This window comes from Elgaria multicarinata, chromosome 9 (genome assembly GCF_023053635.1).
Source record: "Elgaria multicarinata webbii isolate HBS135686 ecotype San Diego chromosome 9, rElgMul1.1.pri, whole genome shotgun sequence".
NCBI classification, from domain to species: Eukaryota; Metazoa; Chordata; class Lepidosauria; order Squamata; family Anguidae; genus Elgaria; species Elgaria multicarinata.
Window position 1 is genome coordinate 28,533,790 of NC_086179.1, and position 105,512 is coordinate 28,639,301.

Consider the following 105,512-nt stretch of genomic DNA (forward strand, 5'->3'; position numbering starts at 1 on the left):
TTTTTAATCAGTATTTTATGCTTGCTGTTGTTCCCCGCCTGGATTCAATCGGAGAGGCGGGTAAGAAATATTATTATTATTATTATTATTATTATTATTATTATTATTATTTATTATTATTATTATTATTAGTATTAGTATTATTATTAACAATACTAACAATAATAATAATATTTCTGATAATAATAATATTATCAGAACCATCAGCCTTTGCTACGCTCCCTGGTTGCTCCCGTTAATTTCTAGAGGCAGCTTTCACTTAAGTCCGTCGGATTGGGGGTGGGAGTACATCATCATATTTGTATGCTGCTTTTCCGCAAAATTGTCCTCAAAGCGTCTCACAACATAAATGTCTCACAAAGTGTCTCACAGCAATAAATACGATTTACAAGATGTCAAGCAGCACCTTCACCCCTCAATAACAGTGCTATCTATGGAGGGCGGGCGCGGGGTGAGAAGGGTTTTGCGGAAACCGGAAGTTCGGGCTAGAAGCAGTTCTAGCCTTTCCCTATCTCTATCGGCTGGGCAGTCCTCCGCGTGCCGTGAACGAGAGCGAGCGAGGCGACCGAAGGTATAGAGCGGAGTGGGGGAGGGGCCAGGGCCGTGAGGGTGGGGGGCGCAGAGTTGAGGGTTGGGCTTGCCTCGCCTCGCGCTGACTGGCGATAAGTTCGTTAGGCCTTGGGTGGCTGAGAGAGTAGTGGGGGACACACCAGCGCTCGGGAATGGAAGCCGAAGAGCTGGGCACCAGGTACTTGAGAGGAAGGAGGCGGGAGTAGGCCCGGGGAGGGGGCTCAACGGCGGGGGCGGGGAAAGAGAAGCGTTGGGCCCCCTGCGCCTCTCTCCTGTCATGGAGGCTGCGCCCAGTACAAAAGGCTGCAGCTGAAGGCCGGGGCCTGAGCCCGGGTGGATGGGGGTTGCGCTGCCTCTTTCCCTTGTATTTTTTGAAATAATAATAATAATAATAATAATATAATATATTTTATTTACAAAATTTATAAATACCCTGAGCGTGGAACAATAATCAAAGTGTCAGTGTTTATGTTTATAGTATAGTATTGGAGCAAAGTCTGTTAACTTATTTTACAGCTTCTACTGTTTGTGGGTATGTATGTGTGAGTATAGGGCTGTCATCACCCCCTGCAGTCTTACTTACTTAACCTGTGAAACCATTGAACTCAGTGGTACTTCTGAGTAGATATACATAGGATTGCACTGTGAATCTACATAATTTTTTATATGAAGAAAACATAGTTCTAAAGAAAAGCACATTTTCTCTGTTTTCATTGTTTACAGAAGGCATAATCTTAGAACAGGTGTTCCGCCTTCTCTCACACATGAGGGAATACCTCTTTTAAAGTGATATTTGCCACCTTTTTAATACATTTTTATTACATTTTTTAATTTTTAAATCTGCTGCTTGCTTAGTTGGGGGCACCTTGGTTTTTTGTGTATTAATTGAATCAAGTATACACTGAGCCCCTGTTTGTTTATTTAAATGTTACATATTTGAGTGTCTACATGAGCAAAAAAAAAAGACAGTTATTAAAATAGAATTACAGTAGTAATTTTATTTTGGCATGTTGGCAATGCACAGAAAATAACTGCCAAAATTTAAGAATGGCATAAACATTTGACAAATTTTGTTAACTTGTCTTTTTAATTTCAGACCTTTATCTCAGAAACAGCATGATGTGATAAAACATGTTTGTGGACTGTGGACCTCAGGCTGCAGGGGGTGGGGGGGTCACTGTATGGCAGAGATGGGAAATTTATGGTCCTCCAAATATTGTTGGACTACTGTTGGATTACCATCATCACTGACCATGCTGACTGGGGCTGCTGGAATTGGAATCTGTAGTGCCAGTTTCCTCATCCTTGCTCTATGCTCCTCTGTTATATTTGGCGTGCACATAGAAACCTGACATGTCAGAGTGAGACTAGATTTCTCTCTGACATCTGGTTTTCTGCATGTAGGGGATTTTTAATCAAAGAGCATTCAGTAATGTGACACACACACCCTCTGCAATCTGGGGTAGTACAATCCAGAAACAGGATTACCACCTCACATCTATTTGTGTGCAACTAGGCTTCCATTAACAGTGTGTTAGAAACTTAGGAAGCTGCATTATACTCAATCATAGAGTTGTTGGTCTATCTAGCCCAGTACTGTCGACATTAACAGGCAGGATTCCTTCCCAGCTCTACCTGGAGATGCCCTGAAACTTCTGCATGTAAAGCATGTGCTTTACCAACTGTTCCTTTATAAAGTTACATTGGAAAGCAAAGACTGTTTCTAAGCTTACATATTCAAGATCATGGAATGTGAATGAGCTGTTAGTTTAACTACTTCAACTTTTTGGACAGTTTGCTTGGATTCTAAATTACCTCAATGATTGTGAGTCTAGAACTGTGGGTACAGCAATAGCAGCTAAGTTTAGATGTTCTAGAACCTTAGATGTGGGGCAAATCTATGGATACAACCAAGGGTAAAAAGTACCGTCTGACCTAGCTACTCTTCCCAGCTGCAATTTGTAGGACCTGGTCCCTTTTTCTTTTAACTCATGACCCTAACATGAATTGCTGTCAGGAATTGGTGTGTTTCACTGTGAGTTATAGCTTTCTCTGTTCTGCATTCATCAGGACACTCTGCTTGAGGGGTTTTTACTTTTGAAATGCTTGGACCTGGTTGCTGTGAATCAATATATATTTTGTTAGACCTCAATTACTTGTTCATAATTTTTGCTCCAGATTATTTGATACTGTATTTTGTCCTGATAAATCATGCCAATTAGAAGTGCAGCTCTATTGGTCACTAGTTTTTATTTTACTTTTTAAGTGTGCTTTGGGATTCTGATCATATTTAAACAGTCAAAAAGCAAGGTAAATCTGTGGATGGGTAACTTGATATTGACTGTAATCCTGTGAGAGCAGGATTATATATAATATATATAAGATGAGATTTGTGTACCAATGCTGCCAAATACTACCAAGAGAAATTCACCAAATCGGTTGTGGAAATTCATGTCAAATGCTATGGGAATTTTTGTCCTGCATTTACAATTTGAAATTGTGATATTTGTATCTTATTTTTAAAGATACTACACTCCTCTTCAACCAGCATTTTATCCTTTTCCATTCCATGAAATGATGAATGCAGCTCCAAATATGGAGATGATGGATGAACAGGAAACTCTTCAAGGAGTTTTGGAACCAAATATTGTTCAGGAACCTGTTCAAGGTATTTTATGTTTTTGCTTAAAAACAGAAGCTTGTTTCTTTTAGAATTTCTGAAAATAGTGCAAAAGATTCATTATTAGAAGTGGCGGTATTGCTGATCTGAACATTTTTTCAGGACATTTCTTACTATGAAAAAGTACATTTGCTTTACACTTCCCATAAGAGAGGCGTGAATAAACTGAAGCCAAAAGCATCCATACATTTTTTCTGATATTGACAAAACAGCAGTTTATATGAATAATACTTTGAAATAGTACATATCTAGGTCAGTGTTTCTGTGGCATTCACCAAGACAAAATTCTTATGGGACCAATTCCTTTAACATGTCTACATCATGATAACCATGTCTGTATTACTTTGGCCTCAGATTATCAAGGCAGCTCTTTTTAAGGCTGCAATCATATAGCTATGTACCTGGGAGTGAACCCTACTGTACTCAGTTAAACTAAGTTCTGAAGAGGTGTGCATAGGATTGCACTGTAAGTCTGTTATTTTCTTTCATATTTTCTAATTCTTAATTGGCCTTTGTGTTTAGTAGTTCAGGAAAAAAAATCTCATAGTTTTTCCTGTTGGCTAGCATATTCTATCAAAGATTTTAAATGTGACCATGATTGGCCATTTTAATTATATTAACAACAGCTATATTAACAACAGTGGCTTACTGCCACGACTCAGGCTCTGAACAACAGACCTGGCTGCAGCTACTCCCTGCTCAAGCCAAGCACCACCACTTGATACGCCTGAGGCAAGGGATAAAACCCACCTTCCTCCAAACTGTGGAGAAAGGGGTTTAAATGGAGGATTTTAATATATAAAATAAAACACTGTGAGTTATATGTGCTGAGGTGAATGATTGTCAGAGTGGGTGTTAAATGAGTAAACTTTAGATGATAAATGCCAAACAGACACGTGGGATTTTTGTGGTAGTTTAAAAACAAAACAATCAAAATTTATTTTCAAACGTTTATTTTCAAACGTACACAAGCTTTGTTTCAAATAAATCATTTAAAAACCTTTTTGAAACCTTTCATACAATCCTTTCACTCATTCACATACGCGCTTTCCTTTTTCTCACACAATCACTCTTGAACTTTCTTTATTATCAGTATTGATTAATATATATCAACTACATGCACACCACACTCCAAAGACACCACTCTCTACACTGACCCTCAAATTTCCCAGAACTTAAGTACTCTAAACACAGAGAGCACTAAAGACTCTAAGAGTACCTAACAAGTCCCCTACAATCCCCTCAGTCATTCCCTTATATATCATTCCTCCCCCTCCCAAGACATTCTAACTCCGCCCACTCAGGCCAACATTCTAAAAACCACAGACTTACAAACTGCAGACATACATTTGGGAACTGACTTGTGGAGTGTAACGCCACACTTACCAAAAGTTTATAATTTTAAACTTGTTATAAATCTTTGCATAATATTTAATCTCTATTTTTTGCATTAAAAGGAGGCAACTTAGTTGATAATATAGAAAATTCCTTAGTTCACAAGACATGTTGCCTGCCATATAACTACTGAGACATCTTTTGGGAATATGCACAGCATATTATTTTAATTCAGACTGGTCAATATTTTCTTTTGGACTTGTGATTTATAACAAGTTGAATTTATTTTGTAAAAACAGAGTCAAGCTAAACTCCATTAATGTTGTTGTTACATACTTTCTCCAGAACTAGGCATAGGCAGGCACTGGGGAGCAGGTTTGATATTCAGAGGTTTATTTGCAAGGCATAAAAAATTTAACTTGCTTGTGTTAGAGAGCAATCCTATGGCCCCTAAACAGCATTTGGGGGGCCAGAGGATTTTTTGGTTTGCTAGATTCAAGGCTGGAGACAGCACTCCAAACTCAGACCCAGGAGTCTGAGCTCCCTGTCCTGCCTCCTCATAGTCAGCATAAGGAGAACCATATTAGTTGCCTCTACAAGCTTGCAAACGTGAGATCAGTGAGGAGGGAAAGGGAACGTGCTGGTGGGCAGGGAAGGCACAGCTTATCCCTCCCCAGCCTCCTTCCCTCCCTCTACCTAATGCCTCAGATAAATGGGCAAAAATGCCTGTCTAGCTAAATTGCAGACCAGGAGGCATGGCGTGCCTCCCACTCTGCTTTGGATACTCGTAAGCTTCGGAGTTCAGAGGTTTACGAGTATCCATGGAATATCCGATAGGATTGCGCCCTTAGTGTTTAATATATGCATAAAAAAAGCTCAGTAACAGGATGGAGAAAATGGCCAGGTAAGAAGTTGGAAAACTATCTCCCAACCTTTGTTGAGGATTTATTAAATGCTATATTTGGTTGATAGACATTTGATAAGTTTGGGAAATACTTCTAAATTAACCTTTCATATGGGTACTGTTTTTTTTTAATATTCTTCTGCAATCACCATTGGAAAATACAATAAAAAGTCATTTTCTTTTGTCTTTCAGCAGCTGTTAAAGGAAGGAAAAGAAAAAATAAATCTTCTGAACCCAAAAAACCTGCTGCTAAACCTGCCAAATCAAAAGGCAAACAGGAGAAAATCACAGATACTTTTAAAGTCAAAAGGAAAGTAGACCGTTTTAATGGAGTATCTGAAGCTGAACTGTTGACCAAAACCCTTCCTGATATACTGACCTTCAACTTGGACATTGTAATTGTAAGTCAAATGTAAGAAGCTTTTATCTGTCCCAACTTTTTTGTAGCCAGTTCAATTTGCAATTTGGTAATACATTTCAGAGGGGTGTCTGCATTTAGTTCATTGCAGCAAGAACATTCTGTTCTTGTCTTCGATACATTTTGAGCTCTGTGTAGATATGGCAAGGACTTGCTTCCCTTGCATTTCAGGACCTCTTGATTCCTCTGTTTATCATTGCTTTCCCGTCTTATGTGTCCTATGCCAACCAAGGAATATTTGCCATTCATTTGGTGAAGTGGGTGCTAGTCCATGGAAGATTCTGTGTGCTATAATATACCTGTTAAGTCATTAAGGTGTGGTTAAAGTTGGTGCTAATGGCATCTTAATACAAAATCTAGAGTTCTTTCTTCCTCGCTAGTGAGTGCTGTAACAGATGCATAAGGTACAACCTTCATTTCATTGAGGCAAATAGGAAGTCTCTACTTAATTTTTATGAAGATAGGTCTGCAGAACTGATTATTTAGGAGAGAAAAAACTCAGAAGATGGTCTCTTGTTATTTCAATTGGGGATTATAAGTTATCTTTTGATCTTCTCCTTATAATCAGCAAAGAATTAAGCACACTTCCACTTTTTTCTTACTATTTTAAAGTATTTCTTCTGTTTTAGAGTCAAGTACTTACAAGATCTGACAAATCATTAACTTCATAACTCTTGGAAATTGACAGTCATCTCATTTCCTGAGTTTTTTATTTCATATTTTAAACCACTATCCTGCCTTATTTCAGCAACGTATGCTGGTAAATAGATAGTTGTGTAATACAGTGTTTGGTTTTTTTATTAATCTGATGTGTTGTGTGCTTTATTCATTTAAAATAATAATTGAGATTTCATTACATATTGCTCTCTAGATTGGTATAAACCCAGGTTTGATGGCAGCTTACAAAGGTCATCATTATCCAGGACCTGGAAACCACTTCTGTAAGTACCTCCTTTCATGATCTGTTGAAATGTAAGAATTTGGATTTAACTTGGAATTTGCTGATTGTAGAAGTGGCCAGCAGGGGGAAGGTTCTTGAATTGGGATCATGGCCACAGTTTGGCTTCTGAACAGATGCATGTGTGAAATGGTGTCCATGTGAAATGCTGCAGATTTGGTTTTCATTCAACAAAAGTGGAATGCCAAGCAGTGACAGATCACAAGATGAGATATGGTCCTTTTATGAACATCAGCAGTAAATTGTGTGGCAAATTGCCAGTCAGAACGTACAATGAAAGACACCAAATTTTAAAAGTACTGGTTGTGTAGGCAATGATAACTTGACTACTCTGTAACATGAACTACCTTCAGCATTCTAATAATATATATTGATTGACCCCATTTTGCATATTGCTACTCCGCTTATATAGTTACAGTCTTAGAAACAAACATCTTGTTGAAAGTCAATTGGGGTGTTGCTATATGTACATTTCAAAAGAATATAACAAATATATATTTTCTGGTTCCACAGGGAAGTGTCTTTTTCTATCTGGACTAAGTGAGGAACAGTTGAATCATATGGATGACCATACTTTACCGCATAAATATGGAATTGGCTTTACAAACATGGTGGAAAGGACAACACCAGGTAGCAAAGACCTTTCCAGGTATGATAAAGTTCAATTATGATACAGTTGATCATTGGTAAATGTGCTGCTATTTTTATTTGTGTCTTTTCTTGTTTTCTCTCTTAGCAAAGAGTTTCGGGAAGGAGGACGTATTCTGGTGCAGAAATTACAGAAGTATCAACCTAAAATAGCAGTTTTTAATGGGAAATGTGAGGCTTTTTTTTAATCCATGCAGTTTCTATATTTTTATTCCATTCGTCTTACGTTGTAATTAACAATTGGTTTATCTCTGATTTCACTGTAGGTATTTATGACATTTTTAGCAAAGAGGTTTTTGGAGTAAAGGTTAAGAAGTTGGAATTTGGCCTGCAACCGCATAAGGTCCCAGACACAGAAACAGTAGGTTCCTATCATGATTAGAAATGTAAAAACAGAACCTTCCCATTTGTGGAAGGATGAACTTACTAAAATATATGACCAGATCATTTAAAATATGTAGCAGCCAAGAGTTTTGAAACAAATGAAGCTAATGTTTTAAAAATGCTTGCTAGTTTGGTGACTTACTGCCTGCTCTTTTTGATATTTCTTGTACAGGTTTGCTATGTTATGCCATCATCCAGTGCAAGATGTGCTCAGTTTCCTCGTGCACAAGATAAAGTTCATTATTACATAAAGCTCAAAGACCTGAGGGATCAGCTGAAGGGTGTTTCGACAAACACAGATGTCCAGGAAGTGCAATACACATTTGACTTGCAGCTTGCACAAGGTACAGCATATAAAGTCAAAATATCCACATATTGCTCAAAATATCCACAAAAGTAAAGTAAAGTAGGCCTGGGCATTTAGTCAGTGCCGTGAAATGGAAGACTGCATTTGTTACGTATTTTAAATATAATTTTCATAAAATATGCAGACTATGACCTGTTAAAATCCATTGCATAATTTCTTCTGTTAGGCTGTTCCTACAACTCTTATTGAGAGAACAAGTAGCTAGTTATAATGTACTTTGGAAATTATCACTGATTGAAAAATTACAACTCTTTCATAAGTCCAAACTTTCTGGGTCGGTGGGCACATTTGGAATTTTGAGAGAGGTTTATGGGAACTCTCACAAAATAGCTGCCATGGGGGGCTTATACATTTATTTATTTATTGCATTTCTATACCGCCCATTAGCCAAAGCTCTCTGGGCGGTTCACAAAAATTAAAACCATTCAAAGTATAAAACAACAGTATAAAAACATGATATAAAATACAGTGTAAAAGCACAACCAGGATAAAATCAGCAGCAGTGCAGAAATACAAATTCAAAACAGCCAAGTTAAAATTAATTTATAAACTGTTAAAATACTGAGAAAATAAAAAGGTCTTCACCTGGCATCTAAAAGAATATAGTGTAGGTGCCAGGTGAACCTCCTTAGAGAGCTCATTCCACAGCCAGGGTGCCACAGCAGAGAAGGCCCTCCTCCTGGTAGCCACCTGCCTCACTTCCTTTGACAGCGGCTCACGAAGAAGGACCCCTGAGGATGACCTTAGGGTCTGGGCAGGTACATATTGGAGGAGGCGTTTCTTCAGATAGCCTGGCCCCAAGCTGTTTAGGGCTTTAAATTAAAGCCTGTTTAGGGCTTTAATACCAGCACTTTGAATTGGGCCCAGACCTGGACTGGCAGCCAAGGAAGCTGGAAGTGGACTGGCGTGATGTGGTCTCGTTGGCCAGTCCCTGTAAGTCAATGTGCTGCCCTGTTTTGTACCAGTTGAAGTTTCCAGACCATTTTCAAAGGCACCCCCACGTATAACGCATTGCAGTAATCCAAACGAGAGGTTATGAGAGCATGGATAACTGTAGCTAGGCTATCTCCATCCTAAGCTGATAAAAGGTGCTGTTTGCCACTGAGCTCACCTGTGCCTCAAGTGACAGCTTTATAAAATGGCTACCATGGTGTGACTATGACTGGCCATGCCCATTTCCCAGAAGGCAAACTGGTAAGACTAAAAGAAAAGTAACTTACTTAATAACCTAAATATAAGATAGAGATGAGGGTCTGAGCACTAAGAAATAAAGCTACTCTTTTGAACCCAATTAAAGATGGCGCTGCTGGGCAGCACTTTGCTGAGCAGCATGCCAGCCTCCCAGTTAAATAGAAATCAGGGTCAGGGAGCCTGGCAGGTGCCAAGAGAAGTGTCCATGGGCACATTGGTGCCCAGAGGCACCATGCTCGAGACCCCAGAAATAGATGCTGACCTTGTTCTTACTTAACACCAGTTTTTGGGTTATTTAACTCACGAATTGGCGGGAATGAGTGGACATGCTGCCTGAAGTATGCTCCTCAGTTCCATTTTTTGTAAACAACCTACAGTCAACCCATTCGTAGGTTGTGAGCATGTCATCTGAAGAACAAAGTTGTAGGTTAACTCTGGGTTGTTTAACCCCTAAAACAACTCAAGAGTGTCTGGATTTGGATCACGCTCACAACCTGCAAACAGGGTGGTTGTAGGCTGTTTACAGAAAGTGAAAGCGAGAAGTGCACCAGAGACAGCACATTCACTTGCTCCCACCTGTGTCTGACAACCCGTGGGTTACTTATTTATTTATTTATTTATTACATTTTTATACCGCCCAATAGCCGAAGCTCTTTGGGCGGTTCACAAAAATTAAAACCATCATAAAACAACCAACAAGTTAAAAAACACAAATACAAAATACAATATAAAAAGCACAACCAGGATAAAACCACGCAGCAAAATTGATATAAGGTTAAAATACAGAGTTAAAACAGTACAATTTAAGTTAAAATTAAGTGTTAAAATACTGAGTGAATAAAAAGGTCTTCAGCAGGCGACGAAAGGAGTACAGTGTAGGCGCCAGGCGGACCTCTCTGGGGAGCTCATTCCACAACCGGGGTGCCACAGCGGAGAAAGCCCTCCTCCTAGTAGCCACCTGCCTCACTTCCTTTGGCAGGGGCTCACGGAGAAGGGGCTCGGTTAAACAATCCATGGTTTGTGATTACATGCAAACTGGGTCTATCTCTTGTGGTAGAAAAACAATATTATCCTATTGTAAAATTCTTCATAAGCATAAGAGTTTAAAAGAGATCTAAGTTTGTGGGTTTATTTTATCCAGAGGAAGCTAAGAAGATGGCTGTCAAAGAAGAAAAATACGATCCAGGTTATGAAGCTGCTTTTGGAGGTGCTTATGGGGAGAAAACGGCCACGGAGAGTGAACAATGTAACTTCCCTTCAAATGGAACAGGTACAGTATGGGGTGGGATTTTTGGATCCATGTCCCTTAACATAGAAGATGTTAGGATTTCTTTTGTTTTGTTGAAGACAAATGCAGCAGCACATTTAGAAGTAGATGCAAAACTATTAACCATTTAGGTGATGTAAGAACTCCTAGATTCCTTTTCTCCTTTCACATGTAACTTTCCAGCCATTCAAAGATCAAATATAGAGAAACATATAAATACAGTTGAGTCAAATTCAGTCTTTTCTGTTGCCCACTATTTGTTGGCGTGTCTTAACTTGACATTTATAAGATGAAATAATAACTATAAACAGCTTTACCATAGCCAGGGAAGTTAGGGGATCGAGAGGAGCTTATAATATAGTGAGAAATAGCAAATTCTACATCCAATAAAATGTTTAAAGCTGTTCAATTTATTTAATAAATTACATTATTAAAATAAAATTATAAGCTAATACAATTTTAAATTGTCAGGTGCTTTTGAATTATATCTATCCCACACATTAACCTGAAGAGTTCCCAGAGTGGCTCATAAATTTAGCAAAATTAAACAAAACTGCAAACACAATACATAACCAATTATATAAACAGAATAGTAAACTATATATTAAAACCAGAGCCAGATAAGATTTAAACTGCCCATTAAAATGGCATCTAAAAAGGGTAATTTTTTTTTTTTACAAAAAACTTTACCTAGCATTGAAAAGATAATTAAGGGCACAATCCTATGCATGTTCAGACAGAAAAAAATCTTACAACTCCCAGCATTCCCTGGCTGGGAAATCTAGGAATTCTAGGACTTTTTTCTGTCTAAATATGCATAGGATTGCACCGTAAGTCTCATAAGATGAAAATTCCCGGAAAGAGCATTCAAAAGATGAGGTGCCAACAACAAGAAGGTTCTTTCTCAGGTCACCACTCACCTCCTTCCAACAACAAGGGAAGTGACAAAAGGCTCTGAGGAACATGTCATCATCTGCAATTTCCTATTGGTGTTTGATAAACACCTCCCCCACCCCCGGTGCCTTTTATGGTCATTGACAGAATGCTGGAAGCAAATTCTGCTTCTTACACCACCCATGCCCAGATAGATTCCTGTTGAACAGGAGGAGGAGGTAAAGATGAACTAAATGGTATCCCTGACAAGCAAAATGTGTAATCAGCGTGTTTAGGAGAAATGTCTTCGCATCCTTTAGCTGTAATAGACAATTTAGTTTTGTTTTGTTTTTAATGCAGCAACCAATGCAGAGTATAGCAGTGGATCTTCCTTTGGAGATGTACCCAATGGACAGTGGATGACACATTCTTTCACAGACCAGATTCCAGAGTTCAGTAATTCAAGACCACAAGAGGAAGAAGGAAGCAATGCTTAAAGTCTGCCTTTTCAGTCAAGCGGAAGTGGTGCAGAGGGTTTTTTATTATGCAGTTGTCAAGAATGGTACCTCAGTTCCCCAACTGAAGCATTTTAATAGTGTTTTATCTCTTAGTTTTCTTATAACCATTTGTGTTTGTAGACTTAACCCTATGAATTAGGTCACCTTAAGAAAATGTCCCAAGTTTTTAAGAGAAAATTCTTCCCTTTTTTGTATGAGACTTTTGTATTTAAATTGTCCCATAGTTGCAGTTTTAGAAAACCGATTTATCATTTGTGATGACCCATTTCTTGTTTTAAATTAGTATTTTGTAATGTAATCTGTAACCTGTCCCTTCATGCGTTGGGATGTTTCATATGTGTTTTAGTATATCTAAAGAGATGGAGAGTCCTTTGTAGATTTAATGTTACCAGACACTGGCATAATAAGTTATTGCCCAGCAAATCTGTTACACAGTAGTAGACATTCAGGCCCACCTATGGTATGGGAGAAACCTGCTTTATAGCAGAAGTAACTGTTTTTTCTTTCTTTCTAAGAAAGGAGCTCACATCCTTAACTCGGTTCTGGTTCATGCATGCATGTGTGTACATCAGTTGATTACTGGCACTTAAACCACCTTCACTGAAAAGCATAGGGTTGAGCCAAATAATCGTGAGGTTCATTCTTCAGCTGGAACATAATTATTCAGGTTTTTCTTGGCTATTTGCTGCTGCTTCAACTGCCATTCCTCTTCTTTTCTTCACTCCCTCCTCCTCAATTCCTCCTCAAGTGATCCTAACCAATCAGAAATCATGTGCTGGGTGCAGTGACATTACAGTGCTGTGTAACCAATTGGATTTGACTATTTGCTGACTTCATTAAGAGCAAGAGAGGCCCACTTAGAACAAGGCCATATAGGCCATCTTAGGCAGTGAGGGATTGCAAATGGAACACTTTCACAATGATCCTTGAAAAGTCATTGAACCTGGGGTGTCTCTTCCGATCCTGAGAAAATATGCTATAGTTCCCCCTTCTCTGCTTTTTTGGCTCAGCCCTAAAAAGCATTCTTAGTTAGTAAAAATGAAAGTGCTGCCTCTAGTGTTTTATCTGTGATGGCCTATTATTTTGATGCTGCAGTTATAATATGATAAACACACATGTATGAACCACTCCTTAGTGTTTGTGAAATATGGGGTGGGTGGGGGGAGGGTGTAAAGAAAACGGTTTGAGGAGAGAGTGCACATGTTTCTGATAGTCTGATACTGTGGACTCATCTCAGGAAGGCGTGGGAGACCCTGCAACAAACATTTTGTTCATTCCCTTCTGCCTGTCCTCTGAATGTTCAGCTATTAAGGGGAGCGACTTGTAGTGTAGCTCTAAGAATGGATGAATTTTAGTGTTTCAAGAGAATTTTTGGTCAGAATAGAGAGCCATCTTGAAAAGGAAACAAAGGTCTGTATAGGCTTCCTAAATATATACATGCCACAAAAAAACAGGGAGGGAGGAAATGGAATAGAATCAGGGAGGGAAAGCATTGAGTTTCAGCTTTATTCCTTAATTTAGTATTTTTTATTTCTAGGGAATGGAGCATTCCACATCTCACTGGCCAAAATATTTAATAGTGATTGCAGGACATTCAAATGTTAGGCAGCTACAAGCATACCCTGGGGACTGGACATAAGTTAACTATTTGTGAATCATTTCCTTAAGGTTTGGGGTACAATTTTCTAGCCTGCAGAAGATTCCAGTAGGGCTTGCCCTGTCTTCCCTCTCTCCCACCTATTCACGGGCTCTCTACAGGCAACACACTGCAATGTTGAGGAAATGGGAGGTCCATATACGTTATCAATCCTTCTCTGCTTTGTAAGTAAGGCTTGGAGAGGAAAAGTTAGATGTGAGTAAGGACGGTGCACCCCATTTTCCCCAATGCCCTGTTGTTCTGCTTGCATGCATAGGGGAAAAGAAGAGGAAACTGGCTGCATTCTCTGCTTAGAGGTGTTGAACCTACGATGTAAGTAGGTCGTGCCCATTGCCTTTCTATACCTTTAAATTAATATTAGGAATGGTTTTCCTGCCAGTGCCTAATATTTTGCTTCCTTCTGTTTTCCCCCAACTCCCTTTTTGTCTCAAGAAGAGAAGAGATGACTTAAAAGTAAAAGCAATAAGAGGATTAAATAGAAGTTTTGCTTATCTTTTGATTAGGTGCTTTGGATACTTGAATTATGCACAAGAACTGTGTCTCTGTAATGTGTACATAGCTTAGATCACTATTTAACTATACCCTAACAGCTGAATTTATTTAAAATGTCTTGTGTGTATTGGTGTTCAAAATAATGGGTTGAATGGATCAATTTAAGGCAAATCCTTTGCCTGCTAGAAACTTTGGAACTTTTCCAAAGAATTTTGACTTGCTGCTCATTACGAGATAAGCATATATATGGTCTCCCCACAAAATCATGTGCTTTAATCCTCTAACACAATGACTTTTTAAATTAGGATTAAGATGTTTATTCTAGTTCTGATCATGTTAGTTAGTCTCTTGGAAGCTGTTCATTATTTGGTCAACAATCTGAAAAATAATCACGTAGCATAATCCTGTCCATATTTACTCATAAGCAAGCCCCTGTATGTTCAATGGGGTTTACTTCCTAGTAGGTGTGTTTAGGATTACAGCCTTAGTTTATTTTTATGTATCACTGTTTACATGGACACTTTCTTGCAAGTGCTTGAAGTGCCTTGCATCAGGGATCTGGAACAATTTTTATTTTTAACAAAACTATACTACCACGGGTAATGGATAGCTCAATAGTAAGTTTTGTCAATGTGAAAAGGGAACATCTTGCTTTGAACAGGGCATCCATTAGATTACTTAGAAATAAAATGCACAACAGCAGGTTAATGAAATGTGAATGCACGTCTATTCTCGAACATGGTGCTTTAAAATTGTATTTACTACTTCTGATCTGCCAATTTCTTGCAAAAAAATATCAGGAATTGTTGCAGTATCTTCTGGTGCTTAACTGTGGCATTGTTTAAAAGTCTTAATGCTGAATTGCTTTGTGCTGTTGAAAAGGAGCAGTGATAAATTATTTGAAATGAATAAAGGAATTGATGTTTAATCTTTGTTTTAGTTTAATATTGACTACAGAAGTAGGCTTTAAAGCAAACCTTTCTTTAAATTCAAAAGTGTTACAAATGGTCTCTAAGTAAGAAACAGAGTATGGAGATCCTGGTTTTATAAAGAGTACTTTCCCTTAAGCATTGTAGTCTTCATAGCAGAACTTGAAATTGAAGCTTCTCTGAACTGTGCATACTTCATCATGGACCTGCTGCACAGTTCACTAAGTTTCATTTTGAGACATCTCTTCAACACTTATGATGGCTTTGTAAAAGTCAGTTACGGTCTCATAAAGCCATCGTTTTGCACAACAAAGGAGGTGAACCACATCACAAAATACTATGTAGAATTATGTACCTTCTGCATGCTGGAAATGACTAATCCTGCTGCCTCAGAAATGTAAATAACATCAGCTATTAGGACGTATCAGTTTAAAAGTCCCTGAAGGGTCAGGAATAAACCACTTTTCCCATAGGTCAGTGTGAACGCTAGGATAGTCCCAAGGCTTGTATCTTCCATTCCAATGAAGTAACTTGGCTTCATGAAGAAAATGCTCTGAGTACCTGGCATCAGGACTCCAACCTATGTGAGTTAAAGAGAAAAATGCTTTTATAGAGTTCTTACTCAAACTCTTTTTAAAAAAGAAATATGTCAGTGTGGATATTACCCAGTCTAGCTTAAGCACTTGCTAAACCCTCCCACTGAAATTTACAGCACAACCTTATACATGTCTACTCAAACAAAGTCCTGCTGATTTCAGTGGGATCTCAGATATGTGTGCGTAGGATTGCAGCCTTCAGTACTTAATTATGGGTAGGTCATACTGCATGGTTTTAGACAAATAATGCTAGGAAACTTGCAATCTGGCCTTCACGGCCTAGTAGGGAAAACAAATTGGCCATACAAAGCTGCAATTTTAAGAAATTTCTGTACAAAATAGATGGAGATCAAAACCACAATCCAAAGGAAGTCTGACATACTTAAACCTCATGGAAATTTGTTTTCTGATGTTTTTTTCCCCCTGCATACTTTTTTAAAATACAGCATGATAACATTTTTAATGTTGCATTTTGTTCGGAGAACTGTTGATGTGCTAGCTCTTGCATTATGTGAGGTTTCAAATCATACAGGTGCAATAGCATGAGGAAGATACGGGCAAGATCAGCCTAAGGGCTGCTTGAGGATCTTTTGTTTACTGTTCATAGTCATACAATTTCAGAAACTTAAAACTTACCAAGATGTCGAATATGCCACAAAGGATTAATAGATGAATATTTTCCATGGAATACAAGGAGCATTGGGGATGTGGCCACACCTCCTGCAAGGGTGCTGCTGTACAAGTTTTCTCTGAAAAAGATTTTTTCTTCACTGTCAAATGTTCTGAAGGGTTGGGTTTATTTTTGAAGTACCTCTTTCAAAAACTGAATGTGAAAAAGCAGTAAATAGCAAGGTGCAGCACAATTCAGTTGGATTTAGAGAGGAGAAAAGCATTTAGAACCATTATATAGCTGAAGTACAGATTAGAAGGATTATTCTGCATTTAATATTGTACATCTGAAACCTTACAGGTAGCATTTTAGTTCTATAACTCACCAGTTGATAGCCTACCACTTTCCAAGCATACTTTTTCTCCCTTCCAAAATGAGGCTACGAATTCAAAGGAAGCTGCTTTTATTTAGTATTATAAATTGTGTACTTTGTAGATAGCTTGTGCCTCAACATCCTTGGCTTGAAATTTAGGATTTTTGTTTTTAAATCTGAGTATCATCAGAAACTAGCCAGCCTACAAAGCGTAGTTTGCAAAACTAGGCAGAGTTGCAGTCTCTGAATGTGCATAGAAAACTGTCTATCATGTCCACTATCCTCAATTATTTGTTCAAGTGCCCATTGCAAGCATAGCATCTAGGCTAATACATAATGAACACTCCCAAGACAGTATTTGTTAGCCTGGTGTTTTAAGAAGTGGATACTTTAAAAGTACAGCAAGGCAATATAAAATGGAAGTTGTTAAAAACAAACATCTAAAGATTCTATACATCAGATACAATAAACTGTATAAACAATTCAGGACACCACAAATGAAAGAGGTATTTGTACATACTCTACATTTTTCTGCATCCATTTTTCCAACTGCTTTGTGATTCGTTGGTGCTTCCATTCTGTCATGTTGGCAACAATGACACCAGGATTAAAGGAGCAGGTACTGGGGCTTATGCCAAGATCTCTAATTGTTTGTTTTCGGTAGTCCAGAAAACCCATATAGGTATTCTAGGGAAAATAAAGCAATATGTGATTATACTACAAGGGAGGGACTGGGCAGGGCTGGGGGATCATTTAGGATTGTGTATTAGCTTGTAGAGTCAGAGGTACACAGGCTATATTGCCTGAAACTCCCTGCTCAATTAAATGACTCCTATTAGCCATTCTATTCATATGCCTGTCACAGTAAGCTGATAGTAAGAATCTCTGCTACTCTTAATTGGTAGTGTGTATTTGATTTTAAGGTCTTGAGACCATGCAGCATTCCAGAAAGACCCTGAGCCTGCAGGTGCCTCACAAGAACTTTATTTATTGCATTTCTATACTGCCCAAAGCTGAAGCTCTTAAGAAGGACGGAGAAGATCTCAAGAGTTGTTAACCAACAGGCAGTTGAAAGAGAACTTAGGATATGGGCAGGAACCTAGGGACATGCATGCTGAATGGTAGGGGAGAGGTTCCCACCAAAACTGTTCTCAGCTTGTAGAAGTTCCAGAGTTAGGCTCCATGCAGGCGCTGAGCCGTAATCTGTGATGCCCAGAAACTACAAAGAAGAACCAGTTGTTGACCAGGAACCCACAAGCAGGACACGAGTGCAACAGCACCCTCCCACTCATGTTCCCCAGCAAGTGGTGTACATAGGCTTACCACCTCTGCTACATAGATATCCAGACTAGTAGCCTCAATCTGCTTCCCCTACACCAGTAAACCATTACCTGGCCCAATACTATCACCTTCCCCTGAGATTACTGTGCAGAAGATGGGCAAAATATGAACCCCTGAAGGATGAGGTAGAAAAAATACATCAGGAATGTTTGTGTTGCAAGGACTTCTTACCTGCATTCCTACGCTTCTAACCATTTCATGAGTCGAAGGCAGGTCACAGTCATCTGAAAAAGCTGCAGCGTGACCACGCGATAACTTTGTGTCATACAGATCTTGGATATCACCTAAAGAAAAGCTGAGGGTTTTTTTCAAACGCTTCACTGGTCTGTGCTTATTGCTATGTTAGCTGTCTGGATGCTATTCCTCTGATGCAACCACCTGTCAATCTTCAGTGATTTCAGTATAGAGTTGCTATCTCTGTTTTCAAACATTCTGTCACTTAAAGCAGAGTAAAGCAAACTAATATCAAATAACTAATTTCTGGTGACAAATATGCAGGATATAGATTTTTATTTTGGATCTTCAAACATCTAGGGAGAATTTTTGGACAAACAGCTTACCTTGCACAATTACATCATCATCAAGATATATAACTTTTTCATGTTCATGGATAAGCAGAGGGAGGTAAAACCGAACAAAGTTCAGCTGTTGAAATAAAAAAAAGTGTCAATGAAGTAGAAGATTAAAAACATTCAAACAAAATGCCCAGTGGGGGCAGAGGGAATAAACACACTGTGCATCTGGGGCAGGTTTTTGCTTTGAGGTGTACATGTTGCTCATTTAATTTATAAAAATAATGTATAATTGTAGACATAGAACAACTCAGTAGAGGAAAATTAGTCTAATAATATTTAGTATTACTGCCATCACTCTTTACTTTTCGGGCGCAGAAAAAAAAGTTGTATCCCAGTTCAGCTTGTGCAGTTGATCACAAGCTGGATATGAGTCAGCAATGTGATGTGGATGCAAAAGAACAAATGTAATTTGAGGTTGCATCAATAGAACTATAGTTTATTATTTATTTATTTATTTATTTATTACATTTTTATACCGCCCAATAGCTGAAGCTCTCTGGGCGGTTCACAAAAATTAAAACCACAGTAAAACACCCAACAGTTTAAAACACAATTACGAAATACAGTATAAAAAGCGCAACCAGGATAAAACCACACAGCAAAGTTGATATAGGATTAAAATACAGAGTTAAAACAGTAAAATTTAAATTTAAGTTAAAATTAAGTGTTAAAATACTGAGTGAATAAAAAGGTCTTCAGCTGGCGACGAAAGCAGTACAGTGTAGGCGCCAAGCGGACCTCTCTGGGGAGCTCGTTCCACAACCGGGGTGCCACAGCGGAGAAAGCCCTCTTCCTAGTAGCCACCTGCCTCACTTCCTTTGGCAAAGGAAGTTTCAAAATAACAGGGAAAATTCCACTCTACTCTGTGCTGATTAGATCTCACCTCAGATACTGTGTCCAGTTCTGGACACCATGCTTTAAAAATGATTCAGATAAATTGGAAAGAGTTCAGAGAAAGGCAACAAAGATGATCAAGGGACTATGAACTAATTCCTATAAAGAAAGATTGAAGGAAGTGGAACTTGAGAAGAGGGGGGATATGATAGCACTTTTTTAAAACTTGAAAGGTTGTCACACAGAAGAAGGTTGCAACCTGTTCTCTGTCATCCAAGATGGTAGGACACAAAATAATAAGCTTAAGTAACAGGAAGGCAGAGCTTGGTTGAACATTAGGAAAAAATGCTTAACTGTAAGAGCTATCAGAGAAGGGATAGTATTTAATGGGGTTTTTACACTGGCATCCCAGGCCCACCAGCGACCTGCCTCTTCCAAAAATGAGCATTTCCGCTCCTTTTGGTGATTGCCCCCAGAAGGGTGATATCACGCCCGCCCATGGTAGGGTCCAAGTGCATGCCACTGTTGGTGGGTCTGGACGCCAGCGGAAAAAAACCATTGAATACTATCCATGGAACCAACCACCTAGGGAGGTGGTGGGCTCTATCGCTGGAGGTATTCAAGCAGAGATTGGACAGCCATCTGTCAGGAATAGTTGAAATTCGATTCCTGTGCTGAGCAGGCAGTTGGACTTGATGGCCCATGCCTTTCCATGATTTCTAAAAAAACAAATAAAAATTAAGCACTGGAATGGTTCTTCTGTTGATGTTGCTATGCAAACCAGCTGGCCACATACACCTGGTGGGAGAAAATATTATCCCATCTCTAGATAGGGCTGCCAGTTTGCATCCTTGAGATCTTTACTGTACCTTTAAATTCCCTGATGTAGTAGAAGGTGGGTAGCCCTGACTTCTTCTGCTCATTCTTCCCTCACTCTATCCTGCTCCTGTTGCTCACAGCTTTCCCTTGCACAGTGTGTAGAACACCTGGAGACTTTGCTTGTTACTGCAGGCTGGAGAGGATGACAGGAGATGGGAAGGAATGGCCAGAAGCAACCAGAGCTCCTCCATTTCCTGATGTACAGAGAATTTAAAGTTCCATGTTGATATCTACATATATTGTAACCTGGCAGCCCTCCATAAAGGCATCACATTTATTCCAGGGGGCTGCCTATATGCGGGGAATGCCCCACAGTGGCTGCGGCTCTGCACTTTGTCAGTTAGATGATGCAGGCCCAGCTTTGCAGCCACTGCACGCCTTTCCTGCGAAGTTGCAGGTTGAAAAAGTCAGAGATTTACCTGATTTTTTCCAATTGGAGCAATGTCAGTACTGCTCTTCCACCGTCTGACATCACTCTGGGGCCAATCCAGGGGCGGTGCCTGGTTGAAGGCTACCCGCGACTAGTCGCCTTCCACCAGGAAGAGGCCGGGGGCAGCCCAGAATCCCCATGCTCCCTCCTCAGTTTTGGGATTAACTGACACCACACTGGGAGAGGGAAACCACAAGGTTTCAGAGGGAGGCAGCACCAATCCAGTAGCGTGAAGACAGCCGCCTGGTTATGAGGATGCCCTTTGGAGTGGGGAATGTGTCAGTGTAACCTTGCAAGCCTACTAAGTGGAGACCAACATGTAGAGTAGCTGTGCCTTGAAAAGGTGGCCCTTCTCTAACAGAATTACTCAAATCCCACTTTTTGCATTATATTGCTCAGCAGTCATAACACCCAAAGAAAGTTCCGGGCTAATTCAAACTCATTCCTTTGTTGTTTCCCTTTCTCTCTGACTGCCTTCCTTGGGCCAAGGCCACCTCAACCAAAGAATGGTCATCCATCTCCTCTCGCTTTTGAAAGACTTATTGCAGAAATATGTGTGGATTACAGTTTTTACCAAGAAAACGTTGTTTGTTTGTTTGTCTGATTGTAAACCACCTTGAGTATATCTCATAGTTGGACAGTATATAAATTTAATAAATATGCAAGAATTATGAGTTGGCTGCTTCTTTAAGGGACATCTTGGGAAGGTCTTTTTAATTCACTCCTCCATGGTGACTGTAAACTCACCGGTTGAAGTAACTCAGGACGTGCTGCATCTTGTCTGATTTTCCCTTTTAGTACCACAGGATTGAATTCTACAATTTTAAACTTTATCTCTTTCAGTTTGGAATTCTCAATCCACTTTCTGAAATGCAAAACAAACAGAAGCATATTAGAGAACGTCTTAAGCAATGTGTGCATTATTGCATCACTTGCTATTTATTCCTTCCCCCATCCCGAATCCTAGGGTCCACAGCATGATGGTAGATGGTTCACAATACAGTATATGGAATAAGCAAAAAAATAATAATACTATGAATAATTTCTATGCCCTCCCAAACACCATGCTTCAAATGGCATTCATTAGGCAGTTGAGTTCAGTTTAGTAATAGAATCTTCCATATAGAATTCAAGGTGGCCACATGGTGAAGCAGTAGTTTAATTATTCTGCCACTTGCCCAGCTTGCCCATCAGTGCACAAAGTCTGGGACATTATTTTGCATTGCTTTAACATTTGTGTGTGATGATGCAATTCTCACACTTAGAGAAAATGTGGCTGTTGTGTTCACATGGCTCACACAATCACATTTTCTCTTGACTATTAAGATCAGCCTTCCTCAACCTGGTATCCTCCAGATATTTTGGACATCAACTCCAGCCAGCTTAGGCAGAAATGCTGGGAGCTGTAGTCCAAAACATGCAGAGGGCAGCAGCTTGGGTGATTTAGACAGCATCCCAGCAGGACTTAATATTCCTCCCACTCCTCATCTCCATCCCTCCCTCATCCCTCAGCTCTAACCTGCCCACAATTCTGCCAAGTTCTACCCATTCTGCCATGATTTCTGGAATGTTCCACTGATTTATCTGTCATGGTGGCAGCATACCAGTGTAGTGGGACTACCATCGAATCCTACGGCCCTCAAGTCACTTCATCAATTATCTCACCTGATATGAGGAACGCCATTCCTTAGCCCAACTATATAGAACAAGACATTTGAGTCGGTGTTGCTATAAATGCTGCTAATTGCTGCAATTGCCGCACCCATTCTTCCTGGAGCCGCACATATCACCACAGGAATTTCTTCTTCCATCTCCTCAGGGCTCTCCAAATCAACTAATAGAAAGAAGAAACAACACATGCTATTACCAGAGTGTGCACAGACCATAAGATTTGGTTCGGACCCCAGTTTGGTGCTTCGGAAAACAGCCCCATTTGGCTCAGAATGATTTGGAAGCTGCCCACTTCTACTCAAATCTGAATCCGAATCTTGATTTGGAAATCCAAATCTTCATGCTTCCCGCTGACTATCATTGGAAATGTTTGACAGAATTGGATGGCACATGAAAGCATAGTAGTGTGTGGGGTTGTGCCACACAACTTTAAAACCGGAGGTTTTTAGGAACATAGGAAGTTGCCGGATACCGAGTCAGACCATTGGTCCATCTAGCCCAGTGTTGTTGACACTGACTGTCAGCAGCTCTCCAGGGTTTCAGGGGAGATGCTTTTCCTCACCCGACTTTGAGAACCTTGAGGATTGAACCTGGGACCTTTTGCATGCAAGCTATGGCCCCTCCCCTAAAAAGGGAACTGCTGATAACTTTTTAATTTCTTGGCAGAATTGGATGACATGTGCAGGGATAGTTGTCCCTTTGAAAGGGATTGAGACTGCCATGTTTCAGTCAAAGAGGTGCAGGGAGCTTTGTACATGAAAGGATGCACTTATCTCCCCATGCTTTTTGTGGGCAACTGTCATTTTGGTGGGCAAATGACATAAAGCATAGAGGTGGCCCTATTTATTTATTTTATTTATTTACTGTATTTATTACATTTTTATACTGCCCAATAGCCGAAGCTCTCTGGGCGGGTTTTTTTTAAAAAAACTGTGCAGTTTCAGAAAAATAAGTTCAGGGGAGGGTGTAGAAGAGGAGTGTTCATATTAGGAGGGTAGGGTGATTCATTTTCCCTTATCCCCCCCCCCAAATGCTTTTGGTAGGGGGAACAATGTGGATGAAAATGACATATGATATAGAGGTGTCGCTAGGTAGGAAAGCTACAGAATTTCAGAAGGATAGGTGCAGGCGCTAGAGAGTGATGATGAATGGGGGGAAATACTTATTAATTTTCAGCTCAATTGGCACCAGTCATAAAACTGCAATAAGATGGACAGGAGAGGATGGTGGATGTGGGGCATACAGTAGTAGAGGCAGAAGGACCTGAACATCCAGCATTTTCCAAGCAAGCACCCAACGCTACATTCTCCCAGGTGCCAGAGACTCCACCAAACCTCTTTTAATATTCCTAGGAACTAGCAAAGAGCACTGAACATTGGATCAGTCCTCCGATATATTTCTTCAATATTCCTCCCCCAAAGCAAGCCCTGGTAAAAAGCATTAATTGTAAAAGCTACATCCCCTCCTCTCTTTCCTTCCCACCCTGGTGTTTTCCTTAAATGAAGAGTTTGGGGAGAAAAGTACCAATTTTGGGAGAAACACCATGTTTGTCCCTCCAAATCTCCAGATTCTGTTTGCTTCAGAGGAATCCTGCTTTGATTCAGACATCTCCCAGACCTGTCCAAATCAGCCCAATTTAGTTTTGGATTTCGCCAAATCCAATGCACAACCCTAGTTATTACACACAATTTATGCAGTTCAGTTTTATTTACAGAAGTCCCTAGAAGAGGTGGAAGGAGTGTGTTGTTGAAAAACAGTGCTATCTAACACAGCATTAATTGCACTAAATTGCCTGGCATCTCCTAACATGCTACCTGGAACTGTCACTTGTTGTACATACCAGCCGTTCCTGACTGCCATATTTCCCCATGCTTGTTTAGATGCAAAGGTCCTTTTCTTACAGTGTCTGTGAGCAGTTATAAGGGAACATGGTAATAAGACCTGAAATATTGTCAGCCTCTAAGATAGGGGTGCAGAATCTAAGGCCCATGGGCTAAAGTTGGCTCTCCAGGTTTCCCCAGACACATCGTTTGGTGTCTTTCCAGCTTTTGTGCAGTCCCCCCCCCCCCATTCTAAAAACCTGAAATGCCTTCCCTAAGGTTTTGTTACTGACAGGAAGAGGCTTTAGGCATTGCTGCTTGATTTTACCCTGGTTGTGTTTTTATATTGTATTTTATATTATGCTTTTATATTGTTTGTTTTATATTGTTAATGTTTTTTAGGGTTTTAATTTTTGTAAACCGCCCAGAGAGCTTCGGCTATTGGGTGGTATAAAAATCCAATAAATAAATAAATATTAGGCTAGAATATACTGTTATTTTTGGCCTGCCCCTTTTGTTTTTAGCGTCACCTGTCACTGAAATGCACCTAGGTTGAAAAAGGTTCAACAGCCCTGCACTAAAGGCTGAAAAGGCAATGGTAACAGAGGGAAAGCAACAGAAGGTCTGGGTCTAGGCTCCTATTTATCTTGTATTACAAACAAAGTATCCAGCATTTGGCAATGTAAAATAAAAAATACATTCTAACTATGGCTGCTTACCTGGTTCATTCCTTAGCACCGATGATGGCATCTTGTGAACTTTATTATACAGAATGACACAGAGAGTCAAAACAAGAAGGAACAGTAGGATTTGATTAACTGAAATAGAAAGGAGAATTAGTCAACAATCAATATTGAATGCACCAATAACGGCACAATCTTAAAGCATATTTACTCAGTAACAAGTCCCACTGAATTCATTGGGGCTTGTTACCTCATCAGGGAATGGCCCTGCTTCCCATCTGATTCCTTCTCAGCTGCAGCCTGCTGGAATGGCTGTTGGTTGTAACCACTGAGGAAGAAGCCTGATGGAGGGAGGGACTACTGGGAGAAACGGTAGAAGGAGGGGATGCTTAAACCTTTCCCCAGCCATTTGCTTTCCCAGTCCAGATCATTTCCCCTGCAGTTTTTCTCCCAGCAGAGTTTCAAGTGCATATTTGCCCTTGTTGTTAAACTAAGACCTCTAAATAATTCTGCTGGGACAAATGGATTTTGTGCACTCACATTATAGCCTTTTGCTTACGCAATTATTATTATTATTATTATTATTATTATTATTATTATTATTATTAACAATAATAATAATCTCCATTTTTACAATCTTAGATGACTTTAAAATAACAACATTCTATTAATATCCAACCATGCTCTCACACACAAAATGGCTATGTGGTGTCCCAGCCTGCGTCCGAAAAGGAATTGTTGGACATCAAGGTTCCTGAGAAAGAAGAAGGCCTTCTCCTTGGACCATCCCAGGAGCTGGCCACCAAGGCCAACCTCTCTTGCAAAGAGCTCCACAGATGAAGAGGAGGAAGAGCCCCAAGTCACCATGGCTCTGCTCTCCCCTGCTCCTGAGCATGGTCCCCTGCAACATCCTCAGATACGGACGGTTCCTCTCCTCCTCTGCTCTGTACCTCAACGCAATTTCCAAAGGCAACAGAAGACATCCCAACCATACAAGACTTTGAAACATAATTTGGCCCCTTTAACTGAGGGTTGATCATGTCCAAGGAAGCAAAGCCCTTAGTAGGCTTTAGATTTAGTGTTCAAGCAACACAGGATATCTGTTTTTTGGCCTGTGCCCTGCTATGAGCCTCTCCTATGAGCAAAACTGCAGATACTCAGAACCCTCTTACCCTCCCCCCCCCTGCCTACCACTGGGCAGTGGTTCCTCTGCAAGCTTCAATTCTAAGCAGAGGACCTAATTAGTTAAATCAACTTCTTTTTCTGAGGATGCCTTACTTTTTCGTAACAGAGCCATATGGTCCTTTCATTGGGTTGCAATCTGTGACTGAAAGATAAAATACAAAGAGATGGGAAGATTAAAATACCGCAAAAATATACATGTTTTGTCTGTGCTTAGCATCCCCTTCCAGGCCTAGGTCTAACTTTTAGATTTTGCTTTCAACTTTAATGGGAAGCATCCTCAAGCTATCCAACAGAGATTAGAAATAAAAATGCATTTTTTCCTTTAAAAAAAAAAGCCTTAAAAATTCTAATACCTGTACAATAACTTGCTTCTAGTTTTATACAGCCACAGCATCAAAGTGTGAAGTGGGCCTCTCTGAGTGATAGATAGAGATGGACAGACAGACAGAGGCAGGATCTACACTACTGCTTTATAATGGTATTGAAGTGCACTCCCAACTGTTGGGGCCCATGACTCATTCTATATACTGTTTTCAAGCTGCTTTTAAAGTGTTATATCCTGCTTGGTGTAGATCTGGACAAATAGATACACACAGAGAGAGAAAGTGAGTGAAAGTGTTTTCTTTCTCTGTATTTTCTCTCTTAAAATATGCCACGGGGTTGTGTCATCCTACTTTCCCTCTTTGTTTTGTCTTGATATAGCTGCACTTGGAACAGTATATCAGAACTTGGGTTTACACTGGTCTCAGAAGAGTGCTTTAGTCTGAGGCAGAAAACAGTAGTTTCAACAGAAGGTACAACTTTGTGTGGGCAATCACTCAGCAGCCCTACTTCTCTTCTCTTTGATACTTCTGCATGCCCAGGGAACCACACAGGTGCCGCCATTTAGCTTGAAGACTTCAGCGGCACTGGATGAACATATCTGATGCTAAAAAAAAAGACATTGTGAGGAAGTGCTTTTAAGAAGGCTCGTGTTAGCCATTTTCACACATGACACTAAGCACACTATTAATGCTACATGAGAACAGGCACTATAGAGGTCAGGTGAAGAGAAATCAAATGCAAGTTCTAGCCTGTAGGTTTTATGTTGCATTAAATTTATTTATTGCATTTCTATACCGCCCAATAGCCGAAGCTCTCTGATTAAAGACTGATTTAAACCACACACACAAAAATGATCCTGTGGAAATATCTGGTTATCACTGACAAAAATTGAGCCTTTAATAAGAGGCCCACTAATTAACAGTTTGGTGTCAAGCCCATATTCATGGGAGTCCAAGATAACACATCATCATGTTTAGAAGTTTGGACTGGGTCTTCGGAGATCTAGATTCTAGTCCCCACTTGGTCATAAAGCTTTGGGCCAGTCACTCAGACTAACCTACATCACAGGGTTGTTGTTGTGAGGATAAAATGGAGAGGAGGAGGACCATATAAGCCATTTTGGGTTCCTTGCAAGGGGTAAAAGGGGGTAAAAAATGAAATAATAAATAAAATAAATATCTGATAACACAAGTTCCTTTTATATATTCAAAGAATATCTAGATATCTATCACTTTACTGTTATTTGAACTTATAGTAAACAGGGTGTGGTAAACATGGGCATGTGTTCAAGAAATCACACAACTGTTCAACCATATGCCTACTGCTGCATAAGTCCATCCAGTTCTGATGTGTGAAATGGCTTTAGTTCAAACACTGAAACGTCACATAGAAACTAACACAAACTCTCTCTTTTTAAATCAGGTATATGCACCTGGATACTGATGTTTTCCACTGGATGCCTGTATATGAGTAGTTTGAAACAGACAGATAAATAAAGCACACTGGTGGCTCATGATACATTTTCACCCTGGATACATATGGAACCGGTTCATACCTAATGGCAATCGTGGGTTAATAAACCCATAAATTGCCAAAATTTAGTGAGAGTGAGCAAATGTGTATGCTGCTACTGGCACACTTTTTACTTCTGTTTTCAATTAACAACCCACAATTACCCCCCAATTGTAGGTTGCTACCGTGATGTTTGAACCCGAGCACTGTGGTTTGTTTAGCTGTTAAGTTAACTCAACAACAAACCATGGGTTAACTCTAGATTGTTTAACCTCTTAATAACCCAGAGTGTCCATATTTGGATGTCACACTAACAACCTATAAATGGGGCATTTATAGGTTAAATGAAAGCAGAAGCAATGCCTCTAGGCTGCTTGCTTGCTTCCTCTAGATTTTGGTGATTCATGAGTTAATTAACATACAATTGCCATTAAACTGGCATACTGTTACAAACTCCCTGCTTCCCTGAGTGGTGAGAAGTTCTGGGGCAGTACTTCTAACTTTAGATGCCTTTGGTTGAGAGAGTTCTGAAAACTTTAAGACAATTTAAGTCTTGCGCTTTATTTGCAAATATAAAGGCAGAGCCTAAGGGCCCAGCATTGGGCAAAAGGCAGGATACAGATAATAATAATAACAATAATAATAATAATAATAATAATAATAATAATAATAATAATAATAGCAAATAGTCATGCCTACAAGGCAAAAGATTTCAAAGATAGCAACTTGGCCATCTATAATGCATCAAAGCCAAAGGTACCTTGGGATTTCCTGGAAAACAATCACATCTGTGTAACTTCCATCAAATTTTGAAGTCTAGAATTCAAACCTTAAGAGACTTATGTTAAAAACACATTTTCATTTTAAAATCAACATGTGAAAAACATCAGCAAAACAAAAACTGGAGTTTTCATTTTTGGAAAATGAGGTCATGTCAGCTCATTACTCTGTAGCCATTTACTGAAGCGCTTGGAAAATTGTTTCTGAATACTGACAATCTCCAGATGCAATTGCAAGATCATATAGCAAAGTGAGAGGATGAAGCAGGGGGAGCAGAAAAGGAAATTTTCACTGTGGTATTTCCTACAGAAATAAATGTTTTACCTTTCAAAGACAGCACCACAAGTGGGAATTCTTTCTCCAGAAAAATAACTGCAAGGCAGCTGCTCTTGGTAGATGGATGGTCCAGTGCTGTAAACATTCATTCCAGGACCGCCTCTCTCGTTGGCTCTCTACTGGAATCCTGGAAACGTTAAGGTCCTTTGTAATTCCTCTAAAAACACTTCGACGGAGACATGTCTTTTAAAATTCTTTTGTGTGCTTACTTGGAGTTACTTTCCCTTCCTTTCTCTGTGAGTATGGAGCTGCACAGAATCCAGACGTTGCCCTGGTGGAGCAAGAGAGCCACATAAACTGCTTCCAGATGTGCTGAATGCTGCAGCTCCAGAACTAGCAAATTTTTCTCCTCCCACTCTGGTTGATCTTCCGTTGGACAGAAAATTCCAGAGAGAGGAAAAAGAAGTAACTTCAGCAACAGGTCTGAGCTCAGATTACACTGGTGCTTAGTACTTATTTCTGATCATCCCAGAGAGGGCAACACTTATCAGTTTACAAGCATGAAAAAAGAAATAATTGTAAGACGGTGGACCTTACTTATTGTTTATGAAATAATAATCTAAATGCGTGCTCTTCTTGGGAAAGCCACAAACAAAAAAATATAAATGATAACAGTGCCTTTTTGGAAGCAATCTCCTGAATTATAGCATATATGTTCTAGGATGCAAGAATGAAATGCAGGAACAATTTAAAAAAAAATCCTCTGTGCACAATTGATAATGCTGGATGCAGGCAGAAATTGTGAAAGACCGGGTAGGATACACCAGTGTATGGAGCTGTCCCTCCTTCAGCTTGAGTTGTTATCCCCTGCCGCCGCCGCCGCCCCCGCAAGAGAGGTGTAACCAAAGAACAAATTATTATTATTATTATTATTATTATTATTATTATTATTATTATTATTATTTATATAGCACCATCAATGTACATGGTGCTGTACAGAGTAAAACATTAAATAGCAAGACCCTGCCGCATAGGCTTACAATCTAATAAAATCATAGTAAAACAATAAGGAGGGGAAGAGAATGCAAACAGGCACAGGGTAGGGTAAGCAGGCACAGGGTAGGGTAAAACTAACAGTATAAAGTCCGCACAACATCAAGTTTTAAAAGCTTTAGGAAAAAGAAAAGTTTTTAGTTGAGCTTTAAAAGCTGCGATTGAACTTGTAGTTCTCAAATGTTCTGGAAGAGCGTTCCAGGCGTAAGGGGCAGCAGAAGAAAATGGACGAAGCCGAGCAAGGGAAGTAGAGGCCCTTGGGCAGGCGAGAAACATGGCATCAGAGGAGCGAAGAGCACAAATAAGGAAGACAGGATACCCTGGAGAAGAGGCTGATGCTAGGGAAAGTGGAAGGTAAAAGGAAGAGGGGGCGACCAAGGGCAAGATGGATGGATGATATTCTGGAGGTGACAGACTTGACCTTGGGGGAGCTGGGGGTGGCAACAGCCAACAGAAAGCTCTGGCATGGGCTGGTCCATGAAGTCACAAAGAGTCAGAAGCGACTGAACGAATAAACAACAAACAACAATTGCCAGAGCAGGATCAGTGGGGTTTTAAACATAGAAATATATGCCCTAACAAACAGCTCACCATCCTGAAAATGAACAGATTGGGGCTTGGAGGGCAGTGGGAGTTCAGCCCCAAAGCATGCATTGAGTCCCCAAAGAGGGATGAAACCAAAGAACAAATATAATTTATGAATGCCATGAAAGTCAGAGGGAAAGCGAAAGAGAGTGATAAAGCTGCTCCCCAATGAACCACTAAAATGACTTTCTATATGATGAAAATGCATATACTTCATTCTAGTAACCCAGAGAAGGGATATCTTATTGCTTCTTGTGTATAATATGTATTGCATTGCTCTTATTGAATGTTTAATTTATATAAATTAAAATGCATTAAAATTAAAAAAAATCTTCCATGTTGATGAGAAGGGTGCTTTAACACACACATTTCTACAAAAGTTTGCAGGTCTCCCCTTGTGATTCTATCACTTGAACCCATAATATTGCTCTGATTTCACGATCCAACCTGGGATGTTGTACCAGGGATGTGTGCGCCATGATCACAGGGTTTGTTTTTTGCAACTGATGCAGCCAGGGTTTGTTTTTTAATACTATCCTCAGTGGCTCCCTTCTTGTTTCTGAGCTCAATTCAAAGTACTGTGTTTAACTTTTAAAACTCTAAATCAGGGGTAGGCAATTTGTAGCCCTCCAGATGTTTTAGCCTACAACTGATTATTGGCTATGCTGGCTAGGGCTGAGGAGAGTTATAAACTAAAACATCTGGAGAGCAACAAATTCCCCCCACTCACCTTATTATTATTTATTACATTTTTATACTGCCCATCAGCCGAAGCTCTCTGGGCAGTGCAAAATTAAAAAAAACATAAAATACAACAAGTATAAATTTAAAACAGCAAAAAGTTTAAAAAGCAATATAAAACCAGCTACATTCAAGACAGGGAAAGTCTGTGTAAAAAGGTTTGTCTTCAAGAGGCATTTAAAAGATATTATGTTTCCCGCCTCCCAAACTGCACGAGGGAGGGTCCTCCAGAGGGTGGGTGCTGCCACAGAGAAGGCCTGCTGCCGAGGTTCTTCGTGGTGGCATTCCGTTCATCTCAGAATGGCCAGTAGGGCTTCCTCTGAGGATCATAGTTGTCATGAGTGTATATAAGGGAAAGTGGTCTGCTAGGTATCCTGGTCCCAAGTTGTTTAGGGCTTTGTGGGATAACAACATAACCTTGTATATGGTTCAGTAGCTAACAGGCAGCCAGTGCAATTCTTTTAATACCAGTTTTACATGAGCAGAGCTAGGTATCCCCATGAGCACCCTAGCTGCTGCGTTCTGCACTAGCTGCAGCTTCCGAACCACACACATGGGTAGTACCACACAGAGCGCATTACAGTAGTTTAATTGTGAGGTTACCAGTGCATGAATGACCGTGGCAAGGCTATCCCTATCCAAGAATGGGCGTAGCTGGTGTACCAACCAAAGTTGATAATGGGCACTCTGAGCCACGGAGCTCACCTGGGCCTCCAGTGACTGAGATGGATTCAGGAGCACTCCCAAACTATGGACCGCTCCTTCGGAGGGATTGCAACCCCATCCAGAACAGGCAAACAGCTTAAATGGTTTTGGATCAGGTGAAGCATGCACACTGAGATCCTTGCTAAGAGTGATAAGAACATAGGACAGGGCCTTTTCAGTGATAGCACCCAGACTTTGGAATCTGCTACTTTAGGGAGCTCTTCAGGGCTTCTCTCTTCCCCCGTTTAGGCATAAAATCAAGAAACAATTATTTCATTGAGCATTTGGTTTATATGATGTTTAACAGCCTTTCCTGGAATTGTGTTTTACTCATGATATATACTGTTTTGCTGTTGTTTTATTTATTTTTGTGGATTACTTTATAGTTTTATTGTTTATTGATACAGCCTTGTGCATTATTATTAGACTGCATGAATATGGATAGTTTGCCATCCTGGAGGACCTGATGGGTGAGAAAGGCAGGATCAAATTATTTCAAGAAATTAAAAAAATACATTGTAGTCCATCCATAAGGGAAGAGGGGAAATGAATGCAAGTCACTATGCTGTGAGGATGATGAAGATAATGCTTGAATCATATGTGAGGATTATGTCTGAATCATCATAGCACATGCATATCCCCCTAAAGCTGTATATGGAGTAGTGATTGCATTTTAGTGTGTATACATGTGCTGTCAGCAATGTGCACTGTGAATCAATGCACACTCTGCTGCAACTTGAAGTCTGCCATTACATAGACATGGCTAGCCTTATGGGTGGGCGACCTGGGAGATCATCTGGGGTACTGAACTGAAGGCGGACGCCAAGCTGGCTGATGAGGGTGGCCAACATCACACCTGCACCAGGCCCCTTAAGTCCTCTCTGGGAGGTCCTGCAAAGGTGACCAGGGGGGTGCATGAAAGGCATTCCTTACTATTTATCCTAAGGCCAGCCCTGCATGGAGTCTGCCCTTTAACAAAAGGCATATGAAGGTGACCGACACTATTTTATAGAGTGCATTGTTCAGGCAAGACTGCATGAAGGTATGCATGTTGGCATTCTAGCTGTCACTGCATAAACAAGTCAGACAGTCTGGAGCAGAGACCAAATTCTTCTGCCTCAAGCTATGACTTACTGCCATCTCATCCCAGGCTGCCTCTGAGCCAGCACAGCATATGTGAGACTGCTGCTTCCCGAGGCAGGCAGGCACTGAGGACATGGCAAAGTAAATCAGGTTTGCCCTGTCTCCAAACAGATCAAAAACTTTCCTTCAGTGCTTACTTTCTAAAATATGTCCTGGGGTTCAACCTGGAAATGCCATTTCCCCCAATTCCTCACATACAGAGATTTTCAGCACTTACACAGTGATGGGGAACATGGCACTGTGCACTTTCTCCAGGGCCTTTTCAACTATTCTTATGGATTATTATTGGGTGTATGTTTTTAATCCCCTCTTCTCTGTATAGAGCACCCATAGTGGCTTGCAATATAGAAGAGAAACAACAGAGTTAAAAATCAGTTTCAGTACACCATTTTATAAGTATGTGCTGGAGCTGTGTTCTGATATTAGTAACAGATGCTGAGGCTGAGCGCTGGCCCCAAGTAAGCCTCATTCATAAAGCAAAAGAACTCTTCACATAATCAAGGCACCATGCTCTTGAGTCTTTCTTTTTTTCTTTTCTTTTTTGAAAAAATCACTTTGTTCCCCTTGAAGGGAAGTAATTCATGAGAACTCTATACGTGTTCAGAAGTACTGGACACGAGGCACAAACATTTCCTTCTTTTCATTTTCAAACAAAACGCCGCAGCACTAACGGCAGAAAAATTATAGCGCAATCCTAGGCAGGTCTACTCAGAAGTAAGACCCAAAGAGTTCAATGGGCTTACTCCCAGGTAAATGGGAGGATTGCACCTTCTTCCTGATGAAGTTCTCATGCGGACAAGGCAAAGCCGTGGTATATTATTATTATTATTATTATTATTATTATTATTATTATTATTATTATTATTATTATTATTATTATTATTATTATTATTATTAAAACCCCAACGGCCCGGCCGTCTCCCAGCTCTTCTGTTTTCCTCAGCGAGCCCGTCCCCAGCGGCCGCCTTGGATGCCGCCGCGGTGCATTGTGGTAGTGGGGGGATAAGATGGCGGCGGGCGCCGCTGCCCTCAACTGGAGGCGGGTGTCTTCCTTCACGGGGCCGGTGCCTCGATCCCGGCACGGACATCGCGCCGTGGCGATCCGCGAGTTGGTCATCATCTTCGGGGGCGGCAACGAGGGCATCGCCGATGAGCTGCATGTGTACAACACCGGTATGGGGGTGTCGGTGGGAAGAAGGGAGGGAGAAGCAGGCAGCGCAGGTAGGCGGGCGAGCGGGCTACTTCTGTTGGCTGAGGCGCTGGCCGTTTCGGGCGGCAGTCGGCACTTGGAGCGGCTTTTGCGGTCCCCAGCTTAGCATCCTCGGCCCGGCTTCGAAGCAGCCCCGGGCGATCGTGGCTTTGTGCCCTGGCCGGAGACGAGTTCTTTGGATTGCTGCTACATCAGTATTTCAAAGAGAAGAAAGAGCTCCAAAGAATCTTGTGGCATCTCGAAGACGAGACCGATGGATTGTGGCACACGAGCCTGATGCCACGACCAGCTTTTCTTGCCTTTCGAAGAAGCTTCGTCTGCCACAATTAATTAATTAATTAATCCTGCTTGTCTTTAAGGTGACCCAAGACTGTAACAGTCTTTGCTGTAACAGACTTTTAACACCGCAACTGTTAAAGAGACTGTTTTAACATGGTATATGTCAAAGATAAGAGGCGCTGGGGAGCTTTGAACTCAAGGGCATCTGGGCTAATATTCGATGGCAGGATAGCACTAAGGGTTATTGTTTAGATTTTCCATTTTTAAAAAAAGCCTTCTGCTGTTTTTTTGTTTATTTGTATTTCTGTCTGGGAAATACAAGATCCCCTGGGCATGCCAACTGGCCATTGGTAAGGATGGGAGGAATCATTTAGAAATGAATACATAAGGAAACATCTTTTTGTTTACTTGTCAGGCTGGAAAATATGACCTTTTCAAATGAGAGAAGGCAACCTTGGAAAGTGTGCAGGGCCAGGGTGTGAGAGTGTGTTTAGGAGCTGTGTGTGTATATAATATATAAGTCTTGATATGTTTTTGTGCATTTTACACTTTATATTTCTATAGACATTTTATAGGGAGAATGCATGCAAGGGAAAAGAAGATTATTTTGACTTTTCCTCCTATGCCAACCTTTCATATACATCATAAACTTTCTGGGCAGGGATGGAGTCTCCCGCAGTTTTCTATATCTTATTTGATGTTAGCAGTGCTGATCAGATGTCAAATCATCATAGTTGTGGGTCTGTGGATGGAAGTATGTACAATAATGAAGAGTTATCTACATGTGCAATAATATTGACCTGTATTTGTTTACCAGGGTGTGTGTGGTGTGAATAATAACAAGAACATATGATGTAGGTGGAAGAGGATATGTCTGGGATGTGTGGATTGAAAGAATACAGTCCTGAGAAATGGGATATCATCAAAACATTATGGAGTCCTGTCAAACATTTCCCAATCGCTAGCATTCATCACCACATTTAGTTACAACAGTGTGGGAGTTCTGTAAAATAACTGTAATCCAGTTTCATCACCGAGGGACTGTGTATTATTTATTTGTAAAAGGCATGTCAGTTGCATTTCCAGTAAAAATTGCCAGTGCGTGGGGGTGGGCAGGTGGGATACAAATAAAAAGATTATATGCGTATGTAATAAAACATCGAGACATCAGGTAATGCAACAATATGCCTATAGCAAGGCTTGGCAGCACAAGGTTAGAGAGGCTATTTGGAAAGGGTATTATGTCCATGTATTTGAGGCTGGGTTATTTATTTATTTATTGCATTTTTATACCAAGGTGGAACCTGTATGAAGGTTACGTGTGGAGAGGATGTGCATATGTAGTAAGGTGTGTGTGTTGGAAGTTGCATGATGGCTGTGTTTCTCAAACTGGGAAGTGGTGGCCCTAACATGAGTAGAGGCACACAAACAGTTTTATACAGCTTATTTATTGCATATAGGTCGGTTAAGAGGTGAGGCATTGAGCTACCAAAGTTGTGGCTTGTGAAGCTTCAACTGGGTTTGCTGAAAGGGACAGGTGTATGTCCTGACTGTTGTGGGCCTAGTGACTTCAGGGTGAAGATCAAGTTGAGTAATGCGGAGAGTGTTTAGAAGTGAGGGTAATGGGTAGGAGGGCGGAAGTGATTTCTTGGTAGGGAAAAGGGTCTACAAGGAGACAGGTACCGTTTTGTATGGTTTGAGAAATACTCAGATCTTTTTTGGCAGGGATTGATGCATGAGAACGTAACATGTTGGCACAGGAAAACAAATATGTATTGGACAGGTTTTATTTTTAAGCATGCGTGTATGGGCATGAAGTGGGTGCTTGTGCTGAGGGAGCAGAAAGGCTTTCCCCTCTTCTTTTTGCGAAGTTGGGCATCTAGAATGGTGAGATGGTAGGAGTTTATACAAAGGAGACTGCCTGTGGAGAAATGTCTGTCGTGGAACAGATGAGGATACACAGCCCCTGTTCAGTTTTTGTTTTGTTTTTGTTCATCTTCAGCATAAAAGTAATGTGTTGTTTAAAATTTACTTTGAACTAACTGAGCGGCCATGTGCTAATGAACAATAGCACCTTTGTTCCCTAGTGGTGGTACTGTCAGCCTGTATATGGAAAGTGTTCACATTTGGGGAAGTGATACCATAGTTTGATACATTGAAGCCTTCAAGCGAATTTACACAGCTGTCAGTGTTGGACACATTACGCCTGCACTGTCTGAATGAAGGCTCAAAACCTAGGCACAGCCCCCCTGCCATGGTGCAGCCCTATAACCTTCTAAGGGAGGAGTCTATCTATTCCATTGCTTTGAGGGGTGGGTGCCCCAAAGTCTGAGAGGGGGAACTGGCAGCCATCTAACTTTGTCCTGCAGCCTACTAATCTCCCCTGGCTTCAAACTGTATGGATGACAAAGCTATGTACTGGTTAGAGAAGTCTGCTCCTAGTGGCTGAAGATGTTACTGCAGGCTTCAACCACACAGGCCCATTTAAATTTATTAGGGAGCAATCCATCTAGACATAGATAAGGTCCTGCAACTTTTTTTTAAACATAGGATTGTGCCCTAAGATACCGAATCAATATTAATGTAGTATCAATTGGCCATTTTTAAAAAGTGAGGTTTATTCATTTTATTGTGGCATTTCATGTTTAAATCCACATTTTGTTTACTTGTTCAGTTATAGTGGTGCCAGGCTGCAGTTCTCAAGTTATCAACTTTGATCATGACCCAGTAACGTTAAAAAAATTATTTCTGTTTTCATCAGCTACAAATCAATGGTTTCTTCCGGCTGTTAGAGGAGATATACCACCAGGCTGTGCAGCCCATGGATTTGTCTGTGATGGTACCAGAATACTGGTATTTGGAGGAATGGTTGAATATGGAAGATATAGTAATGACTTATATGAACTACAGGTATAAGTGTGATCTCAATTACTTATCTAGTGAAGAGGAAACAAATGCAATGTTACATTTGACTAATAAATCGCAAACCTCAGATAATTTCATTTATTTCATTTCTATACCACCCAATAGCCAGAGTTCTCTGGATTCTTCACAAAACTTAAAACTTAAAAAATTAAATACAGCATAATAAAAACATAATCTGAAATCTTAATATGTTATGTTTTTAACAGGTGTCTGTATTTTAGCATTTGATATGTTTTTAGCAGGTGCCTGAATTGTACATGCTAAAAACAGAATACACAGTGCTTAAAAATATGTGCTCCCAACAGAATGATTCCATATCTCAAGACTCATTTGGGTCTTCATGTGCAGTGGCTGTTTCCAAATATATAGAGGAAGTCACAATTTTGCTGAAAATAAAATAAGCAAAATCTTAGATCATAAAAAAATGGAAGTGCCAGTTGATGAAATATATTAGTTTAAAGCAGGAGAAATTGATCAATTATCCCGCATAATGGCTAGGGTACTTGGTCATGATTTTGTATATATCTGATTTTATTAACGTGTGAATTAGAACATCAAGACACGTTAAATGGTTCCTTTGTTAAAAAGTCAATAATCTTATAAGAACATTTTGAGTAAGAAAGATTTTTCTCTCTCCCTTCTCTTTTTAAAAATATAACAATATTAAACTGGAGCTTTCTGTGTTATGTAATTTTATATTAGGAACTTTGTTTTTATAAAGCTCTAAAAAAAGGCTATAATCCCCTGAAAAAAAATAAAATGGGAATATATTTCAGCAACATAAATAAGACTGACTTCCAAGTATTTGTTACCAGTCTCTTAAGTCAGAAGGGTTGAACCACACCACCCCCTTTTCCCTAGATAGTTTCCTGGTTTTTCCCCATTGTAAAAGGTTGAAATGGCACTTCTGAAACTTAGCTGTTGGCAGTAAGATCTTTAAGCTGAAATATGCTAGCATGTTTGGTATTTTCAGTCATGCCCTTTTTAGCTTTTCCCCTGCCCACTGCTGAGTCCCTGAGAACTTCTCCAAAATTGAATTCTGCCCTTGGACTGAAAGGGATTTGAGCCTCCTTCCCTAAAGCTCAGTGTTCCCCCTCATGAAAGGCCCGATTTTGGATGATTTCCCTCTACTGTGACCCTGACCTTTAAGCCCTTTCAGGAGGCTCCAGCGACTGTAGGGAATGGGAAAGTCTTTTCTGACAACTCCCTTCCGCAATGGCTTCTTAGCATCCAAGCCACTTAGTGTACTTCATAATCAGTTGAGTTTCTGAACATGTTTCTTTTCTGTTTTCAAGGCAAGTCGATGGCTGTGGAAAAAAATGAAACCTCAGCACACGTCGGCAGGCTTGCCGCCTTGCCCTCGCCTTGGCCACAGCTTTTCTCTGTATGGTAACAAGTGCTATTTATTTGGCGGATTGGCGAATGAGAGTGAAGACTCAAACAATAACATTCCTAGGTATGCTGATGAGATTGAAACATGTTAGGGTCTTCTGGTGTGATGGTCATAGGGAATGGAATATCTGACGTGTACCTGTTGCATGTTGAAAGGGTACTCTTGTGTTGCTCCCATCCAAGTCGATGAGGAAGATTGGCAATCAGCTCTTCAGATTTGATCATCCTGAGTAATGTGATATCTCTCTCAAATTTAGCTGGCCTTACAAAAATGCATATACTTTTGCCTGCAGGCAATATTGTAAAAGTATATATATTTATTATTTATTTATTTATTTAAGGATTTTTATGCTGCCATTCAGCCAAAAAAGACTCTCACGGCGGCTTACAAAAGTATTTCTTGACAGTCCCTGCCAACAGGCTTACAATCTAAAAGACATGACACAAAAGGAAAGGGGATTGGGAGGGAGGAGGAGGAGGGGGAAAAGGAAAGCAAATTCAGGCACTACAATCTTAGTTGGAAAGTTCAGCAGTTACAGGTGACAGCAGGAGGGAGGGGGCTCTCAGCTGGAGCTGGACCCAGGCACGGTGGAGAGGTGCCTGGCTGCTGCTTCCTTCCTCACTGGTGGCCTCTGCAGTGACAGTTGGTAGCAGGAGGGAGGGGGCTCTCAGCTGGAGCTGGACCCAGGCACGGTGGAGAGGTGCCTGGCTGCTGCTTCCTCCCTCACTGGTGGCCTCTGCAGAGACAGTTGGTAGCAGGAGGGAGGGGGCTCTCCGCTGGAGCTGGACCCAGGCCCGGTGGAGAAGTGCCTGGCTGCTGCTTCCTCCCTCACTGATGGCCTCTGCAGAGACAGTTGGTAGCAGGAGGGAGGGGGCTCTCAGCTGGAGCTGGAGCTGGACCCAGGCACGGTGGAGAGGTGCCTGGCTGCTGCTTCCTCCCTCACTTGTGGCCTCTGCAGAGCTATACTATACTATACAATATATAGTATATTGATAGGGAAATTTTCCTTACAGTAGGTCCATATAAAGTTCCGTGACTCTTTTCTGTATGTCTTAATCATGTGCTAGGTATTTAAATGATTTCTATGAACTGGAGCTGCAGCATGGTTCCGGAGTCATGGGCTGGAGCATTCCAGTGACCAAAGGTGTTCTGCCTTCACCCCGAGAATCTCACACAGCCATTATATACTGTAGAAAAGACTCGGGAAACCCAAAGATGTTTCTTTTTGGAGGGATGTCTGGCTGTCGGCTTAACGACCTTTGGGAGCTTGACATAGGTGAGTACATTTATATTGCAAGTGAAGTTTTGTAACATTTTTTACACACTGAGCAAGGGCTCATTCCGAAGATGTCGTAATTTTGTTGCTGTGTCTATGACAGAGATGGGGAACCTCTTTAGGCTGAGGGCCAAATTCATTTTTGGAAAACTCCTGGGGCCACATTCTAGTAGTTGGTGGGGTCAAAGACAAAAGGGAGGAGGACAGAGAAAAAAAGGGGTGAGATGAAAAGGTACCAGGATATTTTAGCTTAAATCTCTTGCTGTCTGTAACTAAGCCTTAGAGCCTTAAATCTCTTGCTCTCAGTACCTAAGCCTTTTAGAATGGTGGTGGTGGGGAACGGGACTGCATAAAAACCAGGAAACCACCAGATGACCGATGATTGAGGGAAAGGGGGTGGGGCATGGAGAAGGGAGTGTAGCCACCTGGGGAACCCCAAAAGACCAGATTAGGTTTCCAGGAGGGCCAGGTTTGGCCCATAGGCCTGAGTTGCCAACCCTGGTCTATGGGAACCATAGCACTCATGGTGCAGACTCTACGTTAGGGCTGCTTAACACAGAATCCAGCAACACATCCAGATTTGCCCCGTTGCGTTTTGTAAACAGGGAGCTGCAACCAGTTCTGGATCTTTCTCAAGTGTACCTCAGCGATTCTGCATTTAAAAGTTCAGAACTTGGTTTCCACTAGTGGAATGTCATTTGCACTAGCAGAGTGACACCATTGGATGCAACCCATTGTGGCTCAGTTCAGACAACACATTTCTCAACAGTCGTTTTAGAATTCTATAGTAGAGTTTTTACATCACTGTTGAGAAATATGTTGTCTGGCGGGAAAGCTCCACCCCACGGTGGAGGTTTTTTGGGAAACACTCCATGCAGAATAACAGCGCTGTGCAGAGGAGAGTTCCTGCACAACCATTGTGTTGTGTGATGTGTGGAGGGCTCCGTAGAGTTTTCTGTTGTGTTGAGTTGAGTTTTCCCACTGGCTACAGAGTTCTCTGGCAAGAGTGGTAAAAGGAGGGAGTGCTGCTCTAGCACTGGAATTGTTTTATTTGCAGCAATAGCTGATGGGATACCATCAGGAGGACCAGGGGAGGAGAGAGGGCAAAGGAACTGTCAGTCAAATGTTGCGATGGATTTTACTTAACTCCACACTAGCCCATGGTCACACAACAGTGGAGTTAGAACATGTTGTGTGGGAGTATCCCCTAAAAACTCAAACAATGGGTAGAGCTTTCACACTGCGTTGACTAACATGTTGTCTGAACTGAGCCTGTGTCTCTGTTTTCCTATATCATTCACATGTTTTATAATATGCAGATCAAAAAGTTACTTCCATCTTTGTATGTTCAGTTTTCTGAACTTTGAGAAATGACATGTACAATAGTTTGTTATGGTGTTGTTCATAAATGTTCATGGAAGTAATTCCTTCTGTATTCTTTCTCTTTCTGTTTTTTTTCCTTGCCTTAATAGAAACAATGACTTGGTCGAAACCAGAAACTAAAGGGACACTGCCACTTCCCCGTAGTCTCCATACCGCCAGTGTAATAGGAAACAAGTATGTCTGTTGTTAAAAGCTCACCTATAGAAAGGTACACCTAGTAGGAGACTGTTACTTTAGTGCTTGTATTTAGGGAACCTGCCTGTGTTGAATGCTAACAGATTCAACTTTGTGAAAAGCTCTCCCACAGGTTGAAGGACTTAACTTAGAACTCCAGGAAAGAGAAATCTATTGCCTAAATTTTGGGACATACTTAGAAATGTTAAACTTTTATTTGGGGACATTGAATTCTCTGCATTGCCTTCAGAGATAGTTAAATGTTATGACCTAAAATGGCATCCTTTAGGGGGAAAAGAAAGGCAAATCATTGTAGCTTTGAAAACAGGGAAAGCTTGCATTTGAATTGATGATGATGATGATGATGATATATGTGTAGAGAGAGAGACTGCATTAGAAAAGAATTATTCTCCAGTTCTTTCTGTATATAGTCTGCCAATAAATTAGAAAAAAAATATTTTAAAATATTAATACTAATGTAACATTTCTAAAAGCTGCTATTTATTAGCTGAAATAAATTTGTTAGAGGTGGGAAGGAAGAGTTGCATATTGTGGAGAAGAATTTGAATAAGTGCTTTTTAATTGCTACAGGTGCTGTTACTGCTGTTTGAACCCTCATGTAGTACAGCCATAGCCATATGCAATTATTTGATCTAATGCACCTTAGGGAATTGGTATTGTGGCAGATGGTTCTATCCCCACCCCTACTGTGCACACCTGACCATAATCTCCTAAACATCCACACATGGATGTCACATTTCCATAGGAGCTTATGCATGTAAACCCCATCATGTATAGGCTCAGATCAAATGATCTGTATGCCACTTATGCAAGTATCAGAAATGATGTTTGAACAGGATGGGGAGAATCCCTAATTCCTTATCACCATACCCCACTGTATGATGGATTGAAGATCTGCCAGGACTCCTATTAGGCAGGGACATAAGCCTATAAATCCCACTAGTGTAATGGAAGACTACCATATGTATTCTGTAAGATGACTGGAAATGTTGGATCTAGACATAGTCGTGCATAGAGAAGACTCGCTGAAATCAATGGCACAAGTTAGGTATAACTATCTTTAATCCCATTGATTTCAATAGGTCTACACTAAGTGTGACGAAATCTGGAGACGATGGGTTGGACTGCAGTGGTCTCCCATGTGAGAGACCTGATTAGCTCTACATGTGCTTAACTTCAGTATTGCCACGGCATACATTTCCTTGAGTCCTTGCAGTTTGCCTTGTTATATTGTTGGCCACTTCATTTTGCCATCATTAACTCAACAGCTTTGTTATGTGGTGATTCATTCTAATGCCTGATAATAGATGTCTTCAGATAGCTCTTTAATTGTGGCTTCAACCACAGTGACCCTCCATGTGATAAATGACTTGTCTATAGCTGTCTGCTGTTCCTGAGAAAAAAATCAGATTGTATTTTGTACAAAGCATTGATAATTCTGATATATGGCAAATATTCTTTTCGTTTGGGGATAACTTGTCATTGGGGTCTAATGTAAATGATGGGTTTTGGATTATATGTGGAAATAGTGAATTCCCATTTGGTCAATGAAATCAGATCTCTCCCCCCCAACCCCGCTGGTGTTATAAAACAATCTGCTTGGATGCTTATGATAGACACAGTATACCTTTTCTTGGCAGCATAAAAGGTTAGCTGCAGTTTAAGCTAATTCTCCTCTTCATCGGAAGGAGATGCTTTTAAGTTTTGAATGCCCAGGGCAATTTGGAAAACTCTTTTCTTTCCTTCAGTGAGTGCAGGGAAGTCTGTGCATGCTCAGGAGTTGTGGCTCCACCTGTTTTACACTTTTGCGGAGCAAAAGCAACACGGAAGGATCATCCATGATAGCCATTGGGGAAGGTGTTAAAGCAGACCCTACCAAGAATGGACTGTTGCAACTAGCTTTGGCTTCTGACAGGAAGGGATAGCTATCCTAATCAGATTTCATTATGTCCTTATGTCCTGTGGTGGTTTGAATGTAAGTTTTTAAAGGACATTCACTGCTTATCTAACTGTTGATTGTCTGCTTATGAAACTGTCTGGAACGCTCCTGGCGGTGGGAAAAAAAAAACCTCCTTTCCTTTCAAGATTAAACCATGGAGAAGTTATATGAATAATATTTAAATGTCACACACACACACACACAATAAGCTTCTAAAGCAACTGTTATCATATATCATGTGTTTTAATAACTTTGTTCAAACTTAGAGATAAAGCTTGTGGTCTAGCCAGCAAACAGCTCATTGCCAATATTACATTGCAAATATTCCAGGTTCTTACCAGAATTCATTTGAAAGTAGCTTGCAATATGGGATGGCAGGGTTGGACGGGGGAACAAGAATGACGCTCAAGTTCTAGTTAGTAAAAGCAAGGGAAACAGTGTTTGGAATAATCTGAGTAACTACTATGGCAAAATAAGACTTGGAAAATGAATTTGCTTGTTTCTTTTCCCGCTTTCTTCTCTGCCTTCCCTCCCCCACTGCATCTTCGTATTTTCAGAATGTACATTTTTGGTGGATGGGTCCCACAGAGTACAGATGATAACCCGTCTTCTCAAGATGGAGAATGGAAATGTACTGGGTCATTTTCTTACCTAAATTTAGGTCAGTTATACCTCCACTTTTGTTGTTAATTTACAGAGCAATCTATACCCCAATTACACAGGTTTTTGCGGGAAGATATGCTGCATAGGCATGTCTGGGGTGTTCTACTGGCATATCTGTCATTGCAGTGAGATATTTTGCATCCCGCCAGTGTAGTGGGGCTTCTGTCAAATCCTATAGTTCTGCAGGGTGCAATCCTATGGCGATCCCCATAAGCCTCTGAACTCAGGAGGTTATGGGCATCCTATCAAGAGTGGGGGCAGGGGCACCCCCACGCTCCTCCCACTCTGCCTTTTTGCTAGACAGGCTTTTTCACACATCTAGCGGGGGCATGTAAGAGTGGGAGGGAAGGAGGTTGGGCAGGCCTTGGGGTATGTCATATCCTGGCTTCTCCAATCCCCTCCCTGCCCACTGGCATGCCTGATTTACCCCCTCTCCGAGGCCTCCTTGGCCGAGAGGCGGAGGTGGCAGGCGTGGGGAGCACAGATTCCTGGATTCATGGTCAGAGGCAACGCTCTGATCGTGACCATGGATCCAGGAATCTGAATTATCCTATACCTCCCCACCCCAAAACTCTGTCTAGAGTCCATAGGGTTGCACCCTGAAATGTTCAGGTTTTTGGTGGGGAGAAGCAAACACTTTTAAAAGAAATAATAGGAGGTTGTAACCAATTTTAGACTAGTAATTGCACATTGGAACTATTTGTTTTATAATGTTCCTAAATGGTTTTGCTATACAATTTAGCTGGAACTTAGAACTACTTCAAGATCTAGACCTGCCTGTCCAGTACATGTGAATGATGCAATTAGAAGGCAGCCAGATTGGTTCCTTGACTTGCAATTGCAAACTTTACTGTTTATAACTTTTGTAAACCGCCCAGAGAGCTTCGGCTATGGGGAGGTATATAAATGTAATAAATAATAATAATAATAATAATAATAATTAATAATAATAATAAAATAAACAGCAAAAGAATTAGCTGATTTGTGGATTCTCAACCATCTCTATTCAGTGTGGAGTTTTGTACATGAATTTTATATCTACTTATATCCATTTTATTCACAGATACTTTAATTGATAGTAATGTAGTGTTTACATTTTGAAAACCATCATGTGTTCAAACACTGATTTGGGTCATGTGTTTTGTTTATTAGATACTGCAGAATGGATCAGTCTGATCTCCGATTGCCAAGAAGACAAAAATAACTTGTTGCCAGGCCCAAGAGCTGGCCACTGTTCTGTAATAGTTGGCACTCGTTTGTATATATGGAGTGGCAGAGATGGCTACCGAAAAGCTTGGAACAATCAAGTTTGCTGCAAAGATCTTTGGTATCTAGATACCGGTGAGTGACCACATAATACTTTTTGATAAAGTTACAGACAGCCGTTATAACCTATATAAGTGTTGCAGGTACTTGATTTTTTTAAAAAGGAAAAACATTCACTGTGTTTATATAGCTGAAATTTGTAAGAATTGCCTTTGTTCCGAGCCTCCACATTTAGGTTTGATTCAGTTGCAACATTCCCAACACTCCAACCCAGGGTTTGGCGGACTGGAGGGTGTTGTAGTCTTGCACATTCCCATTCCTTCCTCCCCTCTGATTCTTTCCTTTCTTGTTTGGGCAAACCATCATTTGCTATCACATCCAACCTGGGCAACCAAAGGATTGCAGAAATCCGAGTTTGCTAGATTGAGACATGCTTCAAACTGTGGCTACATATCACTGGTTTGAAGGCAAGCTACAGCTTGCTCAAATGAAGGAGGGAGAGAGGGAAGGGATCTGAGCAGTTGAGGAAAGGGCAGAGGTTGGAGCACTTGGGTCCACATCATGTTCCACAGGTTGGAAAAGTGGGACCATTATCTTGCACTGGCTCTGAGAGTGACATTAGTATATCAATTTCTTTCATTTCATTTCATTTATATACTGCCCCATAGCCAAAGCACTCTGGGTGGTTTACAACAATTTATAAGAATACAAAATACAGCATAAGGAAAATCTTCTAAAAGTTTAACATTAAAAAAGTAAAACAATGTAAAAGCTAAAAACAACTAACACACCCCCCCACACACACACAATAGACTGTTCTAAAACAGCAAGCATAGATGCCTCGTAACATGTCTTTACCTGGCACTGAAAATCTGACAGTGTCAGCGCCAGGTGGGCCTCAGTGGGGAGCTCATTCCATAGTTGGGGGGCCACCACTGAGAAGGCCCTCTCCCTTATTGTTACCTTCCGAGCCTCTACCTTTGAGCCACTACCTTTGAGTGCCACCTCCAAGGGGTGTGTGTCAGATGTTGATTGTAGTGTTCGGGTATGTTCAGGTTGGGAGAGGCAATATGTGGACTTAATAGTGTGAAACACAGTAGCATGTGTGTTTACTCAGCAGTAAGTCCCACTGAGTTCCCTGGCACTTACTTTCAAGTAAGTATGCATAGGATTGTAGATGTAGTTCTAGGCGGATAAGAAATCATCATCATCCCATTTTTCTTATTTAAAAAACCTCAGTGTTTGTATGTACAAAGGATAAAAACAACAATGCACAAAACTTCATTAAACTGCTCAGAATACTAAAGCAGTTCTATAGATGAAAAGCTTTTCTAAAAAGGAAGGCTTTCATTTTCTCGCCCCCATCAGCCCCTCCCTCTACTTCAGTGTGGCTCCTGGGTTGTTGGGGAAATGAATTTAAATATTTCTTCACCTCAAAACTTCCATGAGGATATGGAAGCAAAGCTCCCAGTATCCTGACTCTGTAATGTCATTTATTTATCTCGTCCATTCAGTTGCTCAAAAATACACACAATTAAAGTTGTGGTAGGATCGGCTAGTAAGCTAATGAAACTTTAAAAATAGCCCATTAAGTTGTCTTTAAAATAAATCCCTTTTCCTGATAGCTTATTTATCTGATTTCAGTTAGTTATAAGCTGTTTTGGGTTTATGAATCACTGAGGTACTGAGATCGGAGTAGATGGCCTGGTGCCCTCCAGATGGTTTGGACTGCAACACCCATAATCCCCAACCAGGGTGGCCAATGGTCAGGGGTTGTAGGAGTTGTGGTCCAAAACATTGGAAGGGCATTAGGGTGCCTCCACCACACCTAGATGATATGTGCAGAGCAATGATCAGCAATTTGACCGGATAGTCAGTCACCCAGTCAGAGATGGGAAGCAGAAGACCCAGCCCATTCCTCTTTTCCCTTTAACCCCCTGCCACTTCCAGGGCAGCTCCAGATGACTCGAGTAGAACTCAGACTGGTGTGTGTTTTCTGCTCTAGGTGGAGCGGGGAGGGGAAATGGAAATTGTAGGAAATGTGTGAATCCTGCAGCACTGGGTATTCCTGGCTGTCTTGACTCCAGATTTGAAGAGACTGCCTGTGACAAAATGTTTCTTCTATCTCCTGCAAGCATGTTGTTGGCCAACTACGGCTGTTTATGGGCTGGGCGACAAATGGCCAGTTGCCTATCACTTGCTTAGGGAATCCTCCCTCATGTACAACTGTCATCTTTGCATATGCTCCCCAAAGTGAGGAACAGGAACTGAGAGATAAATTTCTGTGTCTTGATGAATGGAGCCACAATATGTTTTTTAGTCAGGCCACTTTAATCCAACACATGCAATCTTACCGTTGTTGTTGTTTGCTTGTTGTTGGTCAAATGATTGATGTCTGAGGATATAGCTGGAACTGTTGCAGAAATGTATTTTTTTTCCACTTCATTTGACAACTTATTAGAACAAAGGCTTTATTTATGCAACACACTGTGTTTGGAAGTCTTAAAACTGCCCTGAAAAAAACTCATTGTTCTCCTTTCAGAGAAACCACCAGCACCATCACAGGTACAGCTAATCAGAGCTACTACTAATTCATTTCAAGTAAAATGGGATGAAGTTCCTACGGTTGAAGGGTATCTTCTTCAGTTAAATTTGGATATGCCAGCACCTGTTGTGGCTGAAGTACCTATTACTGTGGTACCTGAGGTACCATCACCAAGTGTGCAAGGTAAGATGGCAACATATTCCTAAGAGAGCAATCCTATGGCCCCCTCGACATCGTCTGGGGGGCATTGGATTGTTCAATTTCCTGGCTCCGAGACCGGAAACAGGGCTTCAACCTCGGAGCCAGAAAGCTGTGCTCCCAGCCCCTTCACAGTAGGCATGGAAAGAAACGCACCGGCTGCTACTATTCAGATTTTTATTATGCGGTCAAAGACCCAATAAAAGCAATACCAACAATCATTAATTTACAACCATAACATCACAGTCTTTTGTTCAACAGGCTAAAAGAGTTATTTAAAACATACACATATTTAAAATATATAGGCATAGTTAGTAATATTGGGAAAGTGGGCCCCATGCTGCAGGTTGGGAATCCGAGGTGGATCCTGGGTCTGGACCAGTTGAAGACCACTAGCCTATGAGATATTCTGGCCTCTGACCACTGAGGGCAGGAGCGTCAAATCTCTTTCACCCTGAGCACGGAGTTACATACATTTTATTATGTGGTCACAGACCCAATAGAAACTATACCAACTATACCAACAATAATTAATTTAAAACCATAAAATCACAGTCATTAGTTCATTATACAAACAGGCTAAAGGAGTTATTTAAAACATACACATATTTAAAATATATAGGCATGGTTATCTTGTACAAAAGACAAGCAACAGCAGCCTGGGATAGAAGTTACAATTAAGATAAGATCAATTTGCGATTCCTTTGTATGGAGAGGAGGAACTTAGACACTAACTCTGTTGTTAACTTGTTTGTACCTGCCAGAAAATATTCCAAATACTGTTTGGGTGTCCTTCCAGGGCTCATGAGTGGAGGGTAAAAAGGAATGTGATGGTGGGTGGGGAGGGGAGGATCTGAGCTATCCTCAGCCGTCCCCATCCTCCTTCTCTTCCTCTCCCTGAAGCCTCCGCTAGACGGGTGAAACAGCTCATCTAGCGAAAATGCAGAACAAGGAGTGAATGCGCCTCCTGCTCTGCATTGGATACTCGTAAGCCTCGGAATTCAGAAGATGATGGCTGCCCAGGGTGGATCTCATAGGAATGCGCTCTAAATAATATAAGCAAATTAGAGCACAATCCTATGCATGTTTAGGCAGAAGAATGCCCTACAGCTCTTAGAATTCCCCAGCCACCCATTGTTGGTTGGGGAATGCTCGGTTGTAGGACTTTTTTTTTTGTCTAGACATAAATAGGATTGCGGCCTTCGTTGCAAGGCTGTTCTCTCAAAGGGGTGATGTCCTGCTTGTTCATCCCTGGCCGATGGCTGCTTGGCCACTGTGTGAACAGAGTGCTGGACTAGATGGACCCTTGGTCTGATCCAGCAGGGCTCTTCTTATGTTCTTATATGTGTAGTCAGTTTGAGGCAACGTGGAAGTAAAGTCACTTTTCCTAGAGCTCCACAAGCAGGATGATGGGACACCAATGATTGGGCAGTTCTCCACTTGCCTCTTCGCTTTCCCCTCCAAATTAGACTCTAAGGACAGAACATAGGGATAAAATGACTAACCACCATATCACCCTTGCTTAGTTTCATTTCATGCTAGCAGAGCAAGAGTCTGAGTATTCCTCTGATTCTTCCGTGATGAGGAGCGGAACTGGAACTTTTTCTTCCTTTTAAATGTGTGGGGAGAGTCCACACAACCACAGAAGGGGGGGGGGAAAGATCCCAGCGATGCAAGAAAAAAAATCAATATAGTATCCAATTTAAAAAAATGTCTGACCCTACCGATTTTGATCAACCTCAAGGGAAACTTGAGAAGAGACCACAATTGAGAACTCTTGTAAAAATTTGCTTGATTTCCATGGAAAATGTCTTTGAAATTCAATTAAAATTCCAGCCATTTCCTTCACAAAGGCAAGAAGATCACTTCCATAATCAAGCAGACCCCCCCTCCCCAGAGTTTTTCAGAAAGAATCTCATTATCCATTCTATTCTCTTTCTCTCCTTTCTTTCTTCTCTTTTTTGTCCTTGAACTTTTTAACTGAGGCATGTGGGTTCATCACTTAATCCAGATAAGATGGAAGTACTATTGGGTGGGGTACCCATTGAGCCTCATTTAAGTATACAGCTTTTGATGAATGGATGGAGTTGCAATCCTTCGTAAGGTGCCGATTCACAGGTTCTCATTGATCTGTCACTATTTTCACTTGCCCAGGTGGCAGCAGTGACTAGGAATGCTTTTTCTCCACTTTGGCTGGTAGAGCAGCTACACACTTTCTTTGAAAATACTGGCCTGGACACCACCATTTAAAGCTTTAGTAACTTCTAGATTGGACCACTCTCACACATTTTACATGGGACTGCCATTAAAAAGCACCCAGAATTTGTCCCATTTCATTTCACTATCTCCTCTTGCTGTCCCATAATTCATTATCGTCCTTTTCACATAGACAAGATGTTTATTCTCCCAGAATGACAGTTTTTTGATCCCTCCCTCCCCTTAACAGACTCTGATTTTTTACAGTGACATTTGCTCACTCTAATAAACTTGAAGGAATATGCCAGAAAAGGTTGGGTGAGGACAAACCTTGAGATGAATATTCACCTGAATAAGCTCATTTAAAAAGATTTCATCACAAAACTGCTGTGTTGTAATTCCTAGCTTCACTGAATGCCATTTGATCTGTGTGCCTCAGTAGAGGCTGTTATTGCCTGGTGCAAATATAGTTGATTCTGGCACGTAAATGTTCATGACTCAAGATAAGCTGACCATTCCGTTCGAGATAGTGGGGGAGGGGGAGGGGAGCCCCTCTGTAACTGGCATTACATTTAATTTTTCAATATGTTTTCATGAGAAATGGGGATTTCATCAGTAGATTAATATTCACGTCTTTCTGATAGTGATATGAAAAGAAACTGAGGCTCAGTTTGGACAACATGTTTCTCAACGGAGTTTTTATACCACCATTGAGAAACGTGTTGTCTGGTGGGAAAATCTCCACAATGATGGAGGTGGGTTTTTTTTAGAAAACACTCCATGCAGAATATCAGCGCTGTGCAGAGGAGAGTTCCTGCAGAACCAATGTGTTGTGTGGAGGGCCCTGTGGAGTTTCCTGTTGTGTTGAGTTGACTTTTCCCACTGGCTACAGAGTTTCCAGGCAAGAGTGGCAAAAGGAGCGAGTGCTGTTCTAGGAGAGCCACCAGGACTGGGTTTTGTTTTTTTTTTGTTTTTTTGCAGCAATGGCTGCTGGGATACCATCAGGAGGACTGGGGGAGGAGAGAGGGCAGAGGAACTGTCAATCAAACATCACGATGGATTTTACTCAACTCCATGATAGCCCACAGTCACACAACAGTGGAATTAGAACATGTTGTGTGGGGAGTCCCCTCTAAAAACGCAACCATTGAGTGGAGTTTTCACACTGCTTTGACTAACATGTTGCCTGAACTGAGCCTGCGTTTGTGTGACACCCAAAAGGCACAACAGACTTCAGAGTGTCTAAAAGCTTTCTGTGAGCTCCTGCTGTTGATTGTGTTTACATTTACATGAAAGATGGTTCTTCCCTGCAGCAAAACCTACAATTAACGAATATCGTCCTTCCTCCAGGAATCAAGGTTGATCTTCACAGCCAAACTTTCAGTAAAGTCCCGAACAACGTAAGTATATACTTGGGAAAGATATTAATAGGATTTTTATAACTGTTTCTTATATATGTTCAAATTGCTCTATATCCTTATCAGCAAACAAACTACTTATTCCAGTTTAGTTCTTCTAAGGCCTTGGTCAGTAATAAATGTTTTTGCCACTAGTGACATAAGACACTAGCATTGGGTTAAAGTCAAGACTGATCATTAAATAGCTAATCTGCAAAAGGGGTCCTAACTTGTCTACTTTACCCCAATTCTCAGTGAAGATTAACTAATGCTTAGGTGAGATGTGGGGAAACTCCCTATTGTCTCCCAAATATGAGAGATCCCACCCTAGCTGGAAGTTTTAGCACAGTGTCCAGCCCTGTGGTCACTTTTCCTTGCCCACACACTTTAAGATGGGCCAAGAAAGGTGTGGTGGCATCCTTGTGCCCTCCCCAACCCAAGCTGCTAAGCATTGAGTGTGAGCGAAGTTCTTAGGCCCCATCCCACTTCCTCTTTGGCTGTTGAACCTTGAGAAATTGGTTTAGGGAATCCTCCTCTCTATCCGGCCAAATGAATAGACCAGGGTAACTCATGGCAACTTCTTCCAGCACAGAGCAGGCAAAAGAAAGAAAGAAAGAATCCAATCAGGGCATGCAATCCTCCACAGTATTGCTGCTTTGCTCCAAGGGCAACAAGAAGATTAGAGTGAGGTTGCTGCAGGTGACAGACAGGAAATAGACACTGCATGCCTCCCTCTGGTTGGGCTGCAGGAGACCCTTGTCATCTTTAGCCAATGGGTGGGCGACCCGTGGCCCTTCAGACATTGTTTAACTCCAACTCCCATCATCCCTGACCATTAGCCATGCTAACTGGGGCTGATGGGAATTGGAGGGGCCACGGATTCTCTAGCCCCACCCTCTTAACCTCATGCATTATTCTTTCTGAAGGGTCAGGAGCAAATCCATTCCTACACGCAGCAGCATGTGGGAGAATGCGGCAATGTGGGCCATAAATTCCATTTCAGCATTGGCCATAGTGGAAGCAACATCGGCTCCACACATGTATTCATTGCTACACAAAGCCATCTAGAGGGCCCTCCTCTCCGCTGCGGACAGCAGCAGAGGCCTTGGTAGAGCTTTCCCCTTACGCACCTCAGCGGCCATGTGAGATACAGATTAAGTGAAGTAGTCAGAAATATAAATGGAGAACGCCAGCCTAGCTGCTGTTTATTTATTTATTTTATTATAGTACTTTTCTCCCACCCTTTAGCCAAAAAGGCTCTCAAGGCGGCTTACAAAAATATTTCTTAAGACAGTCCGTGCTCACAGGCTTACAATCTAAAAAAAAATGACACAAAAGGAAAGGGGTTTGGAAGGGAGTGGGGGGGGAAGAAGCAAATTCAGGCACTTGATTCTTAGTTGCAAAGTTCAGCAGCTGCTTCCTTCCCCTCTGATGGCCTTAGCAGCGACAGTTGCTGTAGCTGTCTTCTCTGGAGAGGGTGCCCTTTGGCTGTGTCTCGGACTGAGTGGCTGAGGCTTTAATGCTGAGGGCCAGATGGAAAACCATTATTGCAAACTAATCGTTGCTTGTTCCTACTGTCCAGGTGCAAATTTCCATTTCAGAGACGAAAGTAAAAGTTCTGGAACCTGAGAATGCAAAGAAAAACCACTCCATTTCCAAAGAGTCCAGTGCCCCTTTATGTTTGCCTGCTAGCACTTTAGGTAAGAAAAAATGTACATGTCAGGTTCAGATAGAAAGACAATTGTGAGATACACTCTCAGAATGTGTCCTCATACTTTCTGTTCAATCAGTGGTTGTCAACCCAATTTATTTATTGATTTATAATATTTTATCCCACCCCTCAGCCAAAAAAGTCTCCCAGAGTGGCTTACAACCAATCAGCAAAGAAGACAGGCCCTGCCCTCAGGCCTACAATCTAAAAAGACATGGCACAGAAGGGAAAAGGGGGAAAAGGAAATGAAATTTAGATTTCCAGCAGTGCTTTTGGGAAGCCCTGCTCCCCCCTCTCATCCCCCAAATGAGGGGCAGACCAACAGCCCCTTCTTCTTCCTCATAGGGTCCTGATGTCAGTTAGCCTGGGTAGGGGGGTCGGGTCAAACTGGGAGCAGGCCCCGAGTTGAGGGAAAACAGTAGTGACACCAAGAGAGATGGCTCTACAGCAGATGTAGCTGGGTTTTCTATAGCTATGAGGAATAAAATGGCCAGTCAGCCCAGTTACACATGTTCAAGCCCTTTTGCAAGGCCTGGTATACACATGCAGCAGATTGAGGTGGCATAATGGATTGTACCACTTGCTGCTGCAGATGGTAGTGGGGTGTTTGTCATTTTTTTTAAAATGCTCCCCTCTATTGCAAAGACATAAAACATCAAACTTATCTCCAATTGGAAAACTAGAGTAGTTGGGAAAGGGCAGAGGTAGCCCCTTTTCTTTCTGCTGTACTAGACTTCAGGTGGTTGTTTTTTTTAAAAAAAAAAAACCTTTGAAATAATTGGTATCCAAAATGGCATCATCTGCAGCCTGAAGAAGTACAGTTCATACTACCATCCCAATCTGCTGCACATGTAGGCCAGGGTATGGGGCCACATTTCATTTCTTTTACTTGTAGTTGTCACCTTGGCCTAATCTACACGAAGCAGGATATTGCACTATGAAAGTGGTACATAAAAGGCAGGAGCCACACCAAGCAGGATATTGCACTATGAAAGCGGTATATGGTATGTGTCAATAGGCCCCAACAGTTGTCAGTGCACTTCATTACTTCTATAAAGCAGTAGTGTGGCTCCCACCTTGTACATACCACTTTCATACTGCTTCCATAATGCAATATCCTGCTTAGTGTAGGTTAGGCCCTTGTTTGAAGTCATTCTTACAATATGTGGTGTTCTTTTTCCTCCCCCTGTTGTTAGGTCCACAGATCTCAGCAAATGTAAATGACTTACTTGACTTTGATACGAGATCTTCAAAACTTGACACGTCTTTATCCAGTGTTGTCTCCACCACACACAATATGGTAACCCAGCAGGCTGTGAAAACTGAGTCATCAAGTACAAATGGGGCAGTTGTAAAAGATGAAGCTTCATTAACAACAGCCAGTTCAAATCCTGAAGGTTTGAAATGTTTCACATACTCTATTTTGACCATATATATATATATATATAAGATCATTATATTTATTGTTCACTTTTCATTGTGACTGTAGACTTCTCTTTCTCACACAGAGTCTGGAAGAGTTCAGATTATTATTTTTCAACTTAATAAGCTAAAGATGTGAATTACGCTTTTCCCCACGCACGCACAGCTCGTTTGCTCAAGTTGGCAAAGAAACCAGCGCCTGTTTCCTGTTTTATTCAATTTGGGAAACTATGGTTATCAGTTTCAGAATGGACCAAACCATGGTGTAATATCCTGGATTTCCTAAGCTGGTAACAGTTTCCCAGTTTGTACAAAACAATAAACTATGGTTAATTGAAGACTTCCTGATTATTATTTTTTCTGGCTTGAGTGAATGGACTGCATGCACAAGCAGAAGGCTCGTTCCTATCTTAGCCTATTAAGCTGAGCTACAGTCATCTGAATGTGTTCTCTGTCCAGTGTCTGAGAAATAAATAGCTATTTTCCAGTGGGTGCAGTTTCCTATAAGGATGGCTTCCTTTTGTTGAAACTATTCTCATGGGTGCCTTTCTTTCTCACTCAGTTTCACTGTATCTGGCATACAAATGCCATGGGCAGTATCCAATGCTGCCCATCCATGAGCGGTCTCCACCGCCACTTCCGTCTGCAAGCGGCCAGCCCTGCCGATTCCCTCCCACCAGTGGTGCCCACTGCTTGCTCAGCAGAGGTTTAGGGCTTCCAGGGGCAAGCCGTGGAACTAATGTTTCCGTGCATTTTGGGTTGCCCCTGGAAGTGCTAAATCCTTTTTACGCAAGCCCATGAAAGCTTTTTGTTTCCATGTATTCTCTATATATTTTGAATAAAGTTGTTCATCAAGTGTTTTCAACAAGTCCCAGTCGCCATTTCTAGAAATCTTGTGCTCCTAAAGTTTCCATTTTAAATTTTTCAAACACAACATGTACTGCAGCAATTTTGTTGTGCTTGTTTTATTCATTGCCAAAAGTAACTGCCTTATAGCCTTTATGGTATATTTGTTGTGCCTTATAGCCTTTATGGTATATTTGTTGTGCCTTATAGCCTTTATGGTATATTTGTTGTGCCTTATAGCCTTTATGGTATATTTGTTGTGTTTGCCACCAACATCTTTAAGCCTGCAATACGTCTTGCCTCCAAACTATCAGAATTGTTTCTTCCACTGAGCGTGTTGTTATATACTCAAGGTATAGCTGCACCTGGTGACCAGGCAACATTAGGATTTCTTTCTAAATTGGAAGTCGGTGCACACAAACAGTGGTGAAACTTTGTCTCCAAGGTGCCTTTACGCCCTAGCTGTTTGAAAGCTTGATTTTTCTAACTTAATGATAGTTTTTAACTGTTGTTTTTGCTCTAGGTAAAGAGACCATAGGGCCCTCAACTAGAGTCACTTCTGTTAGCCCACTTGATTCAGCTGTACAGTTGCCTGTAAGTACGTGAATTTCTTCAGTAAAGGCTATTGCTAGTATGGCATACCAGCCTCCTGAGTGGCTGTTCCTCCTCTGGCAGCGGGGCCACTGACGCCGTCCACACTGACGCCGGAGCTCCGCATTCGAGGGCTGCCCTCGGTTCGGGGCTGGGCCAGGCGAGGGGCGGCTTCTGCAGCCATGTTGCTGCGGCTGCCGATGCTGCTCATCCTCAACCTGGGCGGGGGGATGCTCTACATCGTGGACCAGCAGCTGCATGTGCACAAAGCATCCTGGGAGACAAGGCGTGCCAAGTGGGGGCATATTCAACAAAAAGTTCATGGATGAACTGCTCAAGCCCCAGGAACTCGATTCCAGGGAGGCGGTGAGAATGGTGTTTGAGCGGCGGGTTCGTGCCTCCATCGTGAGACTGAATGCACCCAAGAGGCAGGCCACACTGGTTTGCTTATGTTTTGTTAGAGCTTGAGATCATGGTTTAAAATATATTCAGCCATTTTGTATTTAAGCACTAGCCTGGTCGCTGTAGGAATTGTGTGCAAGTGAGTGAGCAGGCTGGCTTCAGAGGAGCGCTCTACCCCTCTTCTGTGCCTAGTGTAGTTATGCGGTGGGTTGCTTTTGGAGTGCGTTTGGGGTTTTGCATAGGCGGCAATCAGAGCTCTCCGTCTGTCCCTCCTCTGCCAGTTCCCCACAGGTAAGGCTGATCTATAAGGACAACTGAATGCATTGCTCTAGTTCAGCGCTCCTCCTGCCACCTCTGGGTTCAGTCTTCTGGAAATGTGCCCTGCGTCAGCCCCACGAGCTGCGCAAGAGCAACCATCAGTCTTCCTGGGGGCTTCCTATCGGTAAGGCCCTAGCGCTAGCAGCCAGAAGGCATGGGGCAGCCCAGCCCAGCCTTGCAGAGGGTGGGCGGGGGGACCTTACAAAGGCTTATGACAACCTCTGCTGTGGCAAGTGCCTTGGGGTATCTTCATAGTCCCTTCTAAGATGTGGGGAGAGAAGAAAAAGCAGAATGTACAGAAGCCTACAGTGAATTGGATTGGGCTCTCAGGGGTTCCAGCCTGACTGTGCTGCTCGCTAGGCAAGGCTGATCTGGGGGCGAGGTGGGAGGCAGCTCCTCTCCTGAGAAGCAATGAAGAAGACCCTGCCTGGAAGCTCAAGGGGGAAGTTCTACCCTCCAGTTGTAGAATGACCCCTCTCCCCAACTTCTTCTAGAGCAGGGCTGAACAACTTGCGCCCCTCCAAATGTTTTGCCTACAACTCCCTTCATCCTACATAGAATCATAGAATCATAGAATAGCAGAGTTGGAAGGGGCCTACAAGGCCATCGAGTCCAACCCCCTGCTCAATGCAGGAATCCACCCTAAAGCATCCCTGACATATCACTGGCTATGCTAGCTAGGGCTGATGAGACTTGTAGGCCCAAAACATCTGAAGGGCCAAAAGGCGCCCAATCCTGCTCTAGAGAAGGTATAGAACGGCTTTCCGTTGGGAGATTGTCGTGGAAGAGTAGGAACATGGCTGGAGTTCCTAATGACCAATGGAAGCAAAGGCAACTGTACCATTTGCAGACCTGCCGGCTTTTACTCAATGTGTGCTTTCACCCTTTCAACTGCCTTGAAAAGTGTTAATGCAGTGGAGCACAGCTGTCGGATGAGAAGAGCCCAGTTCAAATTTCACTTCAGCTCTGAAGATATGAGGTGACCCCTCAGGCAAGCTGCTAACTCTCAGCCTCAGCTCCTCTGCAAAGTAGAGATAGTACTGTCATATGCATTAGAGAGCTCTTACAAGGATTGTTGAGATAATGTATAAGAAGTGATTTGAATATTTGCAATACGCGATGTAAATCAGCTTTCTCCAAACTGGCATCCTCTGGATGCTTTGGACTACAACTCCCATTACCCCCAGCCAATAGGGTCATTGGCTGTGCTGGCTGAGGATGATAGGAGTTGGAGTCCAAAACACATGGAGGGTGCCGCCTTGGGGAAGGCTGATATAAATGCTAGGTATTGCCTTGCTACCCCACTTGCATGATATGATGATGTTTGTAATCACTACGGTGTTAGCAGGGCTGTCGTTGCCAGTATGAATGGTGGGAAGTTCCTGGCTTTCACTTACCTTCACGCTCAAGTGTGTGTGTGTGTGTGTGTGTGTGTGTGTGTGTAAGAGAGCGAGAGAGATAAATTATTGTTACATAGATCAGAGGTGGGCCGAAAGTACATCTTCAGATATTTTGGACTTCAACTCCAAAGCACTCCTGACCATTGGGCATCCTGGCTGGAGCTAATAGAGCTGAAGTCCACTGGAGGTCTACCTTCTGCCCCCCCTCTCCCGTCATGGAGACCATCAATCCTTTAATGAAATATGTTCTCCAATCCATAGAAAACTTCACTACCGCGGCAGAATGCAAGAGTAAGAACCCAGGAACGAAGGTGGTATGACGTTGGCATTTTTCAAAGCAACAGTGCTTTGGTGAACCAGTTCTATTTGCTGGCAGAAGAAAATGCCACAATCTCTAGCAAGGTAATTGTTTATTGAATATTAATAGGGGAGAAAAAGATTTTGGGAATATTTAGGTAAGAAAATTAACAACCATTCTGTGTTGACTGTCATTTGAAGTTCATAGGAAGCTGCCTCATACTGAATCAGACTATGGCTTCATCTTAACCCAGGGCTCATCTACCCCAAGCAGGATATTCCACTATGAAAGCGGTATGAAGTGGTATATAAAAGGCAGGAGCCACACAACGGCTTTATAGCGGCATTGAAGTGCACTGACAACTGTTGGGGACCACTGACACATGCCATATACTGCTTCCCTACTGCTTTCATAGTGGAATATCCTGCTTGGTGTAGATGTGTCATGGGCCCCAACAGTTGTCAGAACACTTCAGTACTGCTATAAAGCAGTAGTGTAGACCCTGCAGTGCACTTCAGTACCGCTATAAAGCAGTAGTGTAGATCTTTCAGTGCACTTCAGTACCGCTATAAAGCAGTAGTGTGGCTCCTGCCTTTTATATACCTCTTTCATAGTGGAATATCCTGCTTGGTGTAGATGAGCGCCCCCAGTATTGCTGGCGGGCAGCAGTGGCTCTCCAGGAGGGTTCCAGGCAGGATTCTTTCCTTGCCCTTCCTGGAGTTTCCAGGGATCGTACCTGGGACCTTCTACATGCAAAGCAGGGACTCTGTCATACTGAGCGATGGCCTCTCCCACGTCTCTTATACCTTTCACCCTGTGCCTTTCCCACTGTGGCTGTATTAGTCTCACACTTGTTATGCCTTCATGGTTCCCTCCCACCCCACGTCATTAAGATCCCTTTGTCCTGGCGCCACCTGTCTGTGGACACATCAAAAATTAGCCACCTTGAAATCTCATTATTCACAATGGGAGAGACTTAGGCATCTGTTCAGCTTTCTCACTGACATCCGTGGACCTTAAAAGCACTCATCTTTGCTGGACTGCCTCCCATATACCTTCATATTGCTAATGAGTAAGCAGGGATTCTGTCAACACCTTTTGCAAAGAAGGAACATGTTTCAGTTGGTTTCTTTTTACTACTTTTAAAATACGGAGCAAATGAATGGTCTTTTTGCCTTTTTAATGTCCCCCCCCCTTTTTTTTTTTAAACTTTAGATAGACGATGCAGATGTTCCAAACGACAGTTTACTTAAGAAACAGGATCTCGCTCCTGGCACTTTATACAGGTTCAGGGTTGCGGCAATTAATGGCTGTGGCGTCGGACCCTTCAGTAAAGTCAGTGAATTTAAGACCTGCATCCCTGGATTTCCTGGAGCACCTTCCATTGTCAAGATTAGCAAGGTAAGAAACAAATAGGCTTGCAGGTTTGTTTCTTTAGAACCTAGAGAGGCAACTTTGGAGCTCATTATTCGTAGTAAAAGTCAGCAATGGCAATATATGGCACTCTTAGAAAAGCAAGTGATTTTGAATTGAAATAAACAAACATGGAGTGGGGGGAGAATAACACACAGGACTAAACCCCAGAATGCATTTTTAACATAGTAGTTGACAGTATGAACTGTGAGCTTGAAGTCCTTGCTTTTAAGTCTTGGGTCAGGCATTCACTGACTGGGTAGTCTGAGGCAACACTCATCTCAGCCCCATATCGGTATTATATAATACAGCCTTCCCCGACCTGGTGCCCTCCAGATGTTTTGGACAATGACTCCCAGCATTCCTGTCCATTGACCATGCTAGCTGGCGCTGATGGGATTTGTTCCAAACCATCTGGAGGGCACCCAGTTGGAGACGGCTGATACAGTGTATTATCATATTGGTCTACCTTAAGAGGTTATGAGAGAAATTACTCATATGATGTATGTCAGGGGCAGGGGATGTGTGGCCCTCCAGATGTTGGTGGACCACAACCCCCACTGGCCCTAGCTAGCATAGCCAGTGAGGGGGGCCCATGGGAGTTGCAGTCCAACAACATCTGGAGGGGCACTCACTTCCCACCCCTGATGTATATGAAGCATTTTGTGCAGTACACGTACCAAGTTGTCATGATCCTTCAGCAGCCTTCTCCAATGCCAAATAGAACTCCCATCATTCCCAGCCAGCATGGCCAAGGCCATTGCCCCTGCTGGCTGGGAATGATGGGGGGTTGCAGTCCAACTCATCTGGTGGATTCCAGGTTGGGGAAGGCTGCCGCCCTTGGTGGTGACGGCATTTCTTTTTCCAGGAAGAAACCTTCTTGAGAATAAGATGTCACAACAGGGTGCCTCTGAGCTGGTGCTCTGTGGTTTTTTCCTCACGGCTGAGGATCCTTCACTAGTCATTGCATATTTGAAATGAGGGGATAATGCTTTCAGCACAGCAGGCTTGACAGCCTGAAGTTCTCTCTCTGTACAGTGAATAAGAAGTACACTGCCTACTCAGTGAGGATTTGATTTCTTCTCCTCTCTTCCTCAGAGTGCAGATTGTATTCACCTTTCATGGGAGCCTCCTGTTTCGCCTTCAGGAAATATCTTGGAGTACTCGGCTTACTTGGCTATAAGAACCACCCAGCTCCAGGAGAATCCTAATCAGCTCATGTTCATGAAAATCTATTGTGGCCTTAAGACTTCATGTACAGTGACTGCTGCCCAGCTTGCAAATGCCCACGTCGACCACACTTCCAAACCCGCCATAGTGTTCAGGATCTCAGCCAAGAATGAGAGGGGGTACGGACCGGCTACACAAGTTCGGTGGCTCCAAGGTAAAGGGAGTGGCCTACCTAGGCAACTTTTCTCTGTAACATTACAGAGGGAGGTAGTGGGTGGAAATTGGTCAGTAATGCGTTCCCCCCCCCCTAGTTTTTAATGGAGAAATTAGCTGCCGGCATATATTTAATTTTGGAGGTCCTGTCCAAATAATTAATGGAGAATGGTCAAGCTGTTGTGAATGGCACAAAACGACTCTGTACAAGCACTGCATACAGCAGGTCTGCAGAAAAGAAGGCCGTGGGCCATTTGTGGGCCCTTCTCTGGCTATTTGAGCCCACCTCCTCCAGGGAATTCCAGATATTCATTGTTGGCAGCCGGCCACAACCTTTTGAAGGAGCATCTTCCCTCAACAGTGGGGTGGAAGATGGGTTGAGGTGGGCTACTTCTAGTGAAGAAAGCACCCAGTTCAGGGGAGAGTGGCGGGGGGGACGAACAGTCTGCAGTGTTAATTCTTTCTTATTGCTGCCATCACTCCTCTTTTCAACTCTAGATTTGCAGCATGGGGAATCCCTAAATCTGCAAGTTTTTAAGTGGGAGGGAGGGCAACTACCAACTGTGTCCCCAGTCAATGCTGTGTGTGTTCAGCCTCTTCCCACCCTTAAAGCGCGTAGCATGAATCTGGCACATAGGAAAACATAAGAAGAGCCCTGCTGGATCAGGCCAAGGGTCCATCTAGTCCAGCACTCTGTTCATACAGTGGCCAACTAGCTTTCAACAGGAACCCACAAGTAGGACATGGGTGCAACAGCACTCCGCCATCCGTTCCGCAGCAACTGGTGTATACAGGCTTACTGCCTCTGATACTGGAGGTAGCCTATAGCCATCAGGACTAGTAGCTATTGATGGCCTTCTCTTCCAGGAATGTATCCAGCCCCCCTTTAAAGCCATTCAAATTGGTGGCCATCACTACATCTTGTGGTAGTGAATCCCACAGTTTAACTCTGTGCTGTGTGAAGAAGTACTTCTTTTTATCTGTTTTGAATCTCCCACTTTGGGTGGTCATAAGTATACAGTCAACTGTCAGGTCCCAAATTAATAATTTTTCCTAAGATTGGGGATAGGGGATGAGGTTTCTCACATTAGTAGCATCCAAAAGAAATAAAACCGTTTGCTTCCTAAATAGCCTATGCTAGACGGTCTTAAAGAGAAATCCCAAAATGTACTTTTACATAGCAAACATCACCTAAGATGTTCAGAGATTTGTGCACATTCATGGGACTGAGAAAATAAAATTTCTTTGGCTCCATTTTGAGCAAATGCCAGGGCGCAATTTTTATTTAAAAAAAAATTTATTACACTTTTATACCGCCCAATAGCTGAAGCTCTCTGGGTGGTTCACACACACACAAAAAAAGAGATATGAATAGGAAAGGATTAGGTGTCAGCCCCTCCGAAGTGCTGCCTGGGCACTGGTGGTGGCGCGGTCACTGCAACTTGGTTGGGGTCGCTTGGCAAGAGCGGCCCCCTTTTTAATGGGGTTTGCTTTATAGTATAGTTGCAAGCAAACACTTGACCTGCAGCCACCAACCAAAGGCCCATGAAGCCAAACCTTGAATTCAAGTCCTCTGATTTGAACGTGGCTTGCCCTGTTTGCGTTTTAACAGCCTGTTCTCTTTTCTTTGCAGAAACGAAAACATCAAGTTCAAAATAGAAACGGCATACTATATACTGCAAGTTGTGGAGTAGCAGTTAGCACTCGTGATCTTTTGTAAATCTTCCAAATATTTCATTTTCTATTGTCTTAACTTCACAGCGTCAGTACTGTACAGTCTTGCAAAATGGGAGCTAGAGTGACCGCGTTTTTTTCATACTACTTTATATCCAGTATGGTCACTTTAGAGTCCCTGGCTAATACCCAGTGGGTTACATACACGTCTGAAGTTTTGCAGAGTCTTCCTTCCAGTAGCTCCCAGCACATAGACCCACCAGTTGCAATAGCTTCCAGCGCATAGGGAAGGGGCATAGCTCAGTGGTAGAACACCTGCTTTGCATGCAAAAGGTCCCATGTTCAGCCTCTGGTATCTCCATGCAAGGCTGGGAAAGACTCCTGCCTGAAGCCCTGGAGAGCCACTGCCAGTCAGTGTAGACGGTATTCAGCTAAACAATGGTCTGACTCGATATAAAGCTTCCCCTGTTCCTAGACAGATGCTATACCCATACTAACAAACCATTGTAAGTTAACCATAAACAACCTAGAAAGAAAGCCCATGGTTTGTTGTTAGGTTGCTTAAACCATGGAATAGTGGGTAGTTTGTGGGTTGTTTCACCAGACTACAGAAGTGGTGGGCAAGAATGGTAAATATATAGCACCACAAAGGCATTCAGATTATGGGGAAGCAGTGGGCAAAGGAGGGAAACAAACAATCCAGGCACTGAGGGGGGAAAACGTGGTTTGTTTGATCGTCTGCCAAACAACAAATCATAGGTTAACCATGGCATAGCGTTGTGTGCGAACAAGGTCAATGTATAGTTTTGATGATGGTTTGTTAAGGGAAGACCGCTTCTTACACAAGGGGAGCCTGCATTTGAGTTCCCTCTATGGACACCAGAATCAGTCTGTTATGTCCATCCACATTAAGCTGCAATTCTATACAAAAGTATGTGGGAATAAGTCCCATTGAACTCAGTGGGGCTTACTTCTGAGTAGACATGCCTAGGATTGCACTGCCAATGGCATTTTAGACTCTTACATGTATTGCATTACTTGATGTCCTCATTCTTTAGGATGATGCACTGCCAGAGGCAGGTCTTCCAATAATCTGACCAAATGCCTAGATGCAGTTCACATCACTTTATTAGGTGCAACCCCGAAAACTCGCAAGCTGTACCAAATGCAATCCAAAAGATAAGGGGAAATCATAATTGAGTTGAAGTTTGGCTCTCCCGTCTTGATCTATATTCAGATCTGTTCTCTTCTGGCTTATATTTCATAGTCATGTTATTTTAGTGCAAGGCAAATATTTTAGTTTACAGTAACTTAAAGTGTATAGAATATTTTAATATATTCATTTTTGTAAAGATTTTTCTAGTATTTGTAAACACATATTCTAATCTTTGAAAGTATCCCGATGATATGCAAGTTGCTAAATTAGTCACTTCTGTTATGAAAAGCGAACTCAGTGTAAATGCACTACTGTTAGTTTGACATGGGCATAGAAATGTTAAATCTGTAGATACTTTGAACGTTTACAAGAGTCTTTACACGTTAAAGTCCTCCAAAATGAATGCTTCATTTAAAAAAAAAAAGGAAAAGAAAGAAAACTGTATGCTTTGTTTTGGCATATTCATGCTACTTTGCACTAATAAGAATTTAACTTTGTAACATTTTTGTGTTGCTTCCAGAAAAGAAAAGTGTATTAGTCTAAAGTTAAAGCAAATTTGCACATATTTGCATGCTTCTGTGGCATACATTGTTCTCTTTCCATTCGTTTTCGTAGTGGCTAGGGTTTTTTTTTGCCTTAGTTTCATATCTTAATAGTGGTATTTAGTAATCTTTTTACCTGAATCATCTTATCACTAATGTGCCAGCTGCTTCACATTTTTCCTACGTGGGAGTAGAGAAAACTCTATGCACACAGAAAAATAGATACCTGGACAATGGTCACAACTGACAGTGTGCATGTTTATCCTACACCATATGTAGCAAAAAATGTTACATGTGAAGTAGCTCTTAATAGGAATGTTAATCTGTTCCTAATAAACAAGTGTACTAAACAGAGGTATTTGGATGCTGTTTTATAAATAGTTGTTTACCAAATTATAGCCTAAAATGGCTGAATTATGCCAGTATACTAGGTGAAATATAGCATAAAGGCACAATCCAACAGGAACAGCTTTTTTGTAAACAGCTGAGGTCTTTCCATTCATTTGAATGGGCCTTGTGCAGTTTCCTGTTGATTGTAGCCCTTAGCATCTAAATAAGTTTTTTTTAAAAATCAAACAAAAAGAAATAAATTCATTTTATTTTGAAACCTGGTTAGATGCATATGTGCAATAAACTTAATATTTTGCACTTCATTTTTCCATCAATGCCTAATAAGTTAAGATGGGAATTACTTGATCTACAAGATCAATTTTAAAGTGTATTATGGTAATGTTAGTGCTTTACAATCATTCCTTGTTCACACTTGCAGTACTTCTTTAAGGAAGGCCACTTATAGTCCGTTTTACAGATGGGGAAACTGAGGCTGAGAGAGAGTGACTTGCCCAAAGTCACACAGTGAGGCCAGGGTTTATGTAGGACTTGAGCCCAGCTCCTCAAGCTTCATCCCCTGCACTGAAAAACATGGTGAGGAGGAGGAAATATTTGGTCAAATGACTGCCAGGAAGAGATTCAGAACACAACTTGTGGCCATTCTCAGCAACTTTACAGTTGTTGTGCTGATGCAGCTTTAAGTACTGTATCACAGCTTATAATGTCATGGGGGGTGGGGGTGGGAAACACATGTTTAAGGCCTTCTTCAATTGATAAAAAATTAAGTAGCACTTTCTCTTGGCTACTCCCTAAGAATGGGAAAAGTTACATCAATTACATTTTTATATGATAGTTGAGAGATGGCAATGGATTCATCTATGGCTGGTTGAATTCTGCATATCAAGCTGAAAAGCCATGCTTCTCTTATAACAGCATACTCAGTTAAATGTCTTATACATCCAATTCATCACAGGAGTTCACTTCACGTATTAACTTTTTCCAAGCTAAATTTTCAGCATCACATTGGAAAGGGGGCATCAGTTATACTACCTATATGACAGTGTGTCTATTTTTGATTCGCTGACACATGAAACTAATGAACATTTGTTCATTCATATTGTGAAAATAACACTTTCCTGCTGCATATATGCAACACCCCATGTCAGAAAAAGTGTGTGAAGCAGCCATAAGATTCTGATTGTTCATAGCAATGAAAATCATGCAAGTTACAATGAATGCAGAATATTTTAGATTGTTCTTAACTAGTACTGTGAAATCTAAACTTCAGAGAACCTCCATGGCCATGGTCTTCAAAGCTGGAGGAAGGCCTAGAGGAGGTCCATGTAGTTGCCAGGACAGTGTCAGTTCTTCCCTGAATTGTCATAGACCAGCAATGTGCTTCCCTCCATCTTGATCACCACACACTACTTCCAACTCTGGATTGGATCCAGATCTGTCGGTGGCCATGAGGTTGAAAGAAAGTACCTTTATACATTAAGGGGAGACTCAAAGGAGTTATGGTGGCTTTTTAAAAATAAAATAAAACCATTTTGAATTAAGGAGGCATGCTGTGACAGAATGTGAGATTTCTTGTTGTATGGCTATTTAGCTACTAATAACTTTTGATTGTAGATACATTACTTAACAATACGATCTGTGAGTATTTTTGCACTTTGAGTTCATATATTGTTTTTAAGGGTATGTCACGACTACCAAAGGTAATTTTGTGGTGGTGTTACTCCGGACCTGATTTTCTGTGTAAGTGTGCTTATGCCAATAGGGCATCTATTATATAATTTGTCACATGTCTACAGTCCCCCACTCCCACCCTATATACATCAGATTAGTGTAACATATACCAATTCTTTCTGTAGGTCCCCACCCCACCTCGCTTTATATTGTATAACTATTTTTGTGGCTCAGACTTCTCAATAGCACTTAAAAATGTATAAATTCAACTCTAAACTTTATATTAGAAGCCTATTGTGTTTAAACCGAAGTACCTAATCAATATACTTGGATATCTGATCCCACTATAAGTTCGCTTAAAATATGAATTAAATCAGGCTATTTGAGAAACTGTGGAAACTTTTTGTTTGGCTTTGTAAAATATACCTGTATAACATCTTGTATAAAACTGAATCCATCCTGTAGCAACTTCAGAGAATAATAGACTTGGTATGAAAGTTATAAATAGAAAAGTCCATACTATTTATGACATATTGCATCATTTAACTTAAGATGTTTTGTGACTATGGGTATCTAGCTATGTGAACAAGAAACCGGCTTAGTTTGGACAATCATAGCTGTTTAATTAGCAGATGTGAACAAGGCTTTTGTTCACACTTGCATCCCCTTTGTGGTGTGAGCAAACCAGGAAGCCTTTAAGTATAGTTTCCTGTTTCATCCAAACCAGGAAACTAGAGTTACCAGCTTCTTAAGAAGTCATGATATTCAACTATGGTTTAAAGTTGGTACGATATCCTGGCTTGTTCTGAAGCTGGTAACCAGTTTGCCCATTCAGATGAAGTGAGAAACTGTGATAGTGACTTCCTGGTTTGCTTGCATTGCAAAAGGAGCAAAGAGGCTGCATATGGGGACAAAAGGCTTGTTCATAACTTGGCTTATTAAGCCAAGATGATCATCTGAACACAACCTTTATATATGATTTATAGCAATATCTGACGATAGTTTTTAAGTAGAGCACATCAGTAAGTCATAGACTAACAAAAGTGAAACCATAGTTAACTGGAATGTTGAGGACATAGTTAATTACTGTCTTCTGGTATATGACTGAAGTGGTCTCTACAAAGAAATCCAATATTTTGTACAACAAAATAAAAGTAGCACTGTTCTTTGTAATAAAGTGATTTGTCCTACTAATCATGTTTACCTGTGTACTTAACCTCTATACATAATTGAACCAATGGATCTTTTAAAAGTGGTGGTATTTTATGTATTCTAGAATGCACTTAGAAAACAATCTACTTTATGAGCTGTTTAACATATTAAATCAAATGTAGTACTTGCAGAATTTAGATGCTTAAAAGCTGCAGCTTTCCTTTAAATCACTTTTAGCATTCTATCAGCAACTAGAAGGAAGGAATGAGCAAATGTCCACACCCTTTCTCACAGCTAGAAGCAGTTTAATTATGGTGAGACCACCCTTGTAACTGACTCAAAGCTAAAACATGTGAATAACCACAAGTTGATATAATATAGACCATAAAAAGGCAGTTAGAATTCTGTTCAGAGCAATTTACTGCTTCAGCATTAAGTGCACTCATGCTGGAAATACCATGAATTGGAAGGTTCTATCTTAGGGCATAATATAGGTTAGGCCTTCCCCCAACCTGGTGCCCTCCAGATATTTTGGACTACACCTCCCATAGTCCTTTACCATTGGTCATAGTTACTGGGACTGATGGGAACTGTATTCTAAAACATCTGGGGGAAGGCTGATATAGAGAATAGGCAGCTGGCAATAGAAGTCCTCCCAGAGTGCAGGACACGGAATAACGGGCTCAAGTTAAAGGAAGCCAGATTCCAGCTGGACATCAGGAAAAACTTCCTGTTAGAGCAGTACGACAATGGAATCAGTTACCTAGGGAGGTTGTGGGCTCTCCCACACTAGAGGCATTCAAGAGGCAGCTGAACTACCATCTGTCAGGGATGCTTTAGGGTGGATTCCTGCATTGAGCAGGGGGTTGGACTCAATGGCCTTGTAGGCCCCTTCCAACTCTGCTATTCTATGATTCTATAAGGCATCAGTGAACTGTAGAGATTAAATATATCCAAGTCTTGTTAAGTTTCATATGTGTTCAGGCTTCCTTCAGCTACTTAATCATGAGCTGTATAACCATAGCTTTTGGACATAAGTATTCAGTTCTATCCCCTTCCTTCCCATTGTGTCTGTATCGTGCTACAAATAAGTATCAACACAGCAATACTGATAGCCATGGTGTGTACCATGTGCACCTATAATGCTCAGCTAAACCCATGTATATGAGATTGTAAAGCATCCAAATGAAACAAACATTTTGGGCGTAATCCTATGCATGTTTAGACAGAAAAAAGCCCCTTAACTCCCAAAATTACCCAGCCAGGGCTTTTTTTCCTGTCTAAACATGCATAGGATTGCACCCTTAATTTGTTTCCTTGCTAAGTTATTCTCTTTTCATTCAATTTGAATTTCATTCAGGTGGAGGCTGGGTTGAGTCATATAAGTATAAGACTCAGTAAAAGACTCCCATTGTTTGGGAGAATGCCTCATGCACAGGAATTAAATTACCAAGCTAAAAAACCTTTTCCTGACAAATTAACCCAAGTTAGTGTCATGCAAAGATGGAGCAAGAATCAGTTCTGATAAACACAGCATAAAGGGCCAGTGTATTGTAACAACATATTCCAGGAAATTAAGCTGGCAATTTGCCAGTCAAGCTTCCAGACAGACAGCTTTTCCAACTGCCACAGTGATATTTTTTTTTAAAGTGCACAGTATCCACAAGTTGCTGAAGGCAAGTAATGAATAAAAACAAACATTCAACTTAGTTTCCCTTACACCATGGGGGTTATTATTTAGAGTAGGGTTTGTTTGTTTTAACATGAACTGTACTGGCAGGGAAGCTTCTGAACACTAGAAATCTGGGCTGATACTCGACATAAATATCAGGCAAGAATTACATTTGGTGCTAGTTCTGTCCTGCACAAGTCTCTCCACACTTTGAAGTTCATTGCAGAATGAGCTACAGTTTCTTTACCCATCATGGTTTAGAATGGGGACTGATTCGCATAGCAGAAGACATAGGGATAAGCATCCAACTTGCATACCATCCCTCACCGTATGCATAACTGTTAATCGCTTGTGCTATCATCCATTATGAAAAGGATGGGCAAGCTTGTGAATAAGGTCTACTTGGGCTAGCTTTGCTGTGTATTAAAGCACATTCCCTGTCTAGATTATATGAGAACCAGACCTAAGGTAGCATTTGAGCTTTTAGCTTAAATAAAGGCTATATAAAACAGGTCAGCTTTGGGTTTTACTAGAGGGCCACTTTAATGAGCAGGATGATGGATCAAGACTTTCATGAAGTGGGAGTTAAGAGAAGAGACAGCAGGTTCTTAATGAAATCTTGATGCTGGACCATGGGTTTTCAGAATCTATAGACATTGTGAGTCTCCACAACGGCATTTGCAATGGGGTCATCTCCTGTTATGCACCCTCTGAGCCAAATTGAACCTGGTGACAATGGCTTTTATTCAATAGCAACAAACTGATGTTCCATCACCACAATCATCCCACCCTGGACACTAGTGTACAGGCACAGGCAATCATTGCGACAATCCCTCCATCTACAAAATTAAGTATAATTATTTACATATACCGTAGTTTATTGCAAAGCCAGAAAACAGCCAGCAAAGTGGAAGTCCAACTCTTCCATTTCAGATCCATTCTGATACATGCTTAAACCCCCACACACTCCACAGATGTTATAAACATTTGAGAGTTCCCCACAGATCATGGAAACGTAGATATATGCTTTTTAAAAAAAGAAAGATAAGTTACCCCAAAAAGACTGTCAAACTGTCACAACTGAGTAAAGAGAATGTGGCTTATTTAAAGAGAGATCATAAATTAAAATGGGTTTATTTCAAAAGCAGTGAGACCAATGTCCCTAGTCAGTGGGAACAAAACAAAAAAACCCTATTACATATTTCTAGTTGTTTCAAAACAGGGACTGCACTACAAGGTACAGTTAACACTGTCGTTGGGCATCAGGCAATCTACAGAACTAGCCCTGCACACGAGACAACTATTCTTGCCTAACTTCCCTTCATTCTCATTAAACTTGTGCAAAGTAGTTCCTGGTAGATTACATCCCAAGCTACTAATGCTAAGATCTAAAGACTAGCTACTTCTGGATTCACATTAATTCAATCATTACATGAAAAACAGTGGGAGCACTTCTTGTGAACTGCTGGCGCTTGAGGAATTCCCTTTCAGAGTTAAAATATTAATAAATAGTTATCGCAACTTTAGTCATGCAAGACAATTACAAAACAAAAGGTCATCCCAATTTTTATAATAAAGGCAACTTGCATTCAAAATGAACTGTACCCTTATGTTTTATTCAAAGGGTAAACATGAATTAAACCCAGCTGTTTACTTGAATTACAAAAGTAACATGATTCAATATGAAAATAAGAAACTGTCTACAAATCTCTGACAGTAGTAAATTGCAATATACAATGCATACAGGAGTTATACAGAGCAACAAACTCTTGTACAAAACAAAAATACTTTAATACCTTTAAAATCCAATTTCTTTTAAAATCATTCATGAAAAAAGGTTTGAGTCAGAGTTCACACCTCAATTAGTCAAGCCTCAGGCAGCTACATTACAGCTATTGAATATACAAAGTGACATTTCCCTCTTCACCAGCCATTTCAAACCAACTCTTCTTCGCTTTCAGCATTTTATAGTTCGTTGCCCATCTCTCTCACATTCCCAGATCCAACGTCATCTTCAGATCATGAGAACTGAATCTGCTGAACACCAGAGATCTAAGGTTTGCAAAATAAGGACATTTTTTTACAAATAACTCCAGAAACAAACACACCCCAGTTATCAAATTGATGACTTCAAACTATTTGACTTGTTTATTACACTTCTGGTTGTTTCAGCTGCAGCAATTGGGAAGATTTAAAAATATTAACCAAGAGAAAAGGAGGCGGAAGGAATGCTATACCTGTTGATAAGATGTTGTATAAACCATAACATTTTGCTGTTGGCCATCTGTAGTTATCAAACCTGCTGGCAACTGGTTAGCTAGAAGAGAGAAAGCAGTTTAGTTAAGGAATTATGACCATGCAGAACTATACATCAAACCCAATTCAATGGGCCTGTTCATACATCATGACAGCTCACTGTAGCTTAATTTATCCATGGAGGCTGTTGCATCATGCCGGGCACCTGTGAGTGCCCAGCTTGCCGTGTCATGCGAACCCATGTGGCAGGAGTTGTTTGACCCTAAATAACCTTTAAACAAGGTTGCCTAACTCTCAAATGTGGGTGCCATGCAAAATAGTGCCCAACATAACACCACAGGTAAATTTATTCTGCGGATAAACTAAGCTACAGTGGCCATTCATGTCATGTGAACAAGGTGTTCACCATTAAGCTAAAATAATTATGGTGCAACGATTATATAGCACTTGAATACTACCAAATCACATCGGATGTCTTTCACTAGCACATATTAAAACAGCGACACAAAGTTATCAGATGTGAGTAAAACAAGCTCAGGTGAAGACACCATCTAATTTGGAAAGTGAAAAACAATATCAGTATGAAGGGGAACATTAAATTAGCACACATTTTAGCTGTTATAGCCTTCAGTTGGGAATAAGGCTAATCTCCACCCCACATTGCACATATTTATTTATTATGACATTTTTGTACTGCCCGATAGCCAAGGGTCTCTGGGCAGTGCACAAAAACCATAAAAATACAATTAATATACAACAAATTAAACATTAAAAGGTAACAGTCCAATATAAAATCAGATAGTCCAGGGAAAACCTGTGTGAAGAGGTATGTTTTTTGGAGGCATTTAAAAGCTATTACATTTTCTGCCTCCCGAACCACACAAGGGAGGGTTTTCCAGAGCACGAGTGCCGCTTCAGAGAAGGCCCCCCCACCAAGGTTCTTCATGACGACAATTCGTCCATTTCGGAATGGCCAGCAGGGCCTCCTCTGAAGATCGTAACTGTCATCTGGGTATATATAAGGAGAGGTGGTCTGCTAGGTATGCTGGTTCCAAGTTGTTTAGGGCTTTATAAAATAACAACAAAACCTTGTATATGGCTGGGTTATGCAAGGGTTATTTAACTCTCAAATAATCACCACTGGCCAGGTTCACACACTACAACAATCCCCAGTTGCAGTTTGTATATTCATCATGGCAGCCAGCAAGCGCCACAGCTCCTTGAGGATTGATTAACCCAGGATGGGCCGCCATATCATCCAAACAAACTCTATGTTTGCCAAATAAAGATACATGTAATCAGTTTGGTTAGCCAAGCTCTGCCCGACGCTACAAACCTATCATAATGTATGCAATGTTTCTGGTGAAAGCAGGTGGAGGCCTCTGAAGGCCCATTCACTTCTATCAGCAAATTTCACAGACATGTTGATTTTTTAAAATAATAATTGATTAATTATATTTAATATATGTTTTTGATAAAATTCCAGGCATGGGATTGGATCCAATACTGTATTTCCGTTGATGGAAGCAGTCCCTTCAGCAGAACTGGGGTGGGGGTGGGGATTTGCCCTCCTCCAATAGCTACTGCATGCCCTCAAAATCTGCTCCAGAAGGCTAAGAAAACTTCTGGACCAGATTTTCAGGTGGCATGGAGGGCTTCAGCGGGGAGAAAAGAGGAAGAAACTAGCACAACATTAGATCTAACCCACTATGTAGCATTTATTTAATTTAGCAATTAAAATCACTGTGCAGGTTTATTATCTGAATCACAGCCGAGGCAGCCCTGATGCAGTTAGGTAGAGCTTTACTAGGTCATTCCACCTCCTCTACATGTGTAGCCCCCACCCACCACCTATGAACCATCATTTTTTTATTTTCAGGCACTCAAAAGGATTTCACTATATGTACTCAATATAAGATTATGCAGAGATGAGGCCTCCCTGTACAACAGGTATTGGGAAACGTGGCTCCCATATTCCGTTCTGAGCAGAACCAGGGCAACTTCGGGTGTGCTGTTCTTGAGGGATGCATTTGACCATGATTGAAACATTGGATTGAGTTCAAAAACTTTACTGTTCATAACTGAGGGATAAACTCTTTCTAGCTGCACAATGAGAGTACATACATTTCAATAACCCATGATTCACACATCTATATTCATCACTTGATGACCTGTAATTGTAAATTGTAAATTAGCACTCATGGATCAAACACAACACAGAATTTTCCTATTACCAAACAGACAATTTCAGTGGAAATAATTCTCACATTTAGCTTTGAGTATTTAAGTGTTGATGAACACTTAAATACTGATGAAAACAAGTGATGTACATGAATGCAGAAACCACCTCAAAAGTATAAACCACTAAGCACAACCTCTAGTTCATTTCAATGGAGCTTTCAAGGACTCCTATACAAACAACATGGCAGCAGTGCTTAGAACTATCACACAAATATGGTTCAAACAATTAACAAGCTCTTTCTAATCTCATGTATTAGGCAACAATAACTAGATATACACCAGTAGCTTCAAGAGATACTTACTAAATGCTTCCTCTGTGAGCTCCTCGCTAAGGCCATCTGCTGTGTTAACTGTTCCCCCAATACCCTTTTCTCCCTTCATGGCCTTGAAAAAAAACAATGTTTTCATGTGGATATGAGCACTTCTAATAGCACAAAATCAAGTTTCATACATTTTGGAATATCTATGTAGTAGCTTCTAGGCACTACATTTTTCAAACCCTACTATCACATATACAAAATTCTGTAATTACACATATTCGGTTTCCCAAGAATTATAACAGGAAACACAATGCGGATCTGTGGTAGGATCTTCAGCTTTTACAGTAAGAGTTCTGTGGTACTTCAGCAGACATATCTCATTTATATTGTATAGCCATATCTTACAGCAAGCTGCTGACAGAAAAAGCAAAACAAAAGGGTCAGTGGGGTCAGAACTGGTGTCATCTGAAATAACCAGGGATCTTCAAGGGTTTGCATATCTGTAGTAGCCCAAGCCATCTCTCCTGCTTTTGAAACTGAAGCAGCTTCCCCTCAATTTCAAAAGGTAGGCTGTGCTCAGCTGAACTTCTATGCATGTGTAAATACAGTGAAGTACTGCTAGCCCAACACACACACTCTCCAACAGCAGCATTAAACCTCACAGAGGAAGAAGGAATGGCCAGAGATCAGCTGTGCTGGGTTACTGGAATAGACACCAGGTACAGTCGAGACTGCTGCCCCCTTTGGCTATCATATTATCATATCACGTGTTCATTTAAAATCTTTTCGAGCTTAGCCTTTTGGGGAAATAAAAAGGTAAAAACAACCAGTGCCAACTCAATGTTTTCTGGGCCTCTGTCACAACTGTCTTCCCTCTACTGCTTGTTCACCTTCTTTCTTAACTTGGAAGGCGTACAGTGGTAGTAGCTACTGTACCTTGCCACTACCCATGGCGACCCCACACTAAGGGCATATAAGCAAGCTGCAATGAAGAGGTGTAGCAGCCACAACTGCTCACCCTCCCTACCACTTGCTCATCCTTCTAACTCACCATGGGGGGCAATCACAAAGGGGAGCAGCAACAGACAACAACCCTTAATAAGAGGATAAACCTGGGTAGCAGTGGTTGTGCGAAAGTTAAACAAACCTCGCAGAACCCATGGTCTCTTCTAGGGCTGTTTAACCCTCACACAAACCCTGCTGCCTGGGTTCATACGACAAGCCACCAGCAACAGCCAGCTGGGGCTTGCATATTGAAAATGGCAGCCAGCATACGGCACAGCTCCCTGACAGTTCATTAACCCACGGTGGCTTGTCTTGATGTGCAAACTGGCCTACTGGGTAACAACTGCTGCTCCTCCTGCCATTTGCTCAACCTCTGGTCCAGGACCAACACACTAGAAATGAAATAAATGCATGGTGGAGAGATAGAATTTCAAGATATAAATTTGAAAACTTAAGCTTTTTCAGTGCAGGACACCAGAATGGTACTTTCTCTACTGCAGATCATAAATACACTCAATCCTTAAAGGACATGACTAGCTGGCTCATCTACTCAAACAATGTTCCAAGAACAGAAAAGCGTATCTAGTAACATTTTGAAAAATATATTCCTCTCTCAAACACACATCTTTGGCTGCCCACAGCAGACAAGCGTTTGGAAACTGTTGCAAACGGGACTCCGAAAAAAAGAGATTACAAACCTCTCTGAACTTCTGAAGATACAGCTTCAAAGGTTCAACATAGCTATCAAATCCAAGGGTCGACATGGCGAAGAGAATATCCTCCCCATTTATAGTCTTCCGTTTTTCTTGGTGACACCTCTCACTTGCTTCTGATGTTATAAAGCTGATGAATTCACTTACACACTCCTGCACACATTCCTTTGCATCTTTAGCAATCTAAAAAAAAGCCACCCACGTTTTATATATAGCAAGCCAATCCTATTTCTCATTTTAATCTGAATTAACTGTCAAATACACCCAAATAAAACTGCCAACAAAACTAAGTGTTTTGACTGATTAGTCTACTAAAAACTGAATAAAAATAAATGTACACATTGCCATAATGAAGAATGCTTTTGAAAATTTTGAAAGAGTGGTAGTTTCTTTTTAATATGAGAAATTACTATTTATTTAGAGAATGGAAGCTGTCCCACCACTGGAAGCTTGTGCTTCTCCCACAAGAGGAAAATGCAAGAGTTCTACTCCAGACAAGATAGAGATGTGGGAGAAGAGGAAGCATGATTCACTTGCTATTCCCAATGTTAAGATCGCTACGTCTAAAGCAGCTCTCAATATTTGGTTTTAAAACCCCACTGAACGTAGCCTACTTGCTGTGACATATTTCAAAAACTTCTATGAAATCCAAGCTTCTTGATCTCGCATATGATCAAGTAATGCTAGCAAAGATTTATTTTCAAGATATTACCTTTCCTGTTTGAGGTATAGCGTTTTTCATTATCCTTGCCACATTTGCAATTGGAAGATATATATCTTGTTCTCTAAAACTCTCTTTGGAGCCATTTGTGTCTTCATGATCATTCATGCTGTCCTCCGTATCTAAGAAAACACACACGCAAGTATTAGTTGCATATAATGTGGACCTTTAGTCATTGTACCTATACTTTATTTGGAAAATCGCCTCCCACATTTCTAACATTACCCTCTGATCATCATCTAAACAGTAACGTAACAGCTAAACGTTTCTCTTTCATATGTTTACTCAGAGTTTCAGCTCCTTGGGAATGAAGAAATCATTCCACTGGCTTGACATCAAATAACTAGGAATATTAGGTATTAAACAAGTCAGAATTAACACATGGGTTTGTTGTCGGGTTACCTCCAGGTTGTTTAGCCCCTAAACAACACAAATGTTCTTGGATGCCATGGCAACAACCTAGGAACAGAGAGTTCCTGGGTTTTTAATTGAAAGTGGAAGCTATGAGCATGCAAGAGGCAGTGTGCCCACTCCCACTAGATATCAGCAATCTCTGGGTTAAACAACCCAGGAATTATTGTTACGTGTGAACCAGGTCACTGAATACTACTGAATTTAAATTGTTACTTCAACAAATTGGTGGCTTAAAATTGCAAGTACTTTATCCCTAACAGTGTACCCTGAATAAAACAAATCTAAAATTAGTTTGACTATTCACAATTAAAGCCAACAAGAAATGAAGAGTATCCAGTTCAGGATGAATCCTCCCTAGGGAATGAGGGTGGAAATATTGTGGACAATGTTGCTCACTAGGCAATGAGCATATATGACTAATATTGGAATACAAGTTCTACAGCAAAAGTGGGCAACTTGTGGCCTCCAGATGTTTTTGGCCTACAGCTCCCATCATTGCTCACCATTAGCTATGCTGGTTAGCGCCACAAGCTGCCCACTTCTGCTCTATAAGGACAAGAAAGTATATACTATATGGATCCACTCTGACTTGGACACCATAGTTGATGCAGACCCAGTGGATGTAACTTTGGCTCCTGCTTATCCAGTGTTATTGGATACTTTTCAATTTGTGCAGCTTAAGGATGTGGACAGGATCCTTGTAGAGGTGAAACCCACCCCATGTGTGCTAGATCCTGATCCTTCCTGACTCATAAAAGCAGCCACAGGGGGACCGGCTGAGTCAGTGGAGTGGTCAATGCCTCCCTTCATCAAGGTATGGTTCTAGCTTGCCTGAAGGAGGCAATGGTAAGACCTTTGTTGAAAAAGCTCCCTTGAACCCGCAGTATTGGACAATTACCAGCCAGTCTCCAATATTCTATTTCTGGGCAAAATAGTGGAGCGCATGGTGGCCTCCCAACTCCAGGGACTCCTGGATGAGAATGATTACCTATATCCATTTCAATCTAGCTTCAGACCTGGCTCTGGGACAGAAACAGCTTTGGTTGCCTGGGTGGATGACCTACGCGAAGAACTGGACAGGGAGAGTGTCCCTGTTGGTTCTGCTGGACCATGGTATCCTTCTAGGCTGCCTCACTGGGATGGGACTTGGAGGTACTGTTTTACAGTGCTCTATTCCTTCCTGGAGGGACAGACCCAGAAGGTGTCGCTGGGGGACTTCTGTTCGACTGCTTGGCCTTTAACCCGTACAGTTTCTCAGGATTCTGTTTTGTCCCCCATGCTATTTAACATATACATGAAACCGTTGGGAGAGGTTGTCCAGAGTTTTGGGATTCGGTGTCACGAGTACGCTGACTGGACAAGGGCAAACAATTGAAGCTTAATCCAGACAAGACAGAGGTGCTCCTGGTCAGTCAAAAGGCAGATCAGGGAATAGATATTCAGTTTGTGCTGGATGGGGTTACACTTCCCCTGAAGACACAGGTTCACAGCTCGGGTGTATTGCTGGACTCAGCCCTGAGCCTGGATGCCCAGGTTTCCACAGTTAAAGCTAGTGCGCCAGCTGCGCTCATTCCTAGAGATGTCTGATCTGGCCACATTGGTACATACCTTAGTTACATCCCGTTTGGATTACTGTAACACGCTCTATGTGGGGCTGCCTTTGAAGAGTGCTTGGAAACTTTAGCTGCTTCAAAGAGCTCCAGCGAGACTATTGACTAGGGCTGGTTATAGGGAGTATATAACTCCCCTGTTACTACAGCGCCACTGGCTTCCAGTCTGTCTCCAGGCACAATTCAAAGTGCTGGTTATGAACTGTAAAGCCCTATACAGCTCAGGCTCGGGTTATCTGAAGGACTGTATCTTCCTTTATGAGGCTGCATGTGCTCTGAGATCTTCAGGGGAGGCCCTTCTCTCAGTTCCACCATCACAGGTACACCTGGTGGGAACACTGGAGAGGGCCTTCTTGGCAGTTGCTGCAAGGCTCTGGAACTCTCTTCCCAAGGAAGCTAAACTGGCTCCCTCCTTGTCACACTTTCATAGAGAGGCAAAACTTTTTTGTTCCAGCAGGTCTTTGGTTCTGGACCTTGTTCATGCACTGTATTTTTTATTTGACATGTGTCTTTTAATCTTTAAAATGTTTTCACACTACAGATTATTTAATTATATCTTTAACTTTTGTAAAATTCTATTTATATGTTTTAATTGTATATGTTTAATTTTATAGAGCTGCCTTGAGTCCCAGTATTGGGGAAAAGGCAGGATACAAGAACAATGGCAGTGTCACTTTGTAAAGTCAAATAAACTAGAAATTTCAAATGAGGTAACCCTCCTCCACAGAAACACTGTGAGTGGCAATGCCAGCCCCTACCCAAAGTATTTTTTGTACTGGGGATATTGGTGTGTGTGTTTATATTTTCACAGTTCTTCAGATGCTTGACTCATATTTTCTATAACTGTAATGTGAAGAATGAGCATAAGAACTAATACTGCTGTACCAATACATTGCTTACCATCATGAGGTTGTATCACATAGTGACTACTACCAATGTAATCTCCAGCAATTCCCAATTGGGAAGCATCTGTTGTAGAACTATCACCATCCATCTGGAATAAAAAGATGGCTTTTTAAAATAGTCAATTCTGTTTTACTACACATATCACTCTTAAAAACAAGAGTATGTATCATTTATTTCAGACCTAAATCACCTTTGGAAATATAAACAGTATTACATGCCCACTACTCCTGGACTTTGTTTGATCTTGGCTGCCTTTCATTCAACAGCTTATTATTCAGACTAAACCTTCTACTGAAGTGTTTTCATGCACAGCAATACTTCTACTATTCAAGAATAACATGAAGCTATGCCATTCCTGTATCATCCAAAATAATACATTATATCTGTGGGAAAAGCAACCTATTTTGTTCCTACTTCCAAACACCTCTCCTTGAAGACAATATGTACATACATACGTACATACATACAAGGATCATATATATGAAGGCTGCAAAACACACACCAAAGGGTAAACTAAAAAGCTACACTTAAGAACACTAAATTATCAGCTTTTCTAAAGGACCAAAAAATCTTCACAAAACAAAGTTGAGTTTATTTTTCAGTTAAACATTAACTTGTTTGGATTACCTCTTTTATGCTTTGGTTCTGCTTGAGGAGAAGGATTAAACTGAAATAAAAACTGTACTACCTGTTTCAAAAGTAAGAGAGTGACAAATTTTCAATTATCTCAAGAAGTTTACTAATGAGATCAATCTATTATAATAAGACCCAACAGGTATGCAAGTTCTCATGTCCTGTAAGCCATTACTATACCACTGTTAAAAATATGGCAATCCTTATCCTAGAATCCAGTATCTAGAACTACTAAAAGTTAGTTCCACTTTTCCTTCAGTGTTAGATTTATACATACAGCATCTACTTAAACTGTATGTATATTGAAAATATTCAGCTATAAATGCTATATATGTTACCTTGCTTTGATGCATATAAAGCAGTATGCATCATCTGTAGAAGTGACTGGCGCACATTTCAAGTAATTTATTCCACCAAAACTTTAAAATAAATTATTCTGTTGAAGAGTTAATTTACTTTCCAAAAGTCACTGTGGTCAACATGCCATTCTCCTGTTACAGCTAAATCTTAATACTACAAAAGCAATTTTGGAACAAAGACCTACGGGAATGTAATCTGTTATATTCACTATTATCCCAATTGCAGAGACAGATTTCCTCGATTGGTTTATGCCAGAACAAGGTCTGTAATGGAACAAAAGTATATGCTTACAGGAAGGTAAATATTATAAGTGCCTAATGTGCTAGGTGCTGCATAACACTGGTCTGGTCTGGAAACGACACTAAATCATAGATGAGCATCATGAAAATGAGCATAGCTTCCCATCAGAGCTGTGGCTCCTCACTCCTCCTCTGGTGCTGCTACAAGGAGTTCAAAAGCTTTTCCTTCCATTTTTGATAAACCACAGCTTGCCAAGTCAAACTGGAGTTAATCTTAACTATACTTAATGGAAACCCGCCAACTTTGAACTATAGCTTATGAAAGCTTGCTTTCACTAACTATAGTTAAGGTTAATTACAGTTCAGGGTTTCGATGACATGTTAAACTGTTATTAATCTAAAAACAGATCTCCTCCTTGTGGCCATACCAAGGGAGGAGAGAAAGAGTACAAGCAGGAGGTGGGTGGGTTTCATTCTCATAATGATAGCCCAGCCTTCCCCAAACTAGTATCTTACAAATGTTTTGGACTACAACTCCAATCTGCCCCAGCCAGCATAGCCAATGGTCAGGAATGATGAGGGCTGTATTCCAAAACATTTGGAGGGCACCAGGTTGGGGAAGGCTGTGCTAACCCACGATTATAACCATGGTAACACTAAATCATGGTAATATCCAAAAACAGCCACTATCTTATGAAGCAGGCAGCCTAGCAAGCATTTGGTCTAAATTAAGAGCAAACCCAGCTAAGAAAACTACAATGCCTTTAAATCAAGTTTCACTCACCTACCATTTTTCACATTAAAAGTTGCTAGTGGAGGTAAAAAAGGAAAGAGAAAGAAAACAAATGATAATATTTATCCTAAGGTTCTTTACAGCATAAGGATTTGTAGGGGCATAATGTAACTCAGCCAAGACTGCTCTTTGAAGGAGGCAATTTACTTAAGAAAGCAATCTCCGGTGAGTTGAAGGTCACTTTATTAATGTTATACATAGTAGCCCTAGTGATGGATCCTGTACTGAGGCCATTGTTAGCATGTCTTGCCTATTGTGAAGTAATAGTTAAGTTGTCCAAGACTACAAGAATCTTAACATCACAACTGTCATCTAAAACTAGGACTTATCAGTGGTTATGTAAACAGTATTAAGGGAGGAAATTCCATATAGCACTTTCAATATATACAACAAAACACTACATGTGGCTTAAATCCAACATTATATTAGCAGAAGTCTGCTAGCGCAACTGAACTTTATCTTTCTCCTCTGTCCTGCAGTCCTCTGCACCCCACAAAAATCTCTGGAGTTTCCTGCAGCAGGATTTTAATGAGCTGGGTTAGTTTCAGTGCAACTATTCAGCATACAGTAGTAGATTGGCACATATCAGATTCCCTTCATCTAATTTAGTCAATTAGGTTGCAATCCTATACACTATTACCTAAGACCCATTGAACTCAACAGGACTTCTTTCTGAATAGACATGCATAAGATTGCACTGTAACGTCAGCATTTAGTACCACTTTAAGCATTTCAATTAAAATACTCTCAGATGTATTCTTCTCTATGCATTTTATTAGTTTATATATCCACTATGCTTGCTATTTTTGTCATAGAACTTGTAGTGCTGTGTTTGCAAGTTCCCACATGTACTCAAAGCCAACTGATACTGGCTCTTCTGTCAACCTATCTTGTTCCTGCAAGTGCCCATGAGTAGAATAAAACACAAGAAAATCTGCACTACTGCAGCTATAGCAAATTTCATATAATATATCATGTACTATTACACATCATAAACTGTGCCACTGTGAGCCTGAGACTTAAAAAAAATGTATTTCCAGGGTTTTACACATCAGTACATTTACATATAGACTTTCTTCCTTAAATATAATTAGCGTAACAAACAGTTTACCACAAGAACATTTTGTTCACTTGAAGTTCACAGCACCTTGTTATTACCTGTCAGCACATTCAAACCACACACATCCAATCTGCACTGATTACACAGTGCCAATTTGCAGCAGTTTGTATGCAGTCCAGAAAACAACGTTCTCTCAGATATCCACCAACATATCAATAAACCTTGTGCCTTGAAGATGGTTATGCTACAGGGACAAGTAGATTTGACAAGGAAAAGGACTGGAGGGAAGAGAGGTGAGAAGCCCATATACGTGAGACATAAGACACAACTCCCATAACAAGACAGAGGTAATGGGTAACCCTTGAATACTGTGAACAAAGTGCTGGGAAAAACGTCACACAGAATCCCCGAGAATGAAACCACATCCAGTAACGTAGTTTCATAATACCCACCCACCTTTGGGGTCCTTATGCTCGGAGATCAGGACGAAGCGAGACAAGAGCAAGGATGTCCTCTAATGAGGGAGACGCTTTTTGACAGCTTCCAACTCCCCCCCCCCCATCCAAACCATGTGCTAAGGCGTGGGGGGGGGAGAGAAGATGAACAGACGGCGAGGGGCGGAAAAAAACATTAGACAACCCCCAACGCGGAGGCGACGGAAGCAATCGAGCCGCCCCCCGACCCATTTTCTTGAGTGCGCTTCAGATAATAGGGCGGGGGGGGGGGAAGAGAGAGAGAGATTACCGAGGAGACAAAAGCTCATCTACAAAAATAGACCCAACTCCACCCCAGGAGGGGAAAAAGAGCTGTGGGGCGGGAGGGAGGAAGAGAGGAGAGAAGAAAGGCAGAAGGGCGGCCCCGGCTGGGAAACCTTAGTGGAGCCTCTCAAGAAGGCACACGGTGGGGGCGTCGCCGCTCCTCACACTCGGGGACCCAGTGGGGCCCCCATTGTTTCATCTCATCTCTCCCTCCCCCCCCCCCCCGCCACACACACCGCCAAGTCCGCTGCCGCCGCCTCCCTTCAGATTGGGAAAGCGGGAAGAGAGCAAAGGTGCCTGGAAGGCTTATTTACTCAGGCGGCAAATGCGCTGGCTGGCTTCCTTCGCCCCCCCCTTTCCACACAAGCCACCCCCGTGTGCGGAGAAGCCCCTCTCTAATCTCCCCTCACAGACCTCTGTCATCCCCCTCGCTACCCCACGGTCTCCCCCCCCCCGCCATGGCTCCGGCAGAGCCACCCGCCCGCGTTGCCGCCGCCGTCTCCTCCCCCCTCCCGGCGGCGGCAGAAATAGTACAAAGACCCGGGCTGGCGGGCGGGAGCTGGCCGGGCCCGGGCTCCGGCGCTGCTCCCTCGCTCTTTCTCTCGCTTTCTCCTGCTCCCCGCACTTCCTGGTCCCCTCAGCGACGGCGCGGCGGCAACGCCGGAGCCCGGGGAGGGAGACGGACATTTCATTCGAGCCTGCAGTGAAACCGGTTACCAATCATTGGCCGGAGCCAGGCACAAACCTCCAGTGCGGCCCTGGTTGGCTCCCTCCGCAAATCGGCTGTTTGGTTGGACAGAAAATGGCTGCGAAGGAACCAGTCCCAGCGCGGAGCACCGCTTCCCGAAGCCGGCCTGCCCTCCCTCCGCGCCGCCTCCTCCTCTTCGCCCCCCTCCCTCACAGGCGGCTCTTCCCGCTCGGAGGATCCCCTCCCACCGCTACGAGGCTGCGGCTGCTGCCGCCTGTGACAGCTGCTGCCGGCTGCGCCTCACAATAAAAACACCGCAAGCGGCCTCCAACATTGAGCGGCGCCGCGCGGCCGTCGCGCTTTATATGTGAAGGCCAACCGCCTCTCCTCCCACCCGCCCGGCGGTCTTGTGTCCGGCTGAGGGAGGCAAGCTGCCGACCGCTTCCCCCAGCCTTCCTTCTTGGCGGGCCGCACCTTCTTTCACACGGATAGTGTCTATCTATGACACGCATCCTAAATTAATGACTGGAGAAGGTACCCGTGTTGATTCAGCGAAAACAACGCGGGCGAATCTTGTAGCACATGAAAAGCTAATAGTTATTGTGGTATAAGCCAGACTTCTTCAGCCCGGTACCCTCCAGATGTTTTGGACTGCAGTCCCCATCATCCCTGGCCATTAGCTGGGACTGATGGGTGATGTAGTCCAAAACCATCTGGAGAGCACTAGGTCGGGGAAGGCTGACATAAATGTTTATGAAGCAAACTAGAATTTATTTCCTCAGAGGCAGGATGTATTATTCTCAGCTGGCAGGTGTTAGGAATGAAGCTTGATTCTATTTTTTTTTAATTCTTGTCTATTAGATTTATATTGTGCCTTTCCCCCAAAGCCCTCACTGTAGTATATATACATGGTTTCCCATCAATTTTATCCTCACAACATCCTTGTGAGAGTGGTTGCACTGGCCAAGAGATAGTTGCCCAACATCAGTGAATTTTATGGTTGAATGGGGTTTTGAGCCCAGAATTCCTCAGTCCTAATCCAACACTAAACATTAGACCAAACTGGCTTGTTTGGGCTTGAATAGTGTTAATGGTTTCCTGTGCCATGGCAGATGTTAACTTACTTAGCAATGCTAAGCACTGTATTATCAGCAATTGTCGCTGCTTTCTCTGCTTATTTTGCATATATTTTAAGCATTAACTGAATTGTCACAGAAAGTACTTTTTGCATTTCTTTGCCTTTTTAACTCCACTTTTAAAATATTTTCCCCACCCATGTATATACCTGCCAACTGAGAATAACATGTCATGAGGCTTATGAAATGGCTTCCAGTCCAGAAAAGGTTTTTTTTGGGGGGAGGGGGTGTATTTTACTGTGCTACAAGACCTGTTAATTTACAGCAGCAATTATTGCCAAATAATTGTCAAATCCTGGTTTGAGCCCTAAACAAATAGAATCAAATTTACTGTTAAATTCTTGTCTCAGAAATTCACACTGCTTTTTCTTTTTAAGTCAGTTTGCTGAAGATTGGGGCCTTTTTTCAAGTCCACAGCAGTATCATGAAATCAAGGCAACTTGTTTTCAAAGCCGTGACTGAGCACTGTGTATGTGTGAGTATTAGTAATAAAGAAGGAGTTGCCCTTGTGCATGTGCCTCAGGCATAGCACAAGGCAGCAAAGAGTTCCTCAAATGTGGAAGCACACAGAACACTAGCCCAGCCTACCAGGGCAAAAAGTCCAAACACACATCTGTTGGCAAGTAGGCAGATTTGAGTTGGAGGACAAGATTCTCACCATGGTAGCTATTTTAGTTATTTAATAGAATGGGGCCTATTATTGATCTATGAAACTGTTCTCATAGTCACAGCTGTTGTAAGGTCGGTTGTCTGGCAATAGGGTTTGTACAAGGAGGAAATGCTACTGTCATGTGAAATGCTGCCGTGTGTGTGGGTTTCTGTTTCTGGGTTTCTTCATGAATTCTAGTAAAAGTTTTTGAGAGGAACAAGAATATGTATGACTTTCAGGGGTGAAGGGAGGGATATAGCTCTCAGATCTTTCTGAATTGTGCCTATATATTTAGGACATGCCTTTGTAAGGTGATGTAAAATCCAGAGTTGCTAAGACTAAACAATAAAAATATTACATTTATTTAATTAGAATTGCAAAGCTGTGTCCATATTTTACATGGTTTGTCATACTTTAATATACATCTACATTTTATCACTCCATGACAAATGCCTCCATTTTTGCTGGTGGGATAGAATTGAATCTATTGTTGAAAAATCATGTCATCTTGTTTTGTTTTGAAGAAAACCAACTCTTAAATCAAAACTCATGGACCTCCCATTAAAATGGTGTACATTTTATATATATAAAAAGTAAATTCATAACACATTTGCTTCAATAATGTACAATAATGGTCACAGACTGATTTTCAAGGAAATATTGGTGAAATGCGAAATCACAGGGACTTGCTTGGCTTGAGATTTCATTGCAAATACTTTTGCTAGTTTCTGTTAGGTAGGCTTAGTGGTAGCATAATTTTTGCCCTGCTTCTAAAACTGATAACAAGCACAATTATTCAGCAGTATGATCTGTTGATTGTTATTCAGACCTAACACATATATGGTGACTGATAATGATCCATGGGTCATATCTGATTAAAAGGTGTTACTATACCTTATATCCATGTTCTTACCTTATATCTGCATATTGAATGAATGCAGATAAGCAAAACCATGCCTCTTAGCTCAGCAAGTGAGAGCAGACTGTACACTCAATCGGGAATTCTGGAACAGGAACATAGGATCATTGGTCCATCTAGCTTAGTATCATGTATACCAATCTTACCCAACTTGGTATCTTCCAGATGTTTTGGACTTCAGCTCCCATCAGTCCCTGCCAACATGGCCAGTGGTTAGGAATGCTGGGGGCTGTAGTCCAAAATAGCTGAATGGTGCCAGGTTAGGGGAGGCTGGACTTGGGCACACGGCAAATTTCTGAGGGTGGGCACACAAATCTTGGCAGCTAAGTTACAGTTTTATCCACAGTGAAATATGTTGACTAGGGCCAAAGACTTAATAGAATATGATAGGTTCCATCTAAAAGCCCTCAGGGAAGGTGTAGACTTTGCAGTAACACTGTTGCTATTTGTGGTGTATATAAACAGAGTTATGTCAATGGGCTGTGCTAATGTCAACATATAATACTGGCTTAGCAAGCCTGTGCATGCATGACAAGGCCTATTTGCTGGAAACCTATTTATCAGAACTCAAGGGGGAAGTGGGGCTTGCAACAAAATGTTGCAGTATGGAGGGTTCCAGCCAGCCCCATTTTTCCATTGCCCTTCAACAGTCAGCATTCTGAGGTTACTGAGCAAGCTCAGTCCTCATAAAGGTGTTTGAGGGGTTACCCTCCTCCCCCCCAAGTCTTTTCATGTGTATGGAAATCCTGGGGTTCCCCCTGAGCTTGATGATGATCCATAATGCATTCTGAACTCAATGGAGTGTTCTCAAGAGCAGCACATCAATCACCATGCAATAGGGTGTTTCCAGATGGCGGGCTCTAGTGCTACAAATCATTCCTCTTCCACTGCAAGCTATAAGAAAAAAAAGATGAAAGCAGCACTGAGAAACTGAGAGGATTACATTTGGATTCCTCCACCCCTCATCGAATGTGTATGTGGCATGATGATTGCACAATAAATACCTCATTTTGATGCACCCACAGTCAGTCCTGGGGTTACCAAAGTATTGTTGATGTTACTAACGGAATCCTATGCATGTTTGCTCAGATGTCAGTTCCACCATATTTAATGGGATTGACTCTTCGGTAATTGTGCACAGGATTATAGTCTTACAGTCCTATACAACTTTAGTCAGTAGTTCCACTAAGTTCAGCAAGACGTACTCCCCAATAACTGAGTTTAGGATTACATGCTGCAATCCTATACCTTAGAGTTGGGCAACATATTTGTGCACTGTCTTCCCCATTACGATTGGGCTCCCACAGCTCCAAACAACTGTTTAGCAGGCTGTGGGGAGTGCAATATTCATAGGGGAATTCAGCAGCTGGGGTAGGGGGAAGAGGATTCAATGGGGGCTTGGGTACACTTAAAGCCTCGAAGGTCTGCATGTAGCCCACACATTGCTCTCACATTGTATACACACTTACCTGGGGCAAACAGCTGCACATGTCTACTCAAGTCCCACTGAGTTCAATGGGACTTACTCCCAGGTACGATTTCCGCTATAGTCCCATTAAACTCAATAGGAATTATATCTGAGTAGCCACACATAGGATTGCATTGTTTCCAGGAAATGTTGGAATTGACAAAACAGTTGATAAAAATCAGGGGTCATGATTTTCCAAACATCTGCCAAATTCTGCATCGTAACTGATTAATGAGAAGAAACAATATTAAAGACACTGGTGAAATAATCAGTAAGTAGGTAGGAGGACCAACTTACCTGCTACCATTTACTTAATATATATCCACACTGCAAGGGTCTTCTATATCCTCTTCCACAGGCTAATTACGCTCAACAAAGGGATATGATTCAAGGGATTTTAGGGCCATATCAGCATAGCTGTCATGGCACCCCTATCCCAAAATTCATAAGAACTGTAATTTGGTGAGGGCGCTGAGAATACTTGAGCATCTGAGGAGGACTGGGAGAAGACTTGTGAACACCTTTGCTCTCCCTGTGCTTCTTGCGCTTGCCACTAAGAACCAAAACTAGAAGAGATGTCAACAACAGCAGCCCAAGCAAAAAAAACCTCACCCTTTGAGAAATGAACATCAGGCAACCATTTCCTCTGAGATCTACCACAGCCCAGATGCAGAGCAGCAGTTAGAACCTCTAAGGTCTGGGTGAAACGTGTATGATCTTTGCCCCTCCCTAATAACTGTTTGTGTATTTTGTAATTTTTTAATGTATTGTAAGTAGAGCTGGGCCTGCCATCAGGCAGAGTGAGGCAATCACTTCAGGCAGCAGATAGTGGAGGCAGCAGTAACAGCCTCCCAGATATTCTTCCTGAACTCTCCAGCTGTTCCCTTCTGTAGGTGGACAGAGCTTTGTATACCACACAATCTGTCTGGTTGGGGGGAGGCTAGACTAGCTTGCTGCCTCAGGTGAGGTGAAGTAAGTTTCAAGTGCATCCAGATGCTATATATGGGATGGGGAGGGGCGCCATCTTGTCTTTTGCCTCAGGCAGAAAAATGCCAGCCCTGAGTGGTATTCCAATTCAAGAACTTTGGTTAGTATTGTAAGGGATGGGTGAATGGAACTGGGAATGGCCTGTCTTTTAATGTGTTAATTTTATTGTTATGGTTCATAGGAAAAGGGAGATATGCGGCCCAGCTGCATGGGGGAGACTGGTGAAGCCAGGAACCGCTTGGGGCATGTCCGCCCGGCCTTGAGAGACATTAACATCTCAGGTAGAGGTGTGAAAGATCTACGTATGAAAAGCCAAAGGGAGGGGGGAAGGAGTTGGAGAAGAGAAACTATAAAATATACTTTGTGGGGGGAGTTCAGCGCGGCTGGCTGACTCCAAGGCTGGGTGATGTATGAACTGTAATTTTAGTTTTCTGGCTTGCTTTTTCTGGGTTCTTCTATATATGCATGTTTTAATAGTTTTTAGTATGCTAATCCCATGTAACCTACCTGTTTCCAAATAAGTGGTCTTAAACCTCCAAATTGTGAGCTGTGAGCGTTTGTTCTGGGGATCTGTGCTAAATCCAGTCCAAGGGCCGGCTTTTGCTGGTGCGTGCTTCCTTTACAAGTATGCTGGCATAAATAAAGTTAGTGATGTCTTGTATCCCTCATAGATCTGCACCTCCTAAGGTATCTGAACAGAAGGAATTGCTATTAAACTAGTTTAAAGGTGTAGTTTATGTACATCCATGGAATCAAATGTAGTATGTGGACAAAACATCCGTTCCAAAATATGAACTTTGACATTTTCTCCCAAATCACCAGAAGGTCAGAAGCCTCTCTGGTAATTATGATTCCCCGACCCCATTTAATTTCCTGTATAGTATATATGATAAATTGTGCTGCCATTTGCAATCCTTGTTACATTCTGGGCGGGTTCGCACAATCACAGAGGAAAGCCACTTAATTAGCATATTACCCTTGCCAGGTGCAAGTTGTTGTGATGTCAGAACATGCTCAGTGGGTGGCTCAGGTTGTTTTTCAGATCACTCAGCAACCTTAGGACAAACCATGGCCGGGATCGGATGACATCCTAAGCAACGGTTGATTTCAATGCCCCTCCTATTCCCCCGCCCCCCCCCCGGTTGATTATCGTGTTGTCCAAACTCAGCCCATGCGTTTCAGGGTGTGTTGTAAACAACCCAAGCCATCCACGCTCACCAATTTCAGATGTCAATGCAATCCATGCCCAGCAGGGGTAATTACACTAATTGGGTGGCTCACAACTGGCATGCATAGGGAGGGGAAATTATTTTCATCAAGGGATCATGTGTACCCAGTCTCTATGAGGTTGCTTAGATGTTCAGCAAGGGAAACAATGCAGCGTCGATTGTTTACCCTACCCCCATGCGTGCTGGTCATGTGACTGGGATTACCCTAATTACCTGTGCCATAGCACGGGTTGCTGTGTCATCTTAACCTGCTGTGCGGTGTTGGTGTAGTGCATTTTCACCCACCCTACAATCCACATAGGAACCCGTCAGTTTTAGGGTAGTAAAATGCACTACGCCCACAGCATGCACCAGGTATGGATGACACAGTAACCTGTGAAATAGAGCTCCTTCCGACGAGCGTTTCATTGCACGCTCGTTACTGGGCACTCACGGATTTTTTTGCAGGTCCCTCCCACGATGTTGTCTGCCTCCCACGCCCCTTGCGCCCCTTCTTGCCTGCCTTGCGTGACAAAAAACCCTCTTCACAAAGTCCGATATATTTTAAACCCGGAAGTTGCTGCTCTCTCCTGCTCTGTGTAGGAGAAGCATGCAATCAGAACAGCCCACTGAATGGGACTCTTGCTCGTTGTTTACTTCCTCTTCTGAAAGAGGAAGTAACTGAGCAATGGAAACATGGGCGGGGAAATGATGGTAGGGAGCGTGTCCCCCCCCCCTCTGTGATGGCGCTCATAGTGTGGATAATTAGGGTAATCCCGATCACATGAATGGCATGCGCAGGGGTAGGAAAACAACTAACACTGCATTTTTCTCCCCGCTGATCATCCAAACCTGGACTATCTCTCCTTGTAGAACATAGCGGATGCTATTTTAGGTAATAAGTAAGTCTGAAGATTCCAGGGCAGTTGGAGGGTCAACTGGAATGCAAAACTGGAAGAGATACCAGGGATAAAACCAATTACAAAGTTAATTTATTTTGTGAGACGGTCAGAGATCAGGAGCTATGCAAAGAAAAGAAAAAAAGCTACCTAAGCTAACGAATGGCCATCAATTACTTTCAGTGAAGTTTATCCAAGAAAACATGACATTTCTGCTCTTCCTCAACTGCCACCAGAAGGGCTTCTAATGAAATATCTTGCTCTGAGGGGCTGAGAGAAGAAAACACAACTTGGTGAGCTGCCACCATCTAGCTCCCAGTGGTGGCCCGTCTCACCCTCAACTGCCACCAGAAGGGCAGCTGAGGAAAACTCTTGCCCCGAGGGGAGAAGAAACAGAGTACACTTGAGCTCAGAAGAAAGAGAGGAGGGACAGACCAGCAAAGAAGGCCAATAGATGCAGTGCAAATCTGAGTTCAATTGGTTCCAAAATATAGGTATATTCCCATCCATGCTGACAACTGAATCAAGATCACCATTGTGTTTTTTTCATCCTCCCTCCCAGTCCTTTCCCTTGTGTTGTGTGTATTTTTACATTGTAAGCCTGAATGCAGAGCTTGTCTAATTATTGATTCTTGTTAAGTCACTCTGGAAACCTTTCGTTTGGATTACTGCAATGCGTTATACGTGGGGCTGCCTTTGAAAACGAAGCTTCAGCTGGTACAAAACAGGGCAGCCCGTTTACTAACAGGGACTGACCAGCGAGATCACATTATGCCAGTCATTTTACAACTTCATTGGCTGCCAGTCCAGGTCCGGGCCCAATTCAAAGTGCTGGTATTGACATTTAAAGCCCTAAACGGTTTGGGGCCAGGTTATTTGAAGGAACGCCTCCTCCCATATGTACCTGCCCGGACCTTAAGATCATCTACAGGGGCCCTTCTCCATGAGCCCCTGCCAAAGGAAGTGAGGCAGGTGGCTACTAGGAGGAGGGCTTTCTCCGCTGTGGCACCCCGGTTGTGGAATGAGCTCCCCAGAGAGGTCCGCCTGGCGCCTACACTGTACTCTTTTCATCGCCAACTGAAGACCTTTTTATTCTCTCAGTATTTTAACACTTAATTTTAACTTAAATTTAAATTTTACTGTTCTAACTCTGTATTTTAATCTTATATCAATTTTGCTGCGTGGTTTTATCCTGGTTGTGCTTTTTTATACTGTATTTTGTATTTATGCTTTTAACCTGTTGGTTGTTTTATTATGGTTTTAATTTTTGTGAACCGCCCAGAGAGCTTCGACTATTGGGCGGTGTAAAAATGTAATAAATAAATAAATAAATAGCACAGGTTACGTCACAGGGAGCAAAAATGCAAACCCAGCTTTTGGGCTACTGTGCCATTTGCCCTTTTGTTGTCATCCCATAATTTTCTGGAGGGGTGTTGAAAGTGAATGGGATATCTATCAAGTAGCTATTTCGCTGATGTCTTCCAAGCAACAAAGTGAAAAGTGACGGGTTTTCTGCAAGGAGCTTGAACACATGTGATGCTGTGTTTTGTTGAAGAGATCCAGGTGGATTTGCACCTATTTGTATTTGCACCTCTAAAATTCATAGTTTGCCCTTAGCTTCAGTGACAGGTCGGGATATGACGGGCAAACTTGCTAAAGACCCACTAGCAGTAGCCGTTTCGGCCAGCAGGGGTCGCGCCTTCCTTATAGTAGTTCGGGGCTTCATTCCTTTGTTTTCGGTTCGATTGCCATCGCAACCGGCTTTCGGCATGGCAGATAAGCCGCTGTTGCCTGCAGGGGGTGAGGAGGAGAAGGCAGCAGTTCCTTCCAGCAGCACGACTGGAAGATGTAACGGCCTCGGATCTTGGGAGTCTCCTTCCAGCGCATCAGTTGCTGCTTACACGAGAAGAGGGACAGGCAGACCGACCTATCGACCGAGCCCTGCCTGCTGCGCAAGCGCCTGGCCCTTCTGCTTTTGATGGTGTTCGGTGCCGAGCGGCCAGCAGAGGGCGCCGCGAGCGGGCGGAACTGAGCGAGACGCGGACAGGGGCGGCCAGAGTGCCGAAAGTCATGGGCAGCTCAGTGAGGAAAGGCAAAGTGGTCCTGCAGACGCCCGCCGCTGCCACAGCCATCCAGCAGCAGAGAGCTGAAGCCACGCCCTCCAAAGGTGGGTAACGCCACGCCCCCTGGCCTAGAGAGAGGGAGGGGTTCTTGCGGGCCACTTCTCCGCAATTAATATACATTGTCATTTGTTGTTGTTGTTGTTGTTGTTGTTATTATTATTATTAGTTATGTCCAGCCTTTTCCCCAGTACTGGGACTCTAGGCGGTTTACAAGATTAAAACATGGAAAATTAAAACATATAAATAGAAATTTACAAAAGTAAAATATTTATTATTTAATTTATTTATTTATTGCATTTTTATACCGCCCAATAGCCGAAGCTCCCTGGGCAGTTCACAAAAATTAAAACCATTCAAAGTATAAAACAACAGCTTACTACTCCGCAGGTGATATACATTATTATTATTATTATTATTATATAATATATATAAATAAAAATGAAAAAGACCGTTCGTTACTGTCGTTATATCTCCGAAAGTTCTTCACTGATTGCTTTGAAATTTTGACACAGTGTTGCGTTCGAATACGCGAGCGTTGTTATGTAACTATGTTCTCCATGGGGTCAAAGGTTTGTCTTAAAATCGAAGAAATAGGCCTCCTCAAAACCAGTCCTGCTGATCATTGTGACATCACCAACCAGTAGGCCAATCCACTGCCTCTGCCTCCTCTCCTATTTGCATATTCTCTCGCAATTGGCTGAGTGAATATAGATGTCACACCTGTAACAGTTACACGTTCTGAAGAAAGGTAACTGCCAGGAGTTTCCAGTAACCTCCTCACCGTAAAAACATGCTTTTATATCTCCGAAAGTTCTTCACCGATTGCTTTGAAATTTTGACACAGCGTTGCGTTCGAATACGCGAGCGTTGTTATGTAACTATGTTCTCTATGGGGTCAAAAGTTTGTCTTAAAATCGAAGAAATAGGCCTCCTCAAAACCAGTCCTGCTGATCATTGTGACATCACCAACCAGTAGGCCAATCCACTGCCTCTGCCTCCTCTCCTATTTGCATGTTCTCTCCTATTTGCCCTTATAGGTCATTGTGACATCGCCAACCAGTAGACCAATCCACTGCCTCTGCCTTCTCTCCTATTTGCATGTTCTCTCCTATTTGCTCTTATAAGTCATTGTGATATCGCCGACCAGTAGGCCAATCCACTGCCTCTGCCTCCTCTCCTATTTGCATATTCTCTCACAATTGGCTGAGTGAATATAGATGTCACACCTGTGACAGTTGCACGTTCTGAAGAAAGGTAACTGCCAGGAGTTTCCACTAACCTCCTCACCGTAAAAACATCCTTTTTTAAAAACCAAACAGTAGGCCAATCCACTGCCTCTGCCTCCTCTCCTATTTGCATGTTCTCTCCTATTTGCTCTTATAGGTCATAGAAGCAACAATCTTGACAGGACCTTTCAAAGGTGAAGATGTCCTCATTCCTCGCATTCCTATGATTCCAACAGATATGCCATTTCAATTTAAGAGATTGCAATTCCCAATTCGATTGGCGTTTGCAATCACCATCAACAAAGCTCAGGGCCAATCTTTAGAATTGTGCGGTTTAGATCTAGACACAGATTGCTTCTCACATGGACAATTATATGTTGCGTGTTCTAGAGTGGGCAAACCAGACAATCTCTATATCTACACAGACAATGGAACAACTAAAAATATTGTATATCCACAAGCATTGTGAAATTAAACATATTAGAAACATCCACTTTGTCTTTTCTTTCTTTTCAATTTAACCAGACTGAGCCACAGCAACGTGTGGCAGGGTACAGCTAGTAATAATAATAATAATAATAATAATAATAATAATGTAATATTATTTATTGACAGTGGGTTGGATTCAGGTTTATTCATGCTTAGAAAATATACCCACTGAAATCAATGGGAGAAGTTAGTCATAACTAACTTAAGTGCCATTTGTTTCAATGGGTCTATGCTAAGCTTGACTTAGTCTGGATCCAACCCAGTGTTGTTTTTCCTATATGCGCTTCGTTCTAAAACTGTGGTTGCAGGCAGAAGCCCCTTTATTAAATTGTCATTAGATCTTTGATTAATTAATTGTATTAAATTATTTATAACCGTTTTGTTTTGCACCCACCCCCATTCTTCCAAAGAGCTCAGTGCAGCATACAAAGTTAAGAACCCAAAGGTGCAAATCTATATACATGTTTAAACACAAAAGATGTCCTGCAACTCCCAGCATTTCTGCACTAGCATGGCTGGCTGAGGAATGCTGGGAGTCGCAGAACTTTTCTCTCTCTAAAATATGCAGAGGATTGTGCCCTAAGAAGAATTGTGTTGGATCTGGTTGAAGGTCTATCTAGTCCAGCATTCTGTTCCCACAATGGCCAACCAGATGCCCCAATGAGAAGCCCACAAGTAGGACATGAGAGCAATAGCACCTTCCCGGTCATGTTCCCCAGCACCTGGTGTGCTTAGGCATACTGCCACTGATCCAGGAGGTAATATAGAGCCATCATGACTAGCAGCCACTGATAACCTTACCCTCCATGAATTTATCTAATTCCCTTTTAAAGCCATCCACACTGGTGGCCATCACTACATCTTGTGCTAATGGATTTCATTGTTTAAATTTGTGCTGTGTGAAGAAGTGCTTCCTTATATCTGTTCATCTCCTCACCACCACTCCGTTTTACCTTTACAACAACCTTGATAGGTAGATTAGGCTGAGAAAGAGTGAGGGGCTATCCCAAGGTCCCCCCAATGAGAGCTTCATGGTTGATAAATCAAACAGTGTTTGAATTACAATTGTCACCTGTTTTGTGTAGCACTTTCACAGGACAATCCTATGCATGTGTGTGTATGTAGCAACTCTAAAATGAATGTCTTGATTTGCATTGGTAACATGTTGGGGACAGATGATGAGCCTCGTGTGGTGCAGAGTGGTAAAGCAGCAGTTTCTGCAGCTGAAACTCTCCCCACGGCCTGAGTTCAATCCCAGCGGAAGCTGGTTTCAGGCAGCCGGCTTGGGTCGACTCAGCCTTCCATCCTCCCGAGGTCGGTAAAATGAGTACCCAGTTAGCTGGGGGAAAGGTAACAATGGCCTGGGAAGGCAACGGCAAACCACCCCGCTATAAGGCCTGCCAAGAAAACGTCAGCAAAAAGCTGGTGTCCTTCCAAGAGTCAGTAATGACTCAGTGCTTGCACGAGAGGTTTCCTGGGGACAGATGTGGCTCAACAGTGTGAGGGTGCCTGGGAGGTAGTGGCTGGCCCATGGATGTCCAGTGAGCTTCATGATGGAAGAAGATGGGAAATGGTCCATAACTCAGTGGTAGAGCACATGCTTTGAACAAAGCCACTGACATCTCCAGTTAAAAGGCTGAGATAGCAGGTGATGTGGAACGATCAGGGCTGGCCCAAGACATTTTGCTGCCTGAGGCATGTACAAAAGCGGACTGACCTGTTAGTTGAATCTTTGTTCAGCAATGGTGATGGGACAGCAGTCTCCACTGCACATAAGGCACTAGGCTAGTTTAGGGGGTGCAGGGAAGGCTACATGGCACACAGCTCTCTCTTCCAATACCTTCCTGCTATCACCCACCATCTGCCACCTGAAGCAACTGCCTCACTCTTCCGAATGGTAGGGCTGGCCCTGGGGAAGAACCCGCCCAAGACCTTGGTGAGCCGCTGCTAGTCAGAGCAGATGGGCTAGATGGATAAAATAGTCTTACATCGTGTAAAGCAGCTTCTTAACAGGGATTTGAATCCAGATCTCACCAGTCCAAATCTGACAACTCTACCACAGTAGCTCTTGCTGTATCAGGCACGGCGAGCAACTTGCTTACTGCTGAAAATTACTTCCACATGGTGGTATCTCCATGGGGTTGATGTAATGTAGCCTTCTCTGAGTTTGTGCTCTCCAGATGTTTTGGATTACAACTCCCAGAAGTCTACTGGGTGTTGAAGTTGATGTCTGCTGGGAGTTGAAGTCTAAAACATCTGGAGGGCACCATTTTATGGAAGGTTGAGGTTATATATGTCAGCTAGCTCACCACATGGATATGTGTGGAATGTCTCTTCACCAGCAAACCCCCCCCCCCCAACACACACACATATATAAGAATTGTAATGCTGGCAAGGGGACTTCTGCCACGAAAGGGTCGATTTGCATAAGTTTAGGAGGCATCCGTGAAGCTAATGTGAGATTATGAAGACATAAAAGTTAGTAGCAGAATTTCCAGGGAATAGCGCAGGAGACATCTTGGTCATTGACGATGTCATTTAATGGACCCACAAACTTCCATGAGTGGGCAATCATGAGCATACAATAAATTGCTCGTTTAGGGGAATCCACGGTCTTCTGCACTAGAGCAAGATTTATTGTAATTTTGTTTAAATTATAATTATTTCTAAATTTGCAACTATACATGTCAATTAGCTATGCATATTTTATGCAAGTTGCTATCCTCTTTTGTCCCATTTTTTGGTGATGCATTTCCTCTTTATTGGTGATTCATAAATGGCCGCCTATGGAGTCCTGAACAGAAGCTTTCCTATTAGGTTGGGGCTGGGAGAGAATACACTGCAACATTGTCCCTGTTTTAGTAGTCTCACTTCACTAATATCCAATTACACTCCAGTCCACAAGTACTTTTCCTTTGGGAGTATTGTGGGAAGCTGATAGGCATATTCCAGGCCTACTGCTGCTTCCGTGGATGTATCACAGTTGTAGGCCACAACCCTGAAGCCATTCACCACTGTGCAATCCAAAGTTCCTGGGTTTCCTCTGTTTCAGAAGTCCGCCCTGTCCCAGAGCTCCAGAAAATTGATGCTACAGGTCCAATATTTTAGAGAAAAATATAATAATCCTTCTGCAACCCGAGAGGAATCCAAGGACCTCAGGAGAGTAAGTGGCTTCGGGATTGTTGGCGCTATATTCTTCAAAGTGCTTTTCAAGTGCTAATTAACCCATAGCGCAGTTCTATAAATAGGCAGGAAATGGCTTTGATTGTGTGGCATAAGAATCCCAAAGTCTGTGAAGGTAGAAATGCTGAGAGGAAGAGCAGCAGTATTAATCAAAAGCTTCTCTAGCTATCTTTTGACATTCATTTAAAAAAAAAATAGTGTGATAGCTTTCCGTGGCAAGCCCTTTTTGGACTTTGATATATGTACAACGTCTCAGTGCTTATGAAGAGCAAATTACAGGCTAGAACATGGGTTTCATTTCTGAAATGTAATTTAGGAAATAACTTTCTGTAAATGTGGCTGTTTTTCTGTCTGTTCTGAACTCAAATTTTGGTCATCCACATCAATCTGTCTGTCTTGTCACTCATACGTCCCTAGTTTATTTAAAGCAAGTTTGTTATAAAATTTTACGATGGCACTTTTAACATGTGAAGTGAGAAGCAAGAGAAAGGTTGTAAAGCACAACAACCCCGTGAAGGAGGTCACTGTCCAAAACATCATTGATGGTATATTCTGGGAACACAGTCTAAATGTAAAAAAAGGGAGGAGGAGGAGGAGGAGGAGGAGGAGATGGAGATGGTTTGGCTTTAGCTTTTACCTCTCTTCCAGGGCCGTCCCTACCAGTAGGCAGAGTGAGGTGGTATCCTTAGGTGCCACATGCTGGGGAGTGGATAAAAATGGCAGGGAGGTGTTGAGGAGAGGAGCTGTTTGCCTCGTATCCCGCACTCCAGTCCCTAAGTTGGCAGCTGTACTCAGGTGAGGTGGAAGATGCTGTCCGGTTGCCAGTGTTGAATTAAGGTTCAGCTACCACATTGGACATGGACACTGTCTTGCCCCATTCCTCAGGCAGAAATATGACTTGCGACAGCCCTCTTCTCTTATTTTGTGTGGAGTTCCTCTATTCCTAGAGACAGGGCCAGACCAGGACATTTTGCTGCCTGAGGCAAAGGGCAAGATGGTGCCCAGCACTCGCAAATCCACATGCAGAAGCGGCCTGGCCTGGCTAAAGGATTGTGTTCTTCACCACACCTGAAGACAGCAGGCTAGTTTTAGGATGTGCAGAACAGGCTGTGTGGGACACATACAACTCTGCTCTCCAGGAGATGGGAATAGCCAGGGGGCTTAGAAGGACTAGTTGCGAGACTGCCATTGCTGCCCCCCAAGCATATGCAACCTGAGGCAGTTGCCTCACTGTGTCTAATGGTAGGGATGGCCTTTCCTACAGAGTCAACATCTGAGTTTTCTTTTTAGCACTAAAAAAGTGCAGGAATCCCTTGCATAGATTTTGCTCTCCCTCCTCCCCTCTCATGACCAAACCTCTTGCAATGATGCAAGTTTCTACCTACCCAAACATTCCTATTAGCCTACATAGGGTAGAATTGTGGTCTGTGGTCAACCAGATTACAGTGTGTGGCAAGCCCAGAGCAGGAAGGACCAGGGGCACCACACCGAAGGTACTTACAGGAAAACAAATGTAAGATCCATGGGAGATGAAAACCACCTGTTTGGCGGAAAACTGGTCCTAATCCCTGACTTGAAGGTTTGTTTAATCCTACACATGGCATGCAAGACTTGTCAGTCAAATCCCCTGGGAGATATTTTGTGTGTATATAATGTGTTAGATCTTTGCCACTGGGTCATCCCATCTGATTTCTAGTCTCCACCAAAGCGGAAACAAGTGCAGGGAAACAAAAGCTGGAATAGCCAATGTAAGCATTGGAGTTTGGTTCTCTCATACCTGAGCTTTGTACACAAACCTAAAGTTTGCTCAGGAAGCCTGTATTTTATAAGATTGGAGCTCATTCACCTAGGCATCTCAAAATAGCAACAGGATTCTTTAGTACACGTCAGACCTGCAACAAAATGTTGTAGTATGAAATGCTCCTGTTCAAGGTTCCAGCCAGCCAACACACCCTCTTTCAAGATATTACTTTCCTCCCTCCCTGTGGATTTTTCATCTTCTCCCCCCCCCCCCCCCCCGGCGATGCAACACTCAATGTTCTGTAAGTATTGAGTATGTTCAGTCACAGTCATCACTGGGCTGTTTTTTGTGGGTAGGCTGCCCTCATACATATCCCCCTCCTTAAACATTGACCTGGTTTACATGACCTGAGAACCCATGGTGGGTTGTCAGCCTTGTTTGTTTTAGAGTGGCTTGTTGTGATGTCAGAAGCTGGCATGGTGGCTTCAGTGTAGTTTGCTAACCATGGACAATCTACCTCGAGAACCCTTTATTTATTTATTTATTTCATTTCATTTCTTTCCAGTTTAATCTTTTTATTATTTCCAAACACCAATAAATAAAAGACATTACAGAGCAAAAAGCAAAACAAAAATGAACAAACAAAAAACACAAAAATAAAATGTTCTTTCAATATTTTCCCCAGCAAAAATATGTAACAATGTTGTTATTATTTTTTTCTTACTCTGTCACTGACTGTCAAATCCAAATCTCTAATTTCTCTCTTAACATTTCCTACATTATTGGTTGAATCCACAGATATACAAGTCATCTTTTTCTCGTCCCTTCATAAAATTTACAAAAGGTTCCCATTCAGTTATAAATCTTAAAGTCGATTTTTCCCTCATTATTGCCGTGAGTTTTGCCATCTCCGCTAGCTCAAACATCTTCAGTAGCCATTCCTCTATTGTGGGCACTATTTTGCCCTTCCATCTTTGTGCATATAGTAATCTTGCAGCTGTCGTCATATATAAGAATATAGTCCCATTTCATTTCATTTCATTTCATTTCTATACTTCCCAATAGCCGAAGCTCTCTGGGCAGTTCACAAAAGTTAAAACCACAAGATACAGCATAAAATATAAACTATGGAAGCTTAAAATCACAATATCAATGTACAACCAGAATAAAACTTAGCAGCAATGCAGAGATTTAAAATACAGATTTAAAACAGCAGAGCTAAAAGACCAGGGTGCTGAAATATTGGGAAAATAAAAAGATCTTCAAAAGGCACTGAAAGGAGTACACCGTAGGTGCCAGGCGAACCTCTTTAGGGAGCTCATTCCAAAGCCAGGGTACCACAGCAGAAAAGGCCCTCTTCCTGGTAGCCACCCACTTCACTTCCTTTGGCAGCGGCTCACAGAGAAGGACCCCTGAAGATGATGTTAGGGTTCAGGCAATACATGGTTTGTTGGGTTGTTCAGGGTGGCTTGTTTTCAGAGTGGCTTATCATGACGTGAAAACCCGGCATGCTGGCTTGTGCCAAAAGACTAGAGTCACTTGGCAAGAGTGGCAGGAAACCCGACTGCCCCATGTGCTGCCCCACAGTCTCACTACCGGTATGTCAGGCTGACAATGCCTGCAGGCCAGATTCCCATTCGGGTTTGTGATCTCTGCTCGCTCTGCGCAGATAGGAGAATTGCACAAATTGCGTAGCTATCAACCATGTAATTTGTGAATTTTTCCTAATTTGTACACTGCTTTTTTCACGATCCAGAATTGTACACAAATTTAGTCGGGGGCGGGGGGGGGGGGGAGGAAACAGATGCAAAATATGCATTCTCCCCACCCACCCCATAGGCTAAAGCATGAAAATGTGCATTTGTGTGCGTGTGTGTTTAACCTTTCCCTCCCCCCCCCCCACTTTTTGGGAGATTTGCATACATTTGCATTAACCAGTACATATTAGCTAATGTGAATGTGCACAAATCTTCCCCAAAGTGAAAAAAGGTTTTAAAAAAGAAGTGTAAATCCCACCCCCAAATCTACATTTTCACACTTTAGCCTATGGGGAGAAGGGGATTCATATTTTGGATGTCTGTTTTTCCCCCACCTGACTAAATTTGCATAATAATAATAATACATTTATTTATTACCCGCCTCTCCCTCTGGATCGAGGCAGGGAACAACTTTGAATACAAAAATACATAAAACTGATTTAAAACATATAAAACGAATACATTATTAAAATAACAGCCAAACATCTTAAAATTGACTGGCATACAATTCCAGAGAGTAAGGGCGTGGTGGGGGGTGGGGGGAAGACACCTGACAATCCGAAAAACACAGATGGAACAAAGTTTTACTCTGGGGGGAAAAAGCAGTTGTGCAACATGAGACACTGGGATATATGCTGGGAGTGGGTGGAAGGGCCAAGGGGGAAACAAACCATGGCAAACTGAGGAGCACTTGATCGATGGCAGCAGCATTGGTAAGCAATGGATTAAACAAGCCACCGTGTTTTGTTTTCATGTTGGCCTTATACATGTGAACCCACCCAGTGTGTATAGCGCTACAACGTACCTGAGGCTTCTCCCGAGCATGCTGATTATACCTCCCTCTTGTTTCCCAGATTGTTTGGTTACAATCTTGTTGGCACTCACCAGCTAAATTCAGTATTGGAGCGGTTGCATCGGAACTGTTTTGCACATGATGCTGGATGAGGTTGTAGCATTCTGCTCTGCGTCATTTCAGACTGCAGGTGGAGGAAGAGTCATCTTATTTCAGTGTGAATCGTAAACAAGATCACCGGAGATAAGGTTATGTTACGCCTTTCATCCTGATTTGCTACCATAACTGAATGCAAGGAGAGGTTTGTTTTTTTGTTTCTACAAAAGTGAGATTTTTTAAAAAAACAACAACCCTCCCTTCACCTGCAGTCTGTAGCAGTACATTTCAAAACCCTATCACCTCCGTCCACCCCCTCATCCTATATAATGTCTGCAACAATGATTAGACAACTGAATTATGGAAACCACCCAAGTTTTAAGGTATCTGATTTAAAACAAAATGCAGCTCTTAATCTTCAAGTGTGGCAATCTCTTGTGCTTCAAAAGTGATAAAACATCACAGATCTTTGGAGAAAAAAGTGACTTTCTGATCCAATATAAAATATCAGATTGATCTACACGTAATCCTCATAAATCTATCAAGATTGAATGGAAGGATAGAGGTCCCAAGAGATGTTTACCCTCTTACTAACAATGTGTTGTTTTATAAATTCTATTTATAAATTCTATCTATTTTATAAATTCCACAATCTTAGTCCTATGTAGAGTAGACCCAATGAAATGAATGAGATATATGTGAAGTCCCATTCATTGCAATGGGTTTACTGTGTAAGACTAATATTGGATATTACCACTACTTATTTTATGTCTTGCCTTAAAATTTGGGATTTTTTTTTTTTTTTAGAGAACAGGTTGTTTCTTCCCCAGCTTTTATAAAAATGAAATCTTCTTGCAGAGTTATATTCATATCGCGTTGGTTCTGAAACTGATCACACATTCCTGGGCTGAGCATATGCCCAGAGTTACCCTGTTTCTTAATGCTTAGTGAATGTCTGTCCACTTGAGCCTATATTTTGCTCCTGGATTTGGTTGATATAGCTCAAAGTTCTAGTAAAAAACCAAGTAGATCCTGCAAAGTCTGCCCACATCTTGACTAGGTGACCTCTGAATTGCCTCACTACTCTAAAATTCGATTATTGCATTTATGTAGGAACTTCTGCCTCCCCAGAGTTAAATATTTAGAGATTTCAGAAATTTCCCATTACTACCTGGGGAATGAAGTATAATTGTGAGGAGTTTCATCTTCATCACTTGAATAGAAAATGTATTGAACTAGATGACATAGAGTGAGTAGCATTTAGATTTAGAAGTCAGAAGCGGCTATTTGTGAATGATAAGTATGAGCTAACGTACTAAGTGAAGGCAGCATAAAATATTCTTTTGTTCTCATACAAAACACAGCAATATGCAGCTGCTGCCAAGAAACCTGTTGTGTTGACAGCATTCAGCCTTCTCAACGTTTTGCAGAGCAGAGAGAATACACCCGTATCAATAAGGAATCAAGTGAGTGCAGATAAAAAAAGAGGCGTTTTGACGATATTATCAGTAAAGGAGGAGGGTGGATTACAGAAATAGGGTGTGGGTGTTACTAGATTAAAAGGGCAACAGGGTTGCAGTTGTTAAATTAAAACAAATTAAAAGCATTTGTTTTAATTTTGTCATTTTAAAACGAAAGTACACTCAGCATGCATCGTACGGATACTGTTCAACACTTAAAGAAACGCAGCCTATTAAGCAGTTTCCTGCCCCAAAGAGTTAAAATCTAGGTGTCCATCTCACATGTTACCAGGGCCGGTGTTAAGGTTAGGCATAGTTGGGCAGCTGCTGAGGGGCCCTACTGACAACAGCCACCTGAAGTTGGGGCTCCTCTTCACCACTGCTTCTTCCCCTGCCAGTTTCTCTTGCCCAGGCAACTGTAGTGGTGAGAAGAAGGCATAATAGATTAGGGTGACCATATGAAAAGGAGGACAGGGCTCCTGTATCTTTAACAGTTGTATTGAGAAGGAAATTTCAGCAGGCGTCATTTGTATATATGGGGAACCTGGGG

The 105,512-nt window shown here is 41.9% G+C and overlaps 4 protein-coding genes across 11 annotated transcripts; 2 read left to right on the forward strand and 2 right to left on the reverse strand.

Annotated features, from left to right (window-relative positions):
- Nucleotides 1-530: 530 nt before the first annotated feature.
- TDG (thymine DNA glycosylase) lies at nt 531-15,190 on the forward strand. 3 transcript variants are annotated; one of them, XM_063133402.1, is made up of 10 exons: nt 531-571; nt 3,096-3,238; nt 5,682-5,890; nt 6,779-6,848; nt 7,379-7,514; nt 7,602-7,684; nt 7,780-7,874; nt 8,070-8,241; nt 10,597-10,725; nt 11,956-15,190. In XM_063133402.1, the coding sequence occupies exons 2-10, from the start codon at nt 3,145-3,147 to the stop codon at nt 12,090-12,092; spliced, it is 1,125 nt and encodes a 374-aa protein (XP_062989472.1). In that variant the 5' UTR covers nt 531-571; nt 3,096-3,144; the 3' UTR covers nt 12,093-15,190. The 3 variants fall into 3 exon arrangements, with proteins under 3 accessions (XP_062989472.1, XP_062989470.1, XP_062989471.1); XM_063133400.1 differs by lacking the exon at nt 531-571 and adding an exon at nt 658-748; XM_063133401.1 differs by lacking the exon at nt 531-571 and adding an exon at nt 658-748 and having other exon boundaries at nt 5,685-5,890.
- A 1-nt stretch (nt 15,191) lies between these two features.
- On the reverse strand, nt 15,192-29,439 carry GLT8D2 (glycosyltransferase 8 domain containing 2). 3 transcript variants are annotated; one of them, XM_063133406.1, is made up of 11 exons: nt 29,350-29,424; nt 29,129-29,267; nt 26,282-26,330; nt 25,040-25,138; nt 22,495-22,663; nt 21,577-21,694; nt 18,672-18,756; nt 18,283-18,395; nt 17,291-17,457; nt 16,424-16,536; nt 15,192-15,771 (listed from the first exon to the last, which is right to left on the reverse strand). In XM_063133406.1, the coding sequence occupies exons 3-11, from the start codon at nt 26,298-26,300 to the stop codon at nt 15,599-15,601; spliced, it is 1,056 nt and encodes a 351-aa protein (XP_062989476.1). In that variant the 5' UTR covers nt 26,301-26,330; nt 29,129-29,267; nt 29,350-29,424; the 3' UTR covers nt 15,192-15,598. The 3 variants fall into 3 exon arrangements, with proteins under 3 accessions (XP_062989476.1, XP_062989475.1, XP_062989477.1); XM_063133405.1 differs by having other exon boundaries at nt 29,129-29,439; XM_063133407.1 differs by lacking the exons at nt 29,129-29,267; nt 29,350-29,424 and adding an exon at nt 28,785-28,859.
- A 4,870-nt stretch (nt 29,440-34,309) lies between these two features.
- HCFC2 (host cell factor C2) lies at nt 34,310-67,488 on the forward strand. Its single transcript, XM_063133388.1, has 16 exons — nt 34,310-34,480; nt 37,558-37,706; nt 39,017-39,177; nt 40,182-40,390; nt 41,863-41,947; nt 44,465-44,568; nt 45,723-45,911; nt 48,379-48,564; nt 52,126-52,175; nt 53,755-53,872; nt 55,080-55,280; nt 56,675-56,745; nt 59,124-59,264; nt 60,376-60,561; nt 61,672-61,957; nt 63,590-67,488. Exons 1-16 carry the CDS (start codon nt 34,315-34,317, stop codon nt 63,613-63,615), a joined length of 2,328 nt encoding a protein of 775 aa, XP_062989458.1. The 5' UTR covers nt 34,310-34,314; the 3' UTR covers nt 63,616-67,488.
- Nucleotides 67,489-71,028: 3,540 nt separating this feature from the next.
- NFYB (nuclear transcription factor Y subunit beta) lies at nt 71,029-84,996 on the reverse strand. Of its 4 annotated transcripts, none has more exons than XM_063133393.1 (8): nt 84,886-84,996; nt 80,925-80,964; nt 80,292-80,385; nt 77,359-77,489; nt 76,632-76,829; nt 74,971-75,052; nt 72,409-72,488; nt 71,029-72,223 (listed from the first exon to the last, which is right to left on the reverse strand). In XM_063133393.1, exons 3-8 carry the CDS (start codon nt 80,383-80,385, stop codon nt 72,191-72,193), a joined length of 618 nt encoding a protein of 205 aa, XP_062989463.1. In that variant the 5' UTR covers nt 80,925-80,964; nt 84,886-84,996; the 3' UTR covers nt 71,029-72,190. The 4 variants fall into 4 exon arrangements, with proteins under 4 accessions (XP_062989463.1, XP_062989462.1, XP_062989459.1 ...); XM_063133392.1 differs by lacking the exon at nt 84,886-84,996 and adding an exon at nt 82,314-84,361; XM_063133389.1 differs by lacking the exon at nt 84,886-84,996 and adding an exon at nt 81,471-84,361 and having other exon boundaries at nt 80,925-80,981.
- Nucleotides 84,997-105,512: the final 20,516 nt, after the last annotated feature.

Excerpts from the sequence above, each read along its gene's own strand:
- TDG (XM_063133400.1), top strand. The coding sequence starts at position 723 with ATGGAAGCCGAAGAGCTGGGCACCAG. Across the intron at positions 6,849-7,378 it reads AGGACCTGGAAACCACTTCT|GGAAGTGTCTTTTTCTATCT; the intron begins GTAAGTACCTCC and ends CTGGTTCCACAG. Across the intron at positions 7,685-7,779 it reads AGCAGTTTTTAATGGGAAAT|GTATTTATGACATTTTTAGC; the intron begins GTGAGGCTTTTT and ends ATTTCACTGTAG.
- GLT8D2 (XM_063133405.1), bottom strand. Across the intron at positions 22,664-25,039 it reads GGTGCTAAGGAATGAACCAG|TTGATTTGGAGAGCCCTGAG; the intron begins GTAAGCAGCCAT and ends TCTTTCTATTAG. Across the intron at positions 17,458-18,282 it reads TTAGAAGCGTAGGAATGCAG|AATACCTATATGGGTTTTCT; the intron begins GTAAGAAGTCCT and ends TATTTTCCCTAG.
- HCFC2 (XM_063133388.1), top strand. The coding sequence starts at position 34,315 with ATGGCGGCGGGCGCCGCTGCCCTCAACTGGAGGCGGGTGTCTTCCTTC. Across the intron at positions 45,912-48,378 it reads TCTTTGGTATCTAGATACCG|AGAAACCACCAGCACCATCA; the intron begins GTGAGTGACCAC and ends TTCTCCTTTCAG. Across the intron at positions 48,565-52,125 it reads ACCATCACCAAGTGTGCAAG|GAATCAAGGTTGATCTTCAC; the intron begins GTAAGATGGCAA and ends TCCTTCCTCCAG.
- NFYB (XM_063133390.1), bottom strand. The coding sequence starts at position 80,385 with ATGGATGGTGATAGTTCTACAACAGATGCTTCCCAATTGGGAATTGCT. Across the intron at positions 77,490-80,291 it reads TGTGATACAACCTCATGATG|ATACGGAGGACAGCATGAAT; the intron begins GTAAGCAATGTA and ends GTGTTTTCTTAG. Across the intron at positions 72,489-74,970 it reads GCTCACAGAGGAAGCATTTA|CTAACCAGTTGCCAGCAGGT; the intron begins GTAAGTATCTCT and ends TCTCTCTTCTAG.